The sequence below is a fragment of the Arvicola amphibius genome, chromosome 6 (assembly GCF_903992535.2).
Source record: "Arvicola amphibius chromosome 6, mArvAmp1.2, whole genome shotgun sequence".
Lineage (NCBI taxonomy): Eukaryota > Metazoa > Chordata > Mammalia > Rodentia > Cricetidae > Arvicola > Arvicola amphibius.
The window spans coordinates 26,105,349-26,238,749 of NC_052052.2; the positions used below are offsets into that span (position 1 = coordinate 26,105,349).

Genomic DNA, 133,401 nt, shown 5'->3' on the forward strand with positions numbered 1-133,401 from the left:
GGTACCCGAGTCTCCCTATCAATGGGCACCTGGCGCCTCCTGGTGGTCAAATATGCTTGTATAGCCAGAAGCATTGGCAGTGGCAGACACTACCATCCAGGTTCTTTTTTTTTTTTTTTTAAATGATTTATTTAACTTTATTTTATATACATTGTTGTGAAGGTGTCAGATCCCTCGGATCTGGAGTTACAGACAGTTGTGAGCTGCCATGTGGGTACTGGGAATTGAACTCAGGTGCTCTGGAAGAGCAGCAGTGCTTCTAAGCACTGAGCCACCTCTCCAGCCCCTACCATCCAAGTTCTTGCCAGGATATTCTAGACTAGCGCCCTGATTTTGTCAGCTTGTTTTCTCGCCTGCAGATAGGGGTTTGTGATGGAGAAAGCCATCCTTAAACTAATACACAGAAACCTTAAGAGGCAAGCTGAGCGTGGTGGCACATGCCTACAATCTTGAGAGTTGAGGGTGCAAGATAAACCTCTGCTGCTCTCGTGAGTTCAAGGTCAGCCTGGGCTACCTGTGACTCTGGTTAGTTGTAAAGCCTCTCTCCACCTTTAGGGACCATGACATCCTCAACCCCTCTGGGTACCACCAGCCCCTTCTCCAGATCACTCGACCTTGGGCTGCCATACTAGAAATGCCGTGATTGGCCAGAACATTAAACATAAATCTGTCATTAGTAGGATCAGGTTCTTGATTTCATTTGCTGGCTAGAAATGGAAAGAAACATATAATTATGCTAGGATGTGACGGGTTGGTAACAAAACTAGGCAAGAGATATTCTAGGATCTAAAAAAAAGAGCAGTTATCCAGATTCCAGAGGGGAGACTGGCACAGGCCTCCCTCCTATTGGAGCCTGAAAAAGTACTTTGAACCAAGAGCTGAGGACTTGAGTGCTTTCCAGGGGACCAATTCAGCCATTCAGTTCCCGTCTGCAGTTTCCAGGACATTCGATCCCAAGCTGCTGGTGGTGACTCCCAAGGATAAGATAGAGGGCAAAGTCAGCCCCGGGCATCACTGGTGAAAGGACAGCATTGGGATTTGAGAACACGTACAAGGGGCTGGAGAGATGGCTTGGGGTAAGACATCATTACCGCTTCCAACTCTAGCTCCTGGGGATGCCTCTGTCCTTTTCAGGGACACACACATACATAAATAATACAAATGTTTTGTAAAAAAGAACATATATAGGGGATATATATATATATATATATATGGCTCAGCTGCCCTTCCAGAGGACCTGGCTTCAATTCCCAGCATCCACATAGCAGCTCACAACTGTCTGTAACCCCAATCCTAGTGAATCCAACACCCTCACAAAGACGGACATGCAAGCCAAACATCAAGGTACATAAAATAAAAAATAAATCATTTTAAAAGAACATATATAAAAATTGCTAAATTGCTGGGCAGTAGTGGCACACTCCTTTAATCCCAGCACCCAGTAGGCAGAGGCAGGCAGATCTCTGAGCTGAGTTCGAGGCTAACCTGGTCTACAAAGCGAGTTCCAGGACAGCCAGGGCTACACAGAGAAACACTGTCTTGAAAAACCAAAAAACAAAACCAAAATGAAACAGAACCCTAAATGTTACCTTCCTTTTTTTTTTTTTTTTTTTTTTTTTTTTTTTTTTTTTGGTTTTTCGAGACAGGGTTTCTCTGTGGCTTTGGAGCTTACCTTCCCTTTTTGATGACCACTTGGAACTAGTATGTAAAGAAGTGTTGTGTAGTGTGGAGCTGCAGGCCGCTTCCTGCCGCCCGGCTCCTGGCCGCCAGCTAGCTTATACCCCGAAATAACATCACACAAACTGTATTCTTTTAAATACTGCCTGGCCCATATTAGTTTCAGCCTCTTTTTGTCTAATTCTCACATCTCTTGCTTTAACCCATATCTAATAATCTGTGTAACACCATGAATGGTGTCTTACCAGGAAATATTCAGCATCTCTGACCTGGCAACTGGCTTCATCGCATCTCTCTCCCTGAGCAGAGGCATGGCAGTCTGTCTAACTTAGGAGAGGCATAGCATCTGACTGAGCCATCTACCTCACTTCCTTCTTCCTGTTCTGTCTACTCCGCCCATCTAAGGGCTGGCCAATCAAATGGGCCAGGCAGTTTCTTTATTAGCCAATGAGAGTCCTCCATCAGTGTTGGGTTTGTTATTTGTTGGGGTGTTTTGTGTTTTCACTTTATTTTTTTAAAAAAGAAAACAAACTATCTTTTTTTCATTTTACATTCCAATCCCAGTTCCTACTCTCTCCCCTCCTCCCATTCCCTCCACCTACTCCCCCCCACTCCCCTGCCATTGTTTTGTTTTTGGTTTTTTTTGAGACTGGGTTTCTCTGCATAGCCCTGGCCTCCTGAAGCTCCCTTTGTGTACTAGGCTAACGTTGAACTCATAGATCTGTATTTTAAAAAATAAAATAAAAAGTTTTAAAATACCTTCCTAAGTGCTGACGATGTAACTCCCTTGATATAATGTTTACTAGTACACGTGAAGACCTGGATTTGGTCCTCAATACCACATGAAATGAGTGTGGGGTGCACACCTGTAATCCCAACATTCAGGAGGTGGAGGCAAGAGAATCAGGAGTTCAAGGTCATCCTTGACTACAAAGCCAGTCTACATGGGACTATCTCAAAAGATAAGTAAATAAAATAATAAAACTACTTCTCTCTGAAAAGAATATTTTATTGCTCTGGGTTCTAAATGGCTCTAGAAATTGGTGTGTGTGGGTGGGTGTGGGTGTGTTTCTGTCTGTTATGCATGTCTACACTTTGTGTGTACAGGTATGAAGGACAAAAGTCAGCTCCGGGATCTGGGCCTCTGCTCTGAATGTGGAGCTTGCCTTTCAGCTGGTCTGACTGGCCAGAGGACCTGTTTGCCTCTGCTTCCCCATCTCTCCATGCTAGAGGTACTGGTGAGCGCAGCCACACCCTCACACATAGGTGCTGAGGATGAACGCAGGTCCTCATGCTTGCACAGAAAACACCTGTACCTGCTAAACCTCTCCCCAACCCGCCTCTCCTGCTTCCAAAGTAATCTCAGTCGTTTGGAATCATTTGAGCGCTTTGAGCTCACCTGGCTTTTCCACCGGAGGTTAAACAGTCATTCAGAATAAACAGGGACAGCATGAGGGGATGAGAGCTAATATGTTTTCATTTCAAATGACACATATTAATTTAAAGCTTACTTATATGTTACTACACCTCAACAGTAACACGTTGTCTGGAAAACTTTTTTTTTTTTTTTGAGATAGTGTTTTTCTCTGTAACAGCCCAGGCTGTTCCAGAACTCACTCTGTAGACCAAGTTGGCCTCAGACTCACAGAGATCTGCCTGCCTCTGCCTCCCAAGTACTGGGATTAGAAGCGTGCATCACTACCACGTAGCTAGTTTTGGTTTTTTGAGACAGTCTAACTGTAAGCAGCTCTGGCTAACATGGAACTTGCTATGTAGACTAGGCTAGCCTCAAACTCACAGAGATCTGCTGCTCTTTCCCTCACCCTACCACCACCCATGCTGGGATAGCACGGTCTGCTTAAATAAGTACTTTTTTTTTTTTTAAAAAAAAAAGGTGTTATTTGGAGAGTGTGTGTGTTCGTGTGTGTATGTGTGTGTGTGTGTGTTCACATGTGTATTCTACAACTGAGCTGCATCCCAAGCCCTTGGTTGTTTTTTTTTTTTGTTTTTTTTTTTTTTTTTTTGAGACAGAATCTAACTATGTAGCACAACTTGGCCTTGGATTTGAAATCTTTCTGCTTTCCCAAGCGTTGAACTTACAGATGTGTTCCATTCACACCCCTGTCCCAAATAATGTCTTTAAATTCAGGTATATTCTTTGTTACAGTGGTTCACATTTGTAATCCCGAAACTCAGGAGGTTGAGGCACAATTGTGAGTTCAAGGCCAGCCTAGACTACATAGCTAGACCTCAGAAAAGAACAAAAATTAAGGGGGCTGGAGAGATGGCTCAATGGTTAAGAGTATTGCCTGCTCTTCCAAAGGTCCTGAGTTCAATTCCCAGCAACCACATGGTGGCTCACAACCATCTGCAATGAGGTCTGGTGCCCTCTTCTGGCCTTCAGGCATACACACAGACAGAATATTGTATATATAATAAATAAATATTTTTAAAAAATTAAATAAGCTATCTGTCTGAGATATAGATTAGCTGCAGAGTATGTACCCAACATGAGGTCCTGGGTTCCACTTCTAGCATGGCAAATGAAAAAAAAAAAGTATGTAACATCAATTTTACCATTTTATCCCTCCAATCTTTAGGCTAATATCTTGATATACTATAGAATGGGCTGGCCTCAAACTCACAGTCCTCCCGCCTCTGCCTTCTGAGTGCTTGGATTGCAGGTATGAGCCACAATATTCAGTTCATCTTAACTATCTTGCTTTTTATTTTATTAAATGGAGTTACATAACTACGTAAGATTTTTTTGTTTCAATCAGGTACTCCTATAGACCAGGTTGGGTTTGAACTCAGTATATAGCTAGAGTGACCTCTAACCTCTGATACTCCAGCCTCCGATGACTGAGTATTGTGTTTATGCCACCACACCTAGGTTTTTTGTTTCTGTTTTTGATTTTTTAGACAGGGTCTCTCTGTGTAGCCCTGGCTGTCCTGGAAATCACTATGTAGACCAAGCTGACCTCAAATTCACAGAGAACTGGCTGCCTTTGCCTCCTGGCTGAAATTAAAGGCCTGTGCCATCAAGCCTGGCTCATTTGAACTTTTTGTTGTTTTCCATTGGATATTTATTTATTTTTTATTTTTTGAGACAGGGTTTCTCTGTGTAGCTTTGAAGCCTATCCTGGAACTCACTCTGTAGACCAGACTGGGCTCAAACTCACAGAGAGTTACCTGCTTCTGTCTTCCAAGTACTAGGATTAATGGCGTGCACCACCACCGCCTGGCATTTGAACTATTTTTTGAGTGTACATTCATTGGCATTAAGTGTATTCATATTGTTGGGCAACTATGAGCACCATCAAACCTTTCTATATTCCCCAACTGAAAATATTTATTGACCTGTATCTATAGAAACCTGATTGATTCAGTGAGGGGCTTGGGAAGTAGTCAAACTGATAGAGTGAGTACCTAGGAAGCCCTCGCTTTGATCCCCAGTACTACGTAAACTGGGCATGGTAATTAATACATGCCTATAATCTCGGCTCTTGGGATCATCCTCTGTTACATGGCTATACAAGACTTGTCTAAAAAGATAGGTGGTAGTATCTTTACTTTTTATTTCGATTTTTAAAAAATATTTTTGTGGGGCTGGAGAGATGGCTCAGTGGTTAAGAGTATTGCCTGCTCTTCCAAAGGTCCTGAGTTCAATTCCCAGCAACCACATGGTGGCTCACAACCATCTGTAATGAGGTCCGGTGCCCTCTTCTGGCCTTCAGGCATACACAGAGACAGAATATTGTATACATAATAAATAAATACTTTTTAAAAATATTTTTGTGTATGAGTGTTTTGCCTCCATGTGTGCCTGGTACCCTCGGAGGTCAGAAAAGGGTGTCAGATCCCCGGGACTGGACTTATAAACAATTGAGAGCCTCCTTGTGAATGCTGGCTGGCAAATGACCTCCAGTCCTCTGCAAAAGTAGCAAGGACTCTTAACTATTGAGCCGTCTCTCCAGCCCCATGCACCACAGTTTTTTCAAAAGTTTATTATTTTTGTTTTATGTGCTTTGGTGTTTTGCTTGCATGTATGGATGAGGATGCCAGGTCCTTTGGAACTGGAGTTACATGCGGCTCACAACTGTCTGCAACCACATTGAGCCATGTGTGTACTAGGAACTGAACCCACGTGCTCTGGAAGGGCAGTCAGTGCTCTAACCACCGAGCCACCTCTCCAGCCCCAGCACCACACTTTCTTTAGCCTTTTATCCGCTGATGTCACTAGGGCTGGCTCCGTTTTCTAGCTCTTGTGAGTAAAGCAGCGAGGACATGAACGTGGAAATCCGTCCGTGTGTGACTCAAGAATCCTCTGTGTCTGTACTCAGGAGTCGCATAGCTAGATCGCATGGTAGTTGTATTCTTTTTCTGTTAGTTTTTTTTGAGACAGGGTTTCTCTGTGTAATAGTTCTGCTGTCCCGGAACTTGCACTGTAGCCTAGGCTGGCCTCACTGAGATCCTCCTGCCTCTGCCTCCTGAGTACTGGAATTAGAGGCGTGGGTCACCAACGCCCGACTTTTTCTGAGGGGGGGGAGAGGGTAATTGTATTTTTTATTTTGGGGAGGGATTTTACTCTCTTAATCTCTCTCTCTCTGTCTCTGTCTCTCTCTCTCTCTCTCTGTGCATGCGCATGTGCAAGTGTGCATGTACATGTATCTGCATGAACACATGTTCAGAAATGCAGAGAACATCGTGTGTCTCCTCTATAGCTTCCCATCATTTTTTTTTTTATTTTGTTTTGTTTCTCAGGCATGGTTTCTCTATGGAATCTTGATTGTTCTGGAACTCGCTCTGTAGACCAGGCTGCCTCAAACTCAGAGATTACCTGCCTCTGCCTTCCCAGTGCTGGGATTAAAGGTGTGCGCTGTCACCATCTGACAACTCCGGCTTCTTAGACAAGTAGATTGACTGGTTAATTTCACGTAGGATAATATGCTCACACTTTGGCCATATTGTAGCTTATATTGGAATTTCCTTCCTCTTTAAGTCTTTTCAGGTATGAGGTAACACCTTGCTTTCCCTTTCCTCTGTGGACAGGATTATTCCTCCCCTTTGGCTGCTGAGAACAGTACAGCTGGGAACGTGGGTACCCGAGTCTGTTTGAGTCCTTAATCTTCAGGTCTTTTGGGCATACATCCAACAGTGGAATTACTGGGTCATATGGCAATTCTATTTTTAATGTATTGAGGAACTGCCATACCCTTTTGCATAGCAACTGTGACACTTTATACTCCTACTCTGGCAATGGGCAAAGGCACTAGCCTTTGCATACCCCTGCAAATCCATTTAATACTGACAGATAACTCCACTGGGCACAAAGAAGCAACTCACTGCGGTTTTTTGTTTGTTTGCTTTTGGTTTTTTGAGACAAGGTTTCCCAGTAGTTATGGAGCCAGTTCTGGAACTCCCTCTGTAGACCAGGCTAGCCTCGATAGAGATCCACCTGCATCTGCTTCCCTGGGTGCTGGGATTAAAGGCGTACACCACCACTGCCTGGCTGGTCTGTACTGATTGTGGTTTCTTTTTTTTTTTTTTTTTTTTGAGACAGGGTTCCTTAGCTTTGGAGCCTATCCTGGAACTTACCTTGTAGACTACTGGAACTCACAGAGATCCTCCTATCTCTGCCTCCAGAGTGCTGGGATTGAAGGGGTGCACCACCCCCACCAGGCCCTTTGCTCACTTTTAAATTAGGTTTTATAACTGGGCATGGTGGCACGTGCCTTTAATCCCAGCACTTAGCAGGCAGAGACAGGAAGGTTATTGTAAATTCCAGGTTAGCCAGGGATATATAGATGAGACTTTGTCTTTAAAAAGTATTTATTGAGCCGGGTGGTGGTGGCGCACACCTTTAATCCCAGCACTCGGGAGGCAGAGGCAGGTGGATCTCTGAGTTTGAGGCCAGCCTGGTCTACAAGAGCTAGTTCCAGGACAGGCTCTAGAAACTACAGGGAAACCCTGTCTCGAAAAACCAAAAAAAAGTATTTATTGAGGCTGGAGGGATAGTTCAGTGGTTAAGACCACTGGCTGTTCTTCCGGAGGACCTGGGTTTAATTCTCAGTATCCACACGGCAGGTCACAAACTGCCTCTAACTCTACTTCTAGGGGATCCGATATCCTCACATAAATATACATGCATGTAAAACACCAGCGCACATAAAATAAAAATAAATAAATCACTTAAAATTATTTATTAAGCCGGGCGGTAGTGGCGCACGCCTTTAATCCCAGCACTCGGGAGGCAGAGGCAGGCAGATCTCTGAGTTCGAGGCCAGCCTGATCTACAGGACAGGCTCTAGAAACTACAGGGAAACCCTGTCTCGAAAAACCAAAAAAAAATTTATTAAGTGGGCAGTGGTTCAAAGCCAGCCTAGTCTACATAGTGAGTTCCAGGACAGCCAGGGCTACACAGAAAAAGCCTATCTTAAAAACAAAAATTACTTATTACTGTGTGTGTGCATGTGTACATGTGTACTGCACATACATGAGCATTCCCATTTTCCAAGACACATATACAAAGGGCAGAGAACTTTTATGAGAAGAAAATTTTTTCTCGTCTTTACATGGATTCTGAGGATCAAACTGAGGTCGCCAGGCTTACTCAGCAAGCATTTTTAGCTGCTGAGCCATATCACCAGCCCACAAATAGAATCCCATTGTATAAGAACAGGCCAGGCAGGTGTGGTGGTACATGCCTTTAGTCCCAGCACTTGGAAGACAGAGGCAAATAGATCTCTGTGAGTTCAGGACAGCCCGGTCTACAAAGAGCATTTCAGGCCACACAGTTGAGGCTCTGTCTCAACTGTACCCCGCCCCCCAAAATTCCCAGTCCATATAATAGGTTGTCTCTACCTGCTGGATGTATGGTTTCTTTGTGTATTCTTGGTTATCCTGGAACCCCGGAACTCACTATGTAGACCATGCCAGCCTTAGATTTAGAGATTGGCCTGCCTCTGCCTCCCTAGGGCTGGGGTTAAAGGCTGACTTGAATGTCTTTCCAGAACCCTTAACTCAAGTCTGAACTTAGAAAGTCCCTTCCAGAGAATAGAACCAGAAGTCACTAGCCACCCAAGCCGGACTAGGGGATCACCTTTGTTCCTGTGTCACCTCAGCTCTGAGTCTGTCTCCTGGGTCATCATCTAACCCAGGAAGCCATCATTTCTACCATCCTAGAAAGAGCACCAGGCCTTCTCCGGTCTAGCCTCTGCACTACGTCCACAGGATGCCTGGGGTCACTCCTTAGATCCCTCCCACCATCCTCACTGCCCTCAGAATAAAAGGCTGGCATGATGGAACAGCATCCACGGGCTTCTTACCTGTGTGTTTCCAAGCTGCACTCAAGATCCCTGGACAGGGACTGGGACAATAGCTCAATGGGCAAAGTGCTTGCTTGCCCTGAAAGCATCAGATACTAGAGTTCAAAGCCCCAGAATCCATACTAAGGTTGGACACAGTAGAACATCCATCTAAAATTATAGTGCTTTTATGGTAAGAGTGGAGGCAGAGACGGGAAGGTCCCTGGAAACTCACGGCCAACCAGCTACTCTGCAATATGCAGGAATGAACAAGGAAGGGACCCTGTCTCAAACAAGGTGAACAATAAGAACAGACTCTTCAAATGACCTCCACACGTGCTACAGCATGTGTCTGCACACACGTATGCACATACTCATACGCTCACGAAGACTCCCCTCCAAGTCTCCAAACCTTTGACGATCTGTCCCTGTAACTGGACACCACCTGCCTGTCCCTAGTGTTTGGCTCAGATCTTAACTCACGCTTCTTCTAGGAGGCTCCCTAGGACCCCGGTGTCCTGGATCACCCTAGGACCACAAGCACCTCCTTGTCACAGTTTGCCTCGCAATGCTCCTCTGCCAGAATGTGAGTCATAGCGGCATCAATGATCCCGTCTGGCAAGCCACATCGTCCTTCCCAGCCGGCCAAGTGTTGGCATGCAGTAGGCTCTGTCCCTGTGCAATAAAGGACAGACAAAGAAACATGAGCAACACAATGGCAGCCAGAAGAGGCTGCAGAGCCTGGACATGCGCAGGCTACTAGAGTTTCTGTTGGGCACCGTACGGAAGGGGAAGATGTTGCCGCGTATCCTGGAAGAGAGGCAGGGATTGTGGTGAGTCAGGAAGCTTGCTTTCTCTCCTGCGTGATAAGAAACTACCGCTGCAGAAAACTGACTGTGGGGAAGGAGCCGTAGAAGCCAGTGTGCACGGGTGTGTGTGTGTGTGTGTGTGTGTGTGGCCAGGCTGGAGGCAAGTGGGCAGGGATGAAGCTGCGGTCAGAAAGTTCTCAGGTTCCACCCCCAAATCTGCAGCAATGCTGAGTCCTCTGGAAGAGGTTAAGTTAAGCCAGGTTAGGGAGATGGCTCAGCAGATGGAAGCTCTAGCCATGTGAGCATACCATGGCCTCTCTGGAAGTCAGAGAACAACTTTCTGTTCCCAGAATCCACTTAAACAAACCAATGCTGCCAGGCGGTGGTGACACAGGCCTTTAATCCCAGCACTCGGGAGGCAGAGGTAGGTAGATCTCTGAGAGTCTGAGGCTAGCCTGGTCTAATGAGAGAGTTCCAGGACAGCCAGGGAAACACAGAGAAATCCTGTCTCAAAATAAATAAATAAAAATAAAACAACAAACAAACAAACAAACAAAAAAAGCCCAACGCGGTTGTATGTATCTGTAGTTTCAGCATTTCTAAACAAGACTGGAGGTAGAGACACAGTTCCCAGGAGCTTTCAGGCCCCCTAGCCCGGAAAACACATCCCAGCACCGGAAACAGAAGAGGCCCTAGTTTAGCAAGGGGCAGGGTGAGAACTGACTTCCAGCCTGGATTGTGTAGCACACCTGCACCCTCTCACACATAAACAAACAAACAGAAATTCTTTGGAGACAGGATCTTACTTTGTAGCCGTGGCTAGCCTAACTCATAGAGATCCACTTGCCTTTGCCTCCCGAGGGCTGGGATTAAGAGTGTGTGCCACCATGCTGGGCACAAATAAATCTTTCTTTAAGTAGAAATAATGTCAATGAGGGCTGGAGAAATGGCTCAGTGGTTAAGAGCATTGACTGCTCTTCCCAAGGACCCAGGTTCAATGCCCAACACCCACAGGGCAGCTCACAAGTGTCTGAAAATCCAGTTCTAGGGGATCCGACACCTTCACACCAATGCACATAAAATAAAGTTAAATAAACCATAAAAAAATTAAAAAAATAATGCCAATGAGAAGGCTCAGCTGGTAAAGATGATCCATGAAACCTGCCAATCTGAATTCTATCCCTGAGACCCACATGAAGGTAAAAGGAGAACACGGACTCCATAAATTATCCTGACTTCCACACGCAAGCCATGGCAGGCACGCCCGTGTACACACACACAATAATAAATAAAATAAGGGGTAGGGAGCTGGTTCAGCAGTTAAGAGGATCTGCTTACCAATCCCTTTACCTACAGGGCAGCGCAGATTGTTAACTCCCGTTCTAGAGGGTCTAGTGCCCTCTTCTGGTTACCTCTGGTATTGCATGCATGTAGTATACAGACATACACGCACACAAAACATCCATACACTTATAAAAATTTAAATTTAAGTGAAAATAATAAAAGAAAATAGATCTTCTGAAGTTGTCCTATCCCCAATGTGAGCAGTGTTAGACACGTTCCCTGTGTCCCCACCTATAGCTACTAAAAAGAAAAAAGAACAAAAGCCATGGAACAAACTATGGAACAGATTGATGGTTCCCCACTAGGACTGCAGAACTGAACACATTACAAGCGTTCTGCTGGGCTATGGCAGCGCACATCTTTAATCCCAGCACTCAGGAAGCAAAGTCAGGTGGATGCCTAAATTCGAGGCCAGCCTGGTCTACAGAGTGAGTCCCAGGACAGACAGATCTACACAGAGAAACCTGTCTCCAAAAGACAAACAAAAAACAACATCCCAAGTGCTCCAGGTAGACATGATGGCACAGAGAAGTAATCCTGGTATTCAGGATCTGAGGAGAATCTTCAGGAGAATTTCAAATTCAAGGCCAGTTTGGGCTGGTCTAAATAAGCTGGAATTTGATTTGTAGACCAGGCTAGCCACAACTCACAGAGATCTGCCTGCCCCTCTCACCCGAGTGCCAGGGTAAAAGGTGTGTATTACCATGCCTGGACTTTTTTTTTTTTTAAAGACCTCAGGTTGGCCTTGAACTTTAAATTTTCCTACCTCTGCTTCCCAAGTGCAGATATATAGGCATGCACAACCACGGGCTGGGATATACTTGAATAAAAAAAATCTAGAGGGCTGGAGAGATGGCTCAGAGGTTAAGAGCACTGGCTGCTCTTCCAGAGGTCCTGAGTTAAACTCCTAACAACCACAAGATGACTCACAACCATCCATAATGAGATCTGGAGCCCTCTTCTGGCCTGCAGGCATACATGCAGACAGAACACTGTATACATAATCAATAAGTAAATCTTTAAAAAAAAAAAAACTAAACTGAGTATAGTGGCTCAAACCAGAACTGGGGAGGCAGAGGCAGGCTGATCTGTGTGAGTTTGAGGCCACTGGTCTATAGAGCAAGTTCCAGGCCAGCCAAGGCTACACAGAGAAACCTTGTCTTGAAAAACAACAACAACAAAAAAAAAACAACAAAAAATCATTTGTTACTTTCATGAAAAGTGGGGAAAAAAATTTTTTTCTGAAAAGTAAATAAAGTACTTTTCTACTTTACTGACCCCAGAATCCTGTACCTTTTTTTATTTTTGTTGTTTTTTTTGACGCAGGATTTCTCTGTCTGTCTGTCCTGGAACTAGCTCTTGTAGACCAGGCTGGCCTCGAACTCACAGAGATCCACCTGCCTCTGCCTCAGGCCTTAGGTCTTTTGACTCTAGAGGGTACTAGGCTCAGTGGCAGTCATGAGTTTGGTGTCACTTGCCACCTAGGGTGGGGCCAAGATCGAGAAGCTAGCCAGTCTCCACCTGTTTGTAACAGCTATTAGACTAGGCTGAATGAGGAATTCAGAGAGCTGGTGTGTGTGTGGGTGTGTGTGGGTGTGTGTGTCCGGGCGGGTGGGGGGGAGGTCAATGGAGAGGGCGTGGAGGGCACAGTTGTAGGTCCTGGGGTTGTGGGCCTGGCTACAGCGCCAGGCCTCTCAGAGGGCCCTCACAGTTAGGGAAAGATGGGGTGGATGGGAAGAGTGGAGACCTTCCAGGGTTCCACCCACCCCCTTTGCCTTCCACTTGGCCCAGCTCCCAGGCAAAGGTCGCTGGAGCGATTTTGGTGGGTGAGGAGTGCGCATGCCCAAGGCGTAGGCTAGCCTCATCACAAGGATCCTACCAGAACAGATGGCAAGATGCAGAGTGAGAAACAGAGACCAGATAAACAGAAGGACAAACAGGGACATCACCAATGAGACGGACAACAGAAGCAGGTCAGAGACTAAATAAGATTTAAAAGAAAAATGGATATTGTTGCTGGGGGGCCCCGGCGGCCTTGTGTCCTTTAGGATTTGCCTTGTAAGAGTTTCTCTTCACTGCATTCGGTTCCTAGTGTCTCTGGCCCTATTGACTTTGGAACAGGATATTCTTAGGTCAGGAGAGAAGGCTGTTCATCTTCTTCAGACCACATGCAAGGAATTTGCCCTCCACACTCCTGTTGCCACAACAACAAAAGTGTCTCAAGCCTTCACTGCTTCCTGTGGGTAGATAAATGCGATCTATCCACTTCCTGATGCCTAGGGCAGCCTCACGCTCCTGCTTCTATGCCTTCTCTGCTGAGATGGACTCAATCCCTTTGGACGTGTAAGCCACAATAAACCCTATCTATAAAAACAAATAAACAAATACAACAAAACCACCTCCAAATCTCAGATGTCCCTGAGAAAGCTCTGCCACAGAACTCTCCTGTCCATGGTCATTCATATTTGCTCCCAGAATAAACTATACCTTATCCCCTTTGAAGAGAGAACTGTTCCATGCCAACAACTATGCAATGCAAAACCCAAGCTGGCCAGGCAGTGGTGGTGCATGCTTGCCTTTAATCCCAGCACTCGGGAGGCAGAGGCAAGTGGATCTTTGTGAGTTTGAGGCTAGCCTGGTCTATCTGGTCTATAGAGCTAGTTCCAGGACAGCCAGGCTACAGAGAAATCCTGTCTAAAAAAAAAAAAAAAAACAAAAAACAACACCCAAGGTGGGTTGGGTTTATTTTGGGGGGGATTCCAAGACAGGGTTTCTCTGTGTAGCCTTGGCTATCCTAGAACTCACTCTGTAGACCAGACTGATCTCAAAATCAGAGATCTGCCTACTCTGCCTTCCAAGTGCTGGGATTAAAGGTACACGCCCCCACTGCCAGACCAAAAGTCCATTTTCATTCCTTCTGGAAAGGATAGCAGTGCATTCTGTGATGTACTGGGACATGCTGTTTGAGAGAAGAAAGATGAGCCCTGGGGTGTGTGTTCAAGGTACTTATAGCAACAAACATACATTTTTGGGGGAACATCATTTTAAGGTATGTTTCTTGTCTTGGAACTAGCTCTTATAGACCAGGCTGGGCTCGAACTCACAGAGATTCGCCTTCCTCTATCTCCCGAGTGCTGGGATTAAAGGTGTGTACTAACACTGCCCCGGCTAAGGTGTGTTACTTTTGTTTATGCTGTATTTGTTAACTCTTGTGAAGACTTTGCCTGTCTACCTGATGTTTACCAGATGGTTCTAATAAAGAGCTGAATGGCCAATAGCAAGGCAGGAACAAGGATAGGCGGGGCTGGCAGGCTGAGTGGATAAACAGGTGAATCAGGGAAGAGGCGGAGCAATGAGAGACGAGGGAGAGGAGGATATCAGGGCCCAGCCACCCAGCCACCCAGCAAGCCACAAAGAAGTAAAGAAAGACATACGGAAACAGAGAAAGGTAAAAGCACAGAGGCAAAAGGTAGTTGGGACAATTTAAGAAAAGCTGGCAAGAAACAAGTCAAATTAAGGCCAGGCATTCAAAACTAAGAATAAGCCTCCATGTGTGATTTATTTGGGAGCTGGGTGGTGAGCCCCCAAAAAAGCCAAGAGAGTAAAAAAAAAAAAATCACACAACATATATTTTGCTTGTTGCTTGATCCATATAGTAACAGCAAATGAGAAGGTCATGATCACTCAGGAGTTGGAGGTAGGCAAATGAGGTGGTCATGGTCACTCCGGAGTTGGAGGTAGGTAATGAGGTGGTCATGGTCAGCTTCGGCTGTTTTTAATCTCCTTCAGTCATTGTAAATCAGCTGGTCTACTGGAAACTCTGCTACGCAGGCTGCTGGGAAACTCAGTCACAGCGAGGTTTGGGAGTTCACATGTGCTGCATACTGATGATGTGGGGGGGGGGGGCAGGGTGCTTTCCAGGACAAGGTTTGTAGAAATTTGTAGAAGTTTGTAGAAGCCAATGTCAAACCATCAGCCTGAAGTACTCTAGGTGGGGCTGGGAAGAGGTGAACATAGTATAGTACCTGTGTAGGGGTCACACCACCTACAAGTGAACCACAACATCAAGAGCTCTGATAATTCCAGGCTAGTGGCATACACCTATAATCCCAGAGATAGGAAGATGCTGGTTCAAGGCCAGCCTAGGATATATAAGGAGACCCTGTCTCAAATTACAAGGATAATTGATCATAGGATAAGAAAGGAGGGCCATTGAGATGGCTCTATGGTAAAGGCGCCTGCTAACAAGCTTTACTACCTGAGTTTGATCCCCAGGACCCATATGGTGAAAGGAGAGAACCGACTCCTACAAATTGTTCTTGACCTCCACACAGGACCTGAGTTCAGTTCCCAGCACCCATCCTGGAATAGCAACCACTGGTAACCCCAGCTCAAGGAGCTCCAACACCTTCTTTTGACTTCCACAGGCATGTACACACATGGCATACCATCATAAACACACACACACACACAAGCAGCATAGAAAAACTCTGTCTCAAAAACAAAATAAAAATAGTAAAATAATTAGGAAGTGATACACCAAGTATTATCTTTGGGTATATAATTTATACAAGTGCTCTTTCTGCATGTACACATTTATGTTAGAAGAGGGCATCAGATCCTACTACAGATGGTTGTGAGCCACCATGTGATTGCTGGGAATTGAACTCAGGACCTCTGGAAGAGCAACCACTACTCTTAACCGCTGAGCCATCTCTCCAGCCCCCTTTAGATACATTTTTTTTTGGTTTTTCGAGACAGGGTTTCCCTGTAGTTTCTAGAGCCTGTCCTGGATCTAGCTCTTGTAGACCAGGCTGGTCTCGAACTCAGAGATCCACCTGCCTCTGCCTCCCGAGTGCTGGGATTAAAGGCGTGCGCCACCACCGCCCGGCTTTGCTTTTTTATTTTATTTTATTTTTTGACAGGGTTTCTCTGTGTAGCCCAGGCTGTCCTGGAACTCGGTACTGTAGACCAGGCTGATCTCAAACTCAGAGATTCACCTGTTTCTGCCTCCTGAGTCCAGGAATTAAAGGCACGTGCCACCACTGCCCGGCATGATTATAAATTTATAATTTACTTACAGGTTTTGGTGTCAGACCTGAGTTTCCATTTATAGCCTTCCCTTCTCCTTACCCTCATTCTTCCTGTTAAACAAAGAGCCTCAAGCGTATTAGACAAGTGTTCCATCCAAGAACTACACCCCATCCTCCCTTGATTGCTTTCAACTTTGTGGCTCCAGGAAGCAACTTTTCTTCTCATATATGAAACAGGACAGGTGTCTTGCAAGATCCCTATTCCTCTGAAGCACAGTGTACAGTAATTCCTGTGGAGTTCTCCAGCTCAACTAGTTAGGGGAAGGCGTAATTGTTACCCAACTCCTTCCTCCTGGATCTGCTTGGTTTAATCAGTCTTCTTTGATTTTGGGAGACAGGGCTTCTCTGCATAGCCCTGGCTGTCCTGGAGCTTGCTCTGTAGATTAGTCTTGATTTCGAACCCTGCCTCCTGAGTGCTGGGATTAAAGGCATGTACCATCACCCCCTTGCTAAATTTGTTTTTTCAGATTAAAGGCCTGTGCCACCACCGCCTGGCGCAATTTTTCTTAACTTCTGAGCCATCTTTTCAGATCCTTACAGCCTTTTAAAAACTTCTACATGGCCGATTAATGGCTTAAAACTTCAGCATTGAGGAGAGGTTGGAATGTTGCAGGCCCAGAGTCTGCTTCATTATCCTGGGCTATCTGTAGCCCCCATTCCTTGCTCACGCCTATGTCTGACCTAATATCCTGTAACTCACAGATAAAATTTTTGGAAATGTACTAACCTAACAACGCCCTTCTTTTTACTTATTAAAGGCTAATAGCATCCAAAGATAGCATCTGAGGCCTAGAGCGGCTATCTTCCCATTTTTCTGTAACTGCCTACATAATATTTACACCAATGTTTTGAAGCATCTTTTGATTTGTGACTTTCTTCTGTTACTATAAAAACTTCAAACTGTGTTACTTCAAACTGTGGGGTTGGAGAGATGGCTCAGAGGTTAAGAGCATTGCCTGCTCTTCTAAAGGTCCTGAGTTCAATTCCCAGCAACCACATGGTGCCTCACAACCATCTGTAAAGGAGTTTGGTGCCCTCTTCTGGCCTGCAGGCATAAACACAGACAGAATACTGTATACATAATAAATAAATAAATTAAAAAAAAAAACCTTCAAACTGTTACCAAGTTGGAACTTGGAATTTGGGGTGATCTAAACCTGTCTTCCCTGTCCATGGTCATTCAGTTTGCTCCCAGAATGAACTGTACCTTACCCACTCTGAAGAGAGAGCTTTCTTTTACTGACAACTATGCAACGTCTCTATTACTCAAGGACAGAGACAGTGACAAAGACAGCTGGATTCTTGTTGGTTTTCTTAGATGGGTGTACTTAACTTTACACACAGACCAATCTGGAAGCCCTTGTTGGCTCTGGAATAACCCAGCTCCAAGTCTCCTGGAGGCTGGCCTTAAACAATAGCCTCAGCTGGTAGATGTCTTCTGGTGCCTAGCAACATCTGGTTTTGGCCTGGCAACCCCTAAGCCTTCAGCAACGGTAGTCCCTACCCCCAGGCAGGAAGGAGGAAACACACCCACGTCAAGGAAACCGGAATACAAATGAAAAATTAAAGATCATCCCCGTGTGCATGTGCCGACAACTGGCAGACCAGCTCTGAGCTGAGAAAACAGGATAGGAGAGGGGACACACTTGCCCCCTAGACCTCAAGAAAGACATCCTGGCTTACCTGGAGGAAACCCGAACACAGTACACTGAAGTAGGTAAGAAGTCCGCTCTAGGCTAGTGACCAGCAAGGGACCACCTTCCCAGAGAGAGTTCCTGCAACTTCTCGTGCTTCCTAACTGGTTTGGAGTGAAGTCACATGACTAATGGGGGGTTGCCTGGATCTCGTATGGCAGTTGTCCTATTTTTTTTTTTTTGTTTGCTTTTTGTTTTACAAGACAGGGTTTCTTTGTGAAGTCCTGGCTGTACTTGGACTTGCTCTGTAGACTGGCTGGCCTTGAACTCAGAAATCCACCTGCCTCAGCTTTCCAAGTGCTGGGAATAAAGGAGTGCACCACCACAGTCTGGCCAGTTGTGCTATTTTATTTTATTTTATTTTATTTTTGGTTTTTCGAGACAGGGTTTCCCTGTAGTTTCTAGAGCCTGTCCTGGAACTAGCTCTTGTAGACTAGGCTGGCCTCGAACTCAGAGATCCTCCTACCTCTGCCTCCCGAGTGCTGGGATTAAAGGCGTGCGCCACCACCGCCCGGCTCAGTTGTGCCATTTTATACAGAGAAAACTAACCCGAGGTCAGAGAAGACTCATTTGCCTGAAGTCATTCTGCTAAAGAAGTAGTCAAGGCTGGAATACCAACTCAGGTAGGACACCAAAGCCTATGCATTGTATTGTGTGACTTTCATCACGTGTCCCTGCCTGTCCTCAGGTTATCTCCCTAGCCTTTCTAAACCTTAGCCTTTATATCCTCTTCATAAAAGAAGGCAGGGAAGGATAGCAACATGAAGTTGCTAAGGAACTTCAAACTGACAATGTGTTTCTGTGATGAGACATTAACCTGGTGGAGCAGGATGAAAGAACTCACAGAAGCAGGGAGGGACCAAGGAAAAGTCCAAAGGGACCTATTATTACCAATTTGTGTTTATCCATTGCTGAGCTCTGGGAAGATGAGTTCTTCCTTCCCGGAAGCTGGCTTGCTGTTGATGAAACAGGCATGTGATAGGTCATTTTAACACTCGTGGGACTGAGCGGAATCAGTGGCTTTGCTGTGCTTTAGTTGATGCCAGGCCTAGCGATATTCAGACCTCAAACTCACTTGAGGCCACAGGGCTACTCCCTGTACTGTTCTGTTTGGATTTTCCTGAATTCATATATTTGCTTTTGAGACAAGGTCTTACTGTACAGTCCTGGAAGTCACTATGTAGGTCAGGCTAACCTCAAACTTGCCGTAATCCTCCTCCTACCTCAGTTTCTTTTCTTTTTTTTTCTTTCTTCCTTTCTTTTCTTTTTTTTCCTTTTTTGGTTTTTCAGGACAGGGTTTCTTTGTGTAGCTCTGGTTGTCCTGAAACTCACTCTGTAGACTATGCTGGCCTTGAACTAACAGAGATCCCCCTGCCTCTGCCTCCTGATGGCTGGGATTTAAAGTTGTTCACTACCACTGTTATTATTAAACAATTTAATAAATCTTTAAAAATTTAATTTTATGGCCGGGCGGTGGTGGCGCACGCCTTTAATTCCAGCACTCGGGAGGCAGAGGCAGGCGGATCTCTGTGAGTTCGAGACCAGCTTGGTCTACAAGAGCTAGCTCCAGGACAGGCTCTAAAGCTGCAGAGAAACCCTGTCTCGAAAAACCAAAAAAAAAATTTAATTTTATGTGTTATTTTAAAAGTTTACCCTTTTTTTTTCTCTGAGCATCTAGCATAAAGCCTGGCTGTGCTGACCTATTTTATGTCACTTGACATAAGTCAGAGTCATTTGGGAAGACCAAACCTCCACTGGAAAATGTCCCCACCAGACTAGCCTGTGGTACATTTATGATTGATGATTGATGTGGGAGGGTCCAGCTCACTGAGGGCAAATGCTAACCCTGGTCAAGTTGTCTTTGGCGCGATCAGAAAGCAGGATGAATGAGCCGCTGGGAGCAAGTCAGTAAGCAGCACCCCTCCACGCATGTGCTTCAGGTCCTACCTCCTGATTCCTGTACGCCTTGAGTTCCTATGTTGACTCCCCTCACAGATAGAGTCACATGAGTTGTAAGTTGAAACAAACCCTTTTCTCCCCAAGTTTGGTTATGGTGTTTTATCACAGCAATAGAAACCCTAAAACGCTAGCCTATGGTACCATATATATATGTATGTATGTATGTATGTTTGGCCACCACCATATGTCTGTGTCTCATGGACATGCAGTGCCTGGGGATGCCACAAGAAAGAATGGGGAATGGGGAGCCGGGCGGTAAGACAGGGTCTTTTGTAGCCCAGGCTCCTCAAACTTACTTTTGCTGTTTCTTCTGATCTCCCTGCTTCTAACGCTATCTCCACTGTGTATAATCATGCCCACCCAGATTTATGAGGCACTAGAGATGGAAATCAGAGCTTTGTGGATGCTAGCCAGGCACTCTTACCAACTGAATGGCATCCCTAGCCCTGAGACCCCACCTTTAAAAGGGAGGTGGGGCTGGTGACATGGCTTCGTGGTTTTTCTTTTTTTTCTTTCTTTTTTTTTTTTTTTTTTTTGGTTTTAGAGACAGGGTTTCCCTGTAGTTTCTAGAGCCTGTCCTGGAACTAGCTCTTGTAGACCAGGCTGGCCTCGAACTCAGAGATCCGCCTGCCTCTGCCTCCCGAGTGCTGGGATTAAAGGTGTGCGCCACCACCGCCCGGCGGCTTCGTGGTTTTTAAGACCATTGGCTACTATTCCAGAGAACCCAGGTTCAATCCCCAGTTCTAGGGAACCCCATTCTTTCTTGTGGCATCCCCAGGCACTGCATGTCCATGAGACATAGACATACATATATGGTGGTGGCCAAACATCCATATACATAAAACAAACAATTTAAAATTTTGAAGATGAGGGCAAGTAGTGAGGTGCCAAGTTGAAGACCCAAGTTTGATCCCTGGAACCACACGATGGAAGGAGAGGAGTGACTCTGACTTGCACAGGTTGTCCTGACCTCCAGTGTGTGCTGTGGTACAGGTGCATCTGCTCCGTATATAAATACATGTAAAATAAAAACTTAAAAAAGTGCTAAATTGTTCTTTCCCTTGCGAGGAGCTCAAAGCCTCGTAAAGAATGCAAACACAAGAGCTGGGCAGTGGTGGCCCATGCCTTTAACTCCAGCACTTGGGTGGCAGATCTCCAAGTTTAAGTCTAGTCTGAGTGAGCTCCAGGACAGCAAGGCTACCCAGAGAAACCTAGTCTTGGAAAAAAGAAAGAGAGAGAGAGGAGAGAGAGAGAGAGAGAGAGAGAGAGAGAGAACAACCACCAACAACCAACCGAAGAATGCTAACACACAAATAACTACAAGTCAACTAGAAAATGCTCTATTGGGGGGAAGGAGAGCACAGTTATAGACAGCTTAATATTCCTGTGGGAAACCAGGGTGCATAATGGCCCCCAAACATTTAGAAGTGAGTTAAATGGCTCAAAGAATGGAATAATGGAAAGGTCACATGACCTTAGTGGATCAGTGGAGGAGAGACGATCCACTGAGACTGACTGGATAAGAAAGGGTTAAAACTGGACCCATGGGATAGTCTGGACCAGATGGTACTCATCCAAGTTACCACTGTGTTTGCAGTAGTTTGCACTGGGCATGGCACCCAGCAAACCTGTGAGCTGAAAATTAAATTGAAAACGAATGACTCATGAGGTACTACACAGTACACTGCTGGAAGGAGATGCTCCAGGAGGAGAGTGTGAGCATGGAAGGATGCTGCTGAGGCCGGGGAGCTTTGGGTCCAGTGCTTGACAACATCTCTCTCCTGGCAAGCAGATTATGGATGTGTATTTTGTCTATTTTGACCTGGTGTATGCAGAAATCCATCAAAAATCATCTCCGTTCTCAAAGAGCTCAGTCTGGTAGGGACAAAACATATATTTTGTGGAGTAGCTGGAAATGCACGATGGAAAAGGTGACATCTGAACTCTGACGTGCAGACTTCACTAAGGCAGTAACTGCAGAGGAAGCCGGCTGCAAAACCCCGATCAAATTTGGGTTTTACAGAGCCTGGGGGCTCACATCTGAGAGCACAGCAATCACGAAACCGAGACAGGAAAGGCTGCCTTGGTTTTGGACAGCCTAGGGTACAGAGGAAGATTCTATCCCAAAAATAAAAGTTTAGGAAAAGAAAGCCGGACGGCGAAGAGCTAGCTCCAGGACAGGCTCCATAGCTACAGAGAAAATTTGTCTCGGAAAACAGAAAAAGAAATCAGCCGGGCGGTGGTGTCACATGCCTTTAAACCTAGCACTTGGGAGGCAGAGATGGGTGTGTCTCTGAATTCGAGGCCAGCCTTTTTTTTCCAGCGCAAGTTCCAGGACAGCTAAGGCTACACAAAGAAACCCTATCTCGAAAACCAAACATCATCTGAAACGCACACTCCAGTAATTCACTTTCCAGGCCGTTTATTGTTCAAAAGGTACCAACATTCGAAGCAGAAGCGGGCGGATCTCTGTGAGTTCGAGGTTAACCTGGTCTACAAGAGGTAGTTTCAGGGCATCCACGGCTGTACAGAGAAACCCTGCCTCCGAAAACGAAACACAAAACAAAAACCTCTCTGGGCTCCCACGGTCAAGAAGCGGGATGGGAGGCGGCTGTTGGAGAGAGAGCTCTGTGCAGCCGGGCTTCCGAGTCCCCCGAGGTCACACGATCAAAACAGCTCTTCTCCACTTTCCCTTGTGCTTTTGGGACTCCTGGTGCTCATTAAGTGCCTCCCAACAACTCTGTGAAACATGAATCACGAATCTCACTTTATACCTAAACGATTTGCTCAAGGTCACAAAGCGGGAGAAGGCATGGTGGAGAATGAAAGCCAAGTCTCCTGGTGGCCACCAGCCGGGAGCGGGAGAAGTCCCGAGGACGCAGGGAGGCGGGCGAGTGGGTCGGGCTCAGGCCCAGCTTCAACCTCCCGAGAAGCCGCTCCAAGATGGAGGGGGCAGTGGCGTCAGCAAGGCCCCCGCCCCTTCCGTCCACCTCCCTCCACCTCCCTCCCTCTTCCTCAGGGCCACACAGGCTATGGGGGGGAGGGGAGGGGACGCAGCGCAGCCCCCACGTGACCTTCGATCAGCGGGCGCGTGACGCAAAGCGGCGGGCCCAACGTTCGCTTTGCTTTCTGGGAAATAGAGTTCGAGAGGCCGTCCGGTGAGTCAGGAGAGGTGACTCTAGGACTACATTTCCCAGGAGGCAGCGGACCGAGGCGGTAGCCGCCGTCGTCGGAGAGCGGGGACGCGGGGCGCGCTGTCGGGCGGGGGCGAGGTTCGGGCCGGTTGTGCCGTTGCGAGACTGCGACTAGTCGTCGCTTCGGCGGGTCCAGGTGAGTGACCGCGGCGGATGAGAGTTAGGACACCTCGCCTGGTCCCCGTGTTTGTGGGTTTTTCTCTTCTCTCGGCGGCGCCTGGGCCCCGGCGAGGGTAAGGCCTAGCGTGCGGCGGCTACCCCGCGCTCTGCTGGGGCCTGCTCTGAGCGGGCCTGCTCGCTCGGCTCCTCCCCCTCCCCGCCCTTCATCGCTTCCCTCCGCTCCGGCCTAGTCCGCCGGGCTCCGGCTGTCTTCTCTCTGGAACCGCTCGCCAACTTCTTTGCACTCTGCGGGAAGGACGCCTTCCACCAACTCCACCTTTCCGCTTCCCTGGTCGGACGAAGCCCATTATTTGAATTGTTTTTCCGGGAACTCTTAAACGCCCTTCCCCCACCTCGTCTCGATTGGCCTGGTTCTGTCTTCCAGGGCGCATGTGGGGGATATAAACTAAATCTTAATATTTCCGTTTCTTGTTTGTTTTCCCCTCCCCTCCTGCCGTGTGGCCCAGAGGCGTAATCCAAATTTATTTCCCATCGGGAAAATGATGTTCCCACTTTTTCCCTTGGGTTGCAAGTGAAGCTGACTTGCGTTCCGGTGGCACTTGGCTTGAGTCCTGCTCATAAGAAGCAATTGTGTTCCGCTCCTAAAGCAGCTTTTCATTTTCTTTACCCTTCTGAGCCTTAATGGGTGGAGCTTGGCGGCGGTAGTTGGCCCGCCACACTGGTGGCCCAGAAGTTGGAAGCCATCGGTACAAGTACGCTGTTAGCGGGGAGGTTGTGAAATGGATTGAAGGGAAAACTGCCGGGAATATGGATGGCAAGGACGTTACAGGAGAGAGCCAATAAAGTGGGCCTTGCCAGCTTTTGATTTTAAATTTCAGTCCACACTTCCAGGTAGTTCAGTTTTTTTTTTTTCCTTTTTCTAAAATGGGAGTGCATAGCGCTGACAACTTTATTGGACTTTTGTAAGATTCAGTGCGATTGACTGAACCGAAGATCGCTTAGCGTCTGTTACCCGTGTATAGGCGTCTCGAATGTGGGGCCTAAGTGGAAAGCAGTATAGCATACTGTCACTTTTCGGACCTTCCCTACTTTTGTTTGTGGAAATATTGTCAGTTGTAGTCTGTCCCGATAGACAGTTCGATGTGTATATTCTGTTTAAGGTGGCTGATGCCTTGAAACTTGTGGAAAACAGGGCTTACTCAGTTCTTTGTTTGTAGACGTGTATCCTGAACTAATGTTAGTATATGACATCAGAAAGAAGTAGTGCAACCGCTTAGACATGGTCGCTTTCTTAATTTTTTTTTTTTTCTTTTTGCCCCTAAATTCTGTAAGTAGTTGAGACTGGCCTTGAACTTTTGACCCTCCTCCCTCTACCTCTGCCACCACACCCAGTTTCTTTGCCTTTTTTTCTTTAAAGATGGGGTCTCAACCCCAGCGGTGGTGGCTGACCCACGCAGGCCTTTAATCGCAGCAGTCCCAGGGAGGCAGAGGCAGGTGGATCTCTTGAGTTCGAGGCCAGAATGGTCTATAGAGTGAATTCCAGGAGAGGCTCCAAAGCTACACAGGGAACCCCGTCTCAACCCCCCCCCCACACACACACAGAGTGTCATTGTGTATCTCTGACTGGTCTGGGACTCGAGATCCCAGCCTTCCCCTGCCTCCCAAAGGTGAGCTCCCTTACCCTGGCTTGATGACATTTTGTATAAACTGCATGAAGAGCTTCGTGGCTGGGATTCGTGGTTCTCCACTTCATTTGTAGCACTCCTAAGGCAAGTGGCAGGCAGATCTCTGAGTTCCAGGCCAGCCAGAACTACATAGTGAGACCCTGTCTCAGAAAAGAGAGAAAGAAACTAATTGAAAATACCATTTCTTTGGTTTTCATATCTTTTAGCACCTGTGACCGATCTCCAGTTTTAGAGATAGATGGATAGGTTGACTGACTGGCTTAGAGACTATAGGTCTGGAATTAGTCTAGGTAGGGCCTTTTCTCCTGCCTGTCTCCTGAATGTTAGTGACTACCAAGGTGAGCAATCACACTTAGTAAGATTGGTATTTTAGTCTGCAGACTAAGCACCATTCAACTTGAGTGGGGTTCTGATAATTGTTAGTGCTTCAGTGGGTTTCTTCTTCTTTTTCTTTTCTTTTTATTTATTTCTTTGGAGACAGGGTTTCTTTGTGTTATTGTTATCTTTGGCTGCCCTGGAACTCACAGAGATCTGCCTGCCTCTGCCTTCCTGAGTGCTGTGCTACCACTGCCTGACTGAACCATATATATTTTTAAAGATTTATTTTTATGTATGTGAGTGTTTTGTCTGCATGTATGTATGTGTGTGCACTATATGTATTCCTGGCACTCTGAAGACACCATGTCCTGCCACATCTCTGGGACTGCAGTTGTAAGATGGTTGTAAGTGTGGGAATTGAACCTGGGTTCTCTTCAAGAGCAGCAAGTAAGTGCTCTCCAAACATTCCTCCAAAATTTGTGTATTTGTTATTTATTTTGAAGCTTGAGGACAATTTTATTAGGGATCCTTTTTGTTTGTTTGTTTTGTTTTTCGAGACAGGGTTTCTCTGTAGACCAGTCCTGGGTTTAAAGGTGCATGCCACCACCTCCCTGCCAGAATTTTTATTTTTAAAATAATTACACATCTGTGAAATTTATTGCCTTGATTTTAGTTTTTTTTTTTTTTAACTTTATTTTTTTATTTTTTGGTTTTTCAAGACAGGGTTTCTCTGTAGCTTTGGAGCCCATCCTGGAAACTAGCTCTTGTAGCCCAGGCTGGCCTTGAACTCAGAGAGATCCTCCTGCCTCTGCCACCTGAGTGCTGGGATTAAAGGCGTAGGTCACCACCACTTGCCCACCCCCCTTTTGGTTAATGGTAAATAACTGGCTTCCCTCTATTTTAGTAAAAAGGTGAGGTTAATAGGGAATTGGTGTAGTAGTTCATTGAGGTGAGGGTGTTTCTTTAAGTCATTCAGGAACTTTCATTACCTGAAAGCCAGCATTGCTTCAGGAGGCTTTGGGTTTCATGTACAGCACCAAAGGCAGTAAAACTGTATAGAATCCTGGCTTTCAGAGTATGGGTGACCAGGAAAGAAAGAAACTTGCTCATGAACCTGATGATCATAGTTTGAGCTCCAAGCCCCTTATGGTGAGAGGAGAGAACTGACATTTATAGTCTCTGATCTCTCTTTGTGTTTCTGTGTTTGATAATTTAAGAAACAAAACTTTGAAAATAAGGAAATTCTGCTGGTCAGAATAACACGCAGAAGTCAGTGCATCTCTAGAGTTCAAGACCTTCTTGGGCTATACAGTGAGTTCTAGATCAATTCAGACTATATTATGGCAGAGGACTTGAGTCTCAGCACCCATGTTTGGTAGCTCACAGTTACCTATAATCCAAGATAGGTATTTTGAAAATACCTTGACTTCACAGTTGAAGTCAAAAGGTATGTTACTTTAGTTACAAATGGGTACTGGGATCTGAACTCTGGTCCTCATGATTGCACAGCAAGCTCTCTTAACGTCCAGCCCCCAGGTTATATGGTTGTTACTGGTGTTTGTTTGTTTTGAGACCATGTCTTTGTAGCCCTGGCTTGCCTAAAACTTCTGTGTAGACAAGGCTGGCCTCAAACTCAGAGATATGTGTATATGCCTCTGCCTCCTGGGTGCTGGGATTAAAGGCATAAACCACTATGCTCAGCTCTGTTTTTATTTATTTATTTATTTATTTTTGGTTTTTCGAGACAGTTTCTCTGTGGCTTTGGAGTCTTTCCTGGAACTAGCTCTTGTAGACCAGGCTGGCCTTGAACTCACAGAGATCCGTTTGCCTCCGCCTCCCGAGTGCTGGGATTAAAGGCGTGCGCCACCACCGCCCGGCTAATTTGAAAAATTCTTAGTCATTAGGTTTGTATTTGAGTGTGGTAGCTCTTGGGGGATGAAAGGATTACATAGTGAGTTTCAGGACAGCTTAGTCCCAGTAGCTGGGACTCTGGCTTTATACCACTGAGTCCTACTCTTGTGATAGTTTTTAGAAAATGGGTAAAGCTGGAGAAATGGCTCAGTGGTTAAGAGCACTTGCTGCTCTCCAGAGGACTGACTGTCAACCCAAATTTGGTTCCCAGTACCCATATTGGGCAAACTACGTGTAACTCTAGTTCTAGGGGATCCAATACCCTGTTCTGGCCTCTGTAGGCACCTGTGCATGAGTATATGTACACACACAGGGTTGGGGGGAAATGAATTAATTTTAAAAAATGGTTACTATAACAATTGGCTGTCAACTTAGTTTAATAATGAGAACTGGAAGGGATAAGCCATTAGTTAGAAAAGCTCAAAGTTTTTGGTTTTTCGAGACAGGGTTTCTCTGCAGCTTTAGAGCCTGTCCTGGAGCTAGCTCTTGTAGACCAGGCTGGTCTCGAACTCACAGAGATCTGTCTGCCTCTGCCTCCCGAGTGCTGGGATTAAAGGCGTGGGATTACCACTGCCCGGCCCAAAGTTTTTCTAAGAAATGAGAAGATATTCCCACTGGTAATGCATACTTATTTACAATACATACTAAAATAGCCATCACTCTGAGGGACAGGAGAGGAAGGAGCCTCTGGGGTGAGTCAAAGATCTCTAACTGCCAGCTTTGTTGTTCATTCTCTTTCCCTATTGGTGAAACGTTAATTGCATAGATGGAGCATGATCTTAATAGACCCTTTGTATCAAGTAAATTCTCAAGAGAAAACAAGTTGTTTACACTGGGATTTTGTAGGGGAAAAGTTTTAAATGAATGACCCCTCAGCTTGATGTTGATTTCTGCCCCCCAACAGCACCACAGATTTTTTTTTTCTTCTTTATTTTTAGTTTATCAAGACAGGTTTCTCTGTGTAGCCCTGACTGTCCAGGAACTCTTCTGCAAACCAGGCTGGCCTCAAAGTCAGAGATCTGCCTGTTTGCCTCCCGAGTGCTGGGGTTAAAGGTGTGTGCCGCCTCCACCACTGCCTTACATTGAAGACCTTTTTGACTTATCTTGATAATACAGGTCTTGTCTCCTATATTTCTTCAGTGTAGCACTGGCTAGATTAGCCAATAAAAGAACATAGCAGTTTACTTTGTATTGTATAAGAAGATATCTGATCACTTATTACTTAAATAGAAGTAAATCACAATAAAATCTCTTGAAATCTGAGGAAGTTTCTGAATATGCCCTCTGGCCGTCCTAAAGCAAAGCATAGTTTAAGATATACTAGGTGCCAGGAGCTGCAATTAAGAACTTACTGCTCTTGCGTAGGACCTGGGTTCAGTTCCCAGCACCCACATAGCAACTCATAACCATCTGTAACTCCAGTTTCAGGGGATCTGATGTTTTCTTCTGACATCTGAGGGCATCAGACATGCTTCTGATGCACAAACATACAGGCAAAACAAACTTAAAAAATGCACTATGTGCCAAACACTTTGTATGCAGGTTAAATTTTTAAATTTAAATTGAACTGACTGTTTATTATTTTCTATTCCTTTTGGGTGGAGCAAGAAATGGTTATTCTCAGCTTTCTATGTTTGTTTTGATTTTAATTTATTTATTTTATTTTTTTTGTTTTTGAAGCTTTGGAACTAGCTCTTGTAGACCTGGTTGACCTCAAACTCAGCAGAGATCCTTCTGCCTCTGCCTCCTGAGTACTGGGATTAAAGACGTGCACCACTGCCTGTGGGTTTTTTTTTTTTTTTTTTTTTTTTTTTTTTTTTTTTTTTTTTTTTTTTTTTTTGTGGAGACACAGTTTCTCTGTGTAGCTTTGGCTATCCTGGTATGCTCTATTGACCAGGCTTACCTTGAACTCAGAGATCCGCCTGACTTTGCCTCATGAGTACTGGGATTAAGAGTGTGTGCCACCACCAACCAGCTGCTTTCTACCTGTAATTGGGACAGGGAACTTACCAGTTTTGTTTTCTGTATTTTCAAACTTAAAGGCATGCATAGGGCAAAAAGTGTTCATTGAGTCTTGATAGAATGATGGGAAGAATGCTTAGATATATTTGTTGTTTGTTTGTTTTAATACAGGGTTTCTCTGTATAATAGCCCTAGCTGCCCTGGAACTAGCTCTTGTAGACTAGCCTGGCCTCAAACTCAGAGAGATTCTTCCAAGTGCTGGGATTAAAGGTGTGCAGCACCACCACCCAGAAGATGTATTTTATTTTAAATTACCCATCTGTGTCTATGTGTAGGTCTGTGCACCTGAATACAGGTGTCCTTGGGGGTCAGGGTCACTTGATCCCCTGTAGCTGTAAAGTTTGAGTTGTCCAGTGTGTATGCTGGGAACTGAACCCTGGTCCTCTGCAAGAGCAGTATGTTTTATTAATGATTGAGCTTTAGCTCCAGCCTTTAATTTAGGTTTTGTTTATCTGTTTGTTTTAGAGACAGTCTTACTGTATATAGCCTTGGCTGACTTGGAACTGGATATATAGACCAGTTGAACTCACAAAGATCTGCCTGCCTCTGCTTCCTGAGTGCTGGGTCGAAAGGCGCATATCACCACTCTCAGCACAGTGCTTAGTGTGGTTTTTGATTTTTGAGTCGCTCTGTAGCCCAGGCTGATCTCAGACTTGCCCAACCCTCCTGCCCTGATCTTGGAAATGTTGAGATAACAAACAGTACTTGGGCCTTCATTCCTGGCATTATACCATGCCTTGCTATACTACCTTTATTTTTGGTAGTACTAGGCATTGAGCCTATGCATACCAGACAAGAACTCTTTTTTTTAAGATTTATTTATGTATTATGTGTACAGTATTCTCAGTATTCTGTCTGCATGTATGCCTGCAGGCCAGAAGAGGGCACCAGATCTCATTACAGATGGTTGTGAGCCACCATGTGGTTGCTGGGAATTGAACTCAGGACCTTTGGAAGAGCGGGCAGTGCTCTTAACCACTGAGCCATCTGTCCAGCCCTCCATCTTGGTTTTTCAAGACAGTGTTTCTCTGTGTAGCCCTGGCTGTCCTGGAACTCACTTTGTAGATAAGGCTGACCTCAAAATTGGAGATCCGCCTGCCTTTGCCTTCTCCCTCCTTTCTTTCTTTCTTTCTTTCTTTTTTTTTTTTTTTTTTTTTTTTTTTTGGTTAGGGAGTTTAGCATGAATTTTCTGACACCAGTTTATTTGATGTTCTAGTTACCATATGAAGAAATACCAAGACTAGAAAAGGAAGAGCAGACTGACATGGAATTGAACCACTGTGAATAATAACTTGGTTCAATGGCAATATTGTGACAGACTTGTTATTTCTTTTTAAATAATTTATTTAATTTTATCTGCTGTACTTTGGTGTGAGGGTGTCAGATCCCCTGAATGGAGTTACAGACAGTGGTGAGCTGCTATGTGGGTGCTGGGATTTGAACCTGGGTCCTCTGGGTGCTCTTCCATCTCTCCAGCCCAACTTGTTATTTTATTATTATTATTATTATTATTAATCAGTGTTCTGCATTCATGTATGCCTACAGGCCAGAAGAGGGCACCAGATCTCATTGTAGATGGTTATGAGCCACCATATGGTTGCTGGGAACTGAACTCAGGATCTCTGAAAGAGCAGCCAGTGCTCTTAACCGCTGAGCCATCTCTCCAGCCCAACTTGTTATTTCTTAAGTGCTGTATTTTAACTTTTTTTTTAAATTGTTGACTCTGTATGGATATAATATTTTTCCTTTCATTTTTTTGTTTATTTGCTTGAGAAAGTACATCCATACAGTACAGGTAAAATAAGCTTAAAGTTTAGAAGAAAGAAATTGTCAGACTGGCCTCGAACCCAGAATCCTATTGCTTTTAGCCTCATAGGAGCTAACCTGAGCATTCTGCCACCATGCCTTGTGCTAGATTATTTTAAATATTTATATATGTGTCCATTGGTTATTTGAAAGCAAATCTTAACCAATTTTCATAAATAGCTATTATACCTTTAATCCCAGTATTCAGAAGGCATAAGCGGGGGGAGATCTTGTAATTTCAGGCCAGCAAGGGCCACATAGTAAGACCCTATCTTAAAATCTCAAAAACAAGCAAAAAAAAGTATTTTAAAACTTAGTTTCTGAGTAATTTTGTTTTTTTTTTTTCTATTTATTTATTAGGTATACAATATTCTGTTTGTGTGTATGCCTGCAGGCCAGAAGAGGGCACCAGACCCCTTTACAGATGGTTGTGAGGCACCATGTGGTTTCTGGGAATTGAACTCAGGACCTTTGAAAGAGCAGGCAATGCGCTTAACCTCTGAGCCATCTCTCCAGCCCCGTAATTTTGTTTTTATAACATATGCAGATTTTAAAACTAAGTTGTTTCAGAAGTAAAATTACCAGAAGGATGATTCCTATCCTTTAGGAAAGTGTTTGATGCAGGTGTGAATATTTTCTATAAATTGAAAGATCTTTTAACAAAAATTTTTTGCTGATTTTAGTATAAAATAGCATATGAAAGCCGGCGGTGGTGGCGCACTCCTTTAATCCCAGCATTCGGGAGGCAGAGGCAGGTGGATCTCTGTGAGTTTGAGGCCAGCCTGGTCTACAAGAGCTAGTTCCAAGACAGGCTCCAAAAGCTACAGAGAAACCCTGTCTCGAAAAACCAAAAAGAACAAAACAAAACAAAAGACCAAAATAGCATATGAGGCATTTAATAGCAGAAGTGTCAAAGAGAGGTCTGTAACTTGCTTCTTGATTATATGTGGGGTTCAGAGTCTTTGAAAGTGTTCCCTAGAGGGATCATCACAGCTGTTCTTAATGTTGTTTCCCCTCTCCCCTCTTCCTTTTACTCTGGAGAGTTCAGTCTCGGGAGAAATGAAGAAAATAGTAAACATGTTTAAAATTCACCTGAGCTGTGCTTTCCTGAGACAAATAGCACAAATAGGGAGTGCTGTTTTAACTTTATAACTGGTGGTTTTTCTTCCCCCTTTCTTTCCATTCCCTCCCTTCGTTTTTTGAGATAGGGTCTCACTTTTTTGTTTTTCGAGACAGGGTTTCTCTGCAGCTTTTAGAGCCTGTCCTGGAGCTAGCTCTTGTAGACCAGGCTGGTCTTGAACTCACAGAGATCCGCCTGCCTCTGCCTCCCGAGTGCTGGGATTAAAGGCGTGCTCACGTTTTTTTAAGACATGTCCTGAACAGGCCAGGTGGTGTGACCTTTATTTGACTTTGGATCCTCTTGTCTGTCTCCTCCGTGTTGGGATGGCAAGCATACAGTATCATACATTTTATTTGGTTTTGAGATTGATCCCAGGACCTTGTATGGGTTAGGCAGCCACTCTACAGACGGAACAATATATAGTCTCAGCCATATCTCAATTATCTAGCTAGCATGACAAGAATGTCTGTGTACTGCCTTTAGTGTGGTCATTGAAAGTTCTCTCCTCTCTTCCCTTTTTTGATATGCCAGATCATATGATTTGATTTTGTTGATACTAAATATCTCAGGGAGGGGTTGGAGAAATGGTTCAGTGATTAAGAGCACTATTGTTCTTACAAAAGATTCCAGTTTGATTCCTTGAACCCACTTGGTGCCTCTTCACAAACATCCCTAACTCCACCTCCTGAGTTTCAAGGCACCTGACACACTTTGCTGAGCTATTGGTTACCAGGAATGCACCTAGTACACATATAGATGTGTGCAAAATGCTCAAGTGCTAAGAATATACTGGAGGTCAGATGAATGCTCACTGGGAAAAGTGTTTGCTATGCAGGCCTAACAACCCAAGATTGCTTCCCAGACACAATATGCAAGTTATTTTTGATGCTTTTAATTGACACATTGCTTTTTTCTTTTTCTTTTTTTTGGCAGGTAGAGGAGACCAGACTGGCCGCGAACTCACAGAGATCTGCCTGCCCTCTGCCTCCCGAGTGCTGGAATTAAAGGTGTGTGCCACCACCGCCCAGCCAGGGTTTCATTTTGTAGCCCTGGCTGACCTCATATTCATAGATATCTGTCTCTATTTCCTGAGTGTAGTGATAAAAGGCTGTACTGCCACACTTGACTTTGAGACTACTTACTCAGTATGACTCCTAAAAAATATGAAGACTAGCCTGGTGGTGGTGGTGGTGCACATCATTAATCCCACCACTGAGGAGGCAGAAGCAGATGGATCTCTGAGTTTGAGACCAGCCTGGTCTATAGAACTAGTTATAGGACATCCAGGGCTACACAAAGAAACCCTGTCTCCTCAAAGACCCCTCCACCCCCAAGAAAAATGGAGACCAGAAAGTCAGTCTGGGGAGATAGCTGAGTCAGTAAAATGCTTGCCATGGAAGTATGAGGCCTTGAGTTCTGATTGCTAACTGACATCCACATAGAAATCTAGTCTTGGGCGAGAGAGATAGCTCAGTAACTGAGAGCTTATACTATGGTAGGTCCTCATCTGAGTTCAGTTTCTAGCACCTTCAATGGGCAACTCACAGCAGTCTACTGTAACTCTAACTCTGGGGGATTTGACATCTTATTCTGGCCTAGACAGACAGAGAGGGTACACATGGTTGTGACCCTGAATGTGGTAGGAGCTGAACTAAGGTCCTCTGTTAGAGCAGTAGGGTTATCCATCTCTTTAGCCCCAAATAATATAAAAATAGAAAATAGGAGAGAGTAAGGTTGTTTTGGTTTTTGAGTTGGGGTTTTGCTATGAAGCTCTGACTGGCCTGTAACTATATAAACCACCCTATCCTTGCCTCTCCCCCCAAGTGCTAGGATTATTGGTGTTCATGAACATTCCTGGCTGTGAATTGGTTTTTAAAATAATTTTGTTGTGCCCTCCCCCCGGTGCTTAAGAGAGTTGTGATTTGTAACTCATGTGCTTGTTTGAATGTACCCTCTTAACACTAGGTGTGGAACGGCAACCCTCTCTTCCAAGATGTCAAAAACAAACAAATCCAAGTCTGGGTCTCGCTCTTCTCGCTCAAGATCTGCATCCAGATCTCGGTCTCGATCGTTTTCCAAGTCTCGGTCCAGAAGCCGATCTGTCTCCCGTTCGAGGAAGCGCAGGCTGAGGTAGGGGCACGGTTTTATATGTTGAGATGATGACTGAGCTGTTTTGGGCATTGAAGGACTTTAGTCACTTCTGTTCCTGTCAATGGCAGTTAGGATGGGTTTTCATTGTCAGGCTGTTTGCTTAATTCCTGTCCTTTGACAGTGCACTTTAGAAGAAAGCATTTTGTTTGTGTCTAAACTCCTTGCTTGAAATCATATAGCTGGTTATCTTTACTAACTTGATTTTGAAGGCTTAAACCAAACTCATATATCAGCAATGAAAAGACAGGAACTTACCAGAGATCATGGAAATATATTAATGTGCTGGTCAGTAAGTCACATTTATTTAACAAAACATCTTAAAACTAAAAGCTTTAAGTTTTAAGTCAGTGTTATAAACACCAGCAGTTTTCTTTTGCTAAATGTGAAAGTGATTGTTCTTTAATTTATCGTGAAAACCTTTAGTTTTCAAATCGTCAATAAACATCTCCATTTCAGTTGTTCTCTTGGTTTAAGGCAGGTTTCTCATTCATTGAAAGCATGGTGGCTTTGTAGCATGTAATCCATGCTGGCATTGAACTTGAGATCCTTGTATCTCATCTTCTTGACTCCTGGGATTAAATTTTCTTCTAAGGATGGATTTAAAAAACTTACAATGCTTATAATTTTCTTCATGTGAGTAGGGGGAAACACAGGTGTAAATACTGAAAGGGATCTTTGTGCAGTTTGTTTTTCTTTCAAATTGAGCTAGCAAGATACTGCTGTATCATTTTATCTTCTTAAGAAGTCTAATAAGTATCTGGAATCTTTTTCTTGAAAATTTATTATGACCTTAAAACTTATTTAGATAAAGTCAATAAAGTTTTGTTATTGATGGCTTCTGTAGCTCTATAGCACTTAAACATTAAATATATAATTGGCTAAAGAAAAAATAATTCAAAGTTAAATCTCAATGACTCTGAAAAGTCAGCCTCAAAATAGGCAAAAGGGGACATGCAAAGACTGAAAGGGAAACTATTGATTTTATGTTTATACCTTAAGAGGTTAATGTAAAGGCCATGGGATGGAACAGAGACACTCTTCCTGAGCCCTGCTTTGCACCCAATCTTGATTTAGGTGATTTAAATTTCATTTTCAGCTCATTTTGTTCTGAAAGATGCCATTTTAAAATTTAATTCAGCAAATGGAAGCTTAATAATTGGTTCAAAGCCAAGCATGACTCAACAGCCAATGATAAACAACAAAATTGAACTGACACAGACCAAATCGAAACATGCCAACCATCTCTGGAACAGCGGGAATTCTGGGCAGATCTTGTCATCTGTGCTGCAGATTTGGCATGGTGGTTGACTTGAGAAATGAAGGAGCAGTGTCGTAAACAGGCAATTTGTTGAGTAAGTCTAGAGCCAGTTTAAGTGCTATCTTGTTACCTAGGATTCCAGAAGGTTTTTGGGTTTTTTTTGTTTTTTGTTTTTTGTTTTTTTGGTTTTTCGAGACAGGGTTTTTCTGTGGCTTTGGAGCCTGTCCTGGAACTAGCTCTTGTAGACCAGGCTGGTCTCGAACTCACAGAGATCCGCCTGCCTCTGCCTCCCGAGTGCTGGGATTAAAGGCGTGCGCCACCACCGCCCGGCTTGTTTTTGTTTTTTGCCCCTAGAAAACATGCTTTTTAAGAAACAGATAAATTGCCAGGTGGTGGTGGCACACACTTTTAATCCCAGCACTCGGGAGGCAGAGGCAGGTGGATCTCTGTGAGTTCGAGGCCAGCCTGGTCTATAAGAGCTAGTTCCAGGACAGGCTCCAAAGCCACAGAGAAACCCTGTCCCAGAAAACCAAAAAAAAAAAAAAAAAAAAAAAAAGTTTGCCACTGTATGCTCAGTTTTTTATTTCTGGCTTATCTGTGTCATGGTCTTGCTTTTGTTTTCCCTCTCCTACAAGGAAAGTATCTATCCTGAGAGTTTGAGGAGCCATGCCTTTAAATTAACTAACTGCTGAGTTCTACAGAATTGGAGAAAATTCATTTTTTCCCTTTATTGCACAGACTGTATCCTTTTCAGTGACTTTTTAAATAACTTCTTTTGCAGTCTGCAGAGCCTCGTGTTTCTGCATCTTACAGTGGCTGCAGGTTTGGATGCAGGGGGCCCACAAGGTCCTCCCTTATTCTAGTAATTGGTAAGAGAAACAGCAGTAGGCCTAAATGTGGGACCATGAATCACACCCTTCTTAGTGCTGGTAATGGATCAGCTCCTCCAGCAGAACCCTTCAGTGTGGTTCTGTTATGTTTTCATAGCCTACATCTGCCTTTCCTTTCTTAATGTTTTACTGGTTCTGAATGAAAAATGTAGAAGGTAAGTTTTTATTCTTGACTTCAAATTTTGCTTAAATAGCAACCATTAAGCAGAAATTAGATGCATCTTTGCTAGTTATTCTTTGTGGTATAGGTAAATTTAAGAACATTGGGCAATACTAGAAAACCAAGTCTCTTTTACCTTTAAATCGAAGGTAAGCTTCTCCTTAAAATACTATCTGCTGGGGCTGGAGAGATGGCTCAGAGGTTAAGAGCACTGGCTGCAATTCCAAAGGTCCTGAGTTCAGTTCCCAGCAACCACATGATGGCTCACAACCATCTGTAATGAAATATGCTACCCTCTTCTGGCCTGCAGGTATATACGCAGGCAAACCACTGTATACATAATAAATAAATAAATCTTTAAAAAAAAACCACTATCATTCTATTCTCCGATTGGCTAAAGCTGATGGAATTGTCTTCAAGAACTTTTGACCAGAAGAGATGGGGGAAATCTGTCGTAAATAAAAGTGAGAAAAAGTTAAAAACAAAATACTATCTGCTTAGTTATCAAGTTTTTTTTTTGTTTTGTTTTGTTTTTGTTGTTGTTGTTGTTGTTGTTTTCGACAGGGTTTCTCTGTGGCTTTGGAGCCTGTCCTGGAGCTAGCTCTTGTAGACCAGGCTGGCCTCAAACTCAGAGATCCGCCTGCTTCTGCCTCCCGAGCGCTGGGATTAAAGGCATGCGCCACCACCGCCCGGTTTAGTTACCAAGTTTTTAAAGCAACACTACCTACTAAATGGAATTACAATAGTAACTCCTTATCTCCAGGGATACTGACTCCTTGTATGCCTGGTATTAGACCTGATCCCTATACATAGCACTATCATAAAGCTTAATTTACAACAGAAAGAATGTTAACAATTTACCACAATAAAAACTATTAAAACATGGTAAATACTAAAGAATTGGGCTGGCAAGGCTGCGCAGCGGTGAAAAGATCGTGGTGCCAAGCCTGAGGATATGAACTTTATCCCTGGGATCTACAAGCTGTCCTCGAGCTCCCACGCATTGTACACTGTGGCATGCACAGACCCACACACAAACAGGGGAGCACTAAAGAGTTATTTCTGGAATTACCACTTAATATTTTAACATTCATTACTTTGAATTGCCACGAGTAAGAGACTTTGCAAAGCAAGTTGATTTTGAATAAAGGGAAGGAGACTTATCATTTTATTACTTTTTTTTCAAGGTTTGTTTTTATTTTATGTGTATGAGTGTTTTGCCTGTCTGTGTATGTTTGTGTACCACCTTGGAGGCCAGAAGAGAGGCAGATTCCCTGAGGCTGGAGTTAACATAGAACTGTGAGCCAGCATGGGAATGTTGACTGAAACCTGGGTCTGCTTCAAGAGAAATGCTCTTAATCACTGAGTTGTCTGTCCAGCTCCTATTATTTTGTGTTACTTTTATTTGTGTGTATGTATATGGTCAATCAGTGCCAGAGTGAACTTAAGGAGGTTAGAGAACAAATTGCAGGAGTTGATTCTCTCCTGTTGTATGTCTCCCAGGGATTGAACTATGGGTTGAAATGCTTGGTGACAGGTATCTTTACCTCCTGAGCTCTGACCAGCCTCAAGAATTATCATTTTAAAAGCAAACGTAGCCAGGCATTTTGAGGGGGGGAGTTCGAGACATAGTTTCTCTGTAGCTTTGGAGCCTGTCCTGGAACTAGCTCTTGTAGACCAGGCTGGTCTTGAACTCACTGAGATCCACCTGCCTCTGCCTCCCGCGTGCTGGTATTAAAGGCATGCGCCGCCGCCGCCACCAGCTATAGCCAGGCATTCTGGCACATGACTTTTTTTAAAAAATATTTTGTCTGTGTGTATGCCTGAAGGCCAGAAGAGGGCACCAGACCCTATTATAGATGATTGTGAGTCACCATGTGGTTGCTAGGAATTGAACTCAGGACCTTTGGAAGAGCAGGCAATGCTCTTAACCTCCAAGCCATCTCTCCAGCCCCCTGGCACATGACTTTAATCCCAGTATTTGGGGGGCATAGGCAGGCGGATCTCTTGAGTTTGAAGCCAGTCAATGCTAATCTGACCATGTTTCAAAAACTAAAGAATAAAAGCAAACATAGCTCAGTGTCGCTCCATGGGAGAGTGCTTGCTAAGAGTGTGTAAGGTTCTGTTTGGTTACCAGCACAAAACAAAGCCTCTCAGGCAAGTTGATTAGAAAGGTCACATTTTTTTAAAAAAACTGAAATACTACCCCTGTGTGGTAGGAACGTGCTCTACTAGTAAGCTACATCCGTGGTCCCTTCTAAATGTTGTTTTCAAACAAACTCACGGTCTCCTACTTTGACTTCCCAGGTAATTAGGATTGCACATGTATACTTAACTACTGGAAGGTTTTTGTTTTGTGTTTGTGCCTATGCCTGCTAGATAAAGATATCAAATCTTTTGGAGCCGGATTTACAGATGGTTGTGAATGTATACTGTGGGTCCTAGGAACCAAACTGTGGTCCTCTGGAGGAGTAGTAAGTGCTTTTATCACAGAGCCATCTCTCCATTCCCTAATTGGTTTTGTTTATTGACAGTATTTTCAAACTTGCTGGGTAGTCTTGGGATATTCTTGCCTTTTCTTGATACTCCTACCTTCACCTCAAAAGTGTTGGGGTCATAAGTGTGCACTACCGTGCATAGCTAGACTCTTATTTTAATTGGTACAAAATAATGGATTTCATTATGTTTTCATGCATGAATTCAAAATACTTTGATCATGCTATTGTTTCTGACGACATTATATATTTTGGGAAAATACTTTTGCAGTATTCTCTTATGATAATAATATAATAATTGGCAGAATAAATGGTATTCAAGAACCTTATCAAATGTCCTTTATCATAATACTTCAGAGGCAGAGGCAGGTAATTCTCTGAGAGTTCAAGTCGAGCCAGGGCTATGTGAGACCATGTCTCTTAAAGAAAGGAGGAGGGACTCAGGGAATTTGTAGAAGCCATTTTTTTATTTGTCATGTGTGTGTGTGTTGCACATATGAAAATCAGAGAACAACTTGTGGGAGTTGGTTCTCTCCACCATGTGGGTTCTTGATTAGATCAGCCTGAAAGTGGAACTCAGGTTGTCAGACTTGGCGCTCATTGCCCTTGTCTTTGACTTACAGGGTGTCTTAGTTAGGGTTACTAATTGAGGAGGAAAAGGATTTATTTGACTTATACTTCCATATTGCTGTTCATTATTGAAGGGAGTCAGGACAGGAACTCAGACAGGCCAGGACCTGTAAGCAGGAGCAGATGCAGAGGCAACAGGAGTGCTGCTTATTGACTTGCTCTAAATGGCTTGGTCAGCCTGCTTTCTTACAGAGCACAGGACCACTAGCCCAGGGATGGTCCCACCCACGATGGTCTGGGTCCCCACCCCCATTTATCGCTAATTAAGAAAATACCATACAGACCTGATCTTATGGAGGCATTTTCTCAATTGAGGCTCCTTTTTCTCTGATGACTAGCTTATGTCAAATTGATATAAAACCAGCCAGTTTTTTTGATGGCTCCGGGTTGTCCACAGCTTCATGTTCTTGAACATGTTAGATAGTCTCTTATGAGCCCCTATGGTTCTGTCAGTGGACCCTGGTTCCTTCTGAGTTCTGTATGAAAAAGCCTTTTCCCTGCCTCTCTTGCTCTAGTCCTTATGCTTGATGCTGGATGGTCAGATAGTGCCCTCTTGTGGTGTCTCAGCACAACCAGAAAGCTCAGCCCCAAAAATTTGACCTAGATAATTTCCAGTTTTAGTATAAGATTAGTATGGTTCATGTTTTTCTGATCTGATTTTAGCAGATTTTTTTCAAGTTTTTTAATAGCTGTGCTTTTTGCCTGGTGGTCAGCTGTTACAATTGTACTTTTACAGCCTCGGGTCTTTAAGACATTTGTCCTAAACTGAGAAGACGACTAGGATGGGAGTGTTGGAACCAGAGTGTTAGAGCCAGAGATCATCTGCACCAGCACCACCAGCTCTATCTCCTGTGCCTGTGTCTTTATGTAGTTTACAAAATTGAGAGAAAAAAATTAGATGTTTAAGTTTGTACTCTTGCTTTCAAAACAAAACTGAAAATAAATGATACAGAACAGTAGGGAATGGAGTGTTACCTTTATTGGCGGTTATTTTTTAAATGCCGTGTAAAAAAACATTTTTCCCATTTCCTTCCTCTGCAGTTCTAGGTCTCGTTCCAGATCGTATTCTCCAGCTCATAACAGAGAAAGGAACCACCCCCGAGTGTATCAGAATCGAGATTTCAGAGGCCACAACAGAGGCTATCGGAGGCCCTATTATTTCCGTGGGCGAAACCGAGGCTTTTATCCGTGGGGCCAGTACAATCGAGGTGGCTATGGAAACTACCGGTCCAATTGGCAGAACTACCGGCAAGCATACAGTCCTCGTCGAGGCCGTTCCCGATCCCGGTCCCCAAAGAGAAGGTCCCCTTCACCACGGTCCAGGAGCCATTCTAGGAACTCTGATAAATCATCCTCTGACAGGTCAAGGCGCTCCTCGTCCTCCCGGTCATCCTCCAACCACAGCAGGGTTGAATCGTCTAAGCGCAAGTCTACAAAAGAGAAGAAGTCCTCTTCTAAGGATAGCAGGCCATCTCAGGCAGCTGGTGATAACCAGGGAGATGAGGTCAAGGAGCAGACATTTTCTGGAGGTGCATCTCAAGATATAAAAGGGTCTGAGAGCTCAAAGCCATGGCCAGATGCCACTACCTATAGCACTGGTTCTGCGTCACGGGCCTCGGCTTCTGATCTGAGCCCCCGGGAGAGAAGCCCAGCTCTCAAAAGCCCCCTCCAGTCTGTGGTGGTTAGGCGAAGGTCACCGCGCCCTAGCCCTGTGCCAAAACCTAGTCCTCCACTTTCTAATACGTCCCAGATGGGCTCATCTATGTCAGGTGGTGCTGGATATCAGTCTGGAACACACCAAGGTCAGTTCGACCATGGCTCTGGATCTTTGAGTCCATCTAAAAAGAGCCCTGTGGGTAAGAGTCCTCCGGCCACTGGCTCTGCATATGGTTCATCTCAGAAAGACGAGAGTGCTGCTTCGGGAGGAGCAGCATACACAAAAAGGCAAGTATCTCATTTTTCCCATCCCCAAGTGGCTATCCCTAGCCAGCAGCTTAGTTGTAATAACACCTGAGTTAGACCTCTGATTAATGGTAATATGGCAATTCCTTTTTTCTCGGCTTTTTATTAGCCTACATTAGAGTTGCCCAGGGAAACTTTAACTTAACTCTAGCTTTCTTGAATTTGTATTACAGCATAAGTTTCTTTAGTCTGTGGTAATGTTTTTACATTTAAAAAATTGCCTTGAATTCTACCAGTCTGAGCCAGAAAACAGTAGAGGTTTATGGGTTAGCTACCAAAAAACAGATCTTTGCCAACATGACTGGCCATTGGAACTGTAGACCTCTAGGATCCACTATCTGTTGTACTTGTGTGCATTGGTCCATCATGGTGAAGAGTGACACACTGAGGAGACTGGGCAAGTCCAAGGCTTGGTCTAGAAGAGGTTGTTTTGTTTGTTTTTTTGTTTTTTTAGCACAAGGTGGGTGTATGCCCTTGCAGAAGCGCCCAGGCTTCATATTAGGAGAGGGCGTGCTGCCCTGTAAGAGGGTATGGGTAAGTTTGATAAGAATTGTTCTTGTGTGGATTGGATAGAGTAGAATGTTTACAGGAAAGGTGCCAGGACCATGTTTTAGAGAGAGAGCAAGAGGTTCCTCCTTCCATTCTTTACTCTTATTAGCACATTCTCGGGTCCCTTGGTTCTTTGTCATGTTCATTAATGTAACTAGTTAGGTTTAACATTTCTCATAATTAACATATGTTCAGATTCTGGACTTTGATGCAATTTGAGTTTGCTTTGCAGTGTAAGTTTTATTCCTTGCTAGGACTGAATTGGAGTCTGGTTTCTGCTTTTCCATAGAATAATAATTTTGCCACCTTCTTACTCTTTCCCCTATTAACAAGTATTTTGTTTTTATGTTCACAGTATATTTTCATTATGTAGATCTTCTAGGTGACTTGAAGCAAATTTGAAGTCTCTTTGAGACTTGTATTTCCAAATGTGAGTTGTATAAATCAAAACAGTCCAAGGTTGAACATTCTGTTAACTTTGCTGAAAGCAGATTTTAAATGAATGAGTAAAAGTTGGGGTGAGACTGTAGTTATTTTCCCCTTAGACCACATAACAGGTAAGTAAAAAAAAATTTTCAGTATCCTAAATAACTTGCTCTTACATTTTTTTGTTGTTTTTGTAAGGCACAGTTCCACTGACTCTTAAATGCCAAGTTTGTAAATCCATGAAGGATTTTTTTTTTCCAGAAATCATTAGACAAGAACCAGGTAGAAAGTTGTGACAATACTGGAATCTACAGATGTTTGCTCAGAGACTTAAAACCAGAGCAGGAACAGACCAGGTGTTGTGGTAGAACAGGATGCTTAGGAGGCCTCTCGTGTGTCTCCCTTATGTTTTTATAACTAGGTATCTGGAAGACCAGAAAACAGAGAATGGGAAAGATAAGGAACAGAAACAAACAAATACTGATAAAGAGAAGCTGAAAGAGAAAGGGAGCTTCTCTGATGCTGATGTAAAAATGAAATCTGATCCATTTGCTTCCAAGACTGACTCTGAGAAGCCCTTCCGAGGCAGCCAGTCACCCAAAAGGTATAAGCTTCGTGATGACTTTGAGAAAAAGATGGCTGACTTCCACAAGGAGGAGATGGATGAACAAGATAAGGACAAAAGTAAGGGGAGGAAGGAACCTGAGTTTGATGATGAGCCCAAATTTATGTCTAAAGTTATAGCCGGTGCAAGCAAAAACCAGGAGGAAGAGAAGTCAGGCAAGTGGGAGAGCCTGGTGCATACAGGGAAGGAAAAGCTGAGGAAAGCGGAGGAGCTGGAGGAGGAGCCTTTCACAGAGAGATCCAGAAAGGAGGAGCGTGGAGGGGCCAAGAGGAGCGAAAGTGGACACAGGGGCTTTGTGCCAGAAAAGAATTTCCGAGTGACTGCATACAAGGCGGTCCAGGAGAAAAATTCGTCACCTCCCCCACGGAAGACCTCTGAGAGCCGAGACAAGCTGGGAAACAAAGGAGACTTTTCCTCAGGGAAGTCTTCCTTTTCCATTACTCGGGAGGCCCAGGTCAATGTCCGGATGGACTCCTTTGATGAGGACCTTGCACGGTGAGGAGTGCTCCTTGTTGACCTTCAGGGCTCTAATGGCCCAAATGGTTTCATTACCCCTTCTTCCTGAGAACAGAAATGTTTCCTTGCTGCCACCTATCAGTGCGGATAACCGCATGTCTGTCTCTGGAGTGGAGAGAGTGTCACTGAGTGATAACAGCTCACAAGATTGATTATACCCCTTAGGCATTGCCGGGGTAAAGATTGTCTTCAGCCAGTATGGCTGATTTTTTTGTTATTATTGTTGCTTTTTAAAATGTATACAATATTCTGCTTTGCATGTATGCCTGCAGGCCAGAAGAGGGCACCAGACCTCATTTACAGATGGTTGTGAGCCACCATGTGGTTGCTGGGAATTGAACTCAGGACCTTTGGAAGAGCAAGCAATGCTCTCAACCGCTGAGCCATCTCTCCAGCCCTGTTGTTGTTTTTTGTTTCTGGGAACTCAAAACCACTATTTTGGTCTGTCATTACCACCAGCCCAGCTCCCACCCACAGTGTTTCTTTACCTGTCAAGATCCTTGAGAATCATGTCTCCATTTTACTTGGGTCGCCAGACTCTGGTATTTTTCCAATTTCAAATTGATGGATCTAGCCTCTTTCTCCCTCCCCTAACTTAAGGAAAGCACGGTAGAGCCCAGACTGACTGCTTTTGACATAGTATACCCAACCAGTTGGAGCTGTAACCTCACACTCCTCTCTTCTGCTTAGGAAGTGGGGAGGGACACACGTGCATGTGAAGGTCAGAGGGCTTCTTTCTGGAGTTTTCTCCTACAGTGTTGGTCTGGGGGTCAAGTTCTGGCTTGGAGGCCATCACCTGTACCCCTGAGCCATCTCACTAGCTCACTCTTTGCTTCTTGATGTTGTCTTGTTGAACGACCTTCCCTAGCCAAGCTAGTTGACTTTTTACAATATCTTTGTTAAAACAAGTAACCATGGGAAATATTGTCACCAAGGTTTATCAGTTCCACACTTGAAGATTCTCAGTGATGAATGAGATGTGGACCCATCTTTCCTCAGTTGTAATGTGTTACCATTACTTGAACTTTGATAGAGAACAAGAGGGGCCTTGTGGATAGAAACTCTTTGGAACTGTCTCCAGAGAAAACAGGGAGGGGCTGTCAAGATGGTTCATCGGGTACAGGCGACATCACCAAGCCTGGTGATGTGGAAAGAAAGAACTGACTCCTACCTACATGTTGTATTCTGACTTTTCACTTGGTGCGTGCCATACACGTTCATCCTCCCTTCCCTGGCCCAAAATAATAATAGGAAACCATGGTTCCGTGTTGGAAAACTCACATGCTTAGTATGCACAGGGCCCTGGCTTTTTTGCCCAGCATTCTGGATCCTCACCTGCAGCCCATAAAGCCTGGCCTATTCGTTCAGTCCTAGTACACTCAGGAGTCTGAGACAGAAGGGATGACAAGTTTATGGCCAGCCTTGCGATATATAGGGGAAAAACTATCTTGAAAATTAGCGTATTTTTATAGTTAAAGAATTGTGACTTTCAGCCAGGTGGTGGTGGCAGCACATGCCTTCAGTCTCAGCCACCTGGGAAGCAGACAGACAAATCTTTGATTTCGAGGCCAGCCTGGTCTATAGCGGGAGTTCCAGGATAGCCATGGCTACACAGAGAAATCCTGTCTGAAAAAAAAAAAACAAAAAGAAGCAAGAATTGTAACTTTCTATATCTCTTGTTACACTGATTCTCCTTGTATTTGTCTTTCAGACCCAGTGGCTTATTGGCTCAGGAAAGAAAGCTTTGTCGGGATCTAGTCCATAGCAATAAAAAGGAACAGGAATTTCGTTCCATCTTCCAGCACATACAGTCAGCTCAGTCTCAGCGTAGCCCCTCAGAATTGTTTGCTCAGCACATAGTGACAATTGTTCATCATGTTAAAGGTGAGTAGAGACAGTTTCCACACAGTAGTCTTTGTTTTTGAGACCGGGTTTCTCTGTGGCTTTGGAGCCTGTCCTGGTCTATAGACCAGGCTTACCTAGAACTCACAGAGATCTGCTGCCTCTACCTGTGCTGGGATAGAGAATGAGGAAGCCTCTAAGACGTTGAAAGTAAAAGGCTAGCTTAAAGTAATACCAGTGCTTAGCTGGGTGGTGGTGGCGCACGCCTTTAATTCCAGCACTCATGAGGCAGAGGCAGGCCTGGTCTACAAGAGCTAGTTCCAGGACGGGCTCTAAAGCTACATCGAAACCCTGTCTCGGAAAACCACAAAAAAAAAAAAAAAAAAAAAATTAAAAAAAAAAAGAAATATCAGTGCTTTAGGGGAGAAGTTTTCATGTTTTAGAGATGAATTTCTGAAATGTTAGCATCTATAATCTTGATAATAAACAAAACCCTCAACATGTATGGGGAGTGGCTTTTTAAGAATTTGTGTGTGTGTGTCTGTGTCTGAGATAGGAGGTTCCCAAGGAGGTCAGATCCCTTGGAACTAGAGATAGATTTGGTTGTGAGCCTTCTGACAAAGGTGCTGGAAAGCAAACTTGTATCCTGGGAAAATAGCAACCTTTTTAAATCTCTGAGCCATCTCTCCAGCCTCTGAGAAATGACTTTTCCATTACCTCTTTTCCTTTGTAGCAGTATCTTGTAGACGTTTTGATGTGAATTTCTTTCCCAAATTGTTCTGTCATCCCCTGGGCAAATACATAGTGGTGCACAGGTTGAGTAGTGGCAAAGAGCAATGATGGAGAAAGCTGAATTGGGCCAGTTACAGGCTCCATCTAGAGTTAAAGTCAGTAATAATTGGTCCTGTGCCCCAAAGGGAGGTTAGCGCCAGGTTCTTTGACCTTGTATCATGTCCCTGAGATAAGGGAGCTTACTAGAAACCCAGCATTAGATTGTCTCAGAACTAACCACTTTTCCTTCCCTTTTTAGTATGTTATATGGGTTTGAATATTAAGTTGTATCTCTGTGGCTACAGGTCCACTGAACATTGTATCTGCCCTAGATAACATGTTAATGTATTTCTTTGAATCTTAACAGAACATCACTTTGGATCCTCTGGAATGACATTACATGAGCGCTTTACTAAATACCTAAAGAGAGGAAGTGAACAAGAAGCAGCTAAAAATAAGAAAAGTCCAGAGATACACAGGTGAGGTTCTCAGCCTTACTCTGAGGGTTCTAATAAAAGACTTGTCATTTGGGGGCTGGAGAGATGGATGGCTCAGCGTTTAAGCACACTGACTGCTCTTCCAAAGGACTCAGGTTCAAAATCTAGGACCCACATGGATGCTCACAACTGTCCATAACTCCAGTTCCAGGGAGGGGATCTAATGCCCTCATACAGACATACATGCAGGCAAAGCACCCATGCATATGAAATAAAAAATAACTTGTCATTTGATGTTAAACTGACCTTGTTGCATTCTCCCACTAATGTACTTTTGATCCAAAATTTAGGATAAAGTATATTATCTAGGGCTCTTGGAAATCTGAGGACTTTGTATTTGAGAATGGAAAGGATGTTTTAAAGGCTGTAGTTTCTCACACTGGGCCCAAAGAACCTGAGGTTTCTATAGTAAGAATAAATACTGACTTCTCTAAACAGCATTATCTCTTTCATTTAGGAGGATTTGCTGGGGAAGAGGGTTGAGGGAAAAGCTTGAAATTTACTTATCTCAACAGTTTAAATGAGGGCCAGCAGATTTAAAAAGAATTATCCCTTGTAATTCAGGAAATCTGTTTGGAACATGGAGAGCTTGTCTGGAATCAGCTTGGTACCAAGGAAGATCAAGGAATCTGCCTTGCTAACTAGTAACAAGCACCGTCAGGAAGTGCGTGTCTTTAATTCCAGGACTAGGAAGCAGAGGCAGGCAGATCTCTTGAGTTTCAGAAAAGCCAGGTTGGAAAAGTTCCAGGACAGCTAGGACTACTACATAGTAAAAACAAAACAAAACAACAACAACAACCAAAAAAGAACAAAACCGGAAAGAGTAGAGTGCTTTTCTAGTATATGCAGAGTACTTGAGTCCATTCCCTAGTAGTGTATGCCCCAAAATAAAATAAAGGAACTTGGGCTGGCAAGATGTCTCAGTGGGTATTGTAGATCCCCAGGTTCCATATTGTGGAAGGAGTGAACTGACTGCGTAAGTTGTCTTCTGACCTCCACATGTGTTGTAGCATGTGCTTTAAACACACACATTTACACACACAAATGAATATAATACTTGTTTTTCAATTATTTACTTTGGGTGGAAGGAATGTTTCTATTACAGGTCTAACTCAATAATAGAGTGTATGCTAGGCATGCACACGTAATCTTAACATTAAAGGGGGAGAAATAGAACTAGTAACAGATAAACTATAAAAAGTAATTATGTCTATGGCTCCATTACCCACCTTGAATCTAGAGTGTTAACCGATATTGTTCAGTAGAATAGTATACTATTTCTGTGTTTTTAATTTTAGGAGGATAGACATTTCCCCCAGTACATTCAGAAAACATGGTTTGACTCACGAGGAAATGAAAAGTCCCCGGGAACCTGGCTATAAGGTGAACTGTTGCTTTGATCAGTAGTTCCAACATAATGAGTGCGTTGGGCATGAACTTGACAGAAATGTGTTTGTTTAAATTACTCTCTACTTAAGTTTGTGTTTTTCTTTTAAGGATGGGCATAATTCTAAAAATGAACTACAAAGGGTTAATTTTTATTAAAATGTATCAACAACCTTTGTGAAGTGGTTAGAATATGGTAAATGACCCCAGAGTCTATTGAGGTGAGCTTGAGAAAAAAAAGAGAGGCGTTTTGGAACAAGTGCCCATGATGAGAGAAGAAACTTTTTGTGATATTTTTCTGCTTGTAAGTATTATCAAATCAACTGTCTACATGCACTATTTCCAACCATGATTTCAGAAAGACATGCATGTCAGAGCAGAGTGAAATATTCATATCTTAACTCAGTAGACTGTGTTCAACAGCTGGTGCGCTTTTTTGTTTTTTCCTAACATTGTACCATATCATCTGTCGATTACTGTTACTTTAAAATGGCCTGGCTATCTTTGCAATGATATGCACATAACATTGTTACTAAGAGATTCAACTCCTGTGCAGTCTTTACTATGAAATAAGTAGATGGAGTTTTTAAGATTTTAACATTTATTCACCATCATTCATATATACAGTTGAAATTTAAAATAAGATGGCTGTTCTATGCTACTGAAACCTTTTTTAAAATACTGTTTTAAAATTTTCTAGACAAATTTGCCTTTTTGGTTGAAAATGTTGAGAGATACTCTTGTGCAATCTCTCATTTTCCACCCCGCTTCCCTGTCTCCACATGCCCTCAGCCTGGCCTTAGTGAAGCAGCAGAAGTCTATGCTCCATGCCTCCAACAGTCAGCTCCTCAGTGATGGAGTGGTGGCTGCATTTGTCCTTCGTTGTCATTTGTTTGTTTATTTATTGGCTTTTTGAGTCTACAGAGGTCTTAGACTCTCAGAAACAAATTGGTATAATAATAAACCTTCCTATTCTTGTTATTTAAATGAAATATTGCATCAGAAAGTTTATGGCTCATATATTTTATATATATATATATAAAAAGGTGTTAATAAAGTGTGGACGGCTTTCTGTTAGCAAGGGCCTACTTCTATTAGGCAAATCCCAGTGCATGATGTCCCTGAAGCCACATAGGCATTTATCCTCAAGAAGTTTTTGGGAGTTATTGAAGGCCATTGTAGATGTGATCTGGGCAGTGTTGTTTTTTGTCTTTACTTATTCTTGTACATTAAGGTGATTCCACACGGTAGTGGGTGGCTTCTTTAGATAGGGAGAAGCGAGCATCTCCCATAAGCCTAATAAAAACATTTTCCAGAGCTGATTTTGGCCATGTCAGCATAAACACTCAGCGTATACACTTAGAGGCATTACTGGGACACAGGAAACAAAGATTCACATACAGCGTTTTCAAGAGATAGCACCTTGATTGTTTTAAAAAACAAAAAACTTTCTGGGGTGAGGCTTTTAGATTCCCAGTGTCTCCATTGGCAAAAAACACATTTAAGAGTGAGTGAGTTAGCAGTTCTGGATCCCAAAAACCTTAATTTTGACATCTTTTTCAGCAGGCTGAAGGCAAATACAAAGATGATCCTGTTGATCTTCGCCTTGATATTGAGCGTCGTAAAAAACATAAGGAGAGAGATCTTAAGCGAGGTAAATCAAGAGAGTCGGTGGATTCCCGAGACTCTAGCCACTCAAGAGAAAGATCAGCTGAGAAAACAGAGAAAACTCACAAAGGATCCAAGAAGCAGAAGTACGTGATGCCCCTGCCTGTCACCCTGGACTCTGGAGTAGAGTCAGTTCTTCACAGCAGACTATTTTATTGGTGCTGGTTGTTTTTCACCTTTCACGACAGAGTCTGAACATGGAGCCCTTACTGGCCCAGAACTCACTATGTAGACCAAGTTCTCAATCCCTGCCCCTCCAGTGCTGGGATTACATGAGCGCACAACACTTGTCCATTTGGGCTTGTGAGTGCGCCAGGCCTTCTCATCAGGAAACTCCATGGTTAGGAACTAAAACATCTGTAGCATTGTCTTCTCTAGCTTGAAAATAGAACTACTTTATCTAAGTAAAGTTATCTTTGTCCAGAAATGAATGTTGCAACGATTGTGGAGATTAATTGGCAGTTTGTGTGACAGGTCTTATGGTCATGTTCTTTCTCATTGAGTATTTTCTTAGTGAGCTTATAGTTTAGAAAATCATTGTTAGAATAAAATACTATAACATATAATACATTAAATTAAAAGTACTGTTTTAAAACCAGGTGAGACTAGATAGGACAGGATTGTTGTTTCATAGACAGTTCAAAGAGGTGTTCCAAATATTTCCTTAAAAAAGCAGACTTTTTTTCATTGTATGTAGGGCAACATAACATGCCAATGCCGCTTTTTTTTTTTTTTTTTTTTCTTTTTTTTTTTTTTTTTTGGTGGTGCTAGAGAGTAAACCCTGGGCCTTGCATATGCTCTGCAAGTGCATTTCACCTGAGCTACAACCAGCCTTGGTGCATTGTTGAAGGTTCTATGATTTCAGTCACCTTTCCTTAAATGGAGCAGAGTTGCAGCTTTAACCTTCTCAAAAAGCAGTATTTCTGCTATTCTGGACTTGAACTGGCTGGCAGGCAGTCTTTGTCTCGAGCTGGCTTTGTCCACTGTGTAGCAACTAAGGATGACCTTGAATTCCTTCCTGATTTTTTTTCCTCCCACAGTCCAGTTTATAGGTGTGCACCACATTGCCACTGGTGGGAAGTGGGGTGAGTCCCCATAAGCATCTCAGTATTGAGTGTAGAAAAGTAATTCTGATACTTATTTCTGAAACATGCCCAGCTCTGAGTTGCACTGTGACTTTCAATAATTTGCTTAGAGAAGATTTCCAGCCCTACCAGAGGTAACAAAGGAGGCTACTAAATGACCCTGAGGTGTCAGGAGGACTCCCAGGAATACCTCAAAGTATTCCTCGGTTCTTCATTTATAAAAAGCACTTTGGGGCTGCAGAGTTGGCTGTTATTAAGAACACTTGTTCAATTCTCAGCACCCACTTGGCAGCCCAAACTATCTGTAACCCATCTGGGGAGATCTGGTGCCATCTTCTGGCCTCCTTGGGCACTGCGTGCTTGAGTGACTGAGTCAAGTGAAAACCTTTGAACACTGTTCTTATTACTGTCTTTTTACAACTCCTAAAAAACTGTTTTGTTTTAGCATTTTTGCTGTTTAGGTTTTAGTTTTTTCAAGCAGGGTTTCTCTGGGTAACCCTAGCTGTTCTGGTACTCACCTGGTAGATCAGGCTGACCTTGAACTCAGAGATCTGCCTGCCTCTGCCTCCCAAGCACTGGTCAAATTGGAAGCTTTTTTTTTTTTCCTCCCCAAGACAGGATTTTTTTGTGTAACTTTGGTGCCTGTCCTGAAACTCACTTTATAGACCAGGCTATCCTTGAACTCAGGGACCCACCTGCCTCCGCCTCCCAAGTGCTGGTGTTAAAGGCATGCACCACCACCGCCCGACCATATTGGAAGCTCTTGAGAACCTTATTTCTGAAAACTTCTTACCATAACACCGAGTATTAGAGTGGTTAGGTTTCTGCGTTCTGATTTTGAGTACAGCAGTATGGATCTCTTGTGTTCATGGGGGGGCTGGGCAGAGTGCTTTTTCTTTTCCTTTTTTCTTTTTAATGTGCATGAGTGTTTTTCTCATAAGTCTGTGTTGTGTACCAAGTGTACACCTGGTGCCCAAGGGGACCAGAAGAGGGCGTTGGCTCCCCAGGACCAGAGTTACAGGTGGTTATGCTCTATCATGGGGGTGCTGAGAGCTGAACAAGTGCTCTTAATAGCTGAAACAGTTCTCTAGCCCCAGAGTACTTCTTATAAATGAGGAACCAAGGCATGCCTGGAGGTCTCTATTGCTGGGAGTTTGGTCCTCTGACATCTCAGGGTCATTTAGTAGCCTCCTGTTACCTCTAGTAGGGCTGGCACCAACCTGTAGTGTGTAGACAGTGAGTCATCATATTAGTCTAATTTTTCTAGCCTGTAATTTACCCAGATGAAGGGAAAGGAAGAGATACGACTCCAGGAGGAGTTGCTGCAGATTCTAGACTTAGGAGCACAACCTGTTTGAGCTCAGTAGGAGGTGGTTGTATAGAGTTAGTGGGCTAATTAGAGCCAGGTTTGTTTCCAAGCTCTGCTCAGCTCTGTCACCTATGAACTGAGTAATGTGGAATTCTCTGGTCACTTTGTTGAATACTTAAATTGTCAGTAAGGTGTTCTGACATTTCATTTCATCTTAAAGTGTCTCCCACACCCTTGTGGCCGCCACATAACGGCATTTGAGTGCTAGGAATGACAGCACACTAATAAGGGTTTGCTGCAGTGTCAGAATCAGCCAGTGAGACTCACACAGATCTTTTTGCCTTCTCTGTTGGTTCACATGGCAGGCTGATAATGGAGAGCATGATTGTTTTATGTTTATGTTTGATACTTATTCAACACATGCTTAGAAACAGGTATGCCACTGAAAATGACTCACAGAACCACATCTGCTGGGCGGGTTGGGGTGAACAAAACCCGCTTGCTTGGTTTATCTCTGAGGCTGCCAGAGCCAGTCTTGATTTCCTTCTTCTTCTTCTTCATGTAGGAAGCACCGCAGAGCAAGAGACCGGTCTAGGTCCTCTTCTTCCTCTTCCCAGTCGTCTCACTCGTACAGAGCAGAGGAGTACCCCGAGGAAGCAGAGGAAAGGGAGGAGAGCACCACAGGTTTTGACAAATCCAGACTGGGGACCAAAGACTTCGTGGGTCCAAATGAAAGAGGCGGCAGAGCACGGGGAACCTTTGTAAGGGCCTCCCTTTTTCTCTAAGCCTCCAGCTCTTTCTAGTCCCAACTAAATGTCAATAGGACACCAGTTCTTTTGCCTCTGGTCTAAGCAAGCCAGCTGTAGACTGAAGATTCTTTGGTTCCCAAAGCTTCTATGTTCACTTGTTTCTTTGTTTATAATCACTTCCAAAGCCCCTTATAGCTTCTCATCCCAGAATTTACCCCATTTCCTTGGATCTTGCTTGAAGAAGGCCCTCTGGCCATGTGTATGTACCCCCCGGACTATCTGCTTGGGAGGAACGAAGATAGAAATGAGTAGAAACTAGTTTAACTGTGTGTGACAGGAGGGCAGCTGTCCATTCCTTGTCAGGAAAGTGTTTTAGCAGAATGCAAGGGATTTTTTTTCTTTTTCTTTTTTTAAAAATATTTATTTATTTATTATGTATGCAATGTTCTGTCTGTGTGTATGCCTGAAGGCCAGAAGAGGGCACCAGACCTCATTACAGATGGTTGTGAGCTACCATGTGGTTGCTGGGAATTGAACTCAGAACCTTTGGAAGAGCAGGCAATGCTCTTAACCACTGAGCCATCTCTCCAGCACATGCAAAGGATTTTCTACTGCTGACATGGACCTTTGTTTCTTTTGCTTCATTTGTTTCTACAGCAATTTCGAGCAAGAGGGAGAGGTTGGGGCAGAGGAAACTATTCCGGTAACAATAACAACAACAGCAACAATGATTTTCAAAAGAGAAACCGGGAAGAGGAATGGGATCCAGAGTACACACCCAAAAGCAAGAAGTATTACTTGGTAAGTGTCTGGGACTAACCAGGAAAGGGCCAGAGAACCTTTGGCACACAGTAACTGATTTGAAGGCTTTAAATGGTCTGTCTGACCTTGTTAAATTTGTATACAGGCATAGAGACTGTGAATGTGTTGGTATTGTGCTAGCTAGATGGCTCTTCTCTAGAGGGTTAAGTCACTTTTGGCTCCAATGTGGTTTATCTTCTGAACTGTTTATGAATTCCAAAATAAGCAAGAAATGTCACTGTTGTCTTTCTTGTCCTGTGGACTTTGACTCCTCCCCTGCTTCCAGCCTCTGTACCCTTTACTACTAGATTGACAGGAAAAACAGCTCTAGCGCTGTCTGAGGAACAAAAAGGTTGTTACCATAATGAAACTGCACTGAGCTTTTCCTCTTAGCTGTGTTGTGTGGGTCATTCCCATGCTCCTAGGACTGTTAGATAGTCGCTAACTCCTGCCCTTGCTGTGACTCACTGGGCCTGTGTCCAAGCCTGTAATTCCTGGGCTTGGGTCTAGTTGTTTGAAGCTTCTAGAGGACCTGGGTAGGTGTAGAATTGCTGTGAGAGGAAGCCCGTTCCTGCCCCGACCTGGTCATTGTAGCTCTGCAACCTTGGACAGAGGCAGCTGACAGTCAGCTGCACTGACCTTGAGGAGCCGGTGGGTGGCGGAACCTGTGAAGTGATGAGAGTCTAACTTGAGACAGAAGTTATGCTACAGTTTTCACAGTTCTTCACGCATTCCACCTTTCCTTCTGTCTCTGCTGTGGAGACTGTCAGAACAGGGGTGGTTTGCCTGCTGTGACAGACAGACACTGCTCCTCCTCACTATTGAAGGTGGAGTGTGCTGCAAGAGAGCACCTGGGCTGGAGGGCTTGGAAAGGGCTGGGGGCCATTCCACATGTTAGTATGATTGATTTTTCTAGATGCTTCCTTTGAGAAATGGTGGTGTAGGACTGCAGAGATGCTTCTGTGGCTGCAGCAGTTAAGAACACTGGCTGCTCTTACAGGAGACCTGGGTTCAGTTCCCAGCACCCACAGGCAGCTCACAACTGTCTGTAACTCCAGTTTCAGGGAATTATTTTTAAAGAGAGAGAGAAATGGTGCTCTAAATAATAACAGCTTGGTTTACGTGATAGTCATAAGTGGCAGGATAGACAGACGGGGTAAATGAGCTAGTGCCCCTGTCTTCGTGCTTTCCTACTACTCTAATACTTGTAATGTCCACACTGTTGCCTTAGAGTTCCCCAGATACCCAGTGGTGCTCTTGGATCTGAGCCTGTGGCAGTATTGGAGTAGAATGGTCGAAGGGCTGAAAAGGTCGCAGGGGCACAGGCTTTCTGGCCTGTGTGATGGGGACAGAGAAGAGAACACTAGCCCTGATGCCAGTTTTCTTTGCTCGCAGCATGATGACCGGGAAGGTGAAGGCAGTGACAAGTGGATGAGCCGTGGCCGTGGCCGAGGAGCCTTTCCCCGGGGTCGGGGCCGGTTCATGTTCCGGAAATCCAGTACCAGCCCCAAGTGGGCCCACGATAAGTTCAGTGGCGAGGAAGGAGAGATTGAAGACGATGAGAGTGGGACAGAGAACCGAGAAGACAAGGACGGTCTGCAGCCCACAGCTGAGTAGGGCTGCTCTTGATGGAGCCCTGGCCCAGGGAGAGAGGCGCTGGGAGAGGCTGGTGGAGCTAAACAGGGAGCCTCAAGAAGATCCTGCAAATCCCACCCCACAACCCACCAGCCACACAGAACCTACAACAGCAGAGTACACATCCCTGGTGCTGTCCCACTGGACAGAGGACACTGGCCCCAGAGCCTAGGATCAGGCCCATGTTTTGAGCAGCCCACAACACACTGGGCTCCGCTGTTTGTTGTTTGTTGTTGGTGTGTGGGGTGGGGGCAGGGTAGGGAGAATGATGCTGATGCTTGGGTTTTTTGTTTGGTTTTGTTTTCCTTTCCCTATTAGAAACCCAAGTTTCCCTAATTTCATTTGGAACTAAGAGGATGAACTTGGTTTTCAGTCTTTTCCTATCCTGATTTTTAAAAGGCCCTTATATTTCTCTTTTTGTTCTTTTTTTTTTCCTTTTCTTTTTACAGGCTATGTAGTATATTAGCAGAAAGATTTAATTTGGGCAACTTTGATTCTTAAAGCATGTGAATAAACATTGACGTGTTCGCCTCAGTTTGGGACCAAACTGCTTGGATCTTTGTAAAAACCGGTTTTGTATGTCACGGAGGAGTTTAAGGCCTTTCTGACCACCTTGTGTTCCCCTTTCTGTGCAGCCATGTGTCACATGGAGTTGCTCCCAGCCTCCCCATGCATCCTGCCCTTGTCTGATTTCTCCTGGGCTGGGCTTCCCATTTTCCACCAGCAGCTCCAGTATCCTAAACTTTGTAGTCCTGCTGGTCCTCAGCAAAAGGAGTGGAAACTGGATGGCAGTTTCTGGGCTGTTTTCTAAGAAACTTCTGAATTCTATTATCTTTACAAATATAAGATGAGAAAATAATTTTTTCAATATTTTTTATTGATCTTTTTATAAAATGAAAAGAAACTCCTATGATCGATTAAGGATGGTGGTTATGGCTGGGTGGTTTGTGGGGTTCGTGTTTTGGGTTTGTTCTTTTTTTTCCTTTTAACCTTAAGTTTTGGGTTGAAACGTTTTCCAATTTGGGGGGGCATCCTCAAAAGGGTCCTTGTGCTAGCCTTCCGGGGAGGTGGTCCCGAGCAGGTGAACCACAGCATTGTGCATATGTTCTATGCCGATTGCACCCTCCTCTTCCCCCAGCCTTTGCTCTTGGGTTATTGCTACTTCCCCTTACTTTGCTAATTTCTATAGTTAAGTTGGTTTTACTTGAATGATTCATGTTTAGGGGAGAAAGAAAAACACCCTTAAGTTTTTGTTTCAACTCCTCCTGCAAATAAAAACAATAAACGAAGTGACAGATGCAAATGGACTGTGTTCCTTGTCAACACGCCTGCTCCAAGCACCCTGGAGCAGTAGGTACCTCCCTCAGAAGTTTCCATCCCATAATATGCTCTTTTTCTTTGCAAAGAAGCACCTGTTCTCAGGAGAGTCCCTGCATTCTCTGCTTTTAATATCCAAGAACCAAACTTCACCACAGTGCAAGAAGCAAGGACTTTGACTTCGTGGTGTGGCAGGGGTCAAGGCTGCCATAAACTGGCTCAGCCTTTGTGTATATTCACCCAGTCGGAAGATTATTTACGGATGAGCCTAGCCCAACTAGTACCCCCATTGGAGGGAGGGCCCTAACCTTCAGACTCTTGCCAGCCATAGTTTTTAGAGACAGGAGCCACCACTTTCTCGTGGGGTGCTTTCTCCGGAATGGCCCCGCCCTGGTATGTACCTTTCTCCACCTTCCCCTGCAGCTAAGAACTTGCAAGCCAGTAGAGGGTGGGCCAGGAAATGTATAAAAAACGTTAAGTCTGGCCTAGGTTAGGAGACTGTAGAATTTAGCAGTGGTGAAAGAGAGCTTGGAGGAGCTGTTACTCTGGAACTGGGCCGAGACCCTGAATGACGACCTGGAACTGGGGCCCAACCTGCTGAGCCAGGCCGCCCACTCCTAGCACCTGGATCCTGACCTATGACTTGAGACTCCGCCTCATTCAATGTACAGCCCAGCAGCCCGGCCCGCCCTCTGCATTCCCAATACTCAACCGCCGGCCTGACCGCAAGGCTGTGCAGGGGTCCCCAGAAATCATGGGTATGTGTGCGGGTCTCGGGGTAGTTCTGAATGTCCAGGGACGGTCCCCAGCCTTTCTTAGCCCGCCCTCCGCCCGCAGAGGTCCTGGTCCTGGCCAGATACCGTGCGCAGACGGAGGACGAGCTGAGCCTGGCGCCAGGGGATGTGGTCCGGCAGGTTCGCGCAGGGACCGCTCGGGGCTGGCTGCATGGGACGCTGCAGGGCCGCCAAGGTCTCTTTCCCAAGAGACTGGTGCAGGTAAAGCCTGGTGCGGGTGAGGCAGTGCGGGGAGCGGGCCGGGTCCCGCTCCGGGCCATGCGCTGAGTGCCGCCTCCGTGCGATCTTCCCAGGAGATTCCCGAGGCCCTGCGGGGCGTCACTGAGCCCAGACCGCGCTACGCGCGCCGCCGCCGCGGTGAGTCTGGCGCTAGGCTGGCGCGTGGGGGCTCGCTGCCCGCGTGGAGCGTAACGACTGCGGGAGGGGCCGCGAGGCTACTGTGCAGCCCCCTGATTGGCTCCAAGTACAATGCTCCGCTAGAGGGCGGGGCTTAAAGCTACTAGAGGCCGTGCTCAGGGGTCGGCCCCTTCCCCAGTGCTGTGGACAGGGCTTCTTGCTCGAGCTGCCCCCCTGCTTGTTTGGCCTAGGTCACCCCGTCAACTCTCAGGGTCCCCTAAGATGGTGCAAAGTGAACTTCAACTACAGCCCAGAGCAGGCAGACGAGCTGAATCTTCAAACTGGGGAGATTGTGGAAGTAATAAAGGAGGTGAGGGGGTGCGATGAGAGGACTTGGAGAGATGTTGGAGCTCTTCACACACAAAAGAGAGTGAAGTGAGGGTGGGGGCGATGGGGAGGGAGGCAGCAGGGGAGGAAGCTGTCCTTGGGCAGAACCAAGGGTCGACACTCCAGTGACTCTTGGACAGACCCAGATGCTCCCACAACCTTCCCCTTCCCCAGATTGAGGACGGCTGGTGGCTGGGGAAGAAGAACGGGCAGTTGGGAGCCTTCCCATCCAACTTTGTGGAATTGCTGGACGGTGGGCCCCCAAGTGAGACCGTGACCCTGTGATTCCCTGGGACCAGACTCTGCAATCTTCAGTGATCTTCCCAATGACCTTCCTGACCCTGTTGTCCCATTAGCCCTCTCCCAGAACCTAGCTCAGTTAGAACCTCCCTAACCTCATTGTCCCTCTCCAGGCCTGGGAACCGCAGACATGCCTTCAGTCGTCCCTAATCCACCGAAGCCTCCTAAGGTAAATTGGATCAGGGTAGGCACAGCCAATGAGGTTTTGTTTTGTTTTGTTTTTCCAGGACAGGGTTTCTCTGTGTAACCCTAATAGCCCTGGCTATCCTGGAACTCACTTTGCTTTGTAGACCAGGCTGATCTTGAACTCACACAGATCCTCCTGCCTCTGCCCAGTGAGTTCTTGAAATAGCTTCAGGCTCATCTTCCGCTTCCTTTATTCTGCCCCTTCTAGCTGAGTAACTTGACCTACGACAGCCCTCCAGACTACCTGCGGACAGGTGAGCGTCTAGCCAAAGAATCGACACACCCTGCCATGTGGGAGGGGAGCCAGGTAAGTTGTGGGTGGGAGCCACTGGGGGAGGCTACACAATAGAATGCCTCCTCTCAGTCTCCTGCCCAGAGACCTGCAGGGTCCTGTTTGACTACCAGCCTGAGGCCCCGGATGAGTTGGCGCTGCACAAGGGGGACCTGGTGAAAGTTCTGAGGAAGGTGTGAGAGGCATAGGAGGCACAGAAGGGTAAGGAGTGGGACCCAGGCAAGAGGGACCTGAGCGAGGCTCACCTCCCTGCTGCCTTGTTCCTCAACCAGACCACAGAGGATAAGGGCTGGTGGGAAGGCGAGTGTCAAGGCAGAAGAGGAGTGTTTCCAGACAACTTCGTGCTTCCTCCACCCCCTGTGAGTATTGAACCAGACACTGGGAAGGCAGAGGAAAGACTTCTTTAAAAAAAAAAATCGGGAAACGGTATGGTGGCACACACGTTAGTCCCAGCATTGGGGAGGCAGAGACAAGTGGATCCCTGAGTATGAGGCCAGCCTGGTCTACAAAGCAGGACAGCCAGGGCTACACAGAGAAACCTTGTCAAAAAAAAAAAAAAAAAAAAAAAAACCAGGAAAAAAAAAGTCAGGAATCAAGTGTTTTTGTTCAGATCCCCCAGAACCCATAGAAATGGCAAATGGGCATGGCAGCACCCCTGTGTTTCTAGCCTCAGGAAGGTAGCGAGGCAGAAGGAACCATATTGGTGAGCTCTGCTTTTGATTGGGAGACTACCTTAAAGAATTAGGCAGAAAGCCAGGTGTGATGGCACATGCCCTTAATCCAGCATTCGGGAGACAGACAGGCATATCTCTTGAGTTCGAGGCCAGCCTGGTCTAAAGAATGAGTTCCAGGACAGCTAGGGATACAAGAGGAGGAATCAAGAAAGATTCCCAGCCGGGCGGTAGTGGCACCTGCCCTTAATCCCAGCACTTGGGAGGCAGAGGCAGGTGGATCTCTGTGAGTTCGAGGCCAGCCTGGTTTATAGAGTGAATTCCATGATAGGCTCCAAAGTTACAGAGAAACCCTGTCTCAAAAAACCAAAAGAAAAGAAAAAAGATTGCCTATGTCAACCTCTTGTCTACACATTAGTACATGCATTTTGCACATGCACGCACACGCGTGCGCACACACACAAAGAATAAAGCAACAGGCATTATGGAACTCCTTGAACAAACACAGCTAGAGGGTCACCCCTAAATGAGACTAGACCTAAAAGTTTTGAAACTTCTTCTTAAATTCTCATATTTCTTTTTCATCTAGATCAGGAAGCTGGTCCCACGGAAAATTATATCTCGGGATTCACGTGAGTGCCTGGGGAGCATGGGGTTGAGGGGTTGTTCTATGAAACAATATTAATTAATCATCCATACTGTTCCATCTGCATGTATCCCAATAGGCTAGAAGAGGGCACCAGATCTCAGTACAGGTGGCTGTGAGCCACCATGTAGTTGCTGGGAATTGAACTCAGGACCTTTAGAAGAGCAGCCAGTGCCCCTAACCTCAGAGCCATCTCTCCAGCCCTGACCCAGTTGTTCCTAAACACTCATAGTTCCCCACTAGTTCAGTATACCATAGGAACATCCTGCCCTGGCCGGGGAGGGAGGGAAGGGTCAAGGCCCCTGTCAGAGCTGTGGGATTTCCTGTGTGAGTCCAATTGTATGTGTTCATATGCTAATGCTTCTGTGTGGTTCTTGGCCTCGACTGTCACGTAGCCCCGCTGGCGTGTCTGCTGGTGGGGGAGGTAGTAAGGATCAAACCCAAGCTTTGCACAAATGAGACCAGTGCCTTCCACTGAACTATATCACGGTGCTAGCTGTATGCTTCAAAGTCCATAGAGATAAATCTGGGGTGGAGAGGACATGGCTCCGGGAGTTCACTGACGCTAGATTGTTTAAAGGCAGAGAGACGGAAGAGAGACTTGGTCTGATCTTTAGCAGAATAATGTTTATTCACGGCAACTGGGCATGTTTGTCATCTCGTGTGCAGATGGCCAAAATGCCTACCGAAGATGGGATGTGGCCCCTCATAGAGTCATGAAAATGACTTTGGCCGCCCTCACGGGAAGGTGGGAATTGTAGTCTTTTCAGAAGGAAACTATCATTCCTAACTCTGAGAGGATATTTTTAAAAATGTTGGCTAGGCAGTGGTGGCGCAAATCTTTAATCCCAGCACTCGGGAGGCAGAAGCAGGCAGATCTCTGAGTTTGAGACCACCCTGGTCTACAGAGTTCCAGGGCAGCCAAGGTTATGCAGAGAAACCCTGTATGGGGGTAGGGGGCTTAGTTATTTTTATGTATATGGGTGATTTGCCTGCATGCATGCCTGTGCAACACATATGTTCCTGGTGTCCGTGTAGGCCAGAAGAGGGTGTCGGATCCTCTGAACAGATGGTTGTGAGCTTCCATGTAGATGCTGGGTATTGAACTGCAGTCCTCTGCAATGGCAGCCAGTGCTCTTGACCACTTAGCTAACTCTCAGCCTCACCACACCCTTATTCAGTGCTGGATACCCAGGGTGTGGCGCATGCTAGGCAAATGCTCTGACACCGTACTACATCCCAGTCCTCGGATCTCTGAGACAGAGTCTCACCACTTAGTCCAAGCTAGCCTTGAACTCATGGTCCTCCCGCCCCTTCCCAGCAAGTGTATGAAGCTCTCAGGGTCTCTCCATACTCAAATTGATGCTTGTTAATGTCTTCATTAGAGCCATGCTAGTGGACAGCAAGGTGTCTAGTGGTTTGGATTTGCACTCCTCTGGGGCCTCGTGGTGCCTAGAAGCTTTTGTTCTTTTGGTTTTTTTTTTTTTTTTTTTTTTTTTTTTTGAGATAGTTTCTCTTTGTGGTCATGGTTGTCCTGGAACTAGCTCTGTAGGCCAGGTTGGCCTCAAACTCAGAGATCCACCTGCATCTGCCTCCTTAGTGCTGGGATTAAAAACATGCACCATCAATACCTGGCTTGTCTAGAAGCTTTTGTTCCTTTGTTTTGTTTCTTCAAGACAGGGTTTCTCTGTGTGGCCCCGGTGGTTGTCCTGGAATTAGCTCTGTAGGTCAGCTGCCCCCCCTCCCCCGAACTCATCGCCTGCCTCTGCCTCCTGAGTGCTAGGATTAAAGGTGAAACGCTAAACTATGTGATAGAGCCCTTGTCTGGCAAGCATGAGGCACACCCTAGCCTCAACCCCCAGTACACCAAAAACGATTTTATTGTTATTGTTTTTTGTTTTGTTTTGTTTTTTTTGTAATGTGTATGGGTATTTTGCATGCATGTATGGCTGTGTACTGCATTCATGCAGTACCTGTGGAAGCCAGAAGAGGGCACCAGATCCTTTGGAACTAGCCTTACAGATAGTTGTGAGGTAGAGGCCCAGAATTGAAGCCCTGGCCTGGGAAAGAGCAGCCAGTGCTCTTACCTACTGAGCTGTCTCTCGAGCCCAGGCATCCTTTGTTAATGTTGTCCTTTGATGCAGTGTTTTGTTTTCTGATGAAGTACCATTCACTGCTCTTGGGTTGGTTGTGTTGCCCAACCCAAGTGGAGGGTGGGAGGGGTGTCACATGAGTAGAGAGGTTGTGGCTCCTCATAGCCACTGAAACCACACTTGCACCCCTTCCCCAACTCAGCACTGCAGACCCACTCTGTGCACCATTGGACAGAAGGGATGAGCAATCCCAGGGAGGAACACTATCAAGCAGACACTTCTCATGTTACCGCACTGCCTTGGACAGTGTCACAGCACAGAGATGCCCATCCTGTCCACTGTCCATCTTCCTTGCTGCCGTCTGGGGAGCACAGAGATGCTCATCTTGTCCTCTGTCCATCTTCCTCGCTGCCATCCTGGGAGCACGGAGATGCTGATCTTGTTCTCTGTCCATCTTCCTTGCTGCCTTGGACAGTGTCGCAAGCACACAGATGCCCATCTTATCCTCTGTCCATCTTCCTCGCTGCCGTTCTGGGAGAGGACTTGGGCGCCGCCTCACCAAGAACATTGGTCTGGATCATATCACCCCTACCCCGCTTCTCATCTAGCGATTCTCTAACTTTAGGCTGGATTCACCCCGCTGTTTAACTTGTACGTGTACGGTAAATCCTGTCTGTACACATGTACACATGTACAAGGTCATGGGCTTGCATTGTGTATTTTTCCAGGAATGCTGTGGTCATCTGTAGTCACGCAGTTTTCTGTTTGCTTTTCATAGCCGGTTCTTCCAGATAATCCTTTTGTTGCCTCTGCATCCTAATTTCTTACCTAAGCTGTGTCACGTTCCCCGCTTGAGAATTCCAGTGTGTGCACTAAGCAGGGCCTGCTGACCGCTCACAGCAGCCTGCCTTTTTGTGTGCCTTTTACCTTTGTGAGCTCATGCCTTGATCTTAGCTGTGGGAGCCTTGGAAGCCTTTGGGAAGATTTCCGGGAGGGTTTGATGTTGTTTCTGCCAGGCGCTGGAGGACACCAGTTCCCACCAGCCACTTGGCTTTCCCTAGGAGAAGTGACGCGGGGTGGCTGAGCTTTAGGCCTGTTGGTAAGCTAAGGGAGCAGGGCTTCACCTCACAGGCCCCAAGCTCAGGAGCCAGAGCAGAGTCACCCACTTCATCACCTGTGCTGTCTTGATTGTTGACATAGTGGGTAACGCTGTCCCTAGGTAGGGAGTCTGGAGCAGCATAAGAGAAAGCTGGCTGACAGCAAGCAAGGAAGGAACTGCGTATTTATTTTCTCTCTGCGCTTGTCTGCGGATTTGAAGTTTCCTGCTTTGGCTTCCTCACAGTACTGTGAGGAATTGGAAACTGAACAAACCCTTCCTCCCTGTGTCACAGCAGCAGAAATGAAACCAGGACATCACTTTCTGGCCTCACTTCTATTTTCCTTTTTTTTCCTTTCTTTGAAACAGGGTTTCTCTGTGTATCCTTGGCTGTCCTGGAAACCACTCTGTAGACCAGGCTGGCCTTGAACTCACAAAGATCTGCCTGCCAAGTGCTGGGGCTAATTAAAGGCGTGCACCACCACCGCCTGGCTCTATTTGTGTTCTTCTTTCTGCTTAAATTATTTTGTGTGTATGTTTTACTTGTATGTGTGTCTTTGCACCTTGTTGGCACCTGGTGCCCATGGAGGCCAGAAGTGTGTTGGATCCCCTAGAATTGGAATCACAGATGATTGTGAAGTGTCATGTGGGTGCTGGGAATCGAACCCAGGTCCTCTGAAAGAGCAGCTAGTGCTCTTACCTGCTGAGGCATCTCTTCAGACCTTCTCCTACCCTCTTAAATCCCAAAGTGTCAGAAAACTATCCTCAGGAGTATAGAATTGCTCTCAGGTGGGAGGGCCCTACAAATCACTTAGCCAAATCTCAGCAGCGGGGTGCAGAGTTACCTATAGTGAGTTATGTCTGCTGAACACTTAGTATTGACTCACTCTGAGTCTTGGCACAGCCCTTGGGTGCATATTGTTATCCTTGTCTCGAAGATGAGGACACGGGTACAACACGGTAACAGAGTTTACCTGCCCAAGTTCCTACACTACTAGCAAGAAATAAAGCTGGTAATTATAGTCTGTGCTTATTCTAACATGCTGTCATGTTAAGTCAGTGTGTGCCGTGTACTGAAGTGGCTTTGTCTGCTGATGTGGATGCCACCGTGTGTAGCTGCCTTTGGGACTCCCTCCACTGTCATTGCTGTCATTGCCACCTTCATGTGGCTTGCTCTGACCATTGTGTTTGGTAGTTTTGTTTTTTTTTTTTTGAAACAAGGTTTCTCTTCATAACAGCCCCTGGCTGTCCTGGAACTCACTAAGTAGACCAGGCTGGCCTCGAACTCACAGAGATCCACCTGCCTCTGCCTCCCAAGTGCTGGCTGGTATTAAAGGTGTGCTCCACCACGCCTGGCTGTTGGGATTTTTTTAATATTTATTTTAGACAAGGTGTTACAGCATAGCCCGGGCTGGCCTTGAACTCCCAGCATTCTCATTCTCTTCACCTCCTGGAGGAGGCTGGGATTACTGGCATGTACCATGACTCCAGGTCACTGAAGTCTGTATACTGTAGGCTGGTGAGGTGGCACAGCAGGTAGAGGCACGAAGCCTGTTGACTTTGCGTTTGATCCTGGATACTCACATGGTAGGAGAGAAATGACTCCTCTACGTCATCCTTTGCCCCACATGCCTGGGCAAATGCACATATATGCATATAAGTACACAAATAGATATCAGGCTACTTAGAAGTCAAAAATTGTGCTGGGAGGTGGTGGCACACACATTTAATCCCTGTACTCTGTGAGTTCAAGGCCAGCATGGTCTACACAGAGTTTCAGGACAGCCAGGGCCTGTTACATTGAGAAACCCTGTCTCAAAAAGATGCTTTTTTAAGGGCTGGAGAGATGGCTCAGAGGTTAAGCGCATTGCTTGCTCTTCCAAAGGTCCTGAGTTCAATTCCCAGCAACCAGATGGTGGCTCACAACCATCTGTAATGAGGTCTGGCGCCCTCTTCTGGCCTTTAGGCATACACACAGACAAAATATTGCATACATAATAAATAAATAAATATTTTTTTTTAAAAAAAAAAAAAGCTTTTTTGAGTTCCAGGATAGCCAGAACTACACAGAGGAACCTTGCCTCAAAAGACAGAAAACAACAGCAAAAAATGAAAAGTTGTACACTATTGCTGCTGTCATGGCTACTCTTAGATTTCTAGCTACTCGCATGTTTCAGGAGGAGCACGTCAGCTCAGCCTGGGTAACAACAGTGAGACCCTCTTTCAGAGCACGGATATCCATTCTTAGTGGGTGTGGCACACACCTGTAATCCCAGCCTTCAGGACACAGAGGCAGGTGGATCTGAGTTTAAAGCCAGCCTGGTCTACAGAGTGAGTTCCAGGACTATGTAGAGACCCTCTCTGGGAGGGGAAAAAAAGCTAAAAACACCTCCCCCCATATATGCTTTCTGGTGTATCTTGTGTTTGTGTACTGGTGCCCACAGAGGCCAGAGGCTGTGGGTCACTCTGGAGCTGGAGTTATAGGTTGCTATGAGACAAATCTCCGTGCACGTTGAGTACTGGGAACTGAACTTGGGTCCTCTGCAAGAGCAATAAGTGGGGCTCCGGGGTTAAGAGCACCTGATTAGCTGCTATGTGGGTGTAGAGAATTGAATCCAGGCCCTCTGTAATCGGTGCTCTTAACTCCTGAGCCACCTCTTGCTGAATTTTTTTAGAACTGCAATGTAAGGAATTTTAAAAGATGAGGCCAGGCAGTGGTGGCGCACACCTTTAATCCCAACCCTCAGGACACAGAGGCAGGCAGATCTCTGTGAGTTCAAAGCCAGCCTGGTCTACAGAATCAAAGACCTTCTTATTGCCTCATCCCTGCCGGTGAGCACGTGGGAGGCATGAGAACAGCAGAAATGAGGAAAGCTCAGGGGCTAGAGTGTGGGAAGCAGGAACTTGCGTCTAGATGCCATGTAGTTGGTGCTGGCAGCTCTCCAAAATGATCTGGTTTTCTGAGACTCGGTGGTCTCTATGTAATCGAGTCATTCTTTGAGCTCATGACCTTGGTTCTCGAGAGGGCAGCTGGAATGACAAGCGTTCAAGGGTCACAGAGATGGAGATTTGGGCTTTACTGGATTATTGATGATGATTAAACCCCTAAGACTGGGTAGGATCATTTAAAAGGTGTGAGATAGCTTAGTACGTTCCAGGACAGTCACAGCTACAAAGTAAGACCGTCTTGGGAAAAAGATATATGTGTGTGTGGGGGGAGGGGTTGTTGGTCCAACAAAGAATGAAGTCTGAACCAGAGAACTCCTTATGGGCACCAAGCAGGGAACAGGCAGATCTTCAAAGAGGGGATCAAAACCTGGCAGGCAGGATAGAGCGCTAGCGCCCCCACAAAGCCTTCCCTTATGTTCCATGCTTCCCTAAGCCCAGGGTGAGCTCTCAAAATCAGATGGAATTCATCTCCCATCACCCTTGCGTGCCCGGGGACATAAGCAGACAGACATTACTCCTTTCTCTCCTCCCAGCTCCCGTTAAGGAATCAAAAAAGCTGATGCCCAGAACATCTGTCAAGAGGCTGGCAGCAGCTGCCTCAGCACCTAGCAAAGTCAAGTAAGGAGGAGGAGGGCATTGGGGAGGAGGGGGATGCAGAGGAGAACCCCCTTCCACGCCTGTCTCCTGTTGCTGACCGAGATGTGTTCCAGGACATCTTCCACACCCAGTGGGGACAGCCAGAAATGCCCCTCCCGAGACTGCGGTAAGGGTTCACTTCCTACAGTAGAAGACAGGGATTGGGGGGTGGGGGCGGGGTGTTGCTGGACAGAGATGAGCTTGGGTCTCTGAAGTTCTACTTTCATAGGCTTCAATGGCAGCTTCCTCAGTCGGGGGGCAAGGCAACCTGGGAGAAAGCGACCCGGAACCCAGGCTTCTCAACAGCATTCAGTGTCGAGTCAGGTGAGAGAGAGGGCATCACTGGAAGGAAATGGTTCCCACAGGTGTGTTTTACAAGGGTAAAAGATCCCAAGGGAAACAAGGAAGCTACTTTAAGGTAACCAGCTTCCACCTAAGACCCCATCCCTACCATCACCACAGGAGGATGACCGGAGAAGCCCAGGAAAGGCCCCCTCCACAAATAAAACTGCCACTCCAGATAAAACTCGGCTTCCTGATAAGACCCTTGGCACAGAGAAGAACCCAGCTCCCAACAAAGTCTCCACTCCAGAGAACTGCGTTCCAGAGAAAGCCCTGGATTCGGACAAAATCCCCACTGCAGAGAATACCACTGTGGACACGGCTGTCACTACAGGGAGTGCCCTTTCTGGGGATGAAGCCCCTGCCCTAAAAGCCCCAACTAAGGATGAAATCTTTGACCCGAAGGCAGCCCTTCCTGTGGACACTGCCCCCGCACTAGTAAAGATCTTGACCCCAGAGCACATGGTTTTTGGAGAGGACCCTTCTAGAGACAACACTCAGTGCCAGCATTTGCCTCCAGAAGAAACCACACAGGGGTCCCAGTCTCTTGCACCTCCAAATAACATCCAGGTGCCAGGACAGCACTTTCAAGCGTCTGACTCCTCAGAGAGGTCCTGCTGTAAGATGAAACACGGGCAGGGGGACAGCTGCCCAGCCCACTCCAAGCCTGAAGATGAGGCTGCCGTGAAGGGTCGGCCAGCCAAAGATGAGACAGCTCCGAAAGAACCACTCCCCAAAGAGCTGCCTTCTGAAGGAGGGAGTCCCCAAAAGCAAGTGCCTCCAAAAGAGTCAGTCCCCACTCCCCAAGTACCACATACTATCAAATGGATGCCAGTCCCTGAAGGAGCTCCCACACTTCATCCCGTGGTCCCACTAACCTCCTCCGAAGGCAAGAGGGACAGCGCCTGCGCAGATGCTGTGGAAGTAGCATCGTTAAAGGAAGAGGTGGGGTCACTAAAGAGCGCGCTGGAGCTTCTGGCGTTGAAACTGGAGTAAGTGGGCGGTGATGCAGATGGGCGGGGCGGGAGACAAAGGGAAGGGTCCAGTGTCTCACCTGAACCCCGTATCCACAGACAGAAGATGAATGATGTCTGGGAGGAGCTGAAGACCGCGAATGAGAAGATCGAATTGCTAGAGGTGGGTGCAATGCAGACCCAGGAGGGGGAAGGGCGGTAGCTGTTGACTCCGGTCCCTGATGCCCTCTCCTGACTAGGTTCGGACGATGCAGAGGACCAAGAAGTCCTTCAAACAGGCGCAGACACAGACGGAAACACAGCCGGCGGAATAAGGGAGGGCTCAGGCGGAACCTCAGCCCGACCTGGAGGGAAGTCTATCTATCCTGTTCGGGCCACCCCGGCCCTTGCACACAACTTTGAGAAACTCCAAGGAAATAAAAACTGAACTCATAGACCAGCCTGGTCCGTGTGGGGCGGGGCCAGCCAGCAACCACCCTCCGCATTCCTGGCGCGCTCTCTCGGGCACATCTGGCCAACATGTGGCTCCCATTACCATTCTCAAGTCCTGTGCAAGGCTATTTTTATCCACCGGATGGTTGGGGGCGGGGTGGGGGTTGTAGTCTCCTTCGGAGGCCTTCCCTGCGCTGGATGCAGGGTGGAGGGGCCCAGACCCTCCTAGATTCAGGAACCCCGCTGTGCGCTAGAGGGGTGGAGCCGGCCTTTGGGGGAGCAGCTCCTCCCACTTGGCGTCTGCCCCAAGGGACCTGTGTCCACTCACTTGGAATGATACTCGGCCCAGAAGCAAACTTCTGGCTTCGCTCAGGCACCAGGTCTAATAGAATTAACATCCAGGTCTGAGCCCTAGGCATCCCTGGGTGATTGCAGTGATATCCCAGGCAGGTTATAGGGCAGGGGACTAGGTGACATTTGTCCAAGTGTTGGCTAGTAAGGAATGCCTGTAATAACTGTCCCGTGTGCAAGTACGACAGGCATGTCTCGGTCTAATTCTTTGGTCTGTAAAGTGAGCACAAGCATGCATTGGATGGACCCCCAGAGGTGGTGTGACCAGCAAAAGCAGTGACACCCACATCCGTGGGACTCCCCTGCAAAACCGGAGCCTGGGGGACTGCTGAAAGCAGCGGCAACTAAACGAGACTGAGTCTCTGTGACTAGCTTTCATTGGTCATTCATTACTACCAGGAGGAGAAGGTGGGACCTGGCATTTTTCCCCCACCCACACCTGCCCAGTAAAGAGTGCTTAGCAGGCGGCGTTCCACGCCCAATAGCACCAGGAGAATTGGAGCAGAGGCAGTTTTAAAGCCCTGGGGCAGTACTGGGTTCAGTCCCACGTCCAGTACTCAGGGACCCATGCTGTGGGTCGTGTGTCAATAATAGTGCATACGGCCCAGTGTGCCTGTGGCCGTGGCTCCGGGCCCGAGCGTGCCGGTGCCCAGCAGGTCTGGCTGCCCAGTGCGCCAGATCTCCCGCAGGATTCGCTCACGCTCTTCCAGCCGCTGTGCCCGCTCTAGCTCTTCTGCGGACGTGAAGACGTTGACACTAAGGGGCCCGTCGGGCTCAGTGGACAGCTCCTGGCCCGGGAGTGTGTCATCCGGGCCCAGCCTGGTCATGGTGTCTTCATCCTCGTCGTCCTCATCTTCGGGCTCTAGGGTGCTGCTGCGAGGGTCCCGGCGCGGAGCAGGGGTCCGGGGCCGCGAGCGAGGCGCGCAGGAGATGCTGATGACTAGCAGGCACAGGGTCAGCAGCAGGCCGAAGCAGACGCCCAGCACGAAGTAGAGACCGAAGCTCTCTGGGTTAGCTAGGGAGCAGGGAGCGGAGGTCATAGGGGGGCCTGGCAGGCTGGAGTCGGCCCATCTGGGAGAGATCCAGGGCCTAAGTTTGGGGCACAGAAGAGAAGGGCAGCAGGGGACAGGCATCTGGGGATAGGACTGAGCAGCTGGGAGTGGAGGGCTGCCTGGGTTCTGAGACCGGCTCCGTTCTCCAAGGCCTGGCCCTCACCTCGGATGTGTGCATAGGCCGCCAGGCTGTTGCTGAGTAGCTCCATATCCCTCCTTGGGGCATCCATGCTGCTGGGGCGCAGCTCGCCTGTAAGCCTGCGAGGTCAGCCAGGTCAGGTCCTCCAGGGCCCAGGGCGCTCACTCATGGGCAGCTCCTCCACCCTGGAGGAGAGCATTTCCCCTCATTTGGTCACAGATCTGGGCTCTGCCAGAGAGTCCTTGCTTCCCCGCAGACGCCCCTTCATCCCGGGGAGCAGCGGCGAAGCCGCACACGCTCCGCCCCTTCGTGGGGTCCCAGGCGAGGCCCAGCGCACGGAAGGACGAGGCGGTGCCTCGGGCTCCCCTGCCGCCTCCCTCCTGCACCCCTCCGCCTGCGGGGCCTCAGCCCTGCTAACTCACCCGTCAGCGTTCCGGCAATTGCGGCCCCCGGCAATTGCGTCTCTCCGGGGGCTGCATATACCCGGGCCGGGCCGTCCTGTCCGCCTTACTCGGTTCACACCGTGGCGCGGCCGGACACCCCGATGGACCAGCCGGCGGAAAGTTTCCTCTGAGGAAAGAGGAGGGACGGGGCGGGGCGGAGAGGCGGGAGGAAGAGCGCCTGGAGGAAGGGGAGAGGGGGCGGCCCCTGCTCCCCTACAGGAAGCCGCTGGGGAGGCCGCTCACAGGGGCTGCCCCAGCCAGTACTAACAACAACATCATTAACTAAACATCCCTAAGGCCCGGGAGCCGGAGGTACCCACCCCCCATAGACATTCCTTCTTGTAAGCCTACCAACCCTAAATGTGGCTATCATTAAACCTCCAATTTGCAGATGATGTAAACTGAGTCATAAAGATCTTGAAGATCTTTGCCACAAGGTTAGGACTTGAACCCACAACTCTCTGACTATAGGGCGCAGGCTCCAAACTACTTCCCTGTGCCTGGCTCCTCCTGTGATGGGGGCGGATCCAAACCCGATCATCCCTCCAGCCCTTTGGTGGACCCAGCGGAGTAAGCCATCACCTCCACGTCCTCATTGGTCCTCCGGGGAGAGAGGACCTCTCAGCCCCTCCTCCCAGTGGCCGGCCTGAGTGTGTCCAGCTGCTGTGGTCACCCAAGGTCAATGATTGTAGGACTCGGCGGTGAGCCAGGCCCCGGCACACTGCGGACCCCAGCGCGGCCCCTGCCTCTGCAAGTGCAGGGAACGTCCTCGCTGCTTTGCCGGCTGGACCTGCCCAAACTCACACGTGTGCTTCCACCTGGGCTCAAGACTTGCACAGAAGTGTGCTGGGGGATTTGCAGCTGGGCTCTTCTTTCTGCCTTGTCGTCTGGCTACCCCCCCTTTCCCCCTCCTTATGCTGGGGCTGGGGTGAGGGGGAGGCCTTCTTGGCGGGAATCTTGGGAAGGAGGAGGGGAAGAATGGGGAGAGGAAATTGCAGACATAGCTGTAGGCGCTGCCTGAGGCCTGAGGGCCATTAACCCCCTCCCAGTCCAAGCTGAAGGACCACCCCCACACACACTCCCCCAGGCCAGCCTGGGTTCAAGTAGGGAGCAAGAGGAGATGGAGAAAGAAGAAGTGGGCTGATTCACACCTGGGTGTATTTGTGACTATTTAGTCTGCTTTCTGAGCATACAGAGCTCTTTTGGCCCAGGTGTACTTACCTATTTGCATATAATGCTGCTTCAGCATTTCAATGTGGGATGAGAACACCCCCCCCCCACACACACACCCTACTCCACCCCGTTAGGAGATGCCTGGCTCCTAAAAATGGAGATTCAGAATAAAGAGGTTATATAAAGTATTTAGGAGGCAGGCACTCTTGGACTGAGGTGCTAAGCAGAGGATGGAATCCTTTGTGATGGGGAACACCCCCAGGAAAGACCTGGGTCCTGAGGAGAGGGCACCCATGCCCCCTGGGGGAGAGTATCTAGGTAGACATAAGGAATAGGAGCAGGAGTGGAGTTCCTGGTTTGCAGAGAGCTAGCATCTGTGGGGCAAGGGCATAGGGGAATGATTGGTGCGAGACCATGCTGGCGATGTTGCGGGAGCCCAGATGTCATTGTAAGTGAATTGATAAGCCCTGGGGTCTTAAGTAAGGGAGTGTCATTACCCACTCCACACTTTGGAAAGACTCCTGAAGTGGCATGAAGACAGGCTTGGCCACAGCAGGGCAAGGACAGAGACAGAAAGAGCAGGGAGCAGGCTGGCATGTATTCAGGGAGGGGTGGGGGGAGGCAGGTGAAGGAAGTTCCTGTGTGGAGGTGGTTTGGAGGGAAGAGGAATTTAGCCTTGACCTTGGGCTGTACAAGAGAGCAAAGTCTTGGGAGGAGCAATGTTTTTTGGTTTGTTCATTTTGTTTTTTCTCCAGGGGGTGGGGCAGGACTGAGAGTCAGGTTTTAGATATCAGATTAGATACCTGGGTGTGGGTGTTAGAGAGGCAGATGTAGCCCCAGCCCCCAAATACCATTTCCAGCAAGGAGAGACCAGATGGGTTTGTTTAGCATTCTGAGAATAGGTGGGTCACCCAGTTCAAGAGAACAGGGAGGATGGAGTCTACAGCCTGAGCTCTGAATACTGACATTGACGGATCTTCGGGAGGAGTCCTCAACGCAAACCAGCAAAGCTGTGACCCTTTGGGTTATATAGGGCTAAAAGGTAGTTAGCACCAGAATCAATACCAGCCTGGGGCAACATTTCAGTACCATCAGTGATGCTTGTGGACGACCACTGTGCATCCCTGCTTCTCCAAGGCATGTGTGACTAGCTAGTTGGACACATACAGAAGTAGTGTTGGGAATGTGTTTGCAGCACACAATGCCTGTCTGCGTTCTATGCACCACCATATAGTTCGAGAGCTTCGGGCAATGGGCTGGAGGTTGAAACCGACAGAGACACGGACCTCTAGTCCCTGGTAAGAAGCCCTCTATTCAATAGCACCATGGAGGCCAACAGGTGAAAACCTTATCCTCTGATCCTCAAGGCCAAGGCAACACGTGCTTGTGAAGCAGAGCTGGTAAACAACTTTGACACAGCTTTCAGTAACTCAAATCAGAAGGAAAGTAAAGATCGCTAGCAGGGAAGAGCAGCTGGAGGCCAGGACTCCAAATGGTCCCAGCAGTGTTGAGGAACATGGTCTGCTGACTACATAAATGTTAGCGTGTGCTGCAGCCTAGCTTGTCCCCCTCTGTGTATGGAGGAGTCTGTCCCTCCGTTTGTGGGGCACACACCTGTTCTCTGTGGGGTCGGTATGAACGTGGTGTGAGGGTTGAGATAGCTTTCGGTGAAACTGCACAATGGTCTGCTTAACCAAGCCTAGCAGATCTGTCTCTGCCTGGAGGCAAATGCGTGTCCATATCTGGGTGAGATGCGACTCAGCCTTGGGGAAATGGAGGCCTTGCTGAAACAAAGGGAGTGTTGAGGTGGCTGCTGGACCCTGCAGAGGGACGGACACTACTGGATTGTTACCTTCTACAGCCAGCTCCTTGTTCGGCATGGGAAGTGACGCCATGGCCCCGATGACTCTGAGAAGAGCCGGGCGGTGGTGGCGCACACCTTTAATCTCAGCACTCGGGAGGCGGAGGCAGGCGGATCTCTGTGAGTTTGAGGCCAGCCTGGTCTACGAGAGCTAGTTCCAGGACAGGCTCCAGAGCTACAGAGAAACCCTGTCAATGGAGGGTTATGGAGAAGGTAGGTAAAGCCTTTGGCTGAGATAGCTGTCTACAGTGGCTGGCTGCCTGCTTCTGCCAGCCATAGTGCTCTCTCTGGTCCCTTGGTCGCTTGTTTCTCCCCTATGGCTGGAATCTCTCGTCTGCCCATCCACCCGCAGATTCTGCCTAGTGGGCCAGGCCTCCTCTTCTCTCCTGAAACTTGTCCTCTGGCTGGCCCATCTCTGCCCTCCCATCTGCTTGGGACAGGAATTTGTCATCTTGGAAAGGTTCAGAGAGGAAACAGGAAAGGCAGGTCTTGGCAGGTTAGGGAGCTGAGGGGTCCAGACTGGAAGAGGCCTCGGGGCTCTAGCTTATCCAGCCAAGGGCCTGTTCCCTGCCCACTTCAGCCGTGGCTGGCCTGGCTGCTGTGCTTGGCTGCTGTGCCCACACTCAGGCTCCCCCCACTCTGTCTCAAAAAACCAGAAAAGTCCTCCATCAGACTGCGATGTTTCTGAGGGAGGTTTGGGAGACAGACCCTCTTATTGGTTGTTCATGTCCTTGTTTGAACTAAGAACCTGTGGTTTCTGGTCAGCTGGGGCTGAAGAATCAGTCATGTTTAACAAGAGTCCAGAACCAATTCAGTGAAACCGTTGCTGTCTCTGGTCTGGCCCAGCTGAGAAAGTAGCTGTGATTAGGAAGAAACCAGCAGCACTGAGGTGAAATCTTCAGGGAAGGAAAGGTGCCTTGGTGTCAGCACACCTGAACTGTGTTCAGAGGAGCCCAAGGCTGCTGAGCTTAAAGTCTCCCAGGTATTCTCTCTCTCTCTCTCCCTCCCTCTCTCTCTCTCTCTCTCTCTCTCTCTCTCTCTCTCTCTCTCTCTCTCTCTCCCTCCCTCTCTCTCTCTCTCTCCCTCCCTCCCTCTCTCCTCTCCCTCCCCTCCCCCTCCCTCCCTCCCTTCTTTCTTTCTTTCTTTTCTTCCTTCCTTCCTTCCTTTCCTCTTTTTTCCCTCCCTTTTTTTTTTGGGGGGGGGGGGAGGTATTTTTTTTTTCCAGATAGAGATTCTCTATGTAGCCCTGGCTGTCCTGGAACTCACTCTGTAGATCAGGCTGGCAAATCTTTGTGAGTTCGAGGCCAGCCTGGTCTACAGAGCGAGTTCAGGACAGGATCCAAAGCTACAAAGAAAATCCCTGTCTTGAAAAACAAAAAACAAAAAATTATCTTGAGTTCCTGGAGATAAGAAAAGGAGGGTCATGGTTTGTGGTGTATTTGTGTGTAAGGCTAACATGGATCAGTTACACTGGCTAGTTTTTTGTTGACAAGGCGGAGTCATTTGAGAAGTAGAAACTCCACTGAGGGGCTGGAGAGATGGCTCCATCAGCTTGGCCTTTTCTTGACTGATGAAGGAACCAGCCCACTGTGGGCAATGCCACTCCTAGAAGGGTAACCCTAGGGAGTATTAAAGCAATCTGAGCAAGTCAGAAAACAACATTTTTTTTAAAATTTATTTATTTATTATGTATACAATATTCTGTCTGTGTGTATGCCTACAGGCCAGAAGAGGGCACCAGACCTCATTACAGATGGTTGTGAGGCACCATGTGGTTGCTGGGAATTGAACTCAGGACCTTTGGAAGAACAGGTAATGCTCTTAACCTCTGAGCCATCTCTCCAGCCCAGAAAACATTTTTTTAAAATTATTATGTATACAGCACAGTGTTGAGTCACCATGTGGGTGCTGGGAATTGAACTCGGGTCCTCTGGAAGAGCAGTCAGTGCTCTTAACCGCCGAGCCATCTCTCCAGCCAAAAACAGCATTCTCTCATGGCTTTGCTTCAGTTTCTGCCTCCAGGCTCCTGCCTTGATGATGGACTACAAATACAACAAAAAACCCTTGCCTCCCCAAGATGCTTTTGGTCATGGTCTTTATCATAGCAACAGAAACCTAACTAACACAATCACTATGGCAGGCTCTATAACGGAGGCTTGTTAATTTAGTGAGTGTTTTGCCTGCGTGTATGTACCATGAGCCTGCCTGGTGCCCGAAGAGTTCAGAGAACTGCAGTTTAGACAGTTGTGAGCCACTGTGTAGGAATCAAACCTGGGTCCTCTGGAAGGAGTGCTCTTAACAATTAAGCCATCTTTTTTTTTTTTTTTTCTGAGACCGGGTTTCTCTGTGGCTTTGGAGCCTGTCCTGGAACTAGCTCTTGTAGACCAGGCTGGCCTCGAACTCAAAGAGATCCGCCTGCCTCTGCCTCCCGAGTGCTAGGATTAAAGAAGTGCACCACCACTGCCCAGTTTTAGTTTATTTTTTGAAAAACTATTTATGTATATATGTCTATATTTGCTACGTGTGTCCAGTGCTTGCCAAGGTCAAAGGAGGGTATTACATTCTCTGGAGGTGGAAGAGCAGGCAGCCGTGAGCCACCTGATGTGGACGCTAAGAACCAAACTCAGGTCCTCTGGAAGAGCATTAAGGGCTCTTAACTGCTGTACCATCTCTTTGGTTCCTTCCTTGACATTTTATACTTTAATTATTTTGATCAAAAGTTGTTAAATTTTTGTTTTTGAGAGTTTCATGACCTCTGGAGATGACCTTGAACTTCTGATCCTCTCGATTCTCCCCATTTCCAATGCTAGCATCTCAGGCATGGGATCAATTTATGTAGTTCTGAGGACCAAATCCAGGGCTTCATGCAAGCTAGGCGAATCACATCCCCAGGCTTCACTATGTAATATGTAACCCTTGCTGGCCTGAACTCACGATGTAGGCTGGTCTCAAAATCAGAGGTCAGAGATCTTGGATTACAGACATATGCCACAGCATCTGGCTAAACCTAAGTTTTAGGTGGCTCACTCTAGTCCCTGTGGCACCTGGACTGTCAGGCGTAGGGAAGAGGGGGATGGGGACAAGAGCTTTGCCACTCACAGTGGAAGTTACAGTGGCCAGATTCAAGGTGAGTTTGGGGTTTACAGGGAGGAGTGTGAGAGACAGGAATGAGCCTCATCCAGGACAGCTTCGGGGACAGACCTGACTGGGGAAGCAAGGGGATGAAGAGAAGACATACAGATGGACAGAAATCTGGGATCAGGTGGTCTGGGCTCTTGGATGGAGAAACTTCAGCTTGCTTATTATATAGAGTTGGAAAAACAAAACATGAAAATTAGTAAAGGCTAAACAGTCCCAAGAGATCAGTAAACCAGAGGACAGAGGGATGGCTCAGAGGTTAAGAGCACTGGCTGTTCTTCCAGAGGAGCAGGGTTCAATTCTGAGCACCCATGTGAGGGCTCACTATCACCTATAACTCGCAGTCCAGGGATCTGAGGTCCTCTTCTGGCCTCTGTGGGCACCAGGAACATAAGTGGTACATACATGCAGGCAAAACAGCAATACCCTCTTTCCAGAGGTCCTGAGTTCAATTCCCAGCAACCACAGGGTGGCTCACAACCACCTGTAACAAGACCTGGTGCTGCCTTCTGGCATGCAGGCAGAACATTGTATATATAATAAATCTTAGAAAGAAAACAGTCTGAAGAAATAGGGCTGTTTTGTCTACACGCTAGAAGCAAAAAGAAAACAAACTAGGACGTTCTGAACACCAGTTGGGTGCCAGACCAATTTTGAGGGCTGAACTGGGAGACCTATGCAGTCCCAGAGACATCTGTACCCAAAGCTAGGGATTGTGAATAGAAACCAGGTCCAGAGCAACAGCTGACGGGTGGGCTGAGGAAGGGCATCTCACGGTGGTAGACTTGGGTCAGACAGGGCAGGGGTCCATACAGGATGGACTATGTGGGTGTGGGCTGCAGGGAAGGGGCAGGGCAGAGCAGTCATGGGAAGAGGCTCGTCTGAGAGGTTTCATTTGCTGCGGTGCCTTTTGCCTTCCCTGTCCAGCTGGAGATGGTCTACCCTACCTCTTCTCTCAGTTTCTTGGTTTAGCTGGGAAGTACAATCTACAGTCTAAACTTAGGCCACGGAAGGAAAAAGGAAGGAAGGCAGGCACCCCTTGGCTTCCCAAGGAGGCGAGGACAGCACAGGAAAAGGCCAGTGCTGGCTAGCTCCTTACCCCAGCGCCCTGGAATAGGCTTGTGAGTGCATGGCACCCAGCAACCACAACCTCTGACAGGCCTTTCAGAGAGGGGCCAATGGCTCTGTAGTTGTCAGGGCCCTGCTACTCTTCTGCCAACAGCGGGCAGAAAGCAGGGCCACACCAAGTCAGAAACTCCCACTGGGCACTGGCAGGAGGCAGGGACATCCCTGTTCCCTCCTGCTTTTGCTGCTTGGAGGTCACAGCGCACCTGTTGCAGGGCCCAGAGCCACAGGACCTGCCTTGCTGGGACAGGGACGGCGAGCTAGACAGAGGACAAGAACAGAGAGGCATTGCTGCAGGTGGCTCCAGATCAGGAAGTTTATTGCTGACATGCAGGAAGAGTCCCCATGTAGTACAAAAATACGTCTTTATACAAACTTTTTTGTGACTTTTTCCATTTTGTTTCTTTTTTTGTTTTTGTTTTTTTTTTTTTCTTTACAACAGGACTTCTCAGTGTGCGACACAAGTGAGGGTGGCCCCGACCTCCTCTCGTCTGCACTGCCAGAAATACCATCAGACCGAGGGTTGGCCTTGGGAGGAACCAGGCTGTCTGATGGGTTCTGCAGACCTGAAGGTATTGCTTTTAAAAGGAGGGCTGTGGATCCCGGCCTGAGACACTAGGCAGGGGCTCCGCCCAGGAGGGCCCCAGCCAGGCCTCAGAGCCTCACTGGAGGGCAGTCGTGGGCTACAAGTCCAGGCCGACTGCATTTCTGCTCCCATAGGAGACTTTTCATTATCAAATAAATATAGAAAAGAGCCCTCCCCCCCACCCAGCACCATGCCCTGACTCTCAGCGGCTGGATGACTGAGCTTGGGGCAGAGCAGGGTGCTGGGGCGCTGGGCTCAGGAGGGCTCCTGCAGACCCAGCAAAACAGAGGCACAGGCGCCCAGGGCTGGATGAGAGGGTGGGGAGGATGGGGCATGGGCGGCCCTGCTACTGCTGGCAAGAGGTGGCCCCATTTTTTCCAGATGGGGAAACTGAGGCACAAGGAGGTTTGGGAACTTGCCCAAGGTCACTCACAGTGAGTCAGCTTTTCAGGGGGTGAAGGGCAGTCACACTCTAGGAAACATGGTCTCCCCCACTGGAGAGCAAGGGGCAGGAAGGGTCTAGAACTGCCTGCCAGAAGGGGGCCAACATGCTCTCTGAGGATACACAAGGTATAGGCCTCCAGAGTCGGGTCTTTGCTTGGTACTGGGTGCGCCAAGTCCAGTGAAGGGAGGGGCATTCTGGAGAGAACAGCATTTCTGGCAAGACAGGCATCCACTTCAAAATTTAGGCTCAAAAAGGTAGCAGGGCTGTTCTCAAGCCAGGCAGGTAGGTCCCCGGTCCCTACAGGTTTCCCTCCAAGTCTTCTCCCCAGGTAGGCATCTGCCCAGGTCTGCTGAGAAAGATACATTTCTGAAGCAGGGTGGGTGGGAGGGTCTCTGAGCACAAGTTGCCTGTCTCCAGCAGGCCCAGAGAGAGCATCCTCCAAAGTTGGCCACAGGTCCCTTCACACTACGCCCATGTTACCTGGGTACCACATGAAGGAGGCAGGGCTAATGCGCATGTGCAGCACCTCAGAAAAGCTGCAGAGACAGAGAAGCCACGTCTAGAGACAGAGGGCCCAGGGGTGAGAGCAGAGAAGAACTGGCAAGAGAACGCCTAGGTGCCTGGGGGTGAGAAGGGAGCCTACATACAGGTGTGGGCCCCATTATCCAGCCCGGCTTGGCGGCAGAGAGTGGCCATAGGCTGAATCTAGAGATGGGAGAGAAGCTGGGTTCAGTAAAAAAATAAATCTATCTGAATTGGGCGGAAGATGAGGTGAAAGTGTTCCAAAGCTTAGACTGAGGGCAGGCCCCAGGGAGGGAGGGGTGGGACATGGACGGTGGGAAGGGGTGCTTACTGGGGGCCAGTAGCGAGCTGCATGGTCAGCTTATATGGACTGTGGGGAGCAGTGGCCTGGCCAGGCTCTAGCTGTTCCAGGGCCTGGGTGGCAAGATTGAGCTCCCCTCTTTCCTCCCGGCACTCGGTCCAGAGACAGCGTGGTTAGAGAGACAGAGAGGTAGATTAAAATGTCATGATTAAAAGCAGATCAGGTATCTAGAATTCTCAGATTAAAAAAAAAAACAAAACAAAAAATCAAGCAATCATCCCAAAAGGTAGCTTTGTGGTACCTCTGTTGACCCTGGCTGTGACCTGGGCTATCCCTATCCCTGCCCTGTCCCTGCTGCAGCCTGGGAGTCAGTCCAGCACTGTGGGCCTGGCACTAGGCCGGATGGCTGGGCCCCAGGTGGCCCGAGGAGAGGTGTGCTGGGGCTTGTGCCCTAGCCGAGGGCACTATTTCCGCAGATAGCGTTGTGCCAGGATGGCTGTATCCAAGGAGGTCATGGGCTGTGCATCATGGCCCAGCCGTCGCACTGGTGGCATGCTACCGAACTGCCGCTTGGGCACCCACGCCCGGGCCTCGTGGATGGAACTCTTCTCTTCAGCAAGCAGCAGCTGCTGTCTCATGTAGTTCTCAAACTCGTACTGGGAACACTCCTCTGTTACTTTTGCCTGTGAGACCAAGAGACCACAGTGAAGACAAAAGACAGGCAGCAGGGCTGGGCAGCTGGGGTGCTGAGGGCGTGCCCCCTAGGCAGCACGAGTCAGGCCCTATCTTCCTAGAGGCTAAGCATGAGGCCCCGAAGTCCTCCAGCCAACTGGCCATCACTGTGTGGCTGAGTGGCCGCAGGAGGCCCCAGCTGCACAAGTCTGTTTTCTACCTTTCAGGTTGCGCTAGCACCCTCACCCATGGTGGGGGTGCACATTTGTATGCGGGTGGGGGTGCAGGCGTGTCTCCTCACAAAAGAGCCTCTGAACTCTGAGGGCTGATGCGTGCCAAGGCATAAGAGCAGAGCCACTCTCCGACCATGGCCTCCAGCCGAGCTCTCTCCTGAGCAGGCAGGCAATGCAAGACTGCAGCTCTAAGTCCTGACTAGTGGAGGGCAGGCTTCTGGGACCAAGGTACAGCTCCCCTGCTGCCAAGCTGTGTGACTGTGGACACATCAGTTTACTTCTCTGATCCTTTACTTCCTTTGAGAACGGGATAAAAATATGCCCCACATGCCTCAGGGTGGAGTGAATGGGAGCTGGGTAGGGCTTCCAGGCGTGCCCCCCCCGGGTCCACCTGCCCACTGTTTGCCTCCCAGGGCTGCCCCAAGACCAGCCCCAGCTGCTACCTAGCACTCCTGTCTGTCCCCAGCACTTTCTCTAGTGGAGGGAACAGGGGGAGAGAAGAGGAGGTAAATGAATCATCTAAAAAACGAAAAGCAGGAAGGGTGAGAGAGAACGCCATGAGTCAGACAGGGAGAGAAATGGGACTTGGGGAGGAAGAGGAAGCCAGCAGAGGCCCAGGTGGCTGCCTGGCACTGGGGCCTCCCAGGAGCTGACCCCGTGTCAGCCAACAGTCTCTTCTCAGGCTGGGAACCTCAGGTGGACAGACTCCAGGCTCCACACTTACCTCCTGGGAGCTATCAGAGTTGCTCACTTGGTCATCAATATCAGGAACCACTTGCAAAGGCCCACTCAGAGAGGACAGGGACTGCCTGCAGGGAAGGGGGACACTTCAGATTAGACAGGGTCCCTATTGCTCCTGACTTCTTTAGAGTCAGTCCAGCTTAGGACCCAGCCAATAACTGCCTAACATGGCTGACTGCTCTGGCCTCTATTTTCTTGCTCAATAAAGAGACATCTCCTGCTGCAGGGGCTGTGGTAGGAACTCAGCGAGGCAATGCCCACCCCACCCTCACAGCTGGTATGTCTGACATGCACTCTGCTGACACCCTCAGAGGAGAATCTGAAGCTGATGACAGCAGAGGAACGGCTGCTTGTCTGTGCAGGGCGGCAGAGCGTCTGAGCTCCTGGCCTCGTGCAGGTCCACTCACCAAGACGCAATGATGGCACTGAGTGCCTCTAGGACATCAGCAGCAGCCAGGCGTTGCTGGGGGTCAAGGACCAGCAGTTTCCGGATAAGACACACTGTGTTCTCAGAGACCCTTCCATCCCTGGTCAGGAAGAAGAGGAAGAAAAACCTCAGCATGGTGATGGATGCTGGCCCTTGACACAGGGTTCCAGGATCCAGTGGTGTTGCTGTTTCCTCACTAAAATCCCAGAGGGCCAGCTGATTCCTTCCCCAACCCGCTGGCAAGGTAAGCAGGACTCACTCGGGGATGGTGTATTCAGCAGCCTTGATCTTGCGGAAGAGCTCCTGTGGGATGCTGTCGTAGAAGGGGAACTGTCCATAGAGCATGGTGAAGAGAACCACACCCAGGGCCCACATGTCACTAGGCTTGCCCCGGTATGGCCGGCCTGTGGACAGAGCACATGCACACTCAGCTGGGCTGATGTCCCTGGGCAGCTACTCACTCCAAATCCCACCTGTGCTCCAGGTCCTCCTTTTGCCGTTCTTACTCCCAGGGCAAGCACAGCGCAGTCCTCTGAGCTCCTGCATGCTTGCTCCCCTGCTCCCCAGGATGACACCTGGGTATGTACAGCCTACCCAGCTCCGCAGGGCTCTGCATCATCTTCTCCATCAGCCTAGGAGACTCTGTGAGCTAGCTACCCCTCCCACACCTAGGAAAGCAGCTCCCAGAGCAGACACAGCTGGCAGCCACTCATCCCTGTCCCCATTTTGTTGCTCCCCAGCTCCCCTACTAGATGGTGAGTTCTCTGACCCGGGGGCTGTCGTTGTTATTTATTCTGCTCACTGCCTGGGCCCAGCCTGGACTTGCACATTTATGTCATCAACCTCTCAGACAGCCTCCTTGTCAGTGGTGTGGTCTTCATGTCCCCACCACAGGGAGGGGGAATGGGAAAGGAGACTGTAATGGGACATATGGCACACAAAAGCAGGAGGGACTATCTGGAGGGAGAAGGGGACCAGAAGAGGGAGCAGAGGGCTGCGTGAGAGGAATGGGAAGGCAAACAGGAACAAAGCATTCTGATAAATAGAATTAAAAAAAAAAAAAAAAAAGCATATAGGGCTGGAGAGATGGCTCAGCGGTTAAGAGCATTGCCTGCTCTTCCAAAGGTCCTGAGTTCAATTCCCAGCAACCACATGGTGGCTCACAAACACCTGTAATGAGGTCTGGTGTCCTCTTCTGACCTGCAGGCATCCACACAGACGGAATATCGTATAAATAAATAAATAAATAAATATTTTTTTTAAAAAAAGCATATATATTTATTATGCATAGAGTATTCTCAGTACTCTGCCTGCATGTCTGCCTGCAGGCTAGAAGAGGGCACCAGATCTCATTACAGATGGTTGTGAGCCACCATGTGGTTGCTGGGACCTTTGGAAGAGCAGGCAGTGCTCTTAACCTCTGAGTGATCTCTCCAGCCCCTGATATATATATATATATATATGCTTAAAAATGAAAAGGTCACAGTGAACCTATCACTAATTTTTGAAGGTGCCAAACAAAAAGGTCACCTTAGCCTTAGTGTCCTTATCTGTAAAGGGGAGGGGGTGTTGTGAGACTGTCCTTAGGATAGTAGTATGGCTTTATTTGGGGGCAGGAGTCCTTTTATGTGGCCCAGGCTAGCCTAGAACTCAAGATCCTTCTGCCTTTGCCTCCTGAGTGCTAGAATGCTGGGTGTGTGGTACCATGCTCACACCACTGGGTTTCTACTTTTTAACACTGCAGCTTAAATGCCACATCCCAGGGAAGATTTCTTAGTGCCCTGATAACATTCTTTTGGAATGCCCATCTCTCATAGCTTTAACCTGATGTGGGCACATGGCCAGTCTGTCTTGTTCCTCTATTAGACCACAGATCTTGGACAGGGTGGGTCAGGACTGGTTTGGGCTCAGGGGAGCTGACACCTGGTCCAGGGCCTGCCCACAGGCTACCATCTGTTCAAGGAGTGCACTGCCAGCGTGGGAACCACACATACCACTGAGTACATCAGGACTGATGTAGGCAGGGCTCCCCCTCTGGTCCTTCAGCAGGTCCCCCTCACTCACAAGATGTTTCCCAAGGCAGAAGTTGGTGATAGTTATCCGATGGGTCCTAAGAACGGGAGGCAAAGAGTGAGTACAGTGAGCCCCAGACCCAGGGACCCTGCTGGGTCAGGCCCCTATTCTAAACAGAAGCAATCAGCAACCAGGTTTCTTTTCAAGAGCACAGCACCCTCCCTCCCCGAACCTGCTCCTCTGGCTGAATCTCAGGGGTACAGTTCAGAGCTGGGACAATTCCCAGAGGTTTTCGCCAATCTTCAAGATTGGGAGTAACCTGCAACTTCCAATATGATTTCCTCATTCCCACAGGCAGAAAAAGACCAGCAGACATGTATGACCTTAACTCTCCCTGCCTCTCCACAGAGGTCTCATGGCCAGTGTACCAGGCCTAGGCCTCCCACGGGGATTCTGGCCCATGGGAAGTTTCCACATGCTCTGGTGAGTATGGAAGCTGATCCTATGTCATGCCTTCCAGCTGACAGCCGTATGTCTCTGTGTGTAACTTTATGTGTATGGGTATTTGCCTGCATATATTTGTTTGCACCCCCCTCCCCTTGACAGGGTTTCTCTGTGTATCCTTGGCTGTTCTGGAACTTGCTCTGTAGACCAGGCTGGTCTTGAGCTCACAGAGATCTGCCTGCCTCTGCCTCCCGAGTGCTGGGATTAGAGTGCACCACCACCGCCCAGATTGCCTCCATGTGTGCTTGTGTACCACATAAGTGCCCAGTGCCTGTAGAGACCAGAAGAGGGCAGTGGATCCCCTGGGACTGGTGTTACAGGTGGTAAAACATCTCTCCAGCCTTCACGCCATTTTTTGACATAGGATCTCTCTCTCTCTCTCTCTCTCTCTCTCTCTCTCTCTCTCTCTCTCTCTCTCTCTTTATTTATTTAGTATGTATACAGTATTCTTCCTGCATGTATGCCTGCCAGCCAGAAGAGTACACCAAATCTCATTACAGATAGTTGTAAGCCACCGTGTGGTAGCTGTGAATTGAACTCAGGTCCTCTGGAAGAGCAGCCAGTGCTTTTAGCCCGTGAGCCATCTCTCCAGCCCGAGATAGGGTCTCTTAATGAACCTAGAGTTTATCAATTTGCAGGACTACCTGGCCAGCAAGCCCAGGGATCCTCTTGTTTATTCCTCAACGGGGATGGGATTATAGGCTCATGGGCTTTTTATGCTAGGGATCTGAACTTCAAATCCTCATTACTCATCTGGCAAACCTTTAACTAACTGAACTATCTCCCCTGCCTGAGCCTATCTTTACTGGGTATTGTGAAGTAGGTCTCAAAAGAGCCCTGGTATCCAATTAGATGAGTGTGCCATCTCAGCTCTTCCCAGTTCTCACAGCCCTCAGGGCTAACAGAATGGGAACAGAGGAGGCCAGCACAGAGCAATGGTGCAATTAACCAAATTCAACCACTCTATCTTTCTACAACCCCATTGTGGAGGCCAAAGCCACCGGGAGAGCCAGCACTGAAAGGGAGAACTTAGAGCACGCACACTGCTGTTGACTGGGTGGCTAGCCATGAGCCCAATGGCTAGGAGACAGCCAGCAATGCAGGTCTGGGTCTTCACTGGTCCAAGGCCTTAAAGAGGAGTTCACTCCAGAAAGGGAAGGCATTGTGAACTGGTGATCCTGCCAAGGCCAGCTCTGCCATGTTGGGGTTCCCTTTGCTAAAAGTTATGAGCAGGTAGCCTTTTTTGGGGGGTTGCCAGCCAGTGTTGATGCATGTCTTTAATCCTAGCACTCAGGGGGCAGAGGCAGGCAAATCTCTGTGAGCTCGAGGTCAGCCTGGTCTACAGAGTGAGTTCCAGGACAAGACAGAAGACAGGCTCCAAAGCTACAGAGAAATCCTGTTTTGAAAAACAAAATGTTCTGGGGTCCTGCTGCATGGGTTTGTGGAGGCTCGGCATGCAGAACCCACACTGTCCTGTCAATGAGGCGCTGCCCTGAAGTGTGGCAGGTGACTGAGCTGCAGCCACACATCATGCACACAGGCTCGGCGGGCACATTCCAGAGTCACCATGAGACAATGCATTGTCTACTTCCAACAACCTCTGTGGCTGTTTCATATCCTCTAGTGTTAGGGGTCAAAGCCAGGGCTTGTGCACACAAGCCTTATTCTCAAAAAATTATGAACCCAAGCACTATCACTGACTGTAGCTTCTTGATATTCCTCATTCGAAGCAGCAGGGCCTTTGGGAGGCAACATTGCCATCAGTGGGGAATGTGGCTCCCATATAGTGGGTGAGTCATTTAGTAAGTTGGGGCCAGCCTCCCAGGAGAGTCCTTGGCATAAGGAGGGGAGCTGAGGCAAGCAGATGCTGCTTGGCTCTTATGGAGGAAACCATGGGGTGGAGGCACACAGGAACACACAGAGCTAGCTCTGGGGCCTGGCACTTCAATTCTTTTGCCAGGACTCAGGTGGATATGTTTTCACAGTGATCTGGGAGGGAATTTTCAATTCCCTACATCAAATGGTACAACTAAGGTCTAGAAGAAACCTGCCCAAGGTCACATAGCTTGGGAAAACTGGGAGGTAGGTCCAAGTCCAGGTCTGTTAGGCCCTAGAGTCCCCTGGGAAGAACCCAGCCCCCAAATGACTTTTCCTTCTGTCCCGTTCAGGCTGACTCAGCTCTTGTCTTGGGTTTCAGACAGCCTTGGCCTAGAAAAACAGGCTCTTCTCTGAGAGTCATCAAGCAGGCAGCTTTGGGCTTGAACCTTTCTAGGAAGCTCACGGTGTGCTCCTCCCACTACAGCTGGGGGAGGATGGCCCTTGATGAGAGGACGCTTGGGAGCACTAGTGGGGAGGGAGGCTCTTCCCTAACTGCGCTGGCGAACAGTGGGAAGAGATGCTCAGTGAGGGACCTTGTGCATCTCTTTTTAGAACAGTTTTTCAGGGCAGTGGGGAGGGTGGACTCAAGAGCAGGGGATGTGGCTACGAGTGGATTTCCCCAAGAGCTGAATCCAAGAGGCTCTGAGAGCCCTTCAGCTACCTCAGGGAATTCTGCTGGCAAAGGACTTGGCACAAACAATGGCCAGTCTGTCCTCCACATTCTCAGTAGAAACGTGGGCTCCAGCTCTTACCCAGGATGCCCTGCAGGACAGAGCCTGAGGATGTAAACAAAGGGTCTCGGGAGGATCATCTGAGCCTGGATGCAATGCCCCCACCCCCCACGAGCCTCCTGTGTCACTGCTCCTGACACAGGACTGTAAGGCTTTACAGAATAGCACTGTGTTTCTGTGCTGGCCACTGCGACCACGAATGTATCCTGTGGTTTCTGAGGCATGGGATGCTGGGAGGATAGCTCCAGCAGGGACAGTGGGGCCTGAGACTCAGGTTCCCTGGCCCGATCCTGCCTCTGCCATTTCCTTGTTGTGTGGTGCTCCTGCTAAACCCCAATGTTCTTTTCCATGAGGGGAAAATGGGAGGCCCGACTCTCAGGGTTGGCTGGGTTTGACTGAGTAAGAAGATGGTTCACAGTGGGCATAGAGCTCCAGGCTTGTCAGAGGAAGCTGCTAATAGCCTCATATTCTCTGCCAGCTGGCATGCCTAGGAGAGCCTAGGAAAGACACTGTCTCTGACATGGGTGATAACTGGCCCTGGAACACACACATTTGTGTTACTGTAGGTCCTGCCAGCAGGATGTCCAACCTTCTGCCTGTGGTGGCTGTTCTGCCTCTCCCGCAGGAAAGGCCATGATCAGCCTAGAGACCTCCCAAAGCTTGGCAATGCTTGCCTACCTTACCTTCCCCCCCAAACATTGGCAGAGTGGCATTCAGCTCCCTAGGAGTCCCAGACCCCCCGGCTGGTCCTGACACGAGGGCAAGGGCATCAAGGGGTGGCGGGGCAATGTGCGTCAGCAAGGGCTGCTTTGGGTGAGTCACACTTCAGCTATGGCCCCTGGGCTACCACAGCGTTCTGCTTTTCTAGGAATTGGTATGCAACTTGCCTATCCAAGAGGAAGGAGGAAGAAGGAACCCACAGCCAGCCTCACATAACCCCAAGGAGGGCTTCATATTTCAGCCCTCGCTCCATCCCATTCCCTTCCTTGGAGGCTCTCGTCCCATTTGTCTGCATTCCACTGGCTAGCACTAGAGCCTGGCAGGATGGGTGAGAAAGGGTTGGCATGCCAAGGAGGAACTGGGAAGATGAGGGGCTTTCTATGCTATCTCCTTGTACCGTTCTTGAGTGTCTGGGGGCTCAAGTGAAAGTAGCCAGCTGCCTTTCTTTCTGTCCTAGGGTACAGTGCTCTGCAACCGATGGTCATCTGAGATGGGCTGCAGCTATGCTGAGGACCTGCAGCACCGGCGGCTGGGAGAAGGGAGAAGCAAAACCACCAGTGGAAAAAAGAGGCCATGCACACTGCTGCAGTTAACAGGCAGGAGCCCCACTGTGTGTTTCCATGACAACCCTTGGGATGCTCATTTAGAGTTAGCAAGTCAACAAGCAGCTGTTATGAAGAGTCCAGGCTCTCTAGTCAAGCTGGTTGGAACATGGGTTCTTCAATGTCCCACAAACAGGACTCAAGTTTTCCTCTTTATTATAGCTTTTTGCTTGTTTGTTTTTTGAGACAGGGTTTCTCTATGTAGCTTTGGAGCCTGTCCTAGAACTTACTCTGTAGACCAGGCTGGCCTCAAACTCAAGAGATCCACCTGCCTCTGTCTCCCGAGTGCTGGGATTAAAGATGTGTGCCACCAGCACTCGGCTTATTAGTTTCTTAAAGACAGGGTCTTTCTTGCTTATATAGTTCAGGCTGACCTCAAACGTGTGATGTCCCTGCCTCTCAGTACTAGGAAACAGTTGTAAGCCCTCACATTAACATGCCAAGTCACCCTAAGACCCTAAGACACCTAAGTCTCCACATCTTTGGACCAAGGTGGCCAGCACCCTCCAACACCTGCCTTCCTCTCCTGAGTCCCAGTCAAGCCTTGGGGAACGGCAAGGCCCTGGGCCTCATCCGAAGGGTGGGAGCTCCTGGCCTCTTCTCCTATCTCACCCATAGTTACCTCAGGCCCTCTTACAATTGGTACTGAGGTTGTATTTAGGAAATGCAAACCCCCACCTGGCAATTTTACATCTATTTGTATCTCTTTGCAGGAAGGTGGGATCACTCCACTTCTATGCATGAGAAACAAGATCAGAGGGTTGGTAACAGGACGCCTGGATGAATTCACTTAGCTTGTAAAACCAAGAAGCAGCGCAGTCTCCAAATAGGAAGCAGCACAGGGCGGGCTCTGAGCCAGGTCCGACCCCCACATCCTGCCCCTTCATCTTCCCTGATTCCTCACTTAGCCAGATGGGGTCAAAGAAGCCCTGGAATTTCCTGTTTCCTCCCCTCCCCTCTGCAGAGTGCGACATTGAGGTGCTCATCTCTTCTTCGTGCTCTTAAGCTGGCAAACCTTTGCTTCATCCTTCCCAGCCAGCCAGCTCCCCACACTGTCCTTGGTATGTAATGTGATATTTGTTTTCTGGTCAGCACCCCCTCATCAGATGACAAGCTACCAGGGGGTAGTGCTACACCCCAGAAACAAGTCTGCAGTCCCAACATCAGGGAGCTGGTGGAGAGAGGGTAGCTTAGCCGCCTTATCCAGTACCACCCAATGGAGTATCTGGCTGCAGCTTTCAAGTTGAGGCCCTTGGCCCTCCTGGGTGGCCCACATCCCTATAATTCCTTTTCCCATAATCGTGGAAGCTTTGGCTACTGCAAAAGGACAGAGGACCCCTCCAGGGCTGACAATATCATGGAACAAATCACCACCATGATACAAGTCTGTGCTGTTGCCATTTCTGCTCCCTAACCCACCCAGATTGGAAAAGGATGGGGAGAGGCTTGGAGAACCAGGTGAGGTGCCACTTCTCTGCAGTGCTGCCTTCCTAGGGATGCGGAAGCCCACAGAGTAGTTCTTCCTCCCATGGGTCCTAAACCACTGCCCTATTACGGCTGAAGGAGCCAGTGCCCAAAAGAGCAGTCTGTTGCACCTCCCACATCCCTTCAAGACCCCAGCAGCTCTTTCCGTGATCCTGAACTCCTGGTTTCAGTAATACAGTATTCCCAGCCCTGGGATGCTGGGATGTTCTGAGTCAGAATCCCACGGACACCGCAGAGAACTGGGTAGCTGCAGCATATAGCCCAGCTCAAAGGGATGCAGAGGAAGAATGGATACTTACCTTTTATTGAGCACCATGTTCCCAAGCTTCAGGTCTCTGTGCACGATGTTCTTCTGAAAACCAAGGAGAGGATGGTTTGCACCAGAAAGCGAGAAGTGGGACGGGGTTCACTTTGGAAGATGGAGACTCATCAGGGTCTGGGAAGGCAGAAACCCCTAGGATCTGTCTCCTAGGCCTCATCAAGCATGCATCCGAAGCGGGTAAGTGGCCTGGCAGTCTCGTCAGCCACTTCTCACCCCATAGCAGCAGCGTACGGGAAAGCCCTTCCTCCATCAACCATGCCATGAAGCTGCAGCCTGTGACTGAGTACTCCAGGTTTGGCCAACAGAGCCCTGGATGAGGCTCAAGTACTTCTGCCCTCCACCTTGGGGTATCTGATACCCCAGTCTCCCCAAACTCAGACAGTCTGTGTACCTGTCTCTTACAATTATCCTGAACTGGTAGGCTAAAACTGAGCCTCTGGACTGACTGGGAATGGCTGCCTTGCCCAGGGCAGCAGACATCCCTCCCTCTGGACTCCCGGCAGCAGACACAGCTGGTGCAGTCAGGAGCAAGCAGTTCTCTGCTGAGCGGCAGTCAGACAGACGCTTTCACTGTGGCACGCGGGGCCCTGGGCCTCACCTGGTGCAGGGCTTCCACCACACGAACCACGTCGTAGAAAATGACCACGGTCTCCCGCTCGCTGAGCCTCTTCTCCTTGATAACGTAGTGCTGCAGGTTGATGAGGTCGGCGGTCTTGTCACTGAAGTCGTGTGCGCAGAGGCAGTCAAGGACCAGGCAGATGCGTTTCTTCATCTTCTTCACCATCCGACCAGACTCTGCGTCCTCGACCGCTTCACAGGTGCGGTCCTGGGAGGGAAGGAGGGACAGACCAAGGCCAGGGTGTAAGACCCTCCTTTTGAGGTCCAGAGGGAAGTGGCTGAATGTCTGTGAGTGGGAAACTGAGACCCAGACAGCCCGACTAGGGTGACGCTCAGCTTCCTGTAAGTCAAACACTAAGCTCAACACTCAAGTTCAACATCTCAGGGTAAGGGAAGGATCAGCACTGGACATTTAAAGCCGACCGGCCCTCTCAGTCCAGTGCTGCAGCAGTGAGACCCGGCTTTGGGTCTCTGCCTCCTACTCTAGTCCCAGATTCCAGCTACCACCAGTGACGCTTTCATCCATGGCCAAGACTGCAGATGCTTTTGTTTTTCTTTTTCATTTTTTTTTTTTAAGATTTATTTATGTATACAGTATCCTGCCTGCAAGCTAGAAGTGGGCACCAGACCTCATTACAGATGGTTGTGAGCCACCATGTGGTTGCTGGGAATTGAACTCAGGACCTCTGGAAGAGCAGTCAGTGCTCTTAACCGCTGAGCCATCTCTCTAGCCCCCTGCTTTTGTTTTTCAATTTTTTGAGACAGGGTCTCACTATGTAGTTGAGACTGGCCTAGGACTTGATATGTAGACCAGGCTGGCCTCGAACTCACTGAGATCTGTCTGTTGGGATTTATGTTGTGTGCCACCACTCCAGGCATAAGACTGCAGAAGTTTAAGAGTGGTCATTCCCGGAAAGCTTCAGGGTACACACAATATCCTGTGTGTGGTGACTGATTCTGGTTGTCAACCTGATTGCACCTGGAACCAGCTAAATGCCACGTGGTGCACTTGTGAGGGATATTAATCTGATTATTTGAAGCAGAAAGATCAATCTTAAATATGAGCGCCACATTTTCTGGTGGTAACCCATGTGAAAGGACATGAAAGGAGGAAACTGAGGACCAGGCTCAGTGGGTCACGTCTCTAATCCCAGCACTTAAGAGGCAGAAGAAGCAGATCTCTGAGTTCGAGGCTAGTCTCGTCTACATTTCTAGTTCCGGGTCGGTCAAGACTACATGAGATCCTATCTCAAAACACTGAGAAAGGAGAGGGCAACTGCTTTTGCCTGCTCACCCTCACTCTCGTTGCAAGCCCATGCACCCTGCTGCTGCGGCACTCCTTCACCAGTGCCGGAGCTAACGACCAGCAGCTCTTCTTCAGGCTTTCAGCACCAGACTGAGACCGAACGACCAGGTTCTCTGCCTGCGTGTCCTCACAGCCATTGCTGGACTACCTGGACGTACATACAGCTTGGGAGCCAGTCAATACATCCCCCTTCTGTTCTGTTTCTTTGAGAACCCTGACTGTATAAGACAACGGCTCTCTGCATGGCTACAGCGCCACTGGACAGTCACATAACTGGCAAGGAATACAGTGCTGGCCTCACAGCTCCTCCTCATGAGTCTAGTTCCTCATGCATAACGGGGAGCTAGCACTCCCTCCCTCCCTGCTGCAGTCAGGGGTCAGCTGTCACACAGGGCCAGCAGCCCTAGTCATTCTCCTTACTGCAAGGGATCCCAAGTGTGACAAAAACAGGTGCAACATGTATGCTTGGATCCTGCAGGCCAGAGATAGCCTGGTCATTGTTGCAGGGTCTGAACCCAGTGTCCAACACACAGATGATCAATCAAGGTTCTTTCGGTCACCTCTGTTCTGTCATCAGAATACAAATGAAGGCCAAGCACATGAAGACACTAAAGTTGCATATGAAGGTATCAGAATCAAGATACCAAAATCAACTTCTCCTCCGTTTAAGGAAAATGCTCCAATTTGGAGCTGCCTCTAAGGCAAGTCTAAGAACATGACCTGGACAGGTGTGCATGTGGGTGGGTATCTCACTGTTACCCCAGGCTGCAAAGCTGCACTTCAGTCCCATTAGCGTTTTCCACTGCTTTATGTCAGGGATGATGAACAGGTGTCACGGAGCCAGGACTGGCACCTCCTGTTCACTATTGCACATCTGCCTTGCCTACCCTCCTGAGGGCAGATACCACTGATTCTCCCCTTTCTCTGGGGCTCAGAGACCTGAAATGACTTGCCTGAGGTCACATAAAAGATGCTCAAGGACATCTGCCGAACAACCTAAAATGCCTGGGCAGGCAGAAGGACTCTGGTAGAGTCACACTGTGAGAGCTGACAGCAGGGGACCTCGACTCTTGCTCTGCCTTCCAGTATAGCCTGCCAATCTAGACAACACAGCTGTAAGGACCATGGAGACAGTAAGTGACTTCAAACAACCCTGGCTGCTCTAAGTTGTCATTTGTGACCAATCCTGGTAGGCTGAAATCACTATGTGGGTACTAGAGCAGCTAGCATGACCCTAGCCTGACTCCAAATCCCCTGCTCAGGTCCTGACAGCCAGTAGAGAAGGAATAATGGGAGTCACCTAGAGTGTGGCTCTACCAGAGGCCAGGCAGGGTAAGGAGTGGGGGCCGCTCACCTGGAAGAGCCCATGGTGATGGACCACGCCGTCCTGTGTGTGCAGCAGGGAGAGCAGCGAGTACTCGGTGTGCAGCAGCATCTTGCCCTGCCTTTCCTCTTGGCTCTCTAGTCCTTGCTCTCCTCTCTCCTCAAGGGTTAGGATCTTTAGGGAAGCACACAAGAAAAAGACCAGATGCTTTCCTTTACCTGGGAGAGCGGCTGGACTGGGGAAGCAGGCTCACTCCTGCCGGGTGATACCTGCGCCCGACCCCACACAGGCATGCAGGGCTGGCAGCTGCTTTTCTCAACAGCCTGTAATTCACACAGAACTCTTTAATCAGGAGCTGAGTGAGACTGTAAGAAGACAGAAGAAATGGGGCTACTCATGCTCACGGGTGATGCAGGGTGAAGGCAAAGAGGAGGGACAGCTGCGAGGGCAGCCTTGGTCCTGAGGGCCCCGCATGTGCTTGCTTACCTTCAACTGATAGAAGTCATCTGTGCCGTCTTTCCTTGCCAAACACTGCACAATGCTCGGTACCGGTGAATTGCCCAGACGGGGACCTATCGCACATAAATAAAATTTCCAAAGCATAACCACAAGGCCTTCTTGCTAAATGTTCTCTTTATACCTACTGGGCTGTCCCCAAAGCCTTTATCGGTAGAGAGCTCTACCTCTTACAAAGTGGAGGAGGACATATGTACATCTACCTGACAGATGCCTGGGTTTTGCCAACACATTCCTCACAAAGGCTTTCCAGTGTCTAGTGCGGTGCACGCCTGTCACCCTGGCACTCAGGAAGCTCATGCAGGAAGATGGCCAGCTTGAGGTCACCATCCACAGATCCTCTTCCCATGTGCCCCATCTTGTTTACCTCCTTCAAGTACTCACCTGAAGTCTTTTTCCCCAAAAAAAAACTAATTTTGTGAGGGCAGAAGTGATCCATCATCATCACTATCTCCCCTATTTGCCGGCAGCAGGCACCATCAGGAGCTATTTGCTGAGTGTCTGAAGTTGGGACTAGGCTATACCTAGAAATCCCAAAGGCTGCTCTAAAGCCCAAGTCCCACCAAGGCCCTGGTGCCAGAGCCCACACTACCTGCAGTCATGGCCAACAACCCGGACTGATGGGCCTTAGATGCCGTGCAGAACGCCCTACTGCCCCTCAGCCTGCTGAAAACATTCAGAGGGTTTCCACAGTATCCTATAAGAAGTTCAGAGCCAGGCATGGTGGCACTTGTCTTTAATCCCAGCACTTGAAGGTAAAGGCAGAGGCAGGTAGTGTTCTGTGGGTTCAAGGCCAGCCTGGCTTATATAGAGAGATCCTGTTTCAAAACACCCCTCCCCCAAACTAAATAAATACAGGAAGTTAAGGGAAATTCTATTAAAAAACACTGAAATCAATCATGTCTTTCAAGAAAGTCGAAAAGTGCCTTAGCTGGTGAGTCAACGGTTCTAATGAGGCTGTGTGCCTTTATGAGTGAGCTGACACTCTGGAGTCCTTATCTCAGGGTACAAGGAGCGTAGGAGGTGAGAGCCTGGCTCCTGGCTGGTGTGGTAACAAAAGCTGACAACCTTTGCTCTGGAGTGACCTCAGCCCTGGGGTTTCCACTGATAGGTCAGGGTCCTGCACAGCTGTGGTGGGCTCCTCACTTTGCTGCTGATAAGTCAGAATGAGAGCCCTTGAGCCCTGGCCACCCCCACCCCAGGGTCAGACTTACCCAGGACAAATGGCCCTGCTCTCTTGGCATTATTCCCAGCAATGCCATTCCCTAGAGCCTTGGCCGACGTTTCCCCAGCTCCTCTGTCTGATGCTCTCCGCTTCATTCTCAGTTCTGGACAAGACAGAAAAGATCCTTCCATTGAGTAAACCAACAACTTTCCTTCTATAAACCCAGCCAATCAATCTAACTTGAGGATACATTACACAGCTGCCCACCCACTCAGGAGGAGCGTCAAGGGCTCCTTTACTACAGAGTCATTACACAGCAACGTCAGGTGTCCTTGAAGGCAGCAGCCACAGATCACACAGGGAGTGAGGGTGGGGAGTCTGTTGTAAAGGGACCAGAGGGATAACAGAATAGGACAGGGCTGCGTGGGTCCCGAAGACAAACCTCTACACAACCAGCCCAGGCAGCCCAGCCCCAGCCCTGAGCAGTTGTTCTTAGAGTGGCACCCCCCACCTCCAATGCTCAGTCATAAGACCTGTGGTACCCCCTCCTGCCCACCCAAGGAGTGATGGGCTGGGGTACCCTGGGAAATGGCCCCTTATATATGATGCTTAATACTTCTTGCCCACAAAGTTTGAGGAGTACTGGTCTAAGGTTTGGTATGTAGTCAAGAATGACCTTGAATTTCTTTTAATTAACAATGAACTATCCATCATGACCACTTGAAAGTATTAGATGCAAGATAAAGTTTTTTTTAAAATAAATACCTTTTTTGATTTCCAGTACAGGGTTTCTGTATAATCCTGGCTGTACTGGAACTCAGATCTGCCTGCCTCTGACTTCCAATGCTGGAATTAAAGATATGCACCACTACCTCCCGTCATAATGAATACTAATTTTTCATTTGTACGTATTTTGCCTGCACATATGTCTGTGGCAGCACATGCTTGCCTGGTGCCTGTAGAAATCAAAAGAGGACACTAGATCCCTGGAACTAAATCAAGACAGTCGTGGGCTGCCATGTCGGTGCTGAAAATTAAATCCAGGGCCTGGCGGTGGCGCACATCTTTAATCCCAGCACTCAGGAGGCAGAGGCGGGTGGATCTCTGTGAGTTCGATCGAGGCCAGCCTGGTCTACAAGAGCGAGTTCTGCTACTGAGAAACCCTGTCTCGAAAAACAAAAACAAACAAAAAAAATTGGACTCAGATCCAGCAAGTGCTTTCAACTGCTGAGCCATCTCTCTAGCTCCAAGAAACAACCTTAAAAATGGAAGAAAAAGGGGCTGGAGTGATGGCTCAGCAATTAAGAGCACTAAGTGTTCTTCCAGAGGTCCTGAGTTCAATTCCCAGCAACCATATGGTGGCTCACAGCCATCTGTAATGAGATCTGGTGCCCCTTTCTGGTGTGCAGGTGTACATGGAAGGAATGTTGTATACATAATAAATAAATAAATCTTTTAAAAAAATGGAAGAAAAAAAGAGGGAAGGAAAGGAGGATTGAGGATAATGAGAAATGAGGGCAGGTCACTATCTCTGCCAATCAACTGGGTTGTAGCTTTCCTGATAACCCATCCCCTCTACGGCTACAGTACAGGGCAAATACAGAGTGCCAGGTTTTGGAAGACATCAGCCTCATGACACAGAGAACAGAAATGTAAGTTCTTGTTCTCCAAGTCAGTCCCCTGGCGGAAAGAGAGCCCAGGTGGAAGGGCCCCGTGCACACTAAAAAAAAAAAAAAGCTCAGGGGAAAATTAACAAGCGTGGGCTTAGAAAGTGCATCAGCAGTCCTGGGAGAGGGGTTCAGGAAAGGAAATGAACAGAGGGTATAAGCAACAAGTTCCCAAGAGTCTATGTTGCCGAGAGTCTGATGTGAGGCAGGGAATAGGAAGGAAGCCAGGTGGGAGGATTAGTGACATACTAGGAGAGTAGCCTTGGCCATTCCCTACAGAGCAGAGAGATACAGAATACCCAAACTTCTCTTGTAATTTCTTTTTCCATATAAAAGTAACCAGCATTCCCTGCACCAACACTTAAAAGACAGGCCAACGTGAAAACTAAGGAAGCCTGCTAGATGCCACTCTCCAGACAGCTTCTGTGTCTCCCAGGTTTCTACTGTCACACAAAGCAAGAGAAATCACGGTGAAAATATGAACCACACTCTGATGCCATTTTGTGGTTTTTCTTTCTCCCTATTTTAGGTAGAATTTTATAGTTTGTGAAATATATCCTATTAAAACTGTAAAAAAAAGTTAAGCCTAGTGCACATCTTTAATCCCCCACTTAGAAGGCAGAAGAAGCAGGCATATCTCTGAGTTCAAGGCCAACCTGGTCTATATAGAGAGGACAGCCAGGGCTACACAGAAAGACTGTCTCAAAATAAAACAGAGCACTTGCCCAGAGTGTCCAAGGCCGTGGGTTCCACTGTAGAAGGAAGCGGCGGGCTGTGTTCCGCCACCCGGCTAGCTTTATACCCGAAATAATTACACAGAAACTGTATTCATTTCAATACTGCCTGGCCCATAGTTTCAGTCTCTTATTGGCTAATTCTCACATCTTCCTTTAACCCATATTTAGTAATCCGTGTAGCACCACGAGGTGGTAGCTTACCAGGAGAGCTCTTAACCTGCGTCCATCTCAGAGAGGAGAAGCATGGCGACTGCATATGGCGACTGCCTGAAGCGTCTCCCCAACTCTGCTTCCTTTTTCCCACAATTCTGTTCTCTCTACTCCGCCTACCTAATTTTCTGTCTCTTAAAGGGCCAAGGCAGTATCTTTATTAACAATGAAAGTAACACATAGACACTCCTCCATCATTCCACCTTCATCATAACAAACACTGAAATGGATTTGAGGTGATACAAGCCCCCGACAACTTCTTCAGTGGCGTCCCGTGAGATCGGTCATCTCCCACTTTACGGACATCCATCTCTGTTCATTTTTCTTCTTATGGTCAAACATAAGCCTGTAGATTCGGGCTTCTTTTTTTCTCTTTAAAGTTTAAACCCCAAGGCAGACAAACTGTAAATAGTAGCAGCTCTGTAGAGGAGGAGGGACCAGAAGAGGGAAGGAACAACGCCATGTTACTTCAAGGCGCACTGAGGTTAGCTGCACTGCAAGCAGCCACCTGTGGAGAAGAGAACCTGAGAGAAAGACTAAGCAGACCACAGTACTAGGAAAAGCAAACTTAGGTTCTGGCCAGCACCAGAAAGAAGGAGACAAAGAAATAGTTATTTCTTTGAGTCAGGGCTCAGAGAGGCAGGCAGACCCAGAAGATCCCATGGAAGCTTATAGGGACTGCTTTTGGCATTCTGTTCCCTCTCAGGATAAATGCCAAGAAGCAAGACTACGGGGTCAAAAATTTTATTTTTATTATTTGCATTTTTATTATTTTCATTATTTTTTCAAATAGTCTTAATCTAGCTCAGTGATTTTTAATCTTCCTAATGCTGTGACCCTTAAATAATTATGTTGTGACCCCTGACCATAAAATTATCGTTACTACCTCATAAGTGTAATTTTTGTTATTGTTATGAATTGTAAAATCTGTGTTTTACAATGGTCTTAAATGACCCTGTGAAAGGGTCATTCAGTCCTCAAAGGGGCTATGACCCACGGGTTGAAAACCACTATGTCTAGCCCATAGTTACTAAGAGTTCACATTACATAGTCCAAACTGGCTTCAAACTTGTGGTGATACTTTCTCAGGCCCCCAAGTGTTTAGCTTATAACTTGTGAGCCATCATGCCTGGCAGGGTGAACACTTTTTTTCAGAGTTTGACACACAGTGGCAAGCTGCTCCCAACAAGGCTATGGCAACTGATAGTCCCTTAGCCAGCCTTACGGGGAAGGGAATCACAGGTCTGTCTCCAGGACTGCCTCCTTACTCTTGCAAATGACCCATTTCATGAGTAATAAAAGGAATATTAATTTTTAATTTGTTTTTACTTTAGTGCTTTGCCTGCACGTATGTCTGTGTGAGGGTGTCAGATCCCCTAGAACTGGAGTTACAGTCTCAGCTGCCATGTGGGTTCTGAGAATTGAACCTGGGTCCTCTGGAAGAGCTGTCAGTGCTCTTAGCCACTGAGCCACCTCTCCAGTCCTGATATTATTATTTTTATTTTATTTTATTTTTTTTGGTTTTTCAAGACAGGGTTTCTCTGTGGCTTTGGAGCCTGTCCTGGAACTAGCTCTGTAGACCAGGCTGGTCTCGAACTCACAGAGATCTGCCTGCCTTTGCCTCCCGAGTGCTGGGATTAAAGGCGTGTGCCAGCATCGCCCGGCTCTGATATTATTACTTTTAAAGCCATAATTCTTTTTCTTTTTTTTTCTTTTTGTTTTCAACACAGGGTTTCTCTGTGTAGCCCTGATTGTCCTGGAACTTACTCTGTAGACCAGGCCGACTTCGAACTCACAGAGATCCACCTGTCTCTGCCTCCCCAAGCGCTGGGATTAAAGGTGCCACCAACATAATGTTTCTTTTTAAATTTCCTTTATTTTGTTCATTTAGAAAATGACTACATTCATTATTTATGAGTGTGTGTGTGTGTAGGGATACACATATCGTGGCAGTGTGGCATCGTGGGAATAAACATTGTATCTCCATCATGTGAGTCTCGAGGACCGAACTCAGCTGGCCTCTGCCCTCCATATTTTATTTCCATGTGTATCAAAGTGTCACTGTTTAAACTGCTATCCAGTAAAATCTCTGCCTGTTCCTTTAACCTTTGCTGGTATCCTGAAAAGCTTCCTCATTCTGAGGGTCACAAGTCCTGTCACTGCACGCTTCTCCTAATGTCCAACCGTCCCCGGATAGAGTGGGAGCCATGGCTAGATTTGGCTATGAACTCTGCAAAGAAGTTCATGCTGGAAGCAGAGTCACAGAGGCAATGAGGAATGAAACAGCTTTAGAAACACCCTGAGAAGTCAGACGACAGTGCGTGCCAGTGTCCCTGCTCTTTGCTTGGCTAACTCCTAGGTATCGCTAGTGTACACATAACTTCCTTGGAGAAGCCACACTTGGCAGCTCATTGCCAATGGCTCTCACTTGGTCTTACACTCATGGTGTCCTGTGATTTCCTCCATTACTTCCAGTGATTTGTAATAATGAACTTGTTTTAAGACTGTCACCACCCCTAGAAAAGCATCTAATATACATATAGGAGCCATAGCACCTTGGTAATGAGTTTGATGCCTTCCCTCCCGTTGGTGATGGTTCTTGCCAGGGCCAGCAGCCTCTGGTAGTAGTTGGTATCGCTACACTTGGTCCTGCTCTCCTCTGGGGTGCTGGGCCTCCTTTCTTCCACAGTTCCCCTGAGAGCATATCACATCTGTGGAGATGCTGTGTCTTTGCCTACACACAGTCTAGACGCCAGTTTGCTGGGAGCAGCTGTGGCCCAGACAATGAGTGGGCTTAGCCTGACTCCTCCCACCCCACTCAGGATTCAACTCAAGCAAATGGCATGGGAACAGCTCCAAGACGCTGGCAGACAGAAGGATGGGAGCAGATGGGCAGGGAGAGGAAAAGATGCTGGTGGGGAAGAGGTACACGGGCTGCCTCCCTTCCTCAACATCATTTCCTGCTACCCAGAGCTGACTGAAGCAAAGGAAGCATGGTGAAGAGATGGGGCGGGAAAACTGGAGGACTGGGCTTTACAGACGTCCTTGCCCCTATTCCTGCAGATGCACGTGGAGGCTCCGCCCTGCCCTCAAGCCATCCTGACAGGGATGCCTCCAAGTCTACGTCTAAATGAGCCATAGAAAGGCCTGAGTGATCCCGCACCTGTGGTGATGGTAACACTACCGGTGACCAAGGTCTCAAAAGGAATTGGGCATTGTCCTCCCAGACAGTTGTCCTCAGCCTGGGGTGGAGACTCCCCCCACCCTTCAGATTTTGCTTAATGTTTTTCAGGTTGAGGTCCCAGCAGCCCAGGAACTTGACAGTCCCAGCTTTGAAGTTTGTAGAGCTTTGAATTTGTCAACTTTCCCAAGTTCTATCCGTGCAAGTTAGTGCCGCACCCCTTAGGATCTCAACCCAAAGCTCAGTGAAGGTTAAAACAGGAATTATAGGGTACCCGAGAGGAAGGCACTGAAGAACACAGCCCAGCAACCCCACAAAGCGCAGACTGTAACTAGAATGGGAATTCTGAAAGCAAGGGGATCTGTGGGCTTTGCTGGGCCTGGGGAATATAAGTGGGCCTCAGCATAAGACAGCTATGAGCAGGTCTGGATAGGGGCTGTCCACGCTGTAGTGTCATCTCACCTTAAAGCCACCAGGCAACATGAGACTTCAGCCACAGCTGTAAGCGATACAGCAGATTCTACAGCTAAAGCTGCCCAGAGCCCAAGAGTGTAGGTACACATGGCAGGTACAGAAGGGGTGGGCAGTACCAGAGGCCAGGCACTGATAGCAGATCATGAACAAACCTCCACATCTCCAAAGGGAGACAGGTGGTAAAGACAGATGGTACTGAGCTAAGAGCAGTCTCTGTTTCCCCCAGCTCAGTCTGGCCTCAATTCAGTACAACTAAAAGAACTAAAGCCTGGCCGTGAAGGATCCAGCCACTCACACCCAGAGGGAATCTCCTGCCTCAGTAAGCCTGAGGGGCAGCCATGGACCTGTACACAGACAGAATGACACCCAACCTCCTTTAACTTTTCTTGTTTGAGATGGGAATCTTTCCATGTTGCCCAGGTTGGTCTTGAATTCCCCAGTTCAAGCAATCTACTTGCTTCAGCCTCTAGAATACCAGAATTACAGATACCTCCCAGCTTGGTCCTCGGGTGTTTTCCCTGAAGAGCTGGGTGGCCCTGCAAACCAATACATGAGGAGAAGAGTAGGACCGTCCTCCTGGCAAGGGAACTGAATTCTTACTGTGTGAACGTGTGTGTGTGTGTGTGTGTGTGTGTGTGCCCATGAACACAGCAGCTGGGAGCCATTTTTGTCAGCAGTGCCCACTAGTCTATTCCAAACGACTTTGTCTATTCTGCAGGGTCAGGTCAGCCAACAATTTCCTACGCAAGCTGTCTCTGCCAGCAGGTCCACTTCCCACCCTCAGGTTCCAGGCTGTCAAAAAAATAAACCAATAAAAACATGTGCTCCTGAACTGTGAACTAGCTATCTTCTAGTCTTTAACCTCTGACATTTTCTACTGAAGGCAAGGATCCTACACATCTACCTATGTCAGCTGGTCCTGCCCTCAGTTTGAATCTCATTTGCCAAGCATTGGTTAGGAGTCTTTGGGTTCAGACTCACTCCACACTCTCCAAGGGCACCAAGAACACTGTGGCAAGAATAATGTATCTTAGTCAAAAAGGACTCGGGTTCCAGCTGACTCATGCCCCGCCTACTCCCCAGAGCCACAGAGATCAGCAATGTTAGTAACCAAAGTTTGAAGTCAAATGCAGATTCAAACTCAGTCCTGTCATTGGTGATGAGCTCTTGGGCAAGGGTCTTTTTCTGTCTGTCCTACAGTTGTCTGCCAGATTAAGTGGGATAACTCACACAAATGGTTTAGCAGAGGACCTGTTGGGATATTTGATAAACTATCTTATTAGAAGCTTAACTACAGCTGGGTATTGGCATAGTGGCACATGCCTTTAATCCCAACAGAGGCAGGTGGATCTCTGTGAATCTGAGGCCAGCCTGGGCTATACAGTAAGACAAAACAAACAAAAGCTCAACCACAGTAGTGTTGGCTTTCTCCTGTCCAAGGAAAAGCAGACAGTCACTAAACTGGGACCTAAAGAGAGCAGAAGTAGGAGGATACTCTGGCTTGAGGGTGTCGATTCTGCTGTCTCCTGCCTTAGACTACAGGCCAGAATGGTTGATAGTTAGCCTGAGAGCCGTGCTCTACCAATGGGGAGAGAAAGCCTGGGAGCTGAGCTGCTGAGGGCCTGGGGCAGAACTGGGCAGAACCAGTTGTGTCTGCTATAGAAGGCTGTGCACAGCTGTGCGGGGTTAACAGGAACACCTGCTCTGGGTTTTGTTTGTATGTTTTTATAAAAAATATTTATTTATTATGTATACAATATTCTGTCTGTGTGTATGCCTGCAGGCCAGGAGCGGGCACCAGACCTCATTACAGATGGTTGTGAGCCACCATGTGGTTGCTGGGAATTGAACTCAGGACCTTTGGAAGAGCAGGCAATGCTCTTAACCTCTGAGCCATTTCTCCAGCCCCTGTTTGTATGTTTTTTTGAGAAAGGATTTCTCTGTAGTTTTGGAGATCCGCCTGCCTCTGCTGGGATTAAAGGCGTGCACTACCACTGTCTGGCTGACCTGCTCTGTTGGGTGGAGGCAGAGTATGACATCCTTTCAGAGAGCAGAGGCACTCTATTCTGCAGGTCAAGACTGGTGTGCCAGCTGACTATACTCTACTCAGGGTACAATAAGGGGCCATCCAGGATGATGAAGCCATCTTTGACAGTTCTGCCATCCTGTTCCAGGCTGGGTACAGAGTGGGAGTTAGGGAAGAACCTGAAATGAAGATACAGTACCTCTAGTCTAAGACCATTCATTTGGAGCAGGGCTGGGAGATGCACATAGCTGGGCTATAAACCTTTCCACTTCCACTATAAAACTTTCTACTTCCTGTAGAGTTAGTTCCAGGTGCACACATTCTCAAAACAGTCAAAAGTTCTGTGAAATTCACTCTGACTGAAGAGCAAGCTGCAACCTGTCCAAATCGCAGAAGCTACTATCCCTGATAACAGAACCAACACCATGGGCCTCCTTATATGGCACATTTAGCAAAGATGTATTCCTTACTTACTTGTGCTCTTCTTTGGCAAAACTGTGCAAAATAAATCTGTGACAACTATGAGTTGAGGTACTGTTTTGATTTTAATTTATTTAATTTTATGTATGAGAGTGTCAGATTCCCTGGAACTGAGTTACAGACAGGTGTGAGCTGTCATGTGGGTGCTGGGAACTGAACCCAGGTCCTCTGGAAGGGCAGCTAGAGCTCTTAACCACTGAGCCATCTCTCCAGCCCCAGCTGGGTTTTCTGGGTTTGAAACGCATGTGTGGGTTACATGACGGATGCGAGTGTTTAGGGGTAGACAAGAGTCATGATGTACTCTCAGAGACACAGGACAAGCCCAACCTGCTGGAATAGCTCCAAGTCTCAGTCCACAAACTTAAAAGGGCCTGTCTTTGGGTACATAATGGCACTGGGAGAACCTGAAACCTCATTCTTGCCTGCCAGAGTCAGCCTGGCGTGAACAGATTTAGTCTTATACAGCCAAGAAATGAGGAGGGAAAATGAGGACGCTGCAATCTTCAGGCCTACCACCTGGTGGCGCACCTCCGCAACGCATCCTCACTACTCTGCACAAAGGGCAGGGTGCCCAGCCCACCATGCTCCTTCCAGCTGACAGGAAAGGATGCAGGGACCACTCCATCAACGACAAGACACTGCCTCTGTCAGAGTTCATCAGGTGGCATCAGCAGCTATCTGTTGCAGAGGTTCTCCATGGTTCCTGGTTTTCAGTCAGAAACCCAAGCTCCCCAGTAAGGCTGCCAGACCCAGGTTACCTCCCCCACCTCACTGCTCTTACATGACACTAAATGTAGCCCATGAGTCATGGGCGCTGTATGTATCATGAACAGTCTTGCCCTGCCCTTCTCTATGGCCTGCTGTCCTTCTCTCAGTCCTCACTGAAGAGCCTGTCACCATTTGCCAGGGCTGGGCGCTCTTCTCTACACCTCTGCACTCTCTTACTGGGCTGTGACTACTGATTGGTTTAATCCCCCCATCCCAGGTTGTAGGATCCCAGAGAACAAGTCCAACTCATCCCTGCCTACCTGAGCCCAGTTCAGTGCCCGCCACAAGGCCAAGAGCAAACAGGCCATGCACCTCCAAGGCACCGAGGCCAATGTCAGGGCAAGGGATAGAGACAGCTGGATACGGAGGCACCAAGTGTGATTCACAGGCCGTTCAAGCCTGCCCTCTGCCTGGCCCGGATTGGTATGGGATCAGCTGGAACAGAGCTGGGCAGACAGGGCAGTGTCTACCAGGAAAAAACAAATCCCATGGCAAACTGGGTGCAGTGGCACATGCCTCTTATCCCAGCACTCAGTTAACAGAGCCAGGAGGCCAGAGCTCACGGGAAGACTGGGTCACATAGTGAGAACTGCCCACCCCCAAAAAATAAAGAAAAAAAATCAAAAGAATGAGAAAGTGAGAGAGACAAGTATCTCAGCACTGGTGAGGCTGAGACAAGCGGGTGACTGTCAATGCAAAGCTAGCCTGAGCTACAGTGAGACCCTTCCTAACAACAAACCAACAAAAAGGCTCCTATCAGAAATGCATGGGCAGGACGAGGTCTCAACTGGGTTGTTTAGATAGTGGAGGATGTTCCAACCACGGAATCAGACCCACTCGTGTGCAGACACCTGCAATGAGGGAGGGACAGACCAACCGTGATACAAGAGCTCTTAGAATCCAAGCGGGAGGCCTATATTCTTACATTAACTATACTAAATAATTTTTGCATACAGCTTTGTAGTTTACAAAGCAGCTGAAAATACATAATTCTGACTGATCCTCCCCAACACACACGGGTGCATGCAGTTTCTAGAAAGAGAAACTGAAGCCGGGCAGTGGTGGTGCACGCCTTTAATCCTAGCACTGGGAGGCAGAGGCAGATGGATTTCTGTGAGTTCAAGGCCAGCCTGGTCTACAGAACAAGTGCCAGGACAGGCTCCAAAGCTACACAGAGAAAAAAGAAAGAAAGAAACTGAGATGCTGAGAACCTGCCTAAAACCAAAGGGCAACGTGGAAAAGTTGAGACAGGATTACAGGTTTTCCAATGCTAAATCTGCTGCTGCTTTAACTGTCCCCTTTACCCCTAATACTGCCAACTTCCCTACAAATCTGTTCTCTACACTCTAGAGAGCAAGAGGAATTCACAGCCCATGAACAAGGGTTTCAAGCCACAGACCAGTTAATCAAATGTCAGTTGGGAGAGCAGCAGGACCAGTTAATCAAATGTCAGTTGGGAGAGCAGCAGGACCAGTTAATCAAATGTCAGTTGGGAGCGCAGGGCCATATGAGGGGAGCTGTCATCACTCACTTGCTCTGTGGCCCTAAGCGAGTTAACTACTACTACTCTTTGTGGACCTCGGGTTTCCTCATGCATAAGAAGGGGATAGTAACATTTCTTTCACATGATGTCCAAAAAAATCAGATGTTATCCTGAGGCTGGCAGGAGAAAGACAAGTATCCCTGCACAGGTGACCTGGAAGAGAATCTCTCCAGGCACATGAATTTTAAGCTTGTCCTGGTAGGGCACCTCCTAATTACTAAGGAACCATTGTTAGGTCTCCCTCTTCCCCCAGATGCAGGGTTTTACTCTACATGTTGACCAGGCTGACCTACGTCTTGTGATTCTCCTGCTGCCTCTGTCTTCCAAGTGCTGGGATTACAAGCATGCACTACAATGCCCTGCTGGATTCTTTGTAATTCTTACAACTTTCTCATTAGCTCACCTATTTGCTTGTTTGTTACAATGCTGGGGATAGAACTGGGGCCTTATGCATAGTAGGCCAAGTTCCTTACCACTAAACTACACCTGCAGAGCCAATGTCTGCCTTGCCAGGACTGAGAAACCACAGTTCGGTGGCCAGGAGCGCTATAGGCCTGTTCTCTACTCGGGCTCTGGCTGGAGTGAGACTTTCAGGGATAACCCTTTGAATCTGAATGGCAGGCATTGCCAAAGGAGGCGTGAATTCTCTCCCAGGATCTCAAAAGAACCACTGGAAACCATTTGCTTTGTGCTCTGGATGGATGATGCAGGGGGGTGGGGTGGATTAGTAATCCTTTGACTTCAACCAGGAGTCCCTGATGACAAAGACTCATGCATGTGCTGTCATCTTCACTATTCCCAAACAGAGCAATGCAAGAAGATACACAGACTCCAGTGTCAGGGAACTAGAACACTGTATCATCCTCTACACTCCACAGGCTGCACTGCATGGCCTGGAGGCTGCTAGTGAGAGCTACACAGAGAGCTCTGCTCTGGGCCTCTGGGAGAATACCTGCTGCAGCCAGAGAGGAAGTGACTCAGCCAGGGGAAGTGGGAGGGGTGCTCACAAAGGGCCTGCACGGCTCCCCCAAAGTACATCCGCTGCCATTGGGCAGCCTTCCTCACAGCACTTGGTCATGTTGAGCACTGCAGGCTGGGGACCAGAAGAGGCCTAAAAGCCCCACTCTGCAGCTTGGGGATCCAGCTCCGTCTCTCCTCCAGGAGGCAGGCTTTACAAATTAGCCCCACACCAGGAGACTGTGTAATCACTTCAAACCCTCAGGAGTCCTCAGTGGGCTCCACCAGAAGAACAAGGTGCCAGCCAGGGTGGGCCTGGAGCAATTTTAGAAGAAAAGCCATAGGGCTGTGCACTGGAGGCAAACAGGCATTCTGTGTGGTTCCTCTGGGGGAAAGACAGTGCAACACCAGTCCCTGTGGATGCTGCTGAGAGCAAGTTTCACCAGCAATCATTCTTAGAAGCCACCAGAATGGGATCCAGGACATTGTGGCTAGTACTGTCACAAACTGACCCCTCCCTCCCTGCCTCCGGAAGCAGCTGATGCGACAATAAGTAATCTGTCAGGGTGTGTGGGTGTCAGAGGAAGGGACAGTCTTAATAGCTCTTTCTTGAGCTCTGCTGGCCTGGTATCTCCCATCCAGAAAAGCAGCCAAGCACACTGGCTTGCAGACATTTGTGATGGGCCATGGTTCTGCAGGGGACCTTGTACCATGTGTAAGGGATACTAGGGCAGTTGCTGACAGCTCTCCCACTCTAACTCACTAGCTAGAAAAGAAGATCCGAGCATGTGACTCAGGGGCTCTTTAGCTCCAAATATCAGTTACAGCTTTGTGTGGTTGACTCAACCCAAGAACAGGCCTGCCACAGGGTCCCACATGGAGCTCAAGAATTATCACCCAGAATAGCAGAAATCAGGCAAAGAGAAAGCAACAAGAGATCAAAGAAGGGATGGCTAAATCTGAGAGTCACCTTTTGGTGCACTGTGTGACCTGTATGCTTGTTTCTGTGCTCATAGCCTCCTCCTCTGGGGGAGAGGGGTGGTCCTACCCCCAAGAAGGGTGCACCCCCAGAACTGCTCTCAGAACCAAGATGTATAAGGAACCAGGAAAATGTCTAGCCCAGATTTTCAGAATGACACAGGAAAGCCCAGGCTGAGCACGCATGCAGAAATTTTCCCCGTATACCATCTTCAACAGATTAAAAAAAAAAATCACTGCTGTCACCTTGCAAGAAGGGCACTTTGGATCAGAGCCAATAAACTAACTTTTAACCTGTCTCTATAAAAAGTTAAATTTCACAATTTTGGGCTGAAGATATAGCCCAATTGGTAGAGCAATACCTAGATTCTCAGCGCCACAGAAACTAGACATGGTGGCGCATATCCCTGTAATCCAGTACTTAAGAGGCTGAGGCAGGAGATTCACAAGTTCTAGCTCAACTTGAGTGATTTCCAGACTAGCCTGGACTTTATGACACCCCATTGAAAAAAACAAAAACCAAGCCAACAACAACAAAAACCTAACTTCAACAGTGAACAACTCAGTTTAGGTTTTTGAAGTTTCACAAAATGCTCTTGCATGTGCGGCTTGCATGATTATATTATAGCCCATGTGCTTGCTCTGAGCCACCAAAAAGCCACAGCAAGCTTATCTCAAGGACCATGAGCACCACCCAGGCACTAATATGATCACACATCTTACTCAAGTATATACTGCTTGAGGGGTCTTCACCGCAGGCCACGGCCAAATTCAGCTAATCAGAAAACCACATTGATGGAGGAGAGTTATCTGTCTATGTAACTTTCATTGGTTAATTAATAAAGAAAACTGCCTTGGCCCTTTAAGAGAACAGAAAATTAGGTAGACGGAGTAGACAGAACAGAATGCTGGGTAGCAGGAGTGGGGAGACGCTTCAGGCAGTCACCATAGTGAGTCGCCATGCTTCTCTCCAAGATGGACGCAGGTTAAGATCTCTCCTGGTAAGGCACCCCTCGTGGTGCTATATAAATTACTAAATATGGGTTAAAGCAAGATATGAGAATTAGCCAATAAGAGGCTGAAACTATGGGCCAGGCAGTGTTTTAAAAGAATACAGTTTCCGTGTAATTATTTGGGGTAAAGTTAGCCGGGTGGTGGGACGCAGCCCCGCCGCTTCCTTCTACACCACAGGCTGTGTATGAAATCAGAATCAGCAAAAGGGAAACTCACATGCCTTGGGCAGATTAATTCTAGTAGTTCTAGGGATTTATTCTCTAGATATGTGCATACAAGTTCACAAAGATAAATTCAATTTGGGTCCTATGCATTGCAGAAGAGGAAAGAAACAAACTACACACATACACAAATCAAGATACCCAGAGTCAGACAGGAAATGATCTAACCATCCACCAAGGAAAAAAATAGTTAACTACGTTCTAGCTAGAGCGTGAAATACTATGCAGCCTTTAAGATTAAATCCATACCAGCAGAGAAAAATGTCTATGATACATTATCCCCTCAAAAAACAAACTGCAAGCCAGGCATGGTAATGCACACCTTTAATCAAAGCATTTGGGAGGCAGAGGCAGGCAGATCTCTGAGTTCAAGGCCAGCCTGGTCTACAGAATGAGTTCTAGGACAGCCAAGGTTACACAGAGAAACCCTGCCTCAAAGAAACCAACTGAATGCCAGGAAGTGGTGGTGGTACATGCCTTTGATTCCAGCACTTAAGAGACAGAGGCAGGTGGAGTTCTGAGTTTGAGGCCAGCCTGGTCTACAGGGGAGTTCTAGGATAGCGATAGCCAGGACTGTTTCACAGATAAACCTTGCCTGGAAAAAAACAAAACAAACAACAACAAAAAACTAAACTGCCAATACTATATGTACATACAATCCTCTTTTGGTTAAAAAAATTAAAAACACCCTTAAATCCTTAAATATGCTCAGGGAATTTTTAGAAGAATCCAAGAAGGGAAGGAGAACTTTTATATTTCCTATTCATATTCTTCCACATTATTTATTTACCTATAGTTTACTATAATGATGTATTTTTTTCAAGACAGGGATTCTCTATGTAGCTCTGGCTGTCCTGGAACTCACTCTGTAGACAAAGCAAGCCTCAAAAACCAGAGATCTGCCTGCCTCAGCCTTCCGAGTGCTGGGGTTAAAGGCACATGCCACCCTTCCCTGTCTATAATAATTTTTATGAATCAATTGGAACTGTAAGCACAGTAACTGCATCCGCTGAGGTGGCAGGTGGAACGTAAGTACCCCAGGCATGTGAAGCTGTGTGCTGAGGCAAGGGGTCCCAGGAGCTAAGGGTAGGAGTGTCAAGGCCAATATTCTTGGTAAGTTTAAACTCAAGCTCCCTCAGACAGCTTGCAAATGTGCCTATGAGGAACTTCCTCCTTGCTACCTGGTCTCCACAATACTAAAGGCTGAGTTGAGCTATCACCTTAGGGATACTCACAGACCACTAATGAAGACAGCAGTGGGTCACCCCCAGCCCTGGCCAGGAGCCAGACACTAAGCCAAACTTGATACCACAGTAACCTGGTTCCATTTTAGTACAGGGATAGTTGTTTCTTTTACAGGAGAGGACACCGGGACCAGCATGACTTGTTCAAGGTCATTTGGCTAGCCTGTGACAGAGCTGGGTTCTGAAGCCAGGTCTCATCACTGGTTAACATATTTGAAGTGTCCCCACCTACTTCCCACAGGGAGGAAAGAGAGGAACTCTCATCTCGAGGCAGCGGTATTTCCATTCTTCAAGCAAAGGAGGGACGTTTCAGTCCTACCAAGGTCCCTTCCAGCTCTAAATGGTGACTCCAAGATTCTGTGGACTACGCTCCCTAGGGCCAGAGCCCGGCCAGGATGGAGAAGGGTAGCATGGGTTCCAGAGTCACACAAGGAAGGAGGAAAAGTCCCAGCTTTATTCTCACTGGCTGTTTAACACAGGGCAGAGCCTTAATCCCTCTGATCCCAGCCAAGCTGTTCTGTAGAGCAGAAACAAGCTGTGCCCTTCAGAGGCCACTCAGTGTCCGGGATGTTCAACAGGGGATCTCTGGTGATGGGAAGCCTCATTTTGTTGATTTCCTATTTCTTCAAGAGAAAACACACCCATTGCCCACCTAACTCAGGATGCTGCTGGCACCAAACTTAATGCAAAAGTAACAGGACTTTTTTGGCCAGACCTGGAAGGTGCCAGCCATGGTGTCCAAAGTCTCACAGAATGCTGGACCAAGTCTCCCCAAGAGTCAAGTAATCCTCTCCCTAAAAGCACTGCTGTCTCTGTAGCAGGCCTCATTATACCAGCAAGTCAATCCTGCTCTTCCCAATTCCATTCCTATGACAGCCCACTGTCTTTCTTAAGGACCCTTGGGCAGCAAACCTCTAGCTGGACCGTGGTGGTGCATGCCTTTAATCCCGTAACTAGGGAGGCAGAGGCAGGCGGATCTCTGTGTGTTCGAGGCCAGCCTGGTCTATAGAACGAGTTCCAGGACAGGCTCCAAAGCTACACAGAGAAACCCTGTCTTGAAGAAACCAAGAGTCTATGTCTATCACTCTTGTGGGTGGGTGGCAGTCCATATGCATGTTTAGAAAGGGCACCATCTCACATTTGCTACCTCCGTTTGTGCTTCCTGACAACTGGGGTGTCCTTGAAGTCATCAGACTTGTAGAAAGCTAAGCCCTAGGAATCCACATTCCCACCCACCTGCTTATCCCCGTAACTGCCACAGGCAGGAGAGTGATAGTCTGCTTTATCTGCTCACTGGAAGTAGCATACTTGCTGGGGTTTAGGAAGGCCTGGTACTCGGGGAAAACTGAGAAAGGAGGGTGGCAAGTTCAAGGCCAGCCTGGTCTATGTAGTTAAGTCTGAGGACAACTTGGGCTATTATGGAAGGACCTTATCAAAGAAGCAGAAGCAGCCTCTTTGAGGCAATAGCCCTTTTAGGCATTTGTCCCACAGATACTTAGGGTGGGCTAACTGGTTAAGAGCACTTATTGCTCTTGCAAAGGACCTGTCCGGTTCATAGTAGCCACATCAGGTAGCTCGTAACTCCACCTCCAGGAGGTCTGACACCCCCTGACCTCCACAGACACATGCCCTCAGGTTACACTCAAACTGGCCCAGGATACATCCTAGAATGACAGAATGTGCCTACAAAGGGAACCGTCTCGAAAACAGCAAGTTGACCACACATGCAATACTAGCCTCTCCCCCTCGGTTCTTGATTCCACATCTTGGAATACGTGTAGGGGAGTCTCGGGGCCACCCTGAGGCTACAACCTTACTTGAGCAGGTGGTGGAGGAAAAAGAAATGTTCTTGTTTCAGGCCACTTCCAGTTTTTAGATAAGGTCTAGTGTATCCCAGGCTGGCTTCAGATCTTCTAGGTAGCAGACCATCATCAGCTTGTAAGCCTCCTGCCTGTACACCCCCAGTGTTGTATTACAGGTGTGCACCAGAACACCCAGTTTTTACGCACTGCTAGGGACACGTACGCCAAGCAAGCACTCTGCCAACAGAGCCACATCCTCAGACTTTCCAATTCTTCATTTTTAAAAGACTTATACAACATTCTGATTAGATTCTTCCTCCTCCTACTGCCTCCCACCTCCCTATATAGTTTAGCTGGCCTTGAACTCATGGCCACCTCTCCTCAGCTTGCCCTGATCCAAGCCCCCACTAGCCTGCCTGTGATTACTGCAGCACTCACTCTCCCCAGCCCCAGTTCATTGTTCTTCTGAAGCCAGAGGGCTCTTCGGGAGATGAAAGTTTAAATGTGTCTCCCACGCAGACACCAACAGGATAATAATGCTTGAGCATCTTGCATGAGCCTACCTCTTCAGTTTATCTCTCCAGCATGTCCTGCAGCCAAGTCCCGTTACCTCCTGTGATGGAACCCCTGTGGCACCTAAATTGCCATGCACTCACAGACAGACAGACAGACACACATACACCACCTGTGTCACATTGCTTCCACTGCCTTGAGTGCTGCACAGAACCACTCCTCAAAGTTCTCAGGGCTCTCCAAACTTCTCCTCAATATCCTCATCCCCAGGCAAGTTGTTCCTTCTGTTCCATTGAATTGTACTTCATACTGCACAGACTTCTGGGAAACACTCCCTAGCACCTGTCCGTGCAAGTACCGATGGATCAGGGTGCCTGTCTCCACTGGACAATTCTCCTTGCCCCTATGCCCAGCACATGACAGTCACATGAGGGGAAGGAACCACAGGTGTACAGCAGAGACTCTCTACTCTGATCCCCCATACACACACCTGACGCAGCGCACAGACATCACGTGTGACGCTTCCTGATGATGCTAACTCAGGCTCTAGATAGACCAGGCTCATTGGCAGGGACTCCAGAGAACTTGGCATGTATTTTCTCCAGGTCATACTTTAAAATGCTATTTGCCACTGGGTGGTGGCGGTGCACACCTTTAATCTCAGCACTCAGCACTCTGGGAGGCAGAGACAGGAGGCTCTCTGTCAGCTCGAGGCCAGTCTGGTCTACAGATTGAGTTTCAGGACGTTCAAGTCTACACAGAGAAAGTCTATCTGGAAAAACAAACTAACATCTATTTATCACCCAGCATGGAGGTACAAGTATGTATCCAGCACTAGGGAGGCAGATGCAGGAGGATCAACCAAACTGAAGTTAGCCTAGGCTACACTGAGAGACCCTGTCTCAAAAGGTCAAAATAAAACACTTTTATTTCTCAGCAGTTCTGCTTTTCTGGGGGTGGGGGTAGGGTTAAGACAGAGTTGTCGTTCTCCTGCTCTCCACCTCAGGTTTTTGAGACAGGGTTCCTCTGTACAGCCCTGGCTAGCCTGGAACTCGCTCTGTAGACCATGCTGGCCTTGAATTCAGAGATCCATCTGCCTGAGCCTCCAAGTGCTGAGATTAAATGTGTGCACTAGCATTGCCTGGCAAGACAGGGTCTCTTTATGTAGCCTTAACTGTCTTAGAACTCATCATATAGACCAGGCTGGACACGAGTGCAAAGAGATCCACCTGCCTCTGCCTCTACTTTTTTTTTTTTAAAGGTTTTAGGAAAGAACTGAATGTGCATTCTCTTATACAGCCTGGTCAAGTCCCTTTTTCTTTTCAGAAAGACTACAATACAATCCAGTGCTCTCACAACCCCGTAGGACAGTCCTGAAAGCTCACTGGGACACAGTTCTACTATGTAGAACTATGTAGCCCATAGTGGCTAAAAGGGCTGGGATTAGAACCAGACCTATTTGAGCCAAACAAGCTCTTAACCTCTACAGCCTATTGTCTTACCCATTAAAGGCACAAGAGCAGAAATGTAACACCTGTTACAACTGGCCTTCTGGGAGAGAAGCGCTACCTTGAAGCTGCTTAGGCAGCCTGACATCTCAGAGAGAGAGAAGGGCACATGTGCCAGGCACTGCCAAGGGTCAGCCACCTAGCACTAGCTGTAAATGGTATGTCCTCAACACAGATCCATTATGCCTATACCATCTCTCCTTCTGGAAAAGTGTGATGGTCCTGATGAGGCCTCTAGCTCTTTCACCTCCTTCAGCTCTTTGCCTCTCTTGCACAGAGAAAGCAATCTAAAGCATGGGTCTAGTGATGTCACACGGCTGAAGGCTTTCTACAAGCCTCTCATTCTTTCTGTGACTTTGTAAGCACTTGAAATTTTGAGAAGATGATCTTATATGACTTTCGTGAAAGTGGTATAAATTAGGGAGGGAAAATACCATCCACTCTTTCTAGAAACCAGGAATATACATAGGTTTGTTCGGGAGGAGACAGCTAGACCATGTTAGTCGGTAAGGGACGATTCAGAGAGTAGCAGAAAGGGAGTCCCGTGAGGAGACCCACGTCAGCATCATAAGGAATGGAGGCTGTAATGGTGGACCTAGGAAGCATGAGGCTGCGCGCAGGGGAATCATCTCAGGGAACTGGCCAATGGGAGCTGTTCCACAGCAGGGCTAAGCCTGTGCATGGAAGGGGCTCGACGTCTCAGATTATCAATGGGATGTGCGTTTCCTCATCAGCCTGTTCTGCTTCACTCTGGTCAGCCTCCACACCATTACACTGAACAAGCTGAGGTTTCTGAGATAAACTCAGGTTTTCTGCCTCTCTCTGGCTCTCTGTACTGTACCTCTCCATAGAGGTCTTCCCCTTTATTCTCACCTGGCTAGACCCCACCCGGCCCCGCCCCCACCATCCTTCTAGACTGGACTCCTGTCACCATTCTCTTCCTAGGGTACCCCTCCACTCCATGCTTCCTCGTCCCAGACTGAGCTAGCAGCTTCCCTAACAGGGTCCCCTCTGCATTCAGTTCCTGTTGCTTGAGTAGATCACATTTCAACTATCTGCCTGCAGGTCAGTTTCCTCTCACCAGGCAGTGAACTAGTACAGATAAGAATCTCTTTATTATGTGTTAACTCTCCACAACAAGTCTTTACCGTTACTGACGTTTCCAAATGAGGACACAGACACAAATGGTCCAAGGTCACAGAGCCAGAAAGCTGCTGCACCAGAATTTGAACTTAGGGAGCAAGGGGCATGGTGGTGCATACCTTTAATTACAGAATTTAGGAAGTATGGCTCCAAAGCATACAAATAAAGCCCTTGCCTCCTCAGGTTAAGATCCTTTTGTTATGTGAAGAATGAATGAATGAATGAATGAATGTGAACTATCTCTGGCAGGTCTAGGTCTGATCTACAAAAACTGACGGTAACAGGACCATTAAGGAGGGCAGAAGGAACTCCCAGCACTGTTTACAAATAAGGACTCGCTGGGCCCAACGATTTTGCTCTTCCTTATCTCATGCAAAACTACTCAGCCAAGAGGGAAAGGTGCCCAGCCCAGCATGACTACCCTCTTCCTCAATGATTCTCAAAACCAGCAAAGCCAACCGGTTTCCTTCGGTGACTTAAAACAGAGCAAAGTCTATCCTGCCACTGAAGGCGGCTGTCATCTCTTCCTTCCGCCAACAACCTGGGGGGTGGGGGTGGACAGAGAAGCCACCGGGAATCTGAAAGCTCCTACCCAAAGTTGAAAGGTGGGGCCAAGCAGCGTAGGAATGGGCGGGCCTAACCAGGACGGCAGGTGAAACACTGACCACAGCAAGCTCTCCCACGGTGAAGACCGGCCCAACGTGGATCTGGCAAGCAGGTAGCTGTGACTCGCACCTGAACGCCGCCCAGGATGTGAAAATTCCCCAGCTGCGATGGTGTCGGTGCCAACGGGTGAGGGCTCCAGGAGGAAAGCCTTGGCTGGCTTTCCCTGGGGACTCGTCCTAACTTTCAAGTCACTCTCTAGGTCAGAAGAGAAGCATGGCGAGGACGGGGGTCTCTTTAGGGGAAAACTCAGAATGGATCAAACGCTGGCTGCTTCAGTGACAGACTGAGTGGGGTCTAGACAAAACGGGCAATGCCCACTCCCCAGGGCAGCGGCGAAGACCCAGGCTCCCGACGGCCGCCGCCCCCGCCGCCGGGAAGGACAGACTCCCGACGGCGGAGGGAGCATTCGCTAGTGCCATTTTTGTGGCTCTGGACAGCTTCGGACTGTCACTGGGGTCCCTACGCCACGGTCACTGAGGCCCGCCCCGCCAGCACTCAGCCCCCACCCGGCTCCGCGTCCCGGGACCCCGGACTCACCTTTCCCGGGGGTTCAGCGCTGCTCGCCCATAGTCCGCAGCCAGGAGCCGGGGCTGCTCGGCGCTCCGTCCCGGTGGCCGGGGCCGGGCCGGGGGCGTGGGAGCCACTCACCGCCGCCTCCCAGCGCAACCGCCCGTGCCGCCGCTGCCGCCGCCGCCTCCCTCCATGGCTGCGGCGCCGCCACCTGACAACGGAAGTGACGCATCGTCTCGCGGCCCCACCCCCCGCCCCCTCGCCTGAGTCTTGGGGTTGGGGCGCCATCTTGAGGACGGGCGGAAGCCTTCAGGCTTCAGGCCCAGATAAGATCACCGATTGGTTCTGGGTGGAGTCTGGGTCGAAATCTGTAAAACGATTGGTCAGGAGGCGGTACTTACCGCTAATCTACATCTACGGGGGCTGGAACGGAGGCGCCTCCCAGCCTTGGCTCTGCAGAAGCTTGCCGACCCTCTGCTTGCTTTGCTGTGCTTGGGGGACGTCAACTGTACTGCTTTCATTAGAAAAGCGGCATTTCCTTGATTACCCCTTTCACGGCTTCTGGAGATCTGTGCGGAAAAGCGCTTAGGTTGGGTTCAAGAGAAGACAGGAGTTGTCGCTACGCTCACAATTCATTTCACTTTAGGCTCTTTAGAAACTCCGAGGGTGGCCGAGTTCACCCTGGGCATCCCTAGAATCTTTTTCGGGGGGGTGGGAGGTGTTACAGTGAAGAGTTCCAATGATCGATCTCAGCGGGCAATCTACCCTCTCCTGCCAGTTTCTGTCCCTTTTTCCTCCTCCAGCAACCACGCCCTCCATGAATCAGCTTCTTGCACCAGCAGATGAGCCCTTTAAAGGGATTGCATCAGTCTGGTGACTCACTGGGGGCCCTCGGAAAGCCTGGTTCCCTTCACTCTCACGTAGAAGCAGCCAGAAGGGCTCGGTGGCAGCAATACCAGCGGCCATAGTCCCACTCCTTTGTCTCGGAGTTAACAGGGGTGCTTGATGACTCTCTCAGTTTTTTCCTTCCCTCCCCTGGGTCATTCTGAATCCATGAGTAGACACACGTGGCCACGCCTGTGCACTGCTAGGGGTAAGCGTGCATTTGTCATCTCACAAGGTGTTGCCGGGACGTGGGCTGGTCTTAATCAAGTCTAGCTGTCCCAGGCAGCATTCTTTTCTTAGTCCCTTTGAAGGCTAAATAACAATAGTAATCATAGCATCTCCCAAGGATGTTTCTTCTGCAAAATGAAGCTGTTAAGAGACCTGCTTACAGTTGCCGAAGCTAGTGCTCAAAGAGGGGAGTAACCTTTGCAAAGACACTCTGCTGGTACTGGTTGGGCTGTGGCTTGGAGAAAGTGGATTCCGTGGATTCCGAGAGGCTAGAGTTTGAATCCCTTCCCTGTCGTGTCATTTACAAGCTAGGTAACTAAGTGCAAATCCTGCCTGTGCAAATGGAGAGAACACTTCACACCATCTCAGTGAGGACCCGAGGAGTCTCAGAGCCAGCTCACCACACCCTGTAAATGCCCACTGACCTCAGTTAGGGAGCCTCGGTGAGGCGCATGACCCAAAGGCAGGCATCCAGAAAGCCAGGCTCACTTTGCTCCTCTCTCTGACAAAGAGGGAAAGACTTAAGGATTCCGGAAGCCCTGACTCTGACAGGAATGAGTTTTGGGTTTTCCAGCTCTCTAATTATTAGTAGGATGAATCACTAGGTGCTGACACCACTGTCCCCACTCCCTGTAGACTCTCAGCTGGTTGAAAATATAGGATTTTTAACAAAACAGAGGAGGGGAAAGAGGGTAAGGAATAGAAACTAAATACGCCAGCCAGAGGAGATTTAAAAAAAAAAAAAAAAAAAAAAAAAAACAAAAAACAAAACGACCTGTCATCAGGACACCAACTGAAGGATCTCTGGGACAGACATTCGTGGTGACAGTCTCCTGCTGGCTCTTCGACTCCGGCTCACTGGCAGATGGTGCTGCCATAACACAGTGACACTTGTCATAACAGCTCAGAATGGCTTCTTGACAAGGTATAGGCAGATTGGACTTTCACAGGAGGAGGGGAGACCAGAAGACCTCACCCCCAGGAGCTTCTTCAGGCTTCAGAACTCCAGCTCTTCTTAGTGACTCATTTTTTAACTTCTCTGTGTCCAAGTCCCAAGGCCTGAGTATGGCAAGGTTTGGTGGTTTTGGGTTTTGCGTTTTTGGTGCTTGGGACTGACCCTGTGGCCTCTTCTATGGTAGGCATATACTTCATCATTGATCTTTCTCTCCGGTTTTTGTTTTTGAGACAACTGTCTTATTGAGTTGCTCAGGCTGGCTCCCCACTCAGTCTATAGTGGCTATTGAACTTGTAACCTTCCTCAATTTGCCCATCAGCCTGGATTACAGGCCTGCACCTCCAGATCCTGTGCAACTTCTGTGCAGATGTCAAGTTTTAAGTGTCCAATCACAGGGTAGGTGAAGAACAGACTGTCATGAGTACCGGGTGGCTGGAGATATAGCCCAGGTGGTACAATATTAGCCTTAGCATGCAGGAAGCTCCAAGTCCCATCCCTAGTACTGGTGTAAACCTGGCACATAATCCCAGTGTCTTGGGAGGTCCAAAGGTCGTTTTTATCCTTTTCATTGATAACGTGTTCCCCCCCCCCAGGCCTCCACCCCAACTTTGAAGTCTTACTATGTATTCCAGGCCTAGAACCCACTGTGTAGGCAGACCAGACTGGCCTTGAACTCAAAAAAATCCACCTGCCTCTGCCTCTGAGCACTAGGACCAAAGGCTGGTGCCACCATGCCCAGCTGGTTACTAACATCCTTACATCATGGTCATTAAGCATGTGGTCAGAACTAGCTTGTCAGTATAACCCCACCCCCTTGCAGACCCGAAACCTTCGTCACTCTTTTTTTTTTTTTTTTTAATTTTATTTTATTTATTATGTATACAACATTCCTTCCATGTATACTTGCATGCCAGAAGAGGGAACCAGATATCATTATAGATGGCAGTGAGCCACCATGTGGTTGCTGGGAATTGAACTCAGGACCTCTGGAAGAACAGTCAGTGCTCTTAACCTCTGAGCTATCTCTCCAGCCCCCCCTTCGTCACTCTTGTTTTGTCTCTGGGTCCTTTTGGAACATTTTTTAAAAAATATTTATTATGCATACAATATTCTGTTTGTGTGTGTGACCGCAGGCCAGAAGAGGGCACCAGACCTCATTACAGATGGTTGTGAACCACCATGTGAGCCAGGAATTGAACTCAGGACCTTTGGAAGAGCAGGCAATGCTCTTAACCACTGAGCCATCTCTGCAGCCCTCCTTCTGGAATATTAAGAATTTCAAAGGCCCTTGTTACCACCCTTGTCAGTCCTTCAGTCAGAGTTGCCTGACTAGAGCTCACTGGACTGATTTAAGTCCCATCTCCTCAGCCATGCTGAGACATGGAAATATCACTGTCCCCTGTATATCTCAGGCACAAGCCAACTTTTATTTTGGGGGAGGGGCATTTCGAGACAGGGTTTCTCTGTGTTTTTCTCCTGAAACTCGCTTTGTAGACCAGGCTGGCTTGGCACTCACTGAGATCCGCCTATCTCTGCCTCCTAAGTGCTGGGATTAAAGACATGAACAACCACCACCCATCATGAGCTAAGTTGTAAGCTACATGCCCATCTAGTTGAGCTTCAGTGGGCCCCTCCCTGCAAGCAGCAGCCCCCAATTCTCTCCAAGAATGAGAGAAAGTGGCTATGAATAATGCTGTTTGAGCATCAGAGTTCTTAGGGGTTCTGTCCTTAATGGAACCCCCGCTTTGGCTGCAGGAAGGGTGGATGTGAAGGCTTGAGCAAATGCCATCTTGAAACACACTGCTATCCTTTCTTTGGTGATCCTGGATCCCTTGTTCACGACTAGGTCACTCTCCATTTGTTCCCTCAGGGAATAGAAGAGACAACAGAATGCAGAGACTACTGAATTCCAAAAGCCCAGCCATCAAGTAGGAATGGAAAGAATTTCTATGTAGAAACAAATTTAGAAAACCATGGGGAAGGTAGACGGGAGAGTCTGAAATTGGTGTGTGTGTGAGAGACAGAGAGAGGAGAGAGGGAGAGGGAGAGAGTGCAGCTGGGCCTTGGGAGTGCTAGGAGCTAGGAGACAGGAGCTAGCATATTTCCCTCTGTGAGGCAACAAGACCCTCCAGAGAGACGTAGCTCTGGAGCTGTGAGCTGCAGCTAACCTAACTGATCTAAGATCCAAGAACTTTTTGGGCCTTACGGGACCTGAGGAGAGCAAAAAAGAACCTGACTGAGAAGCTGGCTGCAGTGGTGCACTCCAACAATCCTAGAACTTGGGAGGTAGAAGCAGGAAGGATGCTTGATACTGTATCTCAAAAACAAATAAATATCTAACAGTGCTGGGTGTGGTGGAGTTTATCTTTAATCCCAGCACTTCAGAGGCAGAGGCAGAAGCAGTGATTTGGAGGCCAGTCTGGTACACATGAATTCCAGGCCAGTGAAGGCTACATAGAGAAACTATCTTTAAAAGAAAAGGGCCAGGCAGACCTCTGAGTTTAAGGCCAGCCTAGTCTGCAGAGTGAGGTCCAGAAGAGTCAGGGCTACACAAACCACCTCAGAAAAAAGAAAACATAACAAAAAAAATTCTGCTGGAGGGACAGCTCAATAGTTAAGAGCATTGGTTGTTCATTTTTTTTTTCTTTTGGTTTTTCGAGGCAGGGTTTCTCTGTAGATTTGGAGCCTGTCCTGGAACTAGCTCTTGTAGACCAGGCTGGCCTCGAACTCAGAGACCCGCCTGCCTCTGCATTGGTTGTTCTTGCCTAGGACCCAGATTCAGTTCCAGCACCTACATGATGGATAACGGCTATCCATAATTCCAGCTCCAGGGTGGCCAGTACCACCTTCTGACCTCTAAGGACACCAGGACACACAGGGGTTCCTGTACATACATGGAGGCACAACACTCATACTCACATGGGAAAAAAAGCTGAGCAGCATGAGATGGTGCACGCCTTTAATTGCAGCACTCGGGAGGCAGAAACAGGAGGATATCTGCAAGTTTGAGGCCAGCCTGGTCTACAAGAGCTAGTTACAAGACAGGCTCCAAAAACTACAGAGAAACCCTGTCTTGAAAAAAAAAAAAATTATTTCTGCTTTTTATTTACACAAAAAGAAAACAAAATATAATAAAATAAAAAACATTCGAGCCAGGAGTGACTGATGAAGGGGTCTTCTGGTCAGGGAGCAGCAACCTTTGAAGGTTGAATCAACCACAGAAGCTCAGTGGATGGGATGCTAATTAGATGACCCCAAATGAGTCTGGGAAGTCCTTACGGTCCAAATAAAGAAAATAAGTAATTGGTAAAGTCTCTGAGGTGGGCAAAAGAGAAGAAGGTAGAGTGAGTTAAAGGAAACAAATTCTACCTTTTTTTTTTTTTTTTTTTTTTTTTGAGCGAGGTCCTGGGTTCAACCTCCAGCAAGGCCTCCTCTCTAGGGAAACTGTGATCAGCTGTAATCAGCCTTCCTCGCCCACAGCCTCAGGTCATTTACCCATCTCTCACTGTTCTGCCAACCAGCCCTTCTCATCGCGGGCACACAGAACTGCTATTAGCACCCAAGCTCTCCTACCTCCAGATCTTGGCACTGGCAGTTTTCACTCCCTTTTTGTCTGTTTTACTTCCTCCAACCATTTTCTTTCTTCTTGAATTTTTTGTTAAGGTTTTTTTTTTGTTTGTTTGTTTTTTGAGACATGGTTTCTGTGTGTATAGCCTTGGCTCTTCTGGAGCTCACTCAACAGATCAGGCTGACCTCAAATTCAAGGAGATCTGCCTGCTTCTGCCTCAATGTATTGAGATTAAAAGGGTGCACCACTACCTGCAGGCTGAAATGTGTAAGGGCGGTGGTGGCTCACGCCTTTAATCCCAGCCTCGGGAGGCAGAGGCAGGTGATCTCTGTGAGCTGAAGGTCAGCCTGGTCTACTGAGGGAGTTCCAGGACGGGTTCCAAAGCTACAGAGAAACTGTGTCTCAAAAAACAAACAAAAGATGTGTAACCCAGGCTGGCCTCAAACTCTGTGATCCTCTTGCCTCAGCCTCTTCAGAAAATCCTACCAGCATGCACCACCAAAACTGGTCTGTTTTTGTTTCTTGAGACAGGATTTCTGTCTTAGCTCAGGCTAGTCATCCTGCCTTAGCCTCCTGAGAGCCAGGATCGTACCTGTAATCCACTATGTCTGGCTGGGACCAATTTCTTATAAGATGAACTCTCCAGCCTGAGGAGAGGGCCCAGGATACCATACTCTCAGCTTCAGGAAACAGCAGTGACAACCTGCTCCCCAGGGACTCTCACCAGAAGGGCCACTTTGTACCCGAAGGCACATGGGCATTCCTATTAGATTCCATCATGATACCTGGGGGGAACCTAGGCTCCTACTGCTTGGGCCACATTCTAGGTAAACCTGGTGTGTTCCCCAGCTTGGAACCTGCACCCTGCTACTACACAAGAGCCACAAGAGCCCAGCAGACACCAGGCAGCATCAGGCACAGACTTATGTAAGTTTGGTTTTATGAGAAAAGAAACAAATGCCAAGAGGAGAGGGGAGGTAGAGGTGATTCACTCCAAACACAATAATCCTCGTGGCAGAGTTGATTGCTCCTTGATAGACGCGGTCAATCCATAAATGGAGATTCCAGATGCAAAGGATCAAAAAGAGGGATTGTCACCTACCCTAAGGCCACAGACAGAAGGAATTCTGGGTCCCAGAGTGTGTTTGGAAAGTGGAACCCTATGAAAGGCAGCTGTGATAGGTGTCTGGCAGGGAAGGATGGCAGGGGGTTGGCTCAGAACACTGAAGGACCCTGAGGTGGTGCTGGAAGTTCAGTGAGGACACAGCCTCACTGCCTTTTGGAGGGAAACTCTCGCCGACCTTGACCCTTGCCGCCAAAGTTGCGCACGCGGTGGATGATCTGCAGTTGCTGCTCGATGGTGGCAGTGATGTTCACATCATCTGGGATATGGACGTATCGGACATTACGACCTGTCACGAAGAGGTCATCCAGCTCAACCTGATGTCCCCAGCGGTCGGTGTAGGTGACATTGGCCAGGCGGATGTTCATGAAAGCATCAACATTGTCAATCCGTCCTCGGGCCGAACTCTCATCCCGAAGGTCCACAGTGGTGATATGGCCCTGGAGGCCCTGCAGCAGGATGACCAGGCTGTTCTCAGAGATGGTTCGCTCCTTCATGGAGTGGCTCAGTGCCATTGTTCCACATCGGTTGGCTGCTCACTGCGGACAGGAACACATAGATTGAAGTCACCTTGGTCATGCCCTTAAAACTCCACACTGGGAGTCCAGAGGCCTCACTGTGAACTGGAATCACCTGTGAAAATTTTTGCCTGGCCTCCATATCCCACACATGCCAGAGATCTAGATTCATTTGTTTGGGAAGGAGAGGCCAAGGTTTTTTGTTTTGTTGTTTGTTTCAAGACAAGGTTTCCCTGTGCAGCTCCTCTGGCTTTTCTGGAACTCATTCTATAGACCACGCTGGCACTGAACTCAGAGATACAACCCAGAACTGGGTTATGATGTGTGCCATCCTAACCGTTTAGACAAGGTCTCACTATATAACCCTGACTTGCCTGGAATTTGCTATCTAAACCAGTCTGGCCTGGAACTCACAAAGATCCATCTGCCTCTCCCTCTCAAGTGCTGGGATTCAAGGTGTGTGCCACCACATCTGCAAGGTATCCTTTTTTGTTTGTTTGGTTTTTTTTTTTTTTTTTTTTTTTTTTGAGACAGGGTTTCTGACTGTCTAGAACTCACTTTGTAGAGCAGGCTGGCCTCGAACACACTCAGATCCACCTGCCTCTTGCCTCCCAAGTGCTGGGATTAAAGGCGTGCGCCACCACTAACTGGTTTAGGGTATCCTATTTTGAAATTATTTTGAGGTCGGATCTCTCTACATAGTCCTGGTTTCCTGGAACTCACTCTGTAGACCAGGTTGGCCTGAAACTCAACGAGATGCTCCCGCTTCTGCCTCTACAGTGCTGGGTTAAAAGCCTACCCCATTATGCCCGATTTATACTGTTTTTTAAAAGTTATCCAGATAATGTTAATGTGCTGATGAGCTTGAGAACCACTCTGTAAATTGCAGTTTATGTATGTCCTTCTGCCAGGTGTAGCACTGTTACTAAGAACCCAGACAGAAATAGAAATTGGGGTTCAACCTGAAGATCCGAAAAGTAAAATAGCCAGCCACTGGCTCTTACCTCTACCTCAGTCCAAAATGGCGATCCTGCCTCCAGGAATCTCAGAATAAGACTGTGTGTGAGAGCTGTCTCCTCCTGTTTTATATTCCTCTCCAGGGCTGGGATTAAAGATGTGCACCACTATCGCCAGGTTTCTATGGCAAACTAGTGTGGCTACTGGGATTTAAGGCGTGTGCCACCACTGCCTAGTCTGTAAGACTGACCAGTGGGGCTGTTTTACTCTCTGAACTTCAGGCAAGCTTTATTAAAATACAAATGAACTATTACTACAGTCTGGTACTTGCTAATACGTAATCTAGCCAAGCATGGTGGCACACACTTGTAATACTGTCACTCTAAAGGCTGAAGCAGTGGGACCACCCCAAGTTCCAAGCAGGCCTGGACTACACCGTGAGCTCCAGGTTAACCTGGACTATGGAATGCCACAGTGTTTCAAGACAAAACAGGTTAAACCTAACTAAAAAGCATATTTTTAATCCCAGCACTCAGGAGGCAGAGGCAGGTGGACCTCCGAATTCCAGACCAGAATGCCTTAAACAAAATCCAAAAGAACAGTCTTTGAGACTTCCAGGCAGGTCCAGGCTTTAACTCCGGCTCTGCCACTTCCAGAACGGGAGGCCTGGGGCTGACCACGGGAAGTCAAGCTTCTTAATTCCACCCGGGAAACCAGGGTGCCGAGCGCGCCCCTCTCCTCACCGCGAGTAAGGAGTGTGGGAAGAAGAGTCCGCAGCCACTGCCCCAGGGGAAGAGGCGGCCCGGGTCCCAGCGCGCCCTGGTCTGCACAGCAGACCGCTTGACCCACCGCGTGATGTCTTCCGCCTTCCGCGCGCGACGCCACCAAAGCCCGCCCGCGTCGAGCTGCGCCACCCACCTCGGCTCAGAGAATCCATGGCAACCGCGGGAGCTCCAGCACGTCAGAGCGTGCGCCTCGCAGGCCGCGGACTACAAGTCCCAAGAGGCCGCGCGCCGTACGCCCCACCCACTCCTCCGTATTTGGTTTTTCCTCCTTTGTAGGCTGGGGGTGCGGGGTTGCTGAACTGATGGCGTTGAGTGGAAAAGAGCATCCTTAAGAAAATAATCGGAAAAAAAAGATAAATGTTCCTCACCTGACTAAAATTGCGGGAATGTGGCTGGGCGTGGTGCCGCACTCCGTGATTCCAACAACTCCGGAGGTAGAGGCGGGTCTGGTCTACATAGGGAGTTCCAGAACACCAAGGGATACATAGCTAGACCTTGTCTCAAAAAGAAAAACTCGGGGCTATGGAAAAATGATTTAACTGCTAAATTCTGGCAATTGAGAGCTTTTACTATTACAGATGGCCTAAGTTTGACCCATCTCACAACTGCCTGTAGCTAATTAACAATTAAAAATATAATCTAGTAAGGTCTATTTTAATTTTTACATTTTTGTTTATTTTTATTTGGTTTTGTTTTTCTAGACAAAGTTTCTTTGTGTATCCTTGGCTTTCCTGGAACTCGCTCTGTAGACCAATGTGACTAGAACTCACCGAGATCAGCCTGCCTCTACCTCCTGAGTGCTGGCATTAAAAGCATGTGCCACCACTACCCAGCGGATTTAATTTTAATTTACGTGTGTGTGTGTGTGTGTGTGTGTGTGTGTGTGTGTGTGAAGTTATGCCATGCGTGAGAGGTGACTGCCCGCAGAGTTCAGAAGAAGGCATCAATTTCCGGAACTGCAGCCGCAGCAGGGGGCTGTGTGCCACCCGACACGGGTGCTGGGAACTGAACTCAGGTCATCTGAAAGAGCAGAGTCTCTTAGCAGCTGAGTCATCTCTCCAGTTCCTAAAAATAACATCTTTATTGAGAGGGGGGGGGGGAGCCACAGGGGCCAGAAGAGGGTGTCTGATCCCCAGGATCTGGAGTTATCATTGTGAGCTTGTTGTAACTTAATGGATGTGAGTACTGGGAACCCAACTCAAGTTTTCTGCGAGACCAGTGGGTGCTCTTCTTGTTTGAAACAGGGTCTCTCTATATAGTCCTGGCTGTTCTGGAATTTGTTCTATAGACTAGGCTGGCTTTGAACTCACAAAGATCTGCCTCCCAAGTGCTTGGGACCACTCTTGACTGGAAAATAACTGTTTTTTAAAAGTGTATTGGAGCTGGAGAGATGGCTCGGCAGTTAAAAGCGCTGGCTATTCTTCCAGAGGACCCGGGTTCAATTTGCAGCACCCACATAGCAGCTCACAACTGTCTGTAACTCCAGGTCCAGGGGGATCTGACACCCTCACACCTTTGCATGTAAAATAAGGTTATAAATAATTTTTTTAAAAAAGTGAATTATAGCCAGGTGGTGGTGGTGCATGCCTTTAATTCCAGCACTCAGGAGGCAGAGGCAGGCAGATCTCCATGAGTTCGCAGCCAGCCTGGTCTACAAGAGCTAGTTTCAGGACAGGTTTCAAAACTACAGAGAAACCCTGTCTCTAAAAACAAAAAAAAAGTGAATTCTTTGTTTTTAGTAAGAATTTTGTTTTGAGACTGATTGAGCCTCCTGTAGCCCATGCTGCCTCGAATTCATTATGTCCTGGAGGACCTTGAACCTGATCCTCTGGCCTGTGCCTCTCAAACACTAGGACTATGCACACAGGCCACCTTGCTGGTCCTTCCCTTCTCTATCTGATCATATTGTCACTGAGTAAGGCCTGCTTCACTTGCTGTGTGTTATGCCAATCACTGAAATTATGGGTTTTGGAAAAAGAAAAAGCTTATTCCTGGGGCACCCAAATATGAGACAGAGCCCCGCACTCTCAAACCTGCTTTCCCTAGACAGGATGGCTTGACCTGTAGGGAAGGAAACGGGGGGGGGGGGGATGTGAACTGATTGGTGTTCTACACAGGGGTGATCAGATTCCAAAGTTTCCCTGTATGGGGTTTGGTCCAAATTCAAAGGTCATCCACTGGACACTTGCACAGGCTTAGGGGGAGGACTGGTGGTTTCAACCCTTTTGAGTGGCCTCCAAGTTCCTGAAAAACAAAACAAGAAAACCTGTAGACAACTAACTATTCCCATCAGAATCGAGGGTGAAGGGTTATCGGCGCAGTACAGCTACCACGGGTAAACTGCTAAGCCAGGTTACCTCTAGAGCTGCTGACAGGGCTCCCTAAGGTTTACCTGGGCCCAGTGCCTGCCTACTCTGCCACTCGCGTGCCCGGCACTCAGCTCAGTCCTTTCTCCAGCTATCTCTGTGGCATATCCTCACATCCTGCTGGTACTTAGAAGTCACCAGGGGACAAATTCACCTAGACCTTACCAAAAGTAGGTTCTTTTGTGCTTATTACCATTATTATTATTTTTTTACTACTTAAGCTGGGTACCTTCAGTAATCAAGGCAACTTGTTATTCCTTTTCTCCTTCCCACCTGTCCCTCTGTCCCTCCCTCTCTCCACTCACTCCCTTTCAGATCATTTCTTTTTTTTTAAATTCTTATTTATTATACAATATTCTGTCTGTGTATATGCCTGCAGGCCAGAAGAGGGCAGCAGACCTCATTAGAGATGGTTGTGAGCCAACATGTGGTTGCCGGGAATTGAACTTAGGACTTTTGGAAGAGCAGGCAATGCTCTTAACCACTGAGCCATCTCTCCAGCCCCAGATCATTTCTTTTATGTGAATGTTCCTGCCTGAACATGTCTAGGGCACCCTCTTGTGCAGTACCTAAGGAGGCCAGAAGAGGGTGTCAGATCCCCTAGAACTGGAGTTACAGATTGTGGTGAGCCATTATGTAAGACCCAACCGGGGTCTCTGGAAGAGCATCCAGTATCCAAAGGTCTCAACCGCTGAGCCATCTCTCCCTAATACCGTGCTCCACCATTTCTCTTTTGATATACAGTGTATCGTGTAATTCAGGTTGGCTTTAAATTCCAGATCTGGAAGGACACACTAGAGAAATGCAGAGCACAGGGCTATCTGGGGAATGTTCTGACCACCTGGGTCTCACCTGGGGTTTAGCACATTCCCTTGGACCAGCTGGGTTGGAGTCACTGAACTGGGTCTGCTTCTTTCTTACAGTCAGAGTACAGATGCTTTGATGTGGGTAACTGCCCCAAGACAAGATGGTGAGTAGGGGGCAGAGATGAGCCCAGAGCACTGTGGCCCAGTTCCAACCATACTGGGCATTGCAGGAGACCCTTAGACCTCTTTGGCATTTGTTTGTTTATTGTGTGTGAGTGTGCATCACATGACACAGTGCACATGTAGAAGGCAGAGGACAGCTTTGTGGAGTGGGTTTTCTCCTTCCACTTTTACATGCAGTCTGTAATTGAGATCAGATTTTCAGGGCACGTGTGACGAGCACCTTTATCTGCTGAGCTCTATTGCCTGCCCTTTGGTCTGATTTTAAATAGGGGACTTGTGTATTACTTAGTCAAATTTTTAGGTAGAGTTATTTTATTTATTTAGTGCTAAGAATGGAGCCTGAGGCCGGGTGGTGGTGGTGGTGCATGCCTTTAATCCCAGCACTCGGAAGGCAGAGGCAGACGGATCTCTGTGGGTTTGAGGCCAGCCTGGACTGTAGAACAAGTTCCAGGACAGGCTCCAAAGCTACTGAGAACCTTGTCTCAAAAAAACAAAACAAACAAACAAGAATGGAGCCTGGGGATTCCCACACAGTGCTGGACCACTGAGTCACATACCAGTTCCTATTTTCTCTTTTATAATCCCTTCTTGACTCCCGTGCTTTAACCACCATGCAGATAAATTTTTTTTCTCAATATTTGTGCAGGCCTAGAAGCATGAAACTCGGAGCTTGCTTCATCAGCGGAGATGTGTATCTCTTGTGTATTTAACGAGAAGGCAGGTGTGTTTCAGATCGTCAGCATCTCTCCAGGACAGGTGGAGGGAGGAGGCCGGCGTTTCTAGGCAGCCTGTGGCCCATCTCCTAGAAGCACTCCCAGGTGACAGTGAAGTCTACTTCTGTGACTTCGTGGAGAGTCACAGAACCTTCTGTTCGCCTTCACCCAGTGTGTCCTCGGCAGCGGCCAGACTACTTAGAGGCTAAACAGAATGCACGTGGTGTATTTGTAGCAGGCAGTTCAAGAAGTTTCTTCTCAGCAGAAACAGGTGGATTGAACCTGCAGCCCATGGGAAACATGTGCCTCAGGAGAGCCATGAATGCAGCCTGACACAGAATTGTAAATTTAGTGTGGTATTGCACATCTTTTCAGAACTTGGGAGGTAGAGGCAGGCAGATCTCCAGGACAGTCAGAGCTACATAATGAAGACCCTGTCTCAAAAAACAAAGAAATAGAAAACAACAAAACCTCCAAAATTGTAACTAAAATATTAAAGAAGCAAATGCTGTGGCTCATTGGATAAAGGCGCGTCTTTCTAAGCCTGGTGACTGGAATTCAGTCCATGTGGCATGAGAGAATGGACCTTGAAAGCTGTCTCAATCTCCATATTCATGCATCACATGCATAGTAAATAATAAGAGGAAAAACAAAACATGAGCTTTTTTTTGTTGTTTTTTTCCTGAGACAGGGTTTCTCTGTGGCTTTGGTGCTTGTCCTGGAACTGGCTCTGTAGACCAGGCTGGCCTCAAACTCACAGAAATCTACCTGCATCTGCCTCCCAAGTGCTGGGATTAAAGGCGTGCGCCTCCACCACCCAGCTTGGTTTGCTTTTTGAGTAGTTGTCTTTTCCAGCTCAGCAGCCAATGTCCACTCTTTTCTCTTGTACCTTTTTCTTCTTCTTCTTTTTTTCTTTCTTTTGTCTTTTCCAGACAGGGTTCTCTGTGCCACTGTCCTGGCTGTCATGGAACTAGCTCTGTAGACCAGGCTGGCCTCAAACTCACAGAGATCCACCTGCCTTTACCTCCCAAATGCTGAGATTAAAGGCATGTACCACCAGCTTTTCTTAAACCTATTTACTTCATGACACACCACAGCTCCCAACGCCTCTAGGATAAATGAAGAGGTGTTGGAAGATGGAGGAGCCAGGTGGGTTTTTGTGTATCTTATTTTTAATTAATTTTGGGGAGTGCCTGCTGCAGAGGCGATGGGCAGATGTGGAGGGACTAGGAGGTGAGCACGTGCTTGATGTGATCTGAAATTTCCAAAGAATCAATAAAGTGTTGTTTAAAATTAAAAAATTAAAAACCCTAATTTTTTTTGGAGTTTTTGGTTTTTGTTTTGTGCTTGTGACAGGGTTTCTCTGTGTAGCTCTGGCTGTCCTGGAACTTGCTCTGTAGACTAGATTGGCCTTGAATTCAGAGATCCACCTGCCTCGCCCTCTTGGGCACTGGATTAAAGGTGTGTGCACCACTCCTGGCAAATGTAATTTTTATGTGCGTGTGCATGTATACTGCATGTATGCTGGTGCCCACGGGGCTGGAAGAGGGCATCGGATCCCCTGGAGTGTTATGGGCAGTTGTGAGCCACCGGATGTGGATGCTAGGATCTGAATTCTGGTCCTCTAGAAGAGCAGTAAGTGCTTTTAACCATTTAAGTCATCCAACACCACCATGTTCCTTTTCTTAATAAATTGCTTCAAAAAAAAAAAAAAAACCCAGGAGTTTTTTTTAAAAAAAAACTCGTTTGTGCGGTTGTTGAACTTGTTGCAGTGTCAAAAGGTTGGCCATCTGGTGGGAAGGAGTGCTCTCACTGGGTGAGAAATATATTTACCTGGTGGCTTACCTTCCAGGACTGAAACTGTGCCTTGGGCCAGCCAAAGGGCAGGTTCCCTGATCTTCCAATTCAAAACTATATCCCACACTTCCCATGGGTGTGGACTCAGTGGTCCTTCAAGTTGATTCCATTTTACACAGTGGCCTGCTCAGTTGGGTTTCTCTGTCACCCTCTGCTATTCAGATATTCCTCCTATAGGGATGAACGGACAGTTGGCTGGCCCTGAACTTGTGGGTCACTGGTCCCAGAAGGGAGCCTGTGGGACAGGACTCCTGGCCTTTCTGAACTCTCAGGCAGCTGTGACCTGAGGCAGTTCACGTGAGTCCTTGGGGGAGGCACACCACATGTGCCTCCTAGGCACCAAACCTAAGGTCCTGCCTGAGGTTTGCTAGGAATGAATGTAGAGGAGACCTAGGTCATAGCAGACAAGCTGGCGGTTTTTGGTGATAAAGGCAGACTCTGGGAAGGAGTACAGGCACAGAAGAACAAACGTCTGGCCAGACTGGGCCTAGCAAAGCTGCCTTGCCACTGCCCAGGTGACAGCTCTTAATGTGCAGGAGGCAGAGGCGGGGTAACTCCTAAACTGCCATGACCGAATGCCTTAGTTAGGGCTTCTTTTTATTTTTTCTTTTTCTTCCTTCCTCCTTTCCTCCTCCCTCTCTCCCTCTCCCTCTCTCTCTCTCTCCTTTCTTTTTTGAGATAGGATTTCTCTGTCTTGGAACTCACTCTATAGACGAGGCTGGCCTTGAATTCACAAAGATCTGCCTGTCTCTGACTCCCGAGTGCTGTCCTGGAACTCACTTTGTAGACCAGCTGGACTCAAACTCACAGAGATCCACCTGCCTCTGCCTCCTGAGTGCGGGGATTAAAGGCGTGTGCTACCACTGCCCGGCTCCACTCCTCATTTTGTAGAAGTGCTGGGATTATAGATGTGTGCCTACCACATCAGGTTTTTTTTTTTTTTTTTAGTTTGTTTATGTAGTTTATATATAAATGCTCTGTCTGCATGTATGCCTGCTGGTCAGAAGAGAGCATCAGATCCCATTATGAGCCACCATGTGGTTGCTGGGAACTGAACTCAGGACCTGTGGAAGAGCAGTTAGTCTCTTAAATCCTAAGCCATCTCTCCTGTCCCCACAGCAAGCTTTTTATTTTATTTTTATTTTTGAGACAGGGTTTCTTTGTAGCTTTGGAGCCTGTCCTGGAACTAGCTCTTGTAGACCAGGCTGGCCTCGAACTCACAGAGATCCGCCTGCCTCTGCCTCCTGAGTGCTGGGATTAAAGGCGTGCGCCACCACTGCCCAGCCCATAGCAGGTTTTTTTATGCAGGCGGTTTAGGGATCAAATTCAGGTCACTAAATTTGAATGACCTACAGAGTACCCAAGGTTTTTTGTTTTGTTTTGTTTTAGTGACTGGGTTTCTGTGTAGCACTGGCTGTCCTAGAACTTACCTTGTAGACCAGGTGGGCCTTAAATTCAGAGATTCACCTGCCTCTACCTCCTACGTGAGATTAAAGGCATGTGCTAC

General features: G+C 47.7%; 5 protein-coding genes across 12 annotated transcripts; 2 read left to right on the plus strand and 3 right to left on the minus strand.

Moving 5' to 3' along the window:
* The first annotated feature begins 23,109 nt into the window (after positions 1-23,109).
* On the plus strand, positions 23,110-56,767 carry Thrap3 (thyroid hormone receptor associated protein 3). 4 transcript variants are annotated; one of them, XM_038332945.1, is made up of 12 exons: positions 23,157-23,213; positions 32,993-33,066; positions 34,025-34,189; positions 40,685-41,587; positions 43,002-43,700; positions 45,433-45,605; positions 46,702-46,813; positions 48,130-48,214; positions 49,781-49,971; positions 52,845-53,040; positions 53,686-53,829; positions 55,225-56,767. In XM_038332945.1, exons 3-12 carry the CDS (start codon positions 34,053-34,055, stop codon positions 55,444-55,446), a joined length of 2,862 nt encoding a protein of 953 aa, XP_038188873.1. In that variant the 5' UTR covers positions 23,157-23,213; positions 32,993-33,066; positions 34,025-34,052; the 3' UTR covers positions 55,447-56,767. The 4 variants fall into 4 exon arrangements, with proteins under 4 accessions (XP_038188872.1, XP_038188875.1, XP_038188873.1 ...); XM_038332944.1 differs by lacking the exon at positions 32,993-33,066 and having other exon boundaries at positions 23,110-23,213; XM_038332947.1 differs by lacking the exon at positions 32,993-33,066 and having other exon boundaries at positions 23,110-23,213; positions 49,784-49,971.
* An 802-nt stretch (positions 56,768-57,569) lies between these two features.
* Sh3d21 (SH3 domain containing 21) lies at positions 57,570-68,865 on the plus strand. The gene is made up of 15 exons (XM_042055290.1): positions 57,570-57,776; positions 57,869-57,932; positions 58,163-58,281; positions 58,473-58,563; positions 58,712-58,767; positions 58,993-59,038; positions 59,149-59,249; positions 59,349-59,435; positions 60,337-60,379; positions 67,065-67,149; positions 67,242-67,294; positions 67,397-67,491; positions 67,606-68,501; positions 68,583-68,646; positions 68,723-68,865. The coding sequence occupies exons 1-15, from the start codon at positions 57,570-57,572 to the stop codon at positions 68,795-68,797; spliced, it is 2,082 nt and encodes a 693-aa protein (XP_041911224.1). The 3' UTR covers positions 68,798-68,865.
* Positions 68,866-69,635: 770 nt separating this feature from the next.
* On the minus strand, positions 69,636-71,289 carry Eva1b (eva-1 homolog B). 3 transcript variants are annotated; one of them, XM_038333720.1, is made up of 3 exons: positions 70,880-71,289; positions 70,482-70,568; positions 69,636-70,281 (listed from the first exon to the last, which is right to left on the minus strand). In XM_038333720.1, exons 2-3 carry the CDS (start codon positions 70,546-70,548, stop codon positions 69,851-69,853), a joined length of 498 nt encoding a protein of 165 aa, XP_038189648.1. In that variant the 5' UTR covers positions 70,549-70,568; positions 70,880-71,289; the 3' UTR covers positions 69,636-69,850. The 3 variants fall into 3 exon arrangements, with proteins under 3 accessions (XP_038189648.1, XP_038189647.1, XP_038189646.1); XM_038333719.1 differs by having other exon boundaries at positions 70,482-70,576; positions 70,880-71,288; XM_038333718.1 differs by having other exon boundaries at positions 70,482-70,642; positions 70,880-71,280.
* A 7,200-nt stretch (positions 71,290-78,489) lies between these two features.
* On the minus strand, positions 78,490-117,153 carry Stk40 (serine/threonine kinase 40). Of its 2 annotated transcripts, XR_005285898.2 has the most exons (12): positions 116,978-117,153; positions 95,358-95,471; positions 94,114-94,199; positions 93,658-93,801; positions 90,978-91,205; positions 90,357-90,409; positions 84,119-84,234; positions 82,384-82,528; positions 82,105-82,224; positions 81,681-81,765; positions 80,082-80,734; positions 78,490-79,933 (listed from the first exon to the last, which is right to left on the minus strand). XR_005285898.2 is itself a non-coding variant. In XM_038334636.2 (11 exons), exons 2-11 carry the CDS (start codon positions 95,461-95,463, stop codon positions 80,516-80,518), a joined length of 1,302 nt encoding a protein of 433 aa, XP_038190564.1. In that variant the 5' UTR covers positions 95,464-95,471; positions 116,978-117,153; the 3' UTR covers positions 78,490-80,515. The 2 variants fall into 2 exon arrangements, 1 of the variants encoding a protein (XP_038190564.1); XM_038334636.2 differs by having other exon boundaries at positions 78,490-80,734.
* A 6,356-nt stretch (positions 117,154-123,509) lies between these two features.
* Lsm10 (LSM10, U7 small nuclear RNA associated) lies at positions 123,510-126,168 on the minus strand. Of its 2 annotated transcripts, none has more exons than XM_038334107.1 (2): positions 126,103-126,168; positions 123,510-124,248 (listed from the first exon to the last, which is right to left on the minus strand). In XM_038334107.1, exon 2 carries the CDS (start codon positions 124,222-124,224, stop codon positions 123,856-123,858), a length of 369 nt encoding a protein of 122 aa, XP_038190035.1. In that variant the 5' UTR covers positions 124,225-124,248; positions 126,103-126,168; the 3' UTR covers positions 123,510-123,855. The 2 variants fall into 2 exon arrangements, with proteins under 2 accessions (XP_038190035.1, XP_038190034.1); XM_038334106.1 differs by lacking the exon at positions 126,103-126,168 and adding an exon at positions 125,928-126,083.
* Positions 126,169-133,401: the final 7,233 nt, after the last annotated feature.

Bases quoted from the DNA above. Each gene is read 5' to 3' on its own strand.
- Thrap3 (XM_038332944.1), top strand. From the start codon at position 34,053: ATGTCAAAAACAAACAAATCCAAGTCTGGGTCTCGCTCTTCTCGCTCA. The intron at 46,814-48,129 runs GTGAGGTTCTCA...TTTTAATTTTAG, and splicing joins AAAAGTCCAGAGATACACAG to GAGGATAGACATTTCCCCCA. The intron at 53,830-55,224 runs GTAAGTGTCTGG...CTTTGCTCGCAG, and splicing joins AAAGCAAGAAGTATTACTTG to CATGATGACCGGGAAGGTGA.
- Stk40 (XM_038334636.2), bottom strand. From the start codon at position 95,463: ATGAAGCGGAGAGCATCAGACAGAGGAGCTGGGGAAACGTCGGCCAAG. The intron at 82,529-84,118 runs GTATGTGTGGTT...CTCTGTCCACAG, and splicing joins CAGTCCTGATGTACTCAGTG to GCCGGCCATACCGGGGCAAG. The intron at 82,225-82,383 runs GTGAGTCCTGCT...CTTCCTGACCAG, and splicing joins GCTGAATACACCATCCCCGA to GGATGGAAGGGTCTCTGAGA.
- Lsm10 (XM_038334107.1), bottom strand. From the start codon at position 124,224: ATGGCACTGAGCCACTCCATGAAGGAGCGAACCATCTCTGAGAACAGC.
- Eva1b (XM_038333720.1), bottom strand. From the start codon at position 70,548: ATGGATGCCCCAAGGAGGGATATGGAGCTACTCAGCAACAGCCTGGCG. The intron at 70,282-70,481 runs GTGAGGGCCAGG...CCTGCTCCCTAG, and splicing joins GGCCTATGCACACATCCGAG to CTAACCCAGAGAGCTTCGGT.
- Sh3d21 (XM_042055290.1), top strand. From the start codon at position 57,570: ATGTCCAGGGACGGTCCCCAGCCTTTCTTAGCCCGCCCTCCGCCCGCA. The intron at 59,436-60,336 runs GTGAGTATTGAA...TTTTTCATCTAG, and splicing joins TCGTGCTTCCTCCACCCCCT to ATCAGGAAGCTGGTCCCACG. The intron at 68,502-68,582 runs GTAAGTGGGCGG...CCGTATCCACAG, and splicing joins CTTCTGGCGTTGAAACTGGA to ACAGAAGATGAATGATGTCT.